This window comes from Notolepis coatsorum, assembly GCF_963971535.1.
Source record: "Notolepis coatsorum genome assembly, chromosome: 15".
Lineage (NCBI taxonomy): Eukaryota > Metazoa > Chordata > Actinopteri > Aulopiformes > Paralepididae > Notolepis > Notolepis coatsorum.
The window spans coordinates 15,677,135-15,821,313 of record NC_140179.1 but is presented as its reverse complement, the minus strand read 5'-3'; the positions used below and the strand labels follow the sequence as shown (position 1 = coordinate 15,821,313).

General features: G+C 44.8%; 2 protein-coding genes across 2 annotated transcripts in view; both read left to right on the top strand.

Moving 5' to 3' along the window:
- The first annotated feature begins 52,796 nt into the window (after positions 1–52,796).
- LOC311242199 (cytoplasmic phosphatidylinositol transfer protein 1-like) lies at positions 52,797–111,750 on the top strand. The gene is made up of 9 exons (XM_084331154.1): positions 52,797–52,943; positions 60,091–60,239; positions 63,991–64,102; positions 66,788–66,859; positions 71,391–71,486; positions 73,642–73,797; positions 77,323–77,386; positions 84,393–84,513; positions 110,887–111,750. Exons 1-8 carry the CDS (start codon positions 52,896–52,898, stop codon positions 84,467–84,469), a joined length of 774 nt encoding a protein of 257 aa, XP_084187280.1. The 5' UTR covers positions 52,797–52,895; the 3' UTR covers positions 84,470–84,513; positions 110,887–111,750.
- A 17,526-nt stretch (positions 111,751–129,276) lies between these two features.
- gys1 (glycogen synthase 1 (muscle)) overlaps positions 129,277–144,179 on the top strand; it is a 59,104-nt gene continuing 44,201 nt past the window's right edge. The window contains exon 1 of the mRNA XM_084330350.1: positions 129,277–129,347. The gene's annotated coding sequence lies outside the window, so the exon portion shown is untranslated. The remainder of the gene's footprint in view (positions 129,348–144,179) is intronic.

Sequence of the window (144,179 nt, the reverse complement as noted above, 5' to 3'; positions counted from 1 at the left end):
CCGCAGCCCCAGCAGATCTCGCACCTCGGGAACCCCATCTCTCCGTCCCACGGCTGTTCGACGGTAATCCCGAGGAGTGTGCCACATTCATCATGCAATGTGAGTTGGTTTTCCGTCATCAACCAAGCCGTTTTTCTGCTCATGGGTCCCGAGTGGCTTATATAACCAACCTACTTTCAGGCCATGCTGCCCAGTGGGTCACTTCCTCCTGGGCAATGGAAGCAGATTTTTTGTTCTCCTACCCAGACTTCGTGGCGGAGCTCCGCAGAGTGTTCCACCATCCAGCCCGAGGTCTGGACCCTGGAGCCCGGTTGGGGACCTTCCGACAAGGGAGCAGCAGGGTGACGGACTATGTCATGGAGTTTCGACTGGCGGCGGTGGAGAGTGGATGGAACGAACCTGCTCTTCGCCTAACCTTCATAAGGGGGCTCAGTGACGCAGTCCGGGACCAGCTCGCTACCAGGGAGGTGCCCGACTCCCTCGAGGAGCTGTTTAGCCTTGTCATCCGTATTGACGGACGCCTCCTGGAGAGAAGGCGCGAGAGGACCCGACTGTCACCTCCTGAAGCACCCCGGACTCCTGGACGCCCCGTCCCCAACACTACTGATGGTAACAGGCTTCCCCGTCCGGTGCGCGAGGAGGAACCCATGCCGCTGGGACGCTCTCGTCTGAGCCAGGCGGAGCGTCAGGCAAGGCTCAGGTCCGGTCTCTGCCTCTACTGCGGAGGTGCGGGACACCGTATCGCCGACTGCCCTATCCGGCCAAAAGATCGGGCTCACCAAGACCCCGGGAGATCCTGGTGAGCCGTTTTTCCCATTCCCAGCGCCGCGCACCACCTGACCATCTGATGAGCGTCACCCTGGCCTGGGGGGACCAACGTGCCACGGTGGAGGCCCTCATCGACTCTGGGGCAGACGAGAACTTCCTCGACTTCGAGTTTGCCACCCAAGCCAACATACCTCTTGAGGCCCTTGTGAGGCCCTTGGAGATCTTTTCGTTGGACCAACACCGCCTGGCCGACATCTCTCAACGCACCGGCCCAGTCGTGCTGACCATCGCTGGGAACCACGTCGAGAGAATCCAGTTCCTCATTACCCAATCCCCCCTTGTCCCGGTGGTCCTGGGTAGGCCCTGGCTCGCGCTGCACGAGCCCCACATCGCCTGGTCCTCCGGTACCATCAGGGGCTGGAGCTCCTCCTGTCACGCCCGCTGTCTGCAGGCGGCGTCCTGTCCCCCGCCCCGGAGACCGGCTGGTGAGTTGCCCCCGGATCCCTCGTCCATTCCTCCCGAGTACCACGACCTCATAGAGGTATTCAGTAAGACCAGGGCTCAGGCCCTTCCACCTCACCGCCCCTATGACTGCGCCATCGACCTCCGCCAAGGGGCTCCCCTTCCCGGCAGCCGCCTCTACAGTCTGACTGTCCCGGAGAAGAAGGCGATGGATCTCTACATCTCTGAGTCATTGGAAGCAGGACTCATTCGGCCTTCCTCCTCCCCGGTGGCGGCCGGGTTCTTCTTTGTTGGTAAGAAGGATGGGGACCTGCGACCCTGCATCGACTATCGTCAGCTCAACGAGATCACCATCAAGAACAAATACCCCCTACCTCTCATGAGCTCCACCTTCGAGCCACTGACCCAGGCCTCGTTCTTCACCAAGCTGGATCTCCGAAGTGCCTACCATCTTGTCCGTATCCGTGAGGGCGATGAATGGAAGACCGCCTTCAAGACCCCCAGGGGCCACTATGAGTACCTTGTGATGCCGTTCGGCCTCACCAACGCCCCGGCGGTATTCCAGGCACTCATGAACGATGTCCTCCGTGACATGCTGGAGGTGTTTGTGGTGGTGTACCTGGACGACATTCTTATCTTTTCCAGGACCCTCGAGGAACACATCCTGCATGTCCGTCGGGTGCTGGAGCGCCTCCTCCACAATCGGCTCTTCGTCAAGGCGGAGAAGTGCCGTTTCCACTCCAACTCCGTCGACTACCTGGGCTTCATCGTTGAGAAGGGCTTGACCCGAGCGGATCCTCGCAAGATCCAGGCAGTGGAGGATTGGCCGGAACCCACCACTCGGAAGGAGTTACAGAGTTTCCTCGGGTTCGCCAACTTCTACCGAAGGTTCATCCGGAACTACAGTCAAGTGGCGGAGCCTCTTACCAAGCTGACCTCCCCCGCTCTGCCGTTCGACTGGTCCCCAGCAGCATGCGCTGCGTTCCGCTCCCTCAAGAGAAGGTTCACTTCCGCCCCTATCCTGCTCCACCCTGACCCCAAGAGACAGTTCATCGTGGAGGTGGACGCCTCGGATTCCGGCCTGGGCGCTGTCCTGTCCCAGCGTTCTCCTTCCGACCAGAAGGTACATCCTTGCGCCTTCTACTCGCGTCGCTTCCTCCCCGCCGAGAGGAACTACGACACCGGCAATCGGGAGCTACTGGCGGTCGTGGCTGCGCTGGAGGAGTGGCGTCATTGGCTAGAGGGTGCCGAGGAGCCTTTTACCATCTGGACGGACCACAAGAACCTAACGTTCATCCGCGCTTCCAGGCGCCTCAACGGTCGGCAGGCGAGATGGGCCAGTTTCCTCAGTCGGTTCGACTTCTCGCTGACCTTCCGCCCCGGTTCCCGCAACACGAAGGCCGACTCCCTGTCCCGGATGCACTCCAAGGGGGCTCCACCCTCTGAGGACCCATCTCCCATCGTCCCGGAGGCCCGAGTGGTTGGAGCCATCACCTTGGGCATCGAGGGTGTGGTGAGGCGTGCCCTACGCTTCCAACGTGCTCCAAGCAACGTCCCTAGGAGCCGTCTCTTCGTCCCCGACTCTGTCCGGTCCCAGGTACTGCTGTGGGGCCATACCAGCCGGTTCGCCTGCCACCCAGGCGTCCACCGCACGTTCTCCTTCCTGGCTCGTCGTTTCTGGTGGCCCACCATGCGGAACGACGTCAAGGAGTTCGTATTGGCCTGCGCGGTCTGTGCCCGCAGCAAGGCCTCTCACCAGGCACCCTCCGGGCTCTTGCAGCCACTTCCCGTTCCAAGCCGTCCGTGGTCACATGTGGCGCTCGACTTCGTCACTGGTCTACCCTCCTCCCAGGGGAACACCTGCCTTCTGACCGTGGTGGATCGATTCAGCAAGGGGGTCCACCTCGTGGCCCTCTCCAAGCTTCCCTCAGCAGCCGAGACGGCGGACCTCCTGACGCACCACGTGTTCCGCCTTCACGGCTTTCCCCAGGACATCGTCTCTGACCGGGGGCCCCAGTTCACCTCCCAGGTATGGCGGGCTTTCTGCAAGGGATTGGGGGCAACGGTCAGTCTCTCCTCTGGCTATCATCCCCAGACAAACGGGCAGACGGAGAGGATGAACCAGAGCGTGGAGTCTGCTCTTCGGTGTGTGGCAGCCGAGAGGCCGGCATCCTGGAGCCGTTTCCTTCCCTGGGTTGAATACTCCATCAACTCAATGGTCAGTTCCGCCACCGGCCTCTCCCCTTTTGAGGTCTCCCTGGGCTACCAGCCCCCTCTTTTTCCCGCACAGGAGACGGAAGTGGCAGTTCCCTCCGTGCAGGTCCACCTCGACCGCTGCCGTCGAGTTTGGGAGATCACCAGGACCGCGCTGCTCCGGACATCTGAGCGCGCCTGTCGTGGTGCCGACCGGCGCCGGGTTCCCGCGCCGACTTACCGCCCTGGGCAGAGGGTGTGGCTCTCCGCGAAGGACCTCCCGCTACGGTCCTCGGCCAAGAAGCTCAACCCCCGCTTCGTCGGGCCTTTCGAGGTCCTGAAGGTACTCAGTCCGGCGGCCCTGCGCCTGAAGCTTCCTGCATCCATGCACATCCACCCCGTGTTCCATGTCTCCCGGGTTAAGCCCGTCTCCCTCAGTCCCCTTATGCCTCCAGCTCCTGATCCGCCGCCTCCTGTGCTAGTGGATGGTCACCCCCAGTGGCAGGTCCGCCGGTTGATGGGCGTTCGTCGGCGGGGCCGGGGGTTCCAATACCTGGTGGACTGGGAGGGTTACGGCCCTGAGGAGCGTAGCTGGGTCTCCCGGCAGCTCATCGTGGATCCCGGCTTGATCACCGACTTCCATCGGGCCCATCCTGACGAGCCGGGTCGGCCTGGTCGCCGGGTGGCTCCCGTGGAGGGGGGGGTACTGTGAGGTTTCTGTCCTTGCTCTCTCACTCGTTCTGTTCCTTTAACCACCCTCGCTTTGTTTTCATTCATTTTCTGTCAATTGGTTCTATCCCCTCGTTCACACGTTTCTCCCCGTTGACGTCATCAGAGACGTCGCTGATTGGTTCTCTCACTTCCCCACGCTTTTCAATCACATTCCCCAGCTGTCACTGCTTTCTCCCCGTTGACGTCATCAGAGACGTCGCTGATTGGTTCTCTCACTTCCCCACGCTTTTCAATCAATCGATCCCTCATTATTTATACCCCGTTTTTCCCCACCCTAAGTTGTTGGATCGTCTTGATTTGTCGCTGGATGTTTTTCCCCGTTGCTGCTGCTGCTGCCTTTTTCTCTGTGCTGTTCTCCAGGAATTCCTAGAAGCCTTCGCTTGGATACCTGCTCCCGTGGCGCGCGCTCGCCTCCACTGTTGTTCCAGTTCCATTTACGCATCTCGTCTGGGTGAGTTATCTATTTGACTGTCTTGACCTATTCCGTTTTTCGTGTGTAACTCTTACACTGAAGACTACCACCTTTTTGTCAAACAGTCACTCACCCAGCCTTTATCTATTTTTGCTTATTCCTTTATGGAATAATATTTTGGGATCTTCCATCTCCCTCTGTGTGTTTGCTCACACCGAAGATATTATTTCACAATTGGACTGTGTGTTTACATGAAGATATTCACTGTGTGTTTACATGAAGATATTCACTGTGTGTTTACATGAAGATATTCACTGGGACTGTGTTAGGATTTTGCTCACTGTGTTGTTAACACGAAGAGTTTCACTTGGGCTGTTTTTGGAATTGTGCTCTCTGTGTTGTTAACACGAAGAGATTCACTTGGGCTGTGTTTGGAACTGTGCTCACTGTGTTGTTAACACGAAGAATTATACACCCTGTTCTCCTGCTCGTTTTAAGACTGCTCTGTCACTGACTCGTTCCCTCTCTCCCTCTCTCGGTCTCGCAACAACATCTGAGAATCCACCGAGAGAATTCTGCAGAGCGGTTCAGAAGTCAACACCTGCTTCCCAAGACTACCCTCACGGGAGAAGCTGCAGAGCAGCAGAACTTTGCCCCTTGATCATTGTACCTGTCTTGTTTGACCTGCTTTCCCTGTTTCTCTTATTCTTAGTACCAAATAAACAAGCCCTCGTATTTGGCAACTCTGAATCCTACTCTCTTGTGTCGTTGCGTTTGGGGTCGGTGTCAAACCATAACAGTGGTGCTTTTTTCCTATTGCTAGGTTTTACTTACCTTCGCTGGGGTATGTCTGGGAGTGTTGCATTTATTTATTTTAGATTTATTTTGGATTTCATGGTGGGTTTTTTGTTCTTGATTTATTGGGATGTTTCTTCTTGAATAGTAGAAAGAAGACTTGTCCGGCCCATGGGGACATTAACTTGTGATTTTGGGCTTTACAAATCAATTTGATTTGATTTAATATGCATTTATATGTCCAGTGATACAGGTATAAAGACACTATGGTCAGGCACTCTACTACTGGCCCCTGAGCAGCTAACACTGGAGCGGTTAAAGCTGAGGTGCCTTGCTCAAGGGCACAGCTAGCAGGCACGTGCACACATAGAGCCCAACGGGTGCACAAGCACCTGCCCTTTTGTGCCTCATAAAAAAGTGGCCTTTTTATGCCAATTATTTTTACCATATTTAATTTTTTCCTCCATATAGAGAGAGTGATCTGCAATCTGCTTGGGTTGGGGGTGCAATTCCTAACAGGCTCAACCATATGGATAAAAGTTCCCATATTATGTGCTTTACACAAACTAAAACAGATATTACATTACATTACACAAACTAAAAACAGATATTACATTACATTACACAAACTAAAAACAGATATTACATTACACAAACTAAAAATAGATATTACATTACACAAACTAAAAACAGATATTACATTACATTACACAAACTAAAAACAGATATTGTCTGAATTACTAGAAGAAAGAAATGCACCACCTTTGGCTGATAGTAATTTATTAGGATTTCTTTTGGTCTAATAAATGTTTAAGGTTCTTAGGGGCGACAGTGGCTCGGGAGGTAGAGCAGTCATCTGGAAATCCGGAGGTTCCCGGTTCGATTCCCGCTCCTCCCGGGCAGTGTCGATGTGTCCTTGAGCAAGACACTTAACCCCTAATTGCTACCGATGAGCAGGTTGGCACCTTGCATGGTTGCCTCCGCTGTCGGTGTGTGAATGTGTGAGTAAATGGGTACAAATGTGAGGAACAAATTGTAAAGCGCTTTGGATAAAATCCAGCCATTTACCATCCTCTGCTGCCTACTCTTCCTCCTCCTCCTCCTCCTCCTGCTCCTCCTGCTCCTCCTGCTCCTCCTCCTGCTCCTGCTCCTTCTAATCCTCCTCCTCCTGCTCCTCCTCCTCCTCCTGCTCCTCCTCCTCCTAATCCTCCTCCTCCTCCTGGTCCTCCTCCTCCTCCTCCTCATCTTCCTCCTCCTCCTGCTCCTCCTCCTCCTGCTCCTCCTCCTCCTCCTCCTGCTCCTGCTCCTCCTCCTCCTTCTCATCCTGCTCCTGCTCCTCCTCCTCCTCATCCTCCTCCTCCTCCTCCTCCTCCTCATCTTCCTGCTCCTCCTCCTCTTAATCCTCCTCCTCCTGCTCCTGCTCCTCCTCCTCCTCCTTCTGCTCCTCCTCCTCCTCCTTCTGCTCCTCCTCCTCCTCCTCCTCCTCCTCGGGGAGCAGCGTACTGGCTCATGTAAAATGGCAGGCCATGCATTATGCAGCAGTTTAGGCCTATGCGCAGGATATTCATGTCCTCGGCTACAGTCCACCCGTCGCTGCTCTGGTCGTAGCGCTCCACCTTGGAGAAGGTGAAGTCATCAGTGATGCCACCGACCACGAAGAGCAGGTCGTCCAGCACCGCGATGCCAAAGCTCCAGCGGGGGGTGAGCATGTTGGGCAGGGCGCTCCAGGAGTCAGTCAAGGGGCTGTAGGCCTCCGCGCTACGCAGGATGTTTCCATCCCCCCACCCTCCCACCTGGGGACAGGACACATGAGAGGAATGTTTTAGTGTGTGGCTCAGGCAGGCAGACACTGTATTAATCCACTTAGGGAAATGAGGGCATCACAGCAGCATTGCAAGTCAAATGATACATATCTATAAAAATATCTAGTATAAAGCATTTGTCTCTGTGTGCACCTACCGCATAGACTTGTCCTCCGTATGTAGCGACTCCCAGTCCCCAACGCCTGCTGCTCATGGGGGCGATCAGAGTCCACTGGTCGGTGTCTGGGCTGTAGCACTCAGCTGTGAACAGATCCAGTCCACCACAGATGTAAACCTGTAATAAGAAAGAATATTCTAATTTAGTTTATATATTCCATTTGATTTCATTCTACTTTAATTGTCTGTTAATGTTGATGCACCAAAGGACCCAGACACATCTTTTGTATGTGCAAGCTTACTTGGCAATAAAGACACTTATGATTTCTGATCTAACGTTCCTTGTGTTCATCTAGCACCCTGTGTCCCTCAGTTCCACCCACCTTGCCCAGGAGGGCTGCTGCCCCGGCGTAGCTCCTGCGCTCCAGCATGGGTGAGATCACTGTCCACTGGTCGGTTTCAGGCTCGTAGCACTCTGCGGTGTTCAGTACCACGCGTCTGTCTTTCCCTCCCATGGCGTAGATACAGCCGCCCAACACGACCACGCTGAGCTGATAGCGGCGTGAGTGCATGGGAGCCGCCTGCAGCCAGCTGCGAGTGACGAGGTTGAACCTGCGCACACTGCTGAGAGCCTTTCTGCCGTCCCAGCCACCGACGCAGTAGACCAGACCGTGGAGATAAGCGGTGCCGTGCCAGGCCCGGGGACTCTCCCCCTCAACGCTCACGTCCATCCATCCACCGGCTCGGATATCGTAAGCCTCCATGGTCGTGCTGCCGCGTAACCGGCCTCCGATGGCCAATAGGACCTCCTGGGGCAGGCGTGGACGCATCAGGGGGTTTGGGAGCCTGTCGGAGCCAGGGGGGTTCAGGACGCTGAGGATGAGGGCCCTGCAGTCGTGGCTGTCCCTCACCACAGGGTTGTTCTGGACGTTGTTCAGCAAGTAGTCAGGCCTCATCAAGCCCATGCGAACCTGGGAAGAGACAAGCAGACAGCGGGTACAACTTAGACACCGGTTGTAGACGGTTTCTGTTGCTAGGGAACAGTTTGGACCCAAATGTTTGAGAACCACTGTACTAGGGAACCTAGTGTTGTTTTAATGTAATGCACAGTAATATAATTAGTCACCTTGGGCAGCAGCAAAGGGATGTGTGTTTTACGCTCCTCACAGGAGTGGTCGATCCATTGGAGGATGGCCTCGAACACCGTCTCCTCGCTCTTCACGTTCAGATCATCCCTCTCGATGATGTCCACCAGTTGCTGCAGGGACAGCTCCACAAACTCCTGTGAGACGTGCAACATCTCCTCAAAGTGGCACACGATGAAGAGATGGGCCTTGCGCCTCAGGTCAGGGCAGCAGTAGATGTCCACGAACCTCCAGATGCCAACACAGTTTTCCAGAGACAGCTGGCCTTCTAGGAAGTCAGAGCACGCTCCTACTATGCCAGTGACGCGAAGCTGGTCTGCAGCCACCAGAAGCTCTTCCACGTTCTCTGCTGTCACCAGCACAAAGCGTGTGTAGGAGTACTCTATGATGAGCTGCATCATACCCGGGGACACCCCAGGGATACTGTAGACTGCTTTCTCTGAGTCGCTCCAGCGAGTGAAGAGGGCTCTGTGGGACGCAGAGTATAGAGAAATCTGATGAGTAAACAGTAAGCAACATTCTGTCCTGTGTAGTAATATATGTTCACTGTAGAAGTATAGGGTCTTAGCACAGTAGAAGTATATCTTTTTACAGTAGAAGTACAGTATAGTATCTGTTTACAGTAGAAGTACAGAATAGTATCTGTTTACAGTAGAAGTACAGTATAGTATCTGTTTACAGTAGAAGTGCAGTATAGTATATTTTTACAGTAGAAGTACAGTATAGTATCTGTTTACAGTAGAAGTACATTATAGTATCTGTTTACAGTAGAAGTACAGTATAGTATCTTTTTACAGTAGACGTACAGTATAGTATCTGTTTACTAACGAAGCTAACCTGAACCAAGCTAACCTGAACCAAGCTAAGCTGAACCAAGCTAACCTGAACCAAGCTAACCTGAACCAAGCTAAACTTACCTGAAATAGTCACTGCAGTCACACAGGAGGGCCTTGTGGGCATTCAACTCAGTGCTGTTGACTTTAATAACCACATCCCAGAACCTTCCCTTATGACGCCGCTCATTAAGGATTGTACAGGACATTGTTTCCTTTTCCATGTGGGAATAGCCGGAAACAACAAGTGAGATCTTCACTTGTCTTCTGAGATCTGAGATCCTCTTCTTCTTCTTCTTCTTCTTCTTCTTCTTCTTTCTTTAGAATTTCCGGCAGTGTAGACGCATCGTGGCGTATTACTGCCCTCCGCAATTCTTGCTTCGCCCACACTTGAGAAAGTTTACACTCCTCTTCTTCTTCTTCTCATCTTCAAAACACATTTCTATCGTCTCTGTCTCCTTCTTCTCTGCTCCTCTTGTCATACAATTGAATATATACTGTACACAAATGTTCTAGAATGTTCTATTATGACATCATACTGTGACATCACAAATGTTCTAGAGTTGTTCAATTATGACATCATACTGTGACATCACAAATGTTCTAGAATGTTTGATTATGACATAATACTGTGACATCACAAATGTTCTAGAATGTTCTATTATGACATCATACTGTGCCATCACAAATGTTCTAGAATGTTTGATTATGACATCATACTGTGACATCACAAATGTTCTAGAATGTTTGATTATGACATCATACTGTGACATCCAGTGATGGGAGTTACTAACGGCGTTAGTTTTTTCAGTAACGAGTAATCTAACGGATTACTCTTCCAACCTTAATAACACCGTTACTCCAAAAAAATGCGGCGCGTTACTATGATTGAAGCTGTTTTTTTCATCAGACAGATCTCTGCACCGAGAAGCAATACTTTTTTTCCTTGGTTAGTGGGCAGTGCGCGATTGGCTGAGGTTGAGTAAAATGTCATGGTAAGCCAATCAGAGGTGGTTGGGTGTTCGAAAGAATCCAGAGTCTGACACACAGCGACAGTACAAGCGACTCAGTCAACGATAGACCGCGGTTCCGTGTATGTTTTGATAGTTTGTTTGGCGAGCCCAAATAATCCAAAACTAATCCAACGAACAACACAAGCGAGCAGTCAACGACAGACCGCAGGTCCATGAGCATTTTTTGTTCACTCTTGTGTTAGTTGTGTTGCAGTGCAGGGCACTACAGTAGTGGAGGCTACAGCCTTATCAACAGTGCTGCACTTCCTGGTTTAATAGCACAGTCTTCAGGTGCTCAGATATATATATATATCTGTATGTCATGCGTGTCTTAAATGTCATGATTAGATTAGTTTAGATGATTAGATTAGATTCTTATATCTGTATGTTGTGTATGTCATAAATGTCATGAATTGAAAATGGGGGACCCTGATGTAAACAAGACGAAAGTCTCTCTGGTCTGCATCCCCTTAACAATTGTGTGTATTGAGCTGTACTGTACTGTACCCATTCTGCAATCTGTTCATTAAAATCTGCAATCAATCAGTATATTTGTTATTTATTTTGGTATAGTGCTTAACAAGCATAATTTAATGTTGCCCAGTTGTGGCCTGTTGAGGGGCAATACATATAAAAAAAAACATCTATTGTGTTTGTATTTGTATGATCCACTATATAAACATAGTAATTATAATATCTACATACATGGCATTTGATTGGAAGCTATTCTCACTTTGTCCCACAGCAACATTAACCCATTCTCCGCCAATCATGTGTTAAGGCGGGTTTCTCCGCCATGCGTTGTCTGCCAATCACGCCGTAAGGCGTGTTTGAGATCAATATTTCATATTTTCGTCATGGTATTCATATTTCATGAGCGGATTGGTCAAATTTGAAAGCTGTTACAAATATTGCAGGGTTTACTTGAATTTGCATTCATTCTTGTGATCACAAAATCCTGGAGGCTTGACATTTCCTCTGGCACCGTGCTGAAAGAAATGAAAGGAACCTTTCACACAATAACGTTGTTAGAAGTCTATTTTGAAATATTTTGGACCGCTTGTGAATTTGCAAAGTCGATCTCAATCTCTTGGAGTGTGAATGTGATGCATCACCCAAAGGAAACCGCTTCTACTAACCGCTTTTAAAGATCCAGTACAATGATGTTTTAATTTAATCATAAATTGCTTATTGTGGAATGTTAAGATCATGAGTATACTTTTTCAGCTTCAGATGTATCATTTGATTTGTTATAACTTGTTTTAGTGCACCCTCTCTGAGAACAGCCAACTCTCAGTATGTTGGGGGTCGTGGCCTTCTGTTCATTGAAAGGAGATATCAAGATAGTATCATAATACATTAAGCGTTCAAATGTAAACTAATTCATGAGCCCAGTGTGATCGGTTGCTATGGGAGATTAACATTGGCTGTGCTAGCAGGTGATAGATAAATTGTCACCATTGCTGTTGATGTTTTTGAACCACTAAACTCAACCAAATTGTAGCAAACTATTTTGATGGGCCAATCAGGGTAGCCAGTGTAGATTGGATATCAAAGGGCTTCAGTAATAATTTTCACAACAGTTCTAACATTTTGGCCAATTTATATCTTATACCTTCTGTAAAGGAAATGCTTGAAAAACAAGATTTTCATGTACTGAATCTTTAACTATATATACAGTATGTCAACATTAGGGGTGTAACGGTACGTCTATTCGTCCCGCGAATTTACGGTACGGCCGTCACGGTGCGGTACGCGCAGTCATGCGGCGAATACGCCCCACAGCGCAAACACACCAGTCCCACATGCAGGCACTCGTGAGGTTCCGTGCGAGAACAGCGTGCGTGGCCGCCCAGGCACACCGAGTTCGACTTCAGTTCAGAGCGGGCGAAAGTGCACAGAGAAAGGCACATACATTGGAACAGCTGCAGGGTCATTACTATTTACAGTTTTCTTTCGTTTTCTTGTTCGCCCAATAACGTTAACCAAATGAAACCAATGGAAAGAAACACACACACACACACACGCCAACAAACACATCAACATTCTCCCCCGCCGGACTCACAGGCACAATCAAATAAGAAAAAGAAACATACTTTTCCGGACAGATCATCTGAGCTCCACTGTGTTTAAATCCAAATAATCCTCTGCCATTGTTGTAATATGTCATCTGTTCTCTAGTATTCAGTCTCGTCGTGGTAAAGTTAAATTCTCTCTAGAAGTGAAACTGAAACTTAGCAAGGATAAGATGTTAACACTTTGAGTGCTGGGACACGTCTTTTCACGTCTTTGCTGGCCATGCTAAAGTTGCCGGGGGACGCTGTACAGCGTCCTTATATCAATATTTCAAAAATCTGCGATCGGATTCATAATGTCCCTCCGCTGGCCTGAGATCCACCAGCAGGACCCACTGAGCTCTCTGGCGGTTCAGGAGCGCCATCTGGTGGCCGATCGGCGCAATCGCCAAAACAGGATGTTGAATAGAGGTTGTCATGACGACCGTAGTACTTCCGGGCGCTCGCTATAGTTCATGTGACTCTGGCTCGTCACGCTACACGGTGATCGATTGCCAATAACTCGATAAACAACATGATTTGGACGTATATACCATTATACAAGCTGGAGATGGACCGGGTAAAAATATATCCCATAATGATAAAATGTCTACTCGACGATGATCGCCCAACGGCGCGCGGAGACTGGGGTGAGTTTCAGCGTGTAACGTTACCGTCTTCGATAATAACTGATATTATCAACATTTGACCCACATTAGATGATTGGTATAACGCTGCCCACGGAATTATAAACGCCCCCTCGCCCATCCGGTCAACATCAGATGACGTGTAGTAACTTCTAGAAGTACATCTAGTTGGAATTTTTTATATCGCGCTGATTGCCATCAAACTGTATTTCATCATCAATATAATGCATTTGGGGCTATATATCACGTTCTGGAGAAAGCTGCAGAAAGAGATGAAAACATACTTATACATTAGACCAGGGGTGGCCAACCCGCGGCTCGCGAGCCGCATGCGGCTCTTTGCCCGTCAATGTGCGGCTCTTCCATCCATAAAAAAAAAAAAATTAAAAAAAAAAAAAAAAAAAAAAAAAATTATTTTTTATGTCACTCATTCCATAAGGACGTAGAATAAACATTTACAATTTTTTTTTAAATGGTCCATTTGCATGTTCTTGGTATCTGAATCTAGGGACATATATGGATCAGTGTCAGAAATAGTGTGTCTGTTACTAGGCTTGAGTAAATTGTAATGAACCAAAGGAGAATATCAATTCTATTTAAAAAAAAATGTATCTTTGACTGTAAATAACACCATGCTAAAATTTACCAGACCTGAAAAATCTAAGCAAATGAATAAAGGGAAGATGATTAAACAGAAGGTTTTGTAGATACAGTACTGAATTCTGCCATCTTTTTTATAATGTAAATTTCTCCACCATTCTTCATCATATTGCAACACCGTTTTTTGCAAGACGTTCACAGAAAGGTAGAGAAACTAACTGCGTTCTGTTTTATGGCAATAACGTTCAGGTTTGTGGGAGATAATCCCAAAAAATAAGAGAAATTAAAAAGTAAATCCAGAAGTCAGATGATTGACAGGGGCTGGTGTGAGCTGGGTAGGGTAGTTTTTCGAAATTTGAAAGCCCTGAGTCTCTTCCTTCAAAAGACTACACTCACTTTTGGCTGTGCCACTTCCTCCTGTCAATATGCGCTGGTTTCCGACTCAATGCCCTGAGATTTCTATAATCTTATATTTCACTAATAACAGTTAAAATAATGTGGACTTATATTAATAGGATATATGTCTCTAATTCTCATATTGGCGAATTCTTCCAATTCTCCTCTCACAATATTCACCCTCACTGAACTGAGTCATCTGAAAATGTGCATATCTGTGATGTCAGAGATTTCTCAGCTGCATAATAATGTGGCAGTTGATGTGGCAGTTGGCACCAGGCCACACAGTGGTTGGAGCCCAGCCTCAAAACGGCTTAAGATCTTGAGGTAGAAAAATGCGGTTTTTAGTACTTGATTAGAAATACAAAACAATGCATTTTTTTTGAAAAAAACCTAGGTGTTCCATAGACTCACAGGAATTGTGTAAAAGTGCCCAAATAGTGAAAGAAATAGTAAAATAGTTCCCCTTTAACATTTTTTAAATAAACATTATTTTTTTAAATGGCTAAAAGTGATTTTGTAATTTTGCAACCGTGGGTCTCACAGGGTACTTTTAACCCTGTGAGGCCCAAATAAAAAAGACATTAGCAACTTCAGAGGCCAGAGGGTGAGACCTATAAACACATGAAGGGTGCCGTGACTGAAAAAAAAGGTTGAGAAACGCTGGTATATGGTGTGGCTCTTTGTGGTACCACAGTAATTTTTTTTTGGCTCTTAGTCTCTGACTGGTTGGCCACCCCTGCATTAGACCATACTTTACTATGAATATGTGAATGAAAAAGTGTAACGTTGCTACACAATGAACAATACATATAGGACTTTGAATGGGCCCTAATAATGGCAATGTAGCAATAGAATTTAAAAAGTTATAGCCCTGCAAAGAAGGGGACTTTCTCCATAGACAAATAGCGCTGGCAATCTATGGTATATCATTAATTTAACCTTAGGCAACCAAAGTGTTAAAGGGGCAGTAGGCAAGTGGATGCCTGAACACAGAATGACACCAGTATCACTGACTACCACGGCAAGCCTATAGAAAATTATTCTATTTAATAATAATAATAATAATAATAATAATAATAATAATAATAATAATCATAAATATAATATATAAATAAAAAATTAAAAAAATTAATTAAATTAACAGGTTTCAAGTTCATGCGAATTCTGCCAGATCACGGCGTATGACGTTATTCTGATCATATTTCATATTTTTGCCATGGTATTCATACTTCCCTCCACTGGTCTGATGCTGTCTGAGCCGGAACAACTCTGCAACGCTTCAATACTGCCACCTGGTGGCTGATCGGCGAGTTGCCAAACCGGATATGCCCGTTTGAGCTCGTCCGTCCCCTAAATCCGTCCGGCCACTTGTTTATCGTCGCGGGACTCAAGACACACACCGTGGATATGGATCGTTGCCATAACTCAATAATCGACATGATTTGGGCGTATATTAGTATTAAAAAAAACGGAAATGGATCGCCTCGATCCCCATCACATAACTGGGATCTGTTTGCTCCAGTATCATCGCCCAACGCTAAGAGGAAGCTGCCGTGAGTTTCAGCGTTTTTGTTCATTATTATCCATACAAACTGCTCTGATCTATATATCACCCATACTACATGAAGCATTTAACGACGATCACGGAATTATAAACGCCCCCCCCCCGTTCACCCGCGCATGATCAGTCATAACGTTTAGGACCATGTACAGTTGACATTTCTAATATAGCGTCGATCGGTATCAAACGGCATTTGATAATCTAATATATGCATTTATGCCTATATCTCACGTTCTAGGAATTACTGCAGAAAACGATAAAAACATATTTATACTCTTCTAGACCGTATTTTCATATGAATGTGTTAATGAAAAAGTAAAACGTTCCTACATCCTGAACGATAGATAATCGATGTTGAATGGGCCATAGTAATGTCAATTTAGCAATACAATTTAAAAAGTTATAGCCCTGCAAAGAAGGTGAACATCTCCATAGACTTACAGTGCTGGCAGTGATCAAACATTGATGGATATAAGCGTGGCAGTTAATGTGTTAATAATTATTATTATAAATATTTTTTTTCCATTGTACCGAACTCGTACCGAACCGTGACCCCCAATACCGAGGTACATACCGAACCGTGGCTTCTCTGTACCGTTACACCCCTAGTGGACGCTATTGAAAAGACGAGACATCTATTGAAAAACACACTTACTGTGCTGAAGAATTCACACACGTCTATCACGGTGTAATATATATTATTATTATTATTATATATATTATACCATTGTACCTAGGGATGGGTACCGAATTCGGTACTTTTGAGGTACCAAACCGAAACACATCGGTACTACCGAGCATGGCCGCCTAGTTATAGTTGAAAGTGGGGGTGCAAGATATTTTTTAATATTTTCTTTTTATTTTTAATATTTTTTTTTTTATTTTTTTTATTTTTTGACAGGCAAGGGGTGGTTTGGAGGGTGTCCGGCACGACCCCCTCCATGGCAGATATTTTTTTTAATTTAATGAACCTGTACGTGCAATTTCCTGCAATATAGAGCCTTCAATCTTGACCAATAAAGCTGCTCTTTTCACTATAAAACTCAGTTTATATTGCAGTATGATAGCCAATTACTATAATAATAATATATTAATATATATATATATATATATATATATATATATATATATATATATATATATATATATATATATATATATATATATATATATATATATTAAATCAATCTCCTTTCAAATAGGCCAAGTTTTTAATAAGAAAGAGAAAAAATATATATTTCCATTACCTGTAACTCTTGTGTCTCTTTCTCTCCTTCTCTGCATCCTCCCTGAGTCTGCAGTGCACAGTCATGACATCGAAAGAAAAAAAAAGAAAAGAAAAATGGAGGCCTCTCGTCACTAAAGGCCCACGGGCCGCGGCCGTCGTTAATCCGGCCCTGCTCGTCTGCCATATAGATAGCGTTAACGTTTGCAAATGAAGTCAACGTCATCCAGCTCACACCACACATCTAGATAACGTTAGCTAGCGGCTAGCACTAAAGCTAACGCCAACCAGAGAGGGGAACGTTATTATTATTTATTAGAGGAAACCGTATGACCAGATCGCATTTCGGGACCGTGAAACACTTTTATTGTATTGCGTGGTAGAACCGTAGAAGTTCTACCAATCAATAGTAAAGACATGTCTAACATAATCCTTTTATCTGAACAACTTACTGGAAAAGCCTGCCTGCCTGCCACCAATATTATGACACACTCTGTGGGCTTTGATATTTACACTCAGCCTACCAGTACCTGCAGACTGCAGCGCTGTGCGCCAAGGTCTAAGCGCTGGAGATGGGAGGCACTGGATCAAACCATAATGGGGCAGGGGGGGGGGGGGGGGGTTTGCAATCTTTGGAAACTTAAAAACTTGTTATTAAGTGTCATTGCGTATTATTAATTTGATTGAAATTATGTAGTTATGGTTAGATTTATATATTGGGGGGGGGGTATATCATATTTTTCATATGATCAAAAAGTGGGGGTGCAAAATCAGATGTTTGCCCCCACAAGCTCAATACTGGTGGGGCACATGCTTCGACTGCTCCATTATGTAGGCGTCTATGACTACTACTACTACTACTACTACTACTACTACTACTACTACTACTACTACTACTACTACTACTACTACTACTACACAGTACATAAAATGTTACTCACTTGGGCTCAAATGGACTCAGTTTGAGTAAAATGTACTCTGTGAAATTTACTGTGTACTACTACTACTACTACTACTACTACTACTACTACTACTTAACTGAGGTTAAGCGTTGGTCTGTAGAATCAGAGGAGACACTCCAGGCTGCACTTGAATGCACAGACTGGAGTGTGTACCGCGGTAACACAGCCAATATTAACGACTACACTGAAACGGTGCTTGACTTTGTTTGTACTCTGGTAGAAGAAACAATCCCCTCTACCACAATTAGAGTTTACCCAAATTAAAAGCCCTGGGTAGATAAATCCGTCCGTGAGGCTCTGAAAGTGCGCACCTCAGCCTATAACGGCAGGCTTGTGACAGGCAACATGAACGACCACAAGACGGCGAGTTACAACGTAAGGAGGACAGTAATAGAGGCAAAACGGCGTTACAGGCATAAAGTTGAACTTCAGTTTGAACAGGCTGACTCTAGAGGTATGTGGCAGGGCCTCAGAACGATGACAGATTACAAAGGCACCTCCCTCAAGCTGAACAGTGACATCTCCTTAGCAAATGATCTCAATACCTTCTATGTGAGGTTTGAGGCTGTGAATAACAACACCAGCCTAGAAACCACTGCAATAGAGGGGGGGGCACTGCTGACGGAGACTCAGTGTTCAGGATAACAGAACATGAGGTGAGGAGGACCTTTAAGGAAGTGAATATCAGGAAGGCAGCAGTCAGTCAGAAGATCCTTAAGAACTTCTACTCATGCACAATAGAGAGCATCCTGACTGGCAATATCACCTCCTGGTTTGGGAATAGCACCGCACAAGACCGTAGCAGACTACAGAGAGTGGCCCATTCAGCCAAACGCACAATTGGAGGGGGGCTTCCCACTCTCCAGGACATTTACAACAAGCGGTGCATGGGTAAGGCTAAGAGAATTATCAAAGACTCCAGCCACCCAAACAACTGCCTCTTTGAACTTCTGCGGTCAGGTCAAGCGATACCGGAGTCTCATGGCAAGCACAGAGAGACTCAGAAGAAGCTTCTATCCTCAGGCCATCAGAATGCTAAATGACAATAACACTATGTAACAACCATCAAATGCACGCACAGCACACACATCCACACGCACACACTCACTTTAAACACACACTCACTTTAAACAAACAACTCACTGCAACACCCACTTTACCCACTTTAGAACACCTAAACACACTTTATATTTATTGGTAAAGAATTTGCACTACAACCAGGGGCGTATTTGACGCCGGGGACAGCGGAAAGTGTCCCCCCCACGTTTTACCGTCCAAAGAGCTGAGTCTGACTACCTGTTCTATTATTATGCAAAGAGCAGTAGATGGGGGTCGCATTCTTGCCCTGCAAGGGCCAAGTACCCACTCGCTAAAGTACTTGTCTTTGCATAATAATAGCTCGGGTCGTCAGCCTAGGTGTGTGTTAAAATACGTCAAACATATTGTTTACACTGTCTTTCTTCTATTATAACCCTCCCAAATCATATTCAGAAAGTATCACAGAGACTTCTATTGACCAAGGAATTAGTTATTATTTCGCGGTTTATTCACATAACGTTATATTGTTTACACTGTCTTTCTTCTATTATAACCCTCCCAAATCATATTCAGAAAGTATCACAGAGACTTCTATTGACCAAGGAATTAGTTATTATTTCGCGGTTTATTCACATAACGTTATATTGTTTACACTGTCTTTCTTCTATTATAACCCTCCCAAATCATATTCAGAAAGTATCACAGAGACTTCTATTGACCAAGGAATTAGTTATTATTTCGCAGTTTATTCACATAACGTTATATTGTTTACACTGTCTTTCTTCTATTATAACCCTCCCAAATCATATTCAGAAAGGCACACACACAACATATTCCAGTTAACGGTATATTTTTTTAATGATTCGTTATGGCGTAATCAATACTTCCATGCGTATAAATTGCGTTCGCAACCTCCGTGTTTTGGGGGTAGTCATCAGAAACCTCGGATCCGGGATTCGCTCCCATCCGTCGGGCAAGAACTGTGGGTTTTCAGCCTCTCTCTCTGGAGCTTAACGGAGTTTCTGGAGGAGTTTCTGGAGGAGCTTGTCGCGGCTCATGCGCATGCGCACGCTCAACCAATCAGAGAGGGGCTTCGCTCAACCAATCAGAGAGGGGTCTGCAGAAATAGAGTTCAACCAATCAGAGAGGGGTCTGCAGAAATGCGGCTACGGGCCCTAACCCCCCCCCCCATCGACGTCACTCGCCACGCCCCCAAATCTGTCCCCGGCACACATTGAGAGAGAGTTACGCCACTGACTACAACCCATACCTCAGTACACCTTACTGTAAATTGTACCTCATCCCATTTCTGCTTTGCACTGTATAGTATATTGTATTGTAACTCAGTTACTTCTACTCTGCATTGTACATTGTATATATGTATATACTGAACACTTTTGTCCATGTACTTGACTTCTATTTTATACTTGCTATACTTATTTTATACTTATCTATTTTTGTCTAGCACAGTCTCTGGAGCGTAACAGAAAGAAGCATTTTGTATAAAAGTATTCTGTACTTCTGTATGACAACTAATAAAGAAACTTGAAACTTGAACTTGAACTACTACTACTACTACTACTACTACTACTACTACTACTACTACTGCTACTACTACTACTGCTACTACTACTACTACTACTACTACTACTACTACTACTACTACTACTGCTACTATTACTATTACTACTACTACTGCTACTACTACTACTACTACTACTACTGCTACTACTACTACTACTACTGCTACTACTACTACTACTGCTACTATTACTATTACTACTACTACTGCTACTATTACTATTACTACTGCTACTACTACTACTACTGCTACTACTACTGCTACTACTACTATTACTGCTGCTACTACTACTACTACTACTGCTATACTACTACTACTACTGCAAGCTATAATTAACCTCCCTATGTTTGACAAGCTTTTTTGAGCTCAGTACAGCATCAGTCCTACCAAGAGGAGCTTCATAGCTCGTGTCTGCCATCTAGTGGTGCAATGGAGGCAGGGTTGCTCTGTGTGAACATCACACCAGATGTTGTTTATATCTATATTGTTGTTTATATCTATATTGTTGTTTATATCTATATTAGCGGTATACTATTTATTTTGATTCGTTTGAGCTTCATTAGTTTGAGAACTAGAGACTCACATCACCGTACTGACTATCTTGTATTTTGCACTATAGAGACTCATATCACTGGACTCTCATCACTGGACTATCTTGTGTTTGTATTTTTTTTTTTTTTTTTTTTTTATGTTATATTGTATTTGTATCTATACTTTAAGACTTAGTCCTTAAAGTTTAAGTGTACCTATAGTGTATATAGGACTGTGAAGCTATGCATCCCCCACCCTGTACCCCCCCCCCCCCCCAATGAATGAATGAATGAATGAATGAATGAATGAATGAATGAAAACTTTATTTAACAGATTGCAGAATGGGTACAATACAGTACGGCTCAATACATACAATTGTTAAGGGGATGCAGACCTGAGAAAGACGTTTGTCTTGTTTCCATCAGGGTCCCCCATTTTCAATTCATATAGACATATATGACATACATGACATACCGATAGTCAGTACTGCTACATCTATACATTTATGACATACCAGATTTGCAAATACAGTACTGTTTGTGATACAGAAGGAGTCAAGAAAAGGGAGTATATACATTTGACGTAGAAACTGTACATTGGAGGTTGGGTGGGGGGGGTTGGGTACATTGGGATATTGACAACCATACTGGGTAATTTACATTGGAGGTGGTTGGGGGGGGGGGGGGGGCGGGGGGCATACTGTATAAACAAGTAACACTGTACATTGAGGGGGGGGGGGAGGAGACACTGTACAAACAAACACAATTGTACATTGAACTATTGACAAAACCATACTAGGTAAATGACTGTACATTGGAGGGGGTTTGAATGATTGGGTTAGGATATTTACAGGGGCCAGTGTTGAATTGCAGTCTCCCGTAGGTGTCCCTTGAGAGAGGTTTTGAAAGTGGGTAGTGATCCACATTCCTTTACAGCTTTGGGTAGGGCGTTCCACATTGATGTGGCATAATTGCGAAACGTGTTTAGTCCCTTATTTGAGCCGAATCTGGGTTTGACATGATTTGTGGAGCTCCCTCTGGTGTTGTGATCGTGGTATTCACTGACCTTTGGGAAGTATTTTGACATGTACATGGGTACCTTGGTCGTGTAGTGTATCTTGTAGACCAGGCCCATTGCAAGTTGTTGTACTCTGTCGTCTACTCTAAGCCATCCTAGGTTGTCGAAGTGGGCAGGGGTGAGGTGGGTTCTAGGAGTAAGGTCAAGCAGTAGTCTGACCAGTTTGTTTTGAGATGTTTGTAATTTTGTTTTTAGCGCCTTTGAGGTGCTTTGGTACCATGAGGTGCAAGCATAGTCGTAGTACCCCTGAATGAGTGCTCCTGCCAGAGTCTTCAGGGTGTTCTTGTTTACCAGAGAGGAGATCCGGTACAAGAATCGAGTTCGTTGGTTGACTTTTTTTATTACATTGGATGCCATTTTGTCACAGGAGAGATTAGCCTCTAGGATGGACCCCAGGTAGGTAATTTCATCTTTCCTTGTGACAATATTGTCACCCACTGTAACTGAGAAGCCGTCGGTCTTGCTGAGTTTGTTATTTGAACCGAAGAGAATGGACTCTGTTTTGCCCATGTGTAATGATAGTTTGTTATCAGCGAGCCATATGCAGATTCTGCCTAGTTCCGAGCTGAGGGTTTTTTCAACCTGTAACTTGTTCTTGTCAGAGACCAGCAGGGCTGAGTCGTCCGCAAACAGGAACAAGTTGCAGTCACAAGCTGACGACATGTCATTTGCATAAATTAGGAACAGTAGCGGTCCTAGTATGCTTCCTTGTGGAACACCACAGCTCACTGTGAGGGGGGGGGATAGGGTACCGTTTACCTCCACCATCTGTTCCCTCCCCTCAAGGTAGGATTGCATCCAGCTCACTGATAGACTATCAAAACCAATTGCTTTTAGCTTGTCAATCAGAATGGAGTGATTGACCGTGTCAAAGGCCTTTTGTAGGTCCAGCATGACCATGCCGCAGTATTTGCCTGCGTCCACCTCTTGTTTGATGTGGTCATTCAAATAGAGAAGGCATGTGTCAGTGGAGTGGGATGTTCTGAAGCCAGATTGGAATTCGTAGATTAGATTTTTTTCCGCTAGGTACTTTTCGACCTGTTCGTAGACTATTTTTTCCATGACTTTCGAGATGGAGGTGAGAATAGAAACAGGGCGGTAGTTGCCTGGGTCTAATTTGCTGCCCTTTTTGTGCAGAGGGGTCACCCTCGCAATTTTGAAGTCCTTGGGGACGTGTCCCTGTTTTATGGAGAGGTTTATTATGTGTGTGATGATTGGTGTGATGGCGGCTGCTGAGTCTCTGAGGAATTTGGAGGGGATGTTGTCATGGCCAGTGGCCTTGTTAGGTTGGAGGGCGCTCAGTTTATTGAGTACCTCATCTGTTGTTACCGTTTCCAGCTTGAAGTCGTCCTTGCGGACCCCTAGGTTTTTGTAGAAAGCTACTATGTGTTCTACCCCATAAAGCCCTGAGTGGGAGGGTAGTTTGTTTACCAGTGTTGTGGCTATGTTTGTGAAGAAAATGTTTAAGTAATTGGCTACATCCAGCTTGTCTGTGATGAGCGTGTTGTCAGTTTTTATGTTTATGTTTGAGAATCTGGTTTTAAGTTTTTTACTGCATCCTAGTTGATTATTGAGTAATTTCCAAAGTTCACGTGGTTTGTTTTTGTTTTCCTCAGTTTTGTCATTGATGAAATTCTTTTTTGCAGTTTTGATCATGGAGTTTACGTCGTTTCTTAGTCTGTTTCTTTCTAGTTTGAGTTCAGTCACGTGGGCTTGGAGTTCACTGCTCGTGCTTTTAGTAAGCTTTGACTGACTTTTACGAAACTCAGAGCATTTTTTGTCTCTGGTTTTCATAGCGGCCAGTATTTCGGAGTGCATCCACGGCTCAGCGCGATTTTTTACCCTGGTGGTTCTTAGGGGGGCCATGTCGTTTAGTATTGCTGAGAATTTGGTTTTGAAACCAAGCCATGTTTCGTCAACCAGTGTACCATTGAGTTCATCTGACCAGTCCAGACTCTCCAGTTCAAGGTTGAAGGCCTCGCTAGAGTAGGTTTTGAGGTCTCTAGATGTGACTGTTTTGTGGCAGCCAGCCTTTTGTTTTAGTTTTTTTCGGGTACAGAATATCAATGCTGCTTTGACACCCGAATTTCCCCAAAGGGATCAATAAAGGATCATCTTATCTTATCTTATCTTATCATACAGGCTAGATGTATATAATTATCTATAGTCATTTGTTTTGAATCTCTCCTAAATCACCTTTTACCCCTGAAGCCCCCCTGTGTCCAAGGAACTATCCCGGACCCAGAGCCCCCCACAGGAGACATGAAGATGTCGGACGGGAATGTGGAAATGATTGAAGCAAGTTTTACTAGGAAAAAAAAACATAAAGGAAAGACGGATGAAGGAGATCTAAGACGTGAGACGATAGGAAAGGATCTGATTGGAGTGAAACTGATGGATGAGAACAAGGGCCGCTGGCAGAACGGCTGAAGACAGAACGTGGAGGAGTTCAACTCAAGGTTAAAGTCACTAGCAGTGGATCAAAACTGGATGCTCCTCCAGTCCAAACAAGACAAGGCTCTCACGACGAAGAAACATCACTGTTATGAAGTAGCTTTCCTATAGGCTTCCATTAGAAGGAGTGATTGCAGGAGTCCCTCTCCGTCTTTTTTTTCGTCTCTCATTTCAAAATGTATAAATGGCGTAAGAAGTGTCCTAGAGTCCGCCTGTCTCTGTTGTACCTTCCATTTGATGAATGAGGAGGATGGAGAGTACGAGGGTGATGAGGCGGAGGAAGAGATGGAGATCGAAGAGGTAGACTTTGACAATTGTTTTAGTGATGATGATGAATAGTAGTTTAGGGCACAAAATACAAATAGAAAAAAATACTTGAATGCGTCAACAAAGAAGATATCCAGAACAGAGGACGTATTTACCGTATTACATACATGTAGACCTACGTAAGAAATTGCATTGAAAGCAGCACTCTTGTATATAAGCATGCCAGAGATATATGTGACCACTTCAGAAATTGTATTACTATCTTTAACCCTCAAAACATGAGTCCACATCTTTTTTTGTTCAGTCATCTACAATATGATGTGTCTTTATTGGTAAAAATGCTTTATTCTTTGTAAAGGTGCCACTAATTTGCATACTAGCTCGCCACAAACAGGGTCTCAGCTCTGCCCCTCTCTCAGTCTGGCTGCAGCTCTGCAGATATATCCTCAGGGTCTCAGCTCTGCCCCTCTCTCAGTCTGGCTGCAGCTCTGCAGATATACCCTCAGGGTCTCACCTCTGCCCCTCTCTCAGTCTGGCTGCAGCTCTGCATATATACTCTCAGGGTCTCAGCTCTGCCCCTCTCAGTCTCTCTAGCTGCAGCTCTGCAGATATACCCTCATGGGTCTCAGCTCTGCCCCTCTCTCAGTCTGGCTGCAGCTCTGCAGATATACCCTCAGGGTCTCAGCTCTGCCCCTCTCTCAGTCTGGCTGCAGCTCTGCAGATATACCCTCAGGGTCTCAGCTCTGCCCCTCTCAGTCTCTCTGGCTGCAGCTCTGCAGATATACCCTCAGGGTCTCAGCTCTGCCCCTCTCTCAGTCTGGCTGCAGCTCTGCAGATATACCCTCAGGGTCTCAGCTCTGCCCCTCTCTCAGTCTGACTGCAGCTCTGCAGATATACCCTCAGGGTCTCAGCTCTCTCAGGGGCCTTTCTCACTCACGTTTGGGGATCGAATCACTGCTCCCGGGAACGGGGGGGGGGGGGGGGGGGAGTGTTCTCACTCACCCCTTTTGGGATGCGAAACGGCGCTGATTCGTTTTACCCCCCGCTGAACGGGATCAGTTGGATTAGGTGGTCTCGGAATCGGGCCGTGCGGCAAGCGTAAACGCTCAAAAGGCAAACCGTAAACAGAACCTGGAACGAAACAAGACTGCAGTGTGTACGCAAACTAGAGGGGGGAGAGGGGGGGGGGGGGGGAGTTCGCATCAGATCTCGGAACGGGCCAGAACGGAACGGAATAGAAACGAATAGGGTGAGTGAGAAAGGGCCCTCAGTCTCTCTGGCTGCAGCTCTGCAGATATACCCTCAGGGTCTCAGCTCTGCCCCTCTCTCAGTCTCTCTGGCTGCAGCTCTGCAGATATACCCTCAGGGTCTCAGCTCTGCCCCTCTCTCAGTCTCTCTGGCTGCCCCACCCTGTCAGGCCCCTCAGGAATTTCCCCAAAGGGAAATTCCTGGAGTGCCCTGTAGTACCATGTAGGACCCTGTAGTACCATGTAGTAGCCTACCATGTAGTACCATGTAGTGCCCTGTAGTATCCTGTAGTACCATGTAGTGCCATGTAGTACCATGTAGTACCATGTAGTGCCATGTAGTACCATGTGGTACCCTGTGGTACCATGTGGTACCCTGTAGTACCCTGTAGTATCCTGTTGTACCCTGTAGTGTCATGTAGTGCCATGTAGTGCCATGTAGTGCCATGTAGTACCCTGTAGTGCCATGTAGTACCCTGTAGTGCCATGTAGTACCATGTAGTACCATGTGGGTACAGTACAGTACAGCTCAATACACACAATTGTTAAGGGGATGCAGACCAGAGAAAGACTTCCGTCTTGTTTACATCAGGGTCCCCCATTTTCAATTCATCATAAATGTACAGTTCCCTCCCCCTTGTATATATTTACTGTATGTCACAAATGTAACAGTACTGCATTGAGGTCTTTCTCTGGTCTGCATCCCCTTAACAATTGTGTGTATTGAGCTGTACTGTACCCATTCTGCAATCTGTTAATAAAGTTTTCAATCAATCAATCCCGCACAGTGCAATACTCCAATTCAGCCATTGGCAATTCAGCCATTGGGTGGGTGGCGCTGCTGAGCAGGCCGCGTGAATACTTTCGGCAGCCAACATGCCCTTCCGCGTTGCTCTGATTGGCCGAGCGCGCGCATGCGCATGAGCCGCGACAAACTCCTCAGCCTCCTGGTTAAATCGCGAATTAACCAGTGGCTACAACAACAGCCCCACCGTTCATTGTAAACAATGATGCATCCCTCTGAGCAATTTTACGTTGAATAGACGTTTAAAAGACGTCTAAATGGCCCATAGACGTCTAGGCTAAATTCGGTCTAGAATGGGGTGAAAAGTGAAAGTTTGGTAGACGTCTATTCCAGACGTGTTTTCAACGTCTAAGCTTAGACGTGTTTTGAACGTCTATGTTTAGACGTTGTTTCAACGTCATGACATAGACGTCTAAAATCAGTCTAGAATGGGGTGAAAAGTGAAAGTTTGGTAGAAGTCTATTCCAGACGTGTTTTTAACGTCTAAGCTTAGACGTTTTTTGAACGTCTATGTTTAGACGTTGTTTCAACGTCATGACATAGACGTCTAAAATCAGTCTAGAATGGGGTGAAAAGTTAAAGTTTGGTAGACGTCTATTCCAGACATGTTTTTAACGTCTAAGCTTAGACGTTTTTTGAACGTCTATGTTTAGACGTTGTTTCAACGTCATGACAGACGTCTAAAATCAGTCTAGAATGGGGTGAAAAGTGAAAGTTTGGTAGACGTCTATTCCAGACGTGTTAACGTCTAAGCTTAGATGTTTTTTGAACGTCTATGTTTAGACGTTGTTTCAACGTCATGACAGACGTCTAAAATCAGTCTAGAATGGGGTGAAAAGTGAAAGTTTGGTAGACGTCTATTCCAGACGTGTTAACGTCTAAGCTTAGACGTTTTTTGAACGTCTATGTTTAGACGTTGTTTCAACGTCATGACATAGACGTCTACCAAACTTTACATTAAAGCATGAGCGTTGAAAATGCATTGTTTAAACATTAACACATCAATAACATGGAATAGTCAAAAGTTAGCCGTTTTTATAATTTTTTTTATTTTAAAATACTAAAGGCTGGCCCAACACACACATACATAGCAACTGAACATTTTGAAGATTAAAGATAGAGCTGATAGCGGATCTATTTGAGCTAAGGGGCGGCGCAGAGAGGGTCGCATCCTCCCAGTCTTCAGCTTCAGCACTTCGAGACAGCCGGAGAGGGTTGCATCCTCCCGGTCTTCGGCACATCGAGACAGCCGGAGAGGCGCAGAGGGGGTCGCATCCTCCCGGTCTTCAGCACGGGACGTCCAACACTCCTGGACAGCCACTCACAGGGAGACAGGACAGGCGTTAATACAGCTCACGTGATTGTGATGGGCGGACATAGCAATAGATACAAGTGGTAAGCATTAGTAGGTTACAGCAGTAGGGATGACCCCCGGACCCTGGTTCTAAATGGGAACCGGTACTATATTAGAAAATACCGGAGTATTTATAAGCTCTGACGTCATCGGTACTGCTATCGATACTCTAGAGAAATTATTATTTAAAAGTTGTGAACGATCTCTCCTCTCCGTCTCTGCACGAGAAGCGAGCCGCAGCGAGTCATTATTACACACTCCTCGCGAGTCGCTACACATACGGGTACTTCTTAATGAAAGTGCTGTCCCCGTGCTGAAGCGCGCTGCACACAGACAGCTCTGCCTCTGAGTCTGCATGCACTGAGTCGTGATGGCGGATAGAGCGAAGCGTTCTAAAGAAGGCAGATATGTTGTTTTTTTCTGCATAAGAACTGTTAGGATAATTTTCTAGGTTCTTTAATCTTGTGTTTGAACTTCTGTTAGCCTTTTGCATTTGTTGTTTATTATAAAAAGTCTATAATTCAGAGTCAGACACATTTAAAACATTGTTGCTGCTGTTGAAGAAATTATATTCATTTATTATATTTATTTATAAAGTTATATAAAAGAACATTGCTGCTGCTGTTGCTGAAGAAATTATATTTATAATACTTATTTATAAAGTATTAAAGTTGTATAAATAATAAAGCAATGTCGATTCTGTTCTTAATTAATTGTCTTTTTTTCTTGCAAAAAAATAAGCAAAAAGAACCGATAAAGAGTATCGATAAAGTACCAAACCGTTAAGCAGTAATCAATAAGAGTAGTAGTATCAATAAAATCCTAACGATACCCATCACTGTACAGCAGTAAGCCTTAGTTTGCACAGTAAATTATGGCCAATTCGTTTTATATTGTTTAATAAATAAATAGATAAATGAAGCAATTTTTTTGTACCCCCCCCCCCCCCCCCCCCCCACACCGAAAATCGTACGTACCGAACAGTGGATTTTGTGTACCGTTACACCTCTAGTAAGCATATGTGAATAGAATAGAAGTACTTAACCCAGCAATGAAACCACGGACAGAAGATGGTAAGGAGCCGATCCATTGCCTCGTGGTGCACGTAGAACAGTCACTGCAATCTTGGCCAAGACCCCGAGACATCCACCACCTTGGTCCGCACTAAGAGACGAGCACTCAGAGAGATGGGGGGCGTTGGGGGTTAGAGAGTTCCCATGTTTGTAGTGGGTGGAGATGGAGCAATAAATACATGTAGTGAGCATATGCATACATGGTGAAAGTAGAATCATAGTATATAAGAATTTTGCAATTGAGTAATAGATAGAACTACTGCAGGCGTATGGATACAGGATGAGATACAAGACAGGAAGCATTTGAACCTTTTATTTTTTAAATATATTATAATTAGCAGTTTACAATGAATAAAAAAAAAATGTCCCCCTCCCTCCCTCCCTCCCACCCCCCTTGAGACATGTCTCCGTTAGTATGCCCCATTTGCAGCGTACGCATTTATAAATAAATAAAAAATAAATAATAATTGGGACAAAGTCAAATGACAAATAACCCTAACCCGTGGTGAAAATCCGCCTAAAATATATACCTAGGTAAATAAAATATTGCTCCACTTCTACAAGGCCATTTGCATATTCTTGGTATCTAGGGACATCTATGGACCTCAGGGAACGTAGTCAGTGTCAGAAATATTGTGTCTATTACTAGGCTTGCTTAAATTGTGAAGAAACAAGGAGAATATGAATGAAGATTTTTCTTTGCATCTTTGACAGTGAATAACACCATGCTAATAATGACCAAACATTAAAAACTGCCACTGATCTCGTTCAGTACCTTCTTGAGATCATGTGTACAAAAAAGATCTAAGGAAATTAATAAAGGGAAGATGATTAAACCGAAGGTTCTGTAGATACAGTACCGAATTCTCCCATCCGGACCAATACCATTAGAAATATTATTATAGAATAGGAGGCGTATAAATTGCCTTATTATAGCCAATTCGCACATTTATATATATATTTACATAAATATACTGTAACATGGTTAAGCCTTTGAACATTAAGGCAACTTAAAGGAACACTCCCAACATTTTGGGAAATTAGCTTATTAAACATCTTCCCTGGAGTTAGACAAGAAGATGGATACCTTTTGTCTCTCAGCATGCATTGCATTAGGCTTAGGGAACACCTGGACCGTTAGCCTAGCTTAGCTTCATCCGTGGAAGTAGGTGCTACATTAAGCCTAGTTCCCAACAGTCACGAAATACACTCCAAATACAATACCTCTCCTATCTCTCCTCTGCTCTCTGCCTCTAGAAAGAGCAGAGGAGAGATAGGAGCGGTATTGTATTTGGATGTATTTCGTGACTGTTGGGAACTAGGCTTAATGTAGGACCTACTTCCAGTGATGAAGCTAAGCTAGGCTAACGGTCCAGGCGTTCCCTAAGCCTAATGCATGCAGAGAGACAAAAGGTATCCATCTTCTTGTCTAACTCCAGGGAAGATGTTAAATAAGCTAATTGCCCAAAATGTTAGTTTAAAAAACATGCCAGAAAAAAAATATCAAAAAGAATCAGGGGTGCCCAGTTTTGTAGCCGGTGCCACCAGCTCTGCCTGGGGCCTGCTTCAGGTGTTCTGAAACTGCAGACTTGACCTCTACCTCATTGGTGCTGTGCAGAGTCATCACAGCCTCTGTAATGTAAGACAAACAGGCTTACTTTTTGACTGAATTATCTCATATCCCAAAGCACACCAATGGATTTCTAGCATTGACAATTCCTTGTTTCAGATCCAAAGTCAACCCAGTGTTAACAACCCATTACACAAATTGTGGCTTGCCTACTGTTGACATTTTTTAAATTCCGTTATCTGTTCCAACATACCCAATATGACACGGTAGAGGGCAGTCTCTTCAAAGGCCCTCTTGTCTCGAGAGACCACCCCCCTTTAAATTAAAACGGGACATGACTGCATTGGTCATGAGTCTGTAAGAGAAAGTCATGACATTAATAATTCAAGCAATTCAACAAGTGACTAGTCAAAACAAATAAAAAAAATTGAAGGGAAAAGCTGTACTAGGACTACAAGTGTATCACCAGTTTCATAAAACCCCTTCCTCCCATTGTTTTTTGTTGCATGATGATCATGAACACATTTATTATGCATTGTATTTTTTGTTTAAATGTCAACATCATCTGTCCATCCTCAGTACATTTACTATCAATATAATATACGCGTCTGACTTCATCTGGTCTTTACAAACATAAACACAGAAAGTGAGAACGCATGCCTGCCTGCCTCAACCTGCATCTTTGTACATGCATATAAATACCTGTCCATCATCTTGTTCGTGCAGTCCCGGACACTCTTTCCCCCGATCCCCGCCAATGTGGATATCTGAATAAGAAAAAACCCAATGACATGTATATTAATGTAACATCATGTACAATACAATTTAAATCCTTTGAACATATGAGTCAGTAATCCCTATCCTAGGAAAAAAATTTAAAGTCACCATTTTTGTCCTGATGTCCGCCCTCCCAAGGTCCTCCTCAAGCAGGTTGAATGCCTCCTCTGTCTGGCAGGGGTGTATGTCCACCCTCCCATCAGGATGAATATCTTTGTGGAGTTTCTTTATCTCATCCTTTATTTCCAGGAGGGTCTCCATCACCTTTCTCTGGAACCCTGATATAAATGACAATTATTAGTTAAATGTAGTGAAAACATTCCGTACTTCAAATAACCGCAAATATTGTGCAAAACAACTCAAACCGTTTGTGACTGAGGGCGTTTTAATGTATTCTCCCATACTTCACAGAGGAATAAACTCAAATTACATGCTAAGATTTTATCACTGTTAGTTGTTGAAACAACGGTCACCAGTGTCTCTGCATTTTTACCCAACTGTAAGAATGTTTACACCAGCAATAACTTATAATATGGTAAATTCTATTTATAATCTTACTCTTTTCAGGCAGAGGAAATTTGTCTCTCCTGGGAGTGGGCCTTGTCTGGGGTACATCTGAAACAAGTACAGAATATTTCTGTGACATGCTACAGAAGCTTCAATACACAGGTGCGTTTATGCATGAATCACAACCTTCCCACGATACATGTCAGGGAAATCTGTAATGTAATTTGATAACATACCTCGACGGGTGCTGGCCCTTGTAGGTGTAGCAGAGGGCGTGTTAGTGTTATGGACGAGCACTGTTTGAACGAGAATGAAGGATGTTGCAGAATAAATTACCTTCAAACAATATTATCTTTTATGCCTCAGGGAAATCTGTAATGTAATTTTGGTTAACATAGCTCGACGGGTGCTGGTCCTTGTAGGTGTAGCAGAGGGCAACTGACGCACTGTTTGAACGAGAATGAAGGATGTTAAAGGGTTTTAGTACTTCTCAATATGACAGACCGTTTTCACACAAAATATTTTTGTATTACCTTCCTGGCTCTGTGTCCTACGGGGAGGAGGAGTCGGCCTTTTACCGGGTGGTGGGGGTGGTGGGGCTGAAACAAGTAAACATTATATAAAAAACCCTGAAGGGTCACTTTTGGCTTCATTGCAAACATTATCTGCGACACGCTACCTGTGCAGAATAAATGACCTTCAAACAATATTATCTTTTATGCCTCAGGGAAATCTGTAATGTAATTTGATAACATACCTCGACGGGTGCTGGTCCTTGTAGGTGTAGCAGAGGGCGTGTTAGTGTTATGGACGAGCACTGTTTGAACGAGAATGAAGGATGTTGCAGAATAAATTACCTTCAAACAATATTATCTTTTATGCCTCAGGGAAATCTGTAATGTAATTTTGGTTAACATAGCTCGACGGGTGCTGGTCCTTGTAGGTGTAGCAGAGGGCAACTGACGCACTGTTTGAACGAGAATGAAGGATGTTAAAGGGTTTTAGTACTTCTCAATATGACAGACCGTTTTCACACAAAATATTTTTGTATTACCTTCCTGGCTCTGTGTCCTACGGGGAGGAGGAGTCGGCCTTTTACCGGGTGGTGGGGGTGGTGGGGCTGAAACAAGTAAACATTATATAAAAAACCCTGAAGGGTCACTTTTGGCTTCATTGCAAACATTATCTGCGACACGCTACCTGTGCAGAATAAATGACCTTCAAACAATATTATCTTTTATGCCTCAGGGAAATCTGTAATGTAATTTGATAACATACCTCGACGGGTGCTGGTCCTTGTAGGTGTAGCAGAGGGCGTGTTAGTGTTATGGACAAGCACTGTTTGAACGAGAATGAAGGATGTTGCAGAATAAATTACCTTCAAACAATATTATCTTTTATGCCTCAGGGAAATCTGTAATGTAATTTTGGTTAACATACCTCGACGGGTGCTGGTCCTTGTAGGTGTAGCAGAGGGCAACTGACGCACTGTTTGAACGAGAATGAAGGATGTTAAAGGGTTGTAGTACTTCTCAATATGACAGACCGTTTTCACACAAAATATTTTTGTATTACCTTCCTGGCTCTGTGTCCTACTGGGAGGAGGAGTGGGCCTTTTACCGGGTGGGTCTGAAACAAGTAAACAAATAAATAATAATAATAAATAAATGACCTTCAACTAAAAGCATACTTTTGTAAAATCACACATTTGTCAACCATTTTTAATTTTTTTTAATAACACTTGTAGTACCTGGTGTTGAGGTGTATTGGGGATATGAGTCTATTAATGTCAAGTCGTCTAGTGCTTATCAAAGGGAAAAGGAAAGGTGTTATTTTACAGTGATAAGTGATCAAGCAGACAGCACACTTCAATGCACACTCATGAGGCTGCAAATAAAAAATGTCTTACGCGTAGCGGTTGACATGTCCAACGACTGCACCGAACTGGAAGTGTCGTCTGGGCCAAAAAATAGAAAATTACATAAATGTTCAGCTTTCATCAGGAACAAGTAGTATGAGATAAAAAAAAGCCACATGAGATTTTCAGAATATTAACTCATTAATTCTTACATTGTTCAGGTGCCGCGGCAAAAAGGTCCATGGAGAAAGGCTCCACTGCTTTGGGTGGGGCAGGGAAGACAACACCTGTAATGACAACGACATGACAATGACGCTAATGTTCCTGAACATTTGAAAGACTTGCAGAACTTAATAAATCAATGGATTACTCATACGTTTCTTCGGTGGAGATGACGCAGAAGACGAAGTCCCTAATGACATATCTAAGAGTAAATGGACAAGAAAGATGGTCTTATGTTCAACAATTATAACTCTAAACTAGACAAGCTATAAAATAGAATAAGAAAAACGTACAATAAGAAAAACGTACCATAGTCGTGTAGTTTTTTTGTTTTCTTTCCCGTGAGGACACCCGTTGAGACATGGTAGGTAGCCTTGGTAAGTAGCCTGTATAGTAGAATGACTGTTTAGTATCACCACACATTTACATTGTATACACATGGACATTTTTAAGTTGAAAATTAGAGCATTGGGTTAGGGCAGTACTTCCAAATCCTCTCCAGCACCCCAGCCGTTCCATGCATTTGTTAATATTACTTTATAGACTATTTATTTATATTACTGTGTGTTGTTGTTGTTGTTGTCATGACCAGTGGTGCGTTATTGAAATCATCTGGGGTGACACGCACCACGTGCACGCCCGCTCCCGCGAATGCGCATTTAATGTCCCCTCGCTTGAGCACAGACTAAAGACAGTGCCTAATTGCCTCTACGAATGGAATGTAACACATGTCTTCACAACAAGTTAGGTGTGAATGTATCTGAGAACGTATTTAACACACCTGACGACCGGCGCTATTGATATGTAAATAGCGAGTACTTATCTGGGGTTGCACAACCCTGTTCCATGAAGAACGCATGCCTGGTCATGACAAACAATTACATTATCCAACATATGTGTAAAGAAACAACATATTCCAGTTAACGGTATATTTTTTTTAATGATTCGTTACGGCGCAATCAATACTTCCATTTGTATAAATTGCGTTAAGCGGCTGAGGAGGCTGAGGAGCTTGTCGCGGCTCATGCGCATGCGCGCGCTCGGCCAATCAGAGCAACGCGGAAGGGCATCATCCCCACCCCCCCTCCTAACATCAATGAACACAGGACCCCATCCCCCCCTCCCCACCTACCGCCACAAGATCAACCACACACCACAGTGGAAAAACAATTTGAACTAGACAACATTAATGAAATAACAAACTCAAATGGACTTCACATATTTCACTTAAACATAAACAGCTTGAAACCCAAACTGGCTGAAATCAGACATTTGTTTTTAAACAGTAAGGCTAATATATTATGTTTCACAGAAACAAAACTTGACTCATCTGCAGTGATGCCGGTAACGCGTTACTAAGTAACGCGTTATTGTAATCTGATTACTTTCCCCCGAAAATAGTAATCTAACGCGTTAATCTTTAAAAGCCAGTAATCTGATTGCAGTTACTTGTCCAAGTGGCTGTGCGTTACTATTTCGTTACTATCTCATCATAAATTCATAATGCAGGCGGAATGCAGTATTTTATTTCGTTTTCGACAGTCAAAAATACATTTTGAGCTGTATTTCTTATTTGAGAGTGACGTAGTGTGGCAGTGAAAGGGTTACACAAGAATGTGTCCCGCGGCGTGACTGGACACTCTGTCTGTGAGTGACTCTGCTTTGGTACAATCACATTCCCCATCCACAGTCTGCGAATCAGAGGCAGAGTAGGGCGGGTCTTCACAGCACGTCATGTGACATATGCGCCAATCGTGTGACAGCAGGGCTCCGTTGCATTCGTCTGAGAATTCCACCCCAAAACGCTTGTCTAAACGCAAAATTAAAAGTGAAACCGCAAGAAGATTTTTGCGGTTTCTGTTCAGACTTCCACCCCAAAACGCTCGTCTATGCATATGCGGAGGAAACAAAATACTGTCTACCGCTAAAAACAGCACATCCAATTGCATTGAAAGCATCTGGAATCACAACACTAGCCGACGCTTCGACTAGGTACAGGAGGACTCCGAGGCCAGCCAAACATCAAAAGAGAGAGATTGTTTCTTTCCCTTTTGATTAATGTATATTTGATGGTGGCAGAGCAAAAGCTCTTATTTGCCAGATTTACAGTTAATTTACATGTTAAAGAGAGACTGATTGTATGTTTATAGAGAGACATTTATAAAAACAATTTAATAGTTACAGTTGATATAATTGAATAGTTCAGCCTGCATTTGTTAGATGTGAATGGATACACTGGTTTTGTAAAACCACTGGCTGGCTGCTCTAATGCTGTGAGCATCATAGACTGTTGCTTTACCATACTTGATGGTACAGAAGCTGAAGCACTAGTTTAACAATTTACGTTATGTGCAGAGAAACAAGTTAAAAACAATTTATGCACTTTCAATAAAGCGTTTAAAAAAACTGTTGGGGGAACGACGACGACTTCGTAACCTAACTAAGTTACTCTGATAATCAAGTAATCAGTAAAGTAACTTGGATTACTTTTTAAAGGAGTAATCAGTAATCAGTAATCGGATTACTTTTACAAGTAATCTGTGGCATCACTGCTCATCTGTTCAGGATCCAGAGATAGAAATCGAGGACTATTCAATCGTCAGGAGGGATAGGAACCAGTATGGAGGTGGTGTCTGTGTGTATATACACAAAGATACCAAATTCAGCAACCGTACTGACCTTAACCATGACGAGATTGAAACTGTATGGATTGAAATCTTATTTGAAAGGGCAAAATCAGTACTAATAGGCACAATCTATAGACCACCAGAACAGAGTGGCTTTTATGACACACTTGATGGGTGCTTAACTGGGGTGGAGGGCGTAGAAAAAATCCTTATTGGGGACTGGAACACGGACATGCTACGTAAAGCAGCACCCGTCTTCAAGGCCTTCAGTAGGCTTTGTGATCTGCACGGACTCAGCCAGCTAATCACCCAACCCACAAGGGTGTGTGAATCAACCCAGACTACCATTGACCTCATCCTGACCTCCGACAAGTCCATGATCTCCAATAAAGGGGTTATAGCATGCGGGTTAAGTGATCATTATATGATATTCTGTTCCTGCAAAAAGCTAAAGCAAAAGGCTGGCTGTCACAAAACGGTCACATCTAGAGACCTCAAAACCTACTCTAGCGAGGCCTTTAACCTTGAACTGAAGAGCCTGGACTGGTCAGATGAACTCAATGGTACACTGGCTGAAGAAACCTGGCTTGGCTTCAAAACCAAATTCTCAACAATACTAAACAACATGGCCCCCCTAAGAACCACCAGGGTAAAAAATCGCCCTGAGCCGTGGATGCACACTGAAATACTGACCGCTATGAAATCCAGAGACAAAAAATGCTCTGAATTTCATAAAAGTCAGTCAAAGCTTACCAAAAGCACGAGCAGTGAACTCCAAGCCCACGTGACTGAACTCAAACTAGAAAGAAACAGACTAAGAAATGACGTAAACTCCATGATAAAAACTGCAAAAAAAAATTTCATCAATGACAAAACTGAGGAAAACAAAAATAAACCACGTGAACTTTGGAAATTACTCAATAATCAACTAGGCTGCAGTAAAAAACTTAAAACCAGATTCTCAAACATAAACATAAAGACGGACAACACGCTCATCACAGACAAACTGGATGTAGCCAATTACTTAAACACTTTCTTCACAAACATAGACACAACACTGGTAAACAAACTACCCTCCCACTCAGGGCAGTATGGGGTAGAACACATAGTAGCATACTACAAGAACCTAGGCGTCCACAAAGACGATTTCAAACTGGAAATGGTAACTACAGATGAGGTACTCGATAAACTGAGCGCCCTGCAACCGAACAAGGCCACTGGCCATGACAACATCCCCTCCAAATTCCTCAGAGACTCAGCAGCCGCCATCACCCCAGTCATCACACACATAATAAACCTCTCCATAAAACAGGGACACGTCCCCAAGGACTTCAAAATAGCGAGAGTAACACCCCTGCACAAAAAGGGCAGCAAATTAGACCCAGGCAACTACCGCCCTGTTTCTATCCTTACATCCATCTCGAAAGTCATGGAAAAAATTGTATACGAACAGGTCGAAAAGTACCTTACGGATAAAAATCTAATCTACGAATTCCAATTTGGCTTCAGAACATCCCACTCCACTGACACATGCCTTCTCTATTTGAACGACCACATCAAACAAGAGGTGGACGCGGGCAAATATTGCGGCATGGTCATGCTAGACCTACAAAAGGCCTTCGACACTGTCAATCACTCCATTCTGATTGACAAGCTAAAAGCAATTGGTTTTGATAGTTTATCAGTGAGCTGGATACAATCCTACCTGGAGGGGAGAGAACAGATGGTGGAGGTAAACGGTACCCTATCCCCCCCCCCTCACAGTGAACTGTGGTGTTCCACAAGGAAGCATACTAGGACCACTACTGTTCCTAATTTATGCAAATGACATGTCGTCAGCTTGTGACTGCAACTTGTTCCTGTTTGCGGACGACTCAGCCCTGCTGGTCTCTGACAAGAACAAGTTACAGGTTGAAAAAACCCTCAGCTCGGAACTAGGCAAAATCTGCATATGGCTCGCCGACAACAAACTATCATTACACATGGGCAAAACAGAGTCCATTCTCTTCGGTTCAAATAACAAACTCAGCAAAACCGACGGCTTCTCAGTTACAGTGGGTGACAATATTGTCACAAGGAAAGATGAAATTACCTACCTGGGTTCCATCCTAGAGGCTAATCTTTCCTGTGACAAAATGGCATCCAATGTAATAAAAAAAGTCAATCAACGAACTCGATTCTTGTACCGGATCTCCTCCCTGGTAAACAAGAATACCCTGAAGACTCTGGCAGGAGCACTCATTCAAGGGTACTACGACTATGCTTGCACCTCATGGTACCAAAGCACCTCAAAGGCACTAAAAACCAAATTACAAACATCTCAAAACAAACTAGTCAGACTACTGCTTGACCTGACTCCTAGAACCCACCTCACCCCTGCACACTTTGCCAACCTAGGATGGCTTAGAGTAGACGACAGAGTACAGCAACTTGCAATGGGCCTGGTCTACAAGATACACTACACGACCAAGGTACCCATGTACATGTCAAAATACTTCCCAAAGGTCAGTGAATACCACGATCACAACACCAGAGGGAGCTCCACAAATCATGTAAAACCCAGATTCGGCTCAAACAAGGGACTAAACACGTTTTGCAATTATGCCACAACAATGTGGAACGCCCTACCCAAAGCTGTAAAGGAATGTGAATCACTACCCACCTTCAAAAACACTCTCAAAGAACACCTACGGGAGACTGCAATTCAAAACTGGCCCCTACAAATGTCCTAACCCAGTTGTACAATAAAGACCAAGCATGTACAGCCCCACCCAACCCCACCCCACCTACCCAACCTCCTCCAATGTACAGTTTCTATGTCAAATGTATGTCAGTATTCCAATGTACAGTGTCCCCCCCCCCCCCCACCTCCAATGTACAGCCCCACCCCACCTACCCAACCTCCCCCAATGCACAGTTTCTATGTCAAATGTATATACACTCTTTTTCTGAATTTTTTTAGTATCACAAACAGTACTGTATTTGAAAATCTGGTATGTCATAAATGTATAGATGTAGCAGTACTGTCTATCTGTATGTCGTGTGTGTCATATGATGAATTGAAAATGGGGGACCCTGATGGAAACAAGACGAAAGTCTCTCAGCCAGGTCTGCATCCTCTTAACAATTGTATGTATTGAGCTGTACTGTACTGTACCCATTCTGCAATCTGTTAATAAACTTTTCAATCAATCAATCAATCAATCAATCAATCATGTTGGCTGCCGCAAGTATTCACGCGAGCGGGCCTGTAAAAAAAAATTCCTGAAATTCCTGAGGGGCATGAGAGCGTGGGCCTGTAAACGCGGGGACTGAGAGCGCTGCTCTGCGGCTCTGCGGCTCTGCAGATATACCCTCAGGGTCTCAGCTCTGCCCCTCTCAGTCTCTCTGGCTGCAGCTGAAACAGCGTTCAAACTTTCTGCTCACAGGATCAGAACCGCAACTGAAAACAACAAGGTCGCTCACGACACGAGTCTCATTCATCCACAACAGATCACTGGACTCTTACACGGTAAGTCATTTTACACTCGTTTTACACATTTAATAATCAGAGGAAAGTCTCAAGTCATCATATGTCCTGATGAATTGAAAATGGGGGACCCTGATCATGTAAACAAGACGAAAGTCTTTCTCTGGTCTGCATCCCCTTAACAATTGTATGTATGAGCTCTGAGCTGTACTGTACTGTAGTCTGTACCCATTCTGCAATCTGTTAATAAAGTTTTCAATCAATCAAGGGTGTATTTGATTAGGAAGTGACATCTATGGTTGCGATAATAAGCTGTCGGTATCTCGTTGTGTTTGTGGGGGATGCCTGGGCTGCAAAGTAAGCAGTACAGTAATAATCAGTTCCCCAACAATTCATGGGCTTTACTTCTTTCATAGTAATTAATTTCCCTTTTTTTGCCAGCATGGCCGTCTAATGCCGGGTATTGCATTCTATTCAAAGTGGTCTTGTTAAAAAGTCTTACATGTAACTCGTTGAAACCTGCAGGGACTGTTTACATGTAACGTTTGCTACTTTAGGAACTTAAAGCAGAACCCAGATGTGATATTTCTGCACAACGTAGATCGACATCTGCCTGGCAGCTGGTTGCTTTTCCTCACGTGTTGATTTTGTTATCAGATAAACCGCTTAGTCTCGCCTAACGTCGATTAGCCGGCAGATTATTGATTACTCTTATCAAACTTCGGTTTGATCTCGATTCTGAATCTCTCCATAGATCAGTATAACCATATAGCATTATATTACCTCAATGCACAACGCATGGCAATGCTCCAATATTGTGGAAAAGGTAGGTTTATTATTTAACCTATTAGCTATTATGACTATACCACTTGATAAGACTCGAGACATGAGCTGTGGGTGCATGGCCGTAGCCAGGGTTTAGAAATGAGGGAGGTCCATTTTTATTATTATTATTATTACACCACCATACCGTTTTAAAAACGTTCTTACGCAACTGGCTAGCTATGATCTAGACCAGAGATCAATTTAAGGCCAGTCACTCACAAAGTCATTTACAGGACGTGGGGCACTTACTTGTGAGTGGCCTAAGAGTGCACCAAAGCCTATAGTTTATGCATTTATAATTTGGCTACCACATCATAATTTGGTGCATGGGCAAAACTCATACCAAAATGACACCTAGTTATACAACCCAACCTATTAATTCTGAAATGCATTAATAATGTCAAAAAAAGTGTTTACATAAAAGTCTGTTCTGTGAGAGGAGAGATTAGAGAAAATAATCATACAGTACCTTATTCATCAAGATTCAAGAGGTTTATTTATCACATACATACCAGGGCATACAGTGAAATGCGGTTGGCCATGCCCGCTTCGATTGTGTAGGAATACAATAGTAAATAAAATAAGTAGAAGATGATAAAGTATACATCATTCATTATATAATACTGTGTTTGAAAATCATTTTGAATTCATTCACGAATGCAGTTAATATGAAAGTAGGCTATGCAAAATGGTAATGGTAATTTTCACTTCTTTCGACTTTAAAGATGTCCAAGACATATTAATTGCCCCATTAAACTAGCAATCATTCAACCTCCTAGTCTACATTTCAGCATGTAGCTACCAAGTTTGCGACATCATGGCTTGGCTAGGACCAGATCTGTGAAAGTGTTTGGCTATCTTAGCCACAAGCCAGCAAGTCTTGGAACTCTTCAATTAAGAAAACGGTTATAATAACAATGCTGTAGTTATATGATCATACTGGCAATCGCGTCTCGCTCTGCCCTATTGAGATAACTCTTATCTCCTAGCACTTAATGTGCTCACGAAAGAAACAAATGCACTTACATGCACGTGACCAGGCCACGCCCCTGCGTCCCCCTATATGATGCCGGACATGGTCACACTCCACCTTCCTCTTTTTGTTTCCAACACGGAAGTAGCAGTGCACTCCGTGAACTAGTTATGAAACGCAGGGAGAAATTACACAATGTTGGGTATTTGCCAGAAGTTCACCAGCCCCTGGAATCTTCTCGGCACATCCTAAACAGCGCAACGGGCCCGTCCTGGGTTTTCCTCGCCTCGTGACAGCGGACCGAGGGACGTCGCGCGACGGTTAGCAGTCGAGCTAAGTCGTGCACAGGTAAGGCCTGCGCTATCAGGCATTGATACTAGCATGAGTAATACTGCTTGTTGTCCTGTGAGACAACCGAGTGATGTATTGGCGCGAGGGGCAGGATATTTGGGAAAACATGGTTGTCATGACTCTTTTTGGGGTGTTTTTCCAAATATCCTAGAGCGCGCGGCTAATGCTAATGCTACAATGCTGGGACGCCGTTCCCTTGTTCCCCGCCGAGGGCTGTCTTTACTAAAAGGTCTTCCCTCCTTTTTCTTTTTTTTTATTGATCTTTTTCCCCCTCCTTTTTCCTCCGATTTTTATCCCATCCCAATGTTAGTCGTTATGCCAATTCCCAATCCCCTTCCTGGTCGCTGCGCACTTACCCCCCACAGTCGGTCTGGGAGAGTGGAGGCTATCACGTGCTTCCTCCGACACACGTCTAGCCAATCAACTGCTTCTTTTCACCTGGCAGCGCGGACTCTCACTGAGAGGGCGTAGCGTGTGGAAGGATCACACTATCCCACTTAGATCCTATCCGCGCTTAGCAGGCGCCCCGACCGAACTGTAGGAGTCGCTGTTTACAACGACCCGGACCCACCCCGCCAGCTTCTCCCACCCTCTAATACTGCCAATTGTATTAGTGTGAACGGCCAGCCAAGCTGGTGACAACCCCGGAGCTGTGAGCTGGATTCGAACAGGCGAATCCAGCGTCTCCGGGGTTGGTGACGAACGCAATCTCCGCTACGCCACCTGACCGCCCTAGGTCTTCCCTCCTCTTAACCATTCATGCTGACGGTCAATCGGTGTCTAATGTTGGGGGTTTAACGGGGGCTTGTTTACCATTTACATGGGTGGATGGGCTGAGGCTCAGGGCAGGTGTGCTTTTTGTGATCTATTCATTGAAAATGGGGGTGCTTGGTGTGGACAGGACTGGTGTTTTTCTCTGGTCTGCATCCCCTTAACAATTGTGTGTATGGGCTAGCCCATTCTGCAATATGTTAATAGAGTTTTCGTTCATTTATTCATTTGACCCTTCATGGGTGCACACCACAGTGGAGGTTGTTGCATGCCTACTAGTGAGGCAGTGCTTCACTAGTAGTAGACTTTGGTCTGCAGCCACCACTGGTGTTCTGTGCTTAGTGAAGCAGGTGGCATCAGTCCTTTGCCTCTGACATGGTGGAACGGTGTTTCCGCCCAGCCGACGCCATGAGGCGAGTCGGCCCGGCAGGTTGCTGGTGGGCTGATAAAGCCTATACCGCCGCGGTATAGAATTAGCAGCGACTGGCAACATTGTTCAATTTGCTGTTTTTTCTGTAAAAAATGGTGTCGGGTGGTGGGGCCTTAGGGCCAGCCGACATCAAAACATCGCGCAAGGTTTTGAGGTTACTCAGCTTTTGACCTAGCCGCAAGCTATAACCGCAGGGAGGGCAAGGATGCTGTCAATGCTTGTTCACAGACATCTTTGATTGGAACAGTCTCCCCTTGAGGAGGAGAGAAGGCTTTCCCTCCTCAGGGCTCCCCTCTCCGCAGAGGGACTTTTAGTCTTTCCGCAGGAGCGCGGGCGGTATTTGACCTAGGCCCCACACCGCCTCACACCGCGCAGCCAGAGGTGAGGGTGCGGCCTCGCCAGCGGCTGTGGCGAGGCCCCCGACCAGTGGCCATGTTTCCCCCGCCTGAGGTACCCTGGGCACAAAGACAACAGGTGATCACAAGGCCGACAGCCTTGGCGGCCGAGGGATCGGCTACATTAGATGAGCACGCCCTAAAAAAACGTCGCCGTCTAGCTGTGTCTAGCACGCTCTCCGGTCACTCCCCCCCCCAACACCAGCGGGATACGGGCTCTGATTTGTTCCCTTTGGCTGTGGGCTTTGTGCCTTCAGTGAAGCGCAAGCGGCCCCACGTTTTGCTTCTCATGGGGACAGGGGCTGACGCCCAGTTGCTAGCTAGGCCTGGGTCTGTCTGTGAGAATGCTGTGCTGTCAAGCGGCTCCCATGCCACACGTTCTGCGTCTGTGTTTGGTGAGCCTGGTGTTGTGTCTGTCGACGGAAAAGGTTGTCAGCGGGGCAACTTGAGGCCCAGGAGGTCGCAGCGTGACCGGGTATCACGTTAGTGCCTCCCCCGACCGGAAGACCGGCGGTGGTCAGTCAGGCACGCGTGGTTTGGGTGGTAGTAATATCACTGCAGGGCTACGGTGTGTAGGAACCCACCCTATCGGGCAGTGTGGGGACCACACACCTTGCATGTCCAGCTGCAGAGCAGGCTATCCTCAGCAGTCCATGCCGGGGAGATGTTCAGTGGGGGAGCTTATGTCACCAAGTGTGATGGCCGCTCTCCCCGTATCAGACCGGCCCTTTCTGTCGGGGTCCTCCCTTGGGTGCGATTGCCTCATTGGTAGTGTCAGGGTGCCATTTCTCGGCTCCGTGAGACGCCCTGCTCGCGCGGTTGGCGAGTCCAGGGTTGGCAACGCACAGCGGGTGGGACCGGGCCTCCTATTGACAGTTCCAGGCGGACCAGCGCCAGTTGGCGGCGGGTGCGCTTTGGGAGGTAGAGCGGTCATCTGATAGTCTGATAGAGAAGGTTCCCGGTTCGATTCCTGCTCCTCTCAGGCAGCATGTCGAAGTGTCCTTGAGCAAGACACTTAACCCCTAACTGCTCCCAATGAGCAGGTTGGCACCTTGCATGGTCGCCTCCGCCGTCGGTGTGTGAATGTGTGAGTGAATGTGTGAATGTGAGGCATAAATTGTAAAGCGCTTTGGATAAAAGCTGTTATATAAATGCACAATTTACCATTTTATTTACCCCAAGGTGGGTGTGCTCATCCAGCAGGCTACAATTACAAGGGTTGTATTTTGCGCAGCGATTTTGGAATGTTAATTAATGGAACACATTTTGGGAAATACACCTATTTGCCATTTTCCCCAGAGTTAGACAAGATTGATATCAATTTCATCTCATCAGTTGTGGAGCTGTTGGAAGTTGTATTTCTTCTCCCTACTGCTTCCAGGCTGTGTGCTAAGCTAGGCTAGCTGCTCCCTACTGCTTCCACTCCTTGTGCTAAGCTAGGCTAGCTGCTCCCTACTGCTTCCAGGCTGTGTGCTAAGCTAGGCTAGCTGCTCCCTACTGCTTCCACTCCTTGTGCTAAGCTAGGCTAGCTGCTCCCTACTGCTTCCACTCCTTGTGCTAAGCTAGGCTAGCTGTTCCCTACTGCTTTCAGTCCTTGTGCTAAGCTAGGCTAGCTGCTCCCTACTGCTTCCAGTCCTTGTGCTAATCTAGGCTAGCTGCTTCCTACTGCTTCCAGTCCTTGTGCTAAGCTAGGCTAGCTGCTCCCTACTGCTTCCAGTCCTTGTGCTAAGCTAGCTGCTCCCTACTGCTTCCACTCCTTGTGCTAAGCTAGGCTAGCTGCTCCCTACTGCTTCCAGGCTGTGTGCTAAGCTAGGCTAGCTGCTCCCTACTGCTTCCACTCCTTGTGCTAAGCTAGGCTAGCTGCTCCCTACTGCTTCCACTCCTTGTGCTAAGCTAGGCTAGCTGTTCCCTACTGCTTTCAGTCCTTGTGCTAAGCTAGGCTAGCTGCTCCCTACTGCTTCCAGTCCTTGTGCTAAGCTAGGCTAGCTGCTCCCTACTGCGTCCAGTCCTTGTGCTAAGCTAGGCTAGCTGCTCCCTACTGCTTCCAGTCCTTGTGCTAAGCTAGGCTAGCTGCTCCCTACTGCTTCCAGTCCTTGTGCTAAGATAGCTGCTCCCTACTGCTTCCAGTCATTGTGCTAAGCTAAGCTAGCTGCTCCCTCCAGTCATTGTGCTAAACTAGGCTAGCTGCTCCCTCCAGTCATTGTGCTAAGCTAGGCTAGCTGCTCCCTCCAGTCATTGTGCTAAGCTAGGCTAGCTGCTCCCTCCAGTCATTGTGCTAAGCTAGGCTAGCTGCTCCCTCCAGTCATTGTGCTAAGCTAGGCTAGCTGCTCCCTCCAGTCATTGTGCTAAGCTAGGCTAGAATGCATCTGGACCTCTCTCTGCGGCTACTGGACACACAGAGATGAATAATGAATGTGTGCAACACTGTTTAGAGTTTTGGGATCTGTGTGAGATTATGTGCAAAATATATCAGCATTGTTTTATTCTCTCTTAACATTTGGAATCACGGCACGAAATGCAACTACTAGAAAGATCAGTACAACCAGCATGGGATTGAAATGTGGCAAAACCCACTGACCTGAGACTGTTCTCCCTGGCGTCTCCTAATGCCCTCTATGACTGCTGCCCTTGTAACTCACAGTAATGTTACGATGCACACACTGGAGAAACCCCTCAGTGATCCCAGATGGGGAAATAGTTGCATACAGTAGGAACCTTGTGACGGTCAGTTATTAGGTTAAACTTAAAGCTATTTTACCATCTTGGGAGAACTGCGGGGTAGCAGCTGGTCGTGGTTGTTACTGGTGGCTGCCTGCGAGACACGTCTGAGCTCTGTCTTAGAGGCAGGTCCTGGAAGAGCCACGTCTGAGCTCTGTCTTAGAGGCAGGTCCTGGAAGAGCCACGTCTGAGCTCTGTCTTAGAGGCAGGTCCTGGAAGAGACACGTCTGAGCTCTGTCTTAGAGGCAGGTCCTGGAAGAGCCACGTCTGAGCTCTGTCTTAGAGGCAGGTCCTGGAAGAGACACGTCTGAGCTCTGTCTTAGAGGCAGGTCCTGGAAGAGACACGTCTGAGCTCTGTCTTAGAGGCAGGTCCTGGAAGAGCCACGTCTGAGCTCTGTCTTAGAGGCAGGTCCTGGAAGAGACACGTCTGAGCTCTGTCTTAGAGGCAGGTCCTGGAAGAGCCACGTCTGAGCTCTGTCTTAGAGGCAGGTCCTGGAAGAGCCACGTCTGAGCTCTGTCTTAGAGGCAGGTCCTGGAAGAGACACGTCTGAGCTCTGTCTTAGAGGCAGGTCCTGGAAGAGCCACGTCTGAGCTCTGTCTTAGAGGCAGGTCCTGGAAGAGCCACGTCTGAGCTCTGTCTTAGAGGCAGGTCCTGGAAGAGCCATGTCTGAGCTCTGTCTTAGAGGCAGGTCCTGGAAGAGACACGTCTGAGCTCTGTCTTAGAGGCAGGTCCTGGAAGAGACACGTCTGAGCTCTGTCTTAGAGGCAGGTCCTGGAAGAGCCACGTCTGAGCTCTGTCTTAGAGGCAGGTCCTGGAAGAGACACGTCTGAGCTCTGTCTTAGAGGCAGGTCCTGGAAGAGACACGTCTGAGCTCTGTCTTAGAGGCAGGTCCTGGAAGAGACACGTCTGAGCTCTGTCTTAGAGGCAGGTCCTGGAAGAGACACGTCTCAGCTCTGTCTTAGAGGCAGGTCCTGGAAGAGACACGTCTGAGCTCTGTCTTAGAGGCAGGTCCTGGAAGAGACACGTCTCAGCTCTGTCTTAGAGGCAGGTCCTGGAAGAGCCACGTCTGAGCTCTGTCTTAGAGGCAGGTCCTGGAAGAGCCACGTCTCAGCTCTGTCTTAGAGGCAGGTCCTGGAAGAGACACGTCTCGGCTCTGTCTTAGAGGCAGGTCCTGGAAGAGCCACGTCTGAGCTCTGTCTTAGAGGCAGGTCCTGGAAGAGACACGTCTGAGCTCTGTCTTAGAGGCAGGTCCTGGAAGAGACACGTCTGAGCTCTGTCTTAGAGGCAGGTCCTGGAAGAGACACGTCTGAGCTCTGTCTTAGAGGCAGGTCCTGGAAGAGACACGTCTCGGCTCTGTCTTAGAGGCAGGTCCTGGAAGAGCTGGGAATTGAAAACACTTAAGTTTCCAGTCATTGAAAATCACGTGGAAAATTAGACGAGAAACAAGGAGACACAGTGTCACTGATGTGAAGCGTTCTGGCAAGTGACCTGTCAATCTAATGCTTCATGTTGATGTCAACCTAATGCTTCATGTTGATGTCAATCTAATGCTTCATGTTGATGTCAACCTAATGCTTCAGGTTGATGTCAATCTAATGCTTCATGTTGATGTTGATTTTTTTTTTTACATTTTTTCCCCTATTAATTCTGTTTAAACCAATGGGGTTTTTCTTCACAGTTGCAGATAAAGATTAGGCTACACTAATATTATAGTATTAAAAGAAACTGATGAGTTATATTCATTAAAGAAAGTTGATTTACATTACATTTAGTCATTTAGCTGACGCTTTTATCCAAAGCGACTTACAAGTTCTGTACGACAAGTCATCAGGAAGGGCACAACTCTATCAGCTGAGTAACAATGTTCATCAAAGTGTTGAGTGCTACAGTGTAGGTTAGTTTATTAGGACAAGTGCATGATAGTACAGGGTTAGATTTCTTTTTCTTTTATCTTTTTTTCAGATAATGGTTGAAGAAGTGAGTCTTTAGTCGGGGTGGGTAGTTTATTCCACCATTGTGGGGCAAGGACTGAGAATAGGCGACTTCTCTTTGATGACCCTCCCGTAGCTTGGATAGGAGTAGGTCTGAGGCGGCCAGAAGATGCAGAGCGTAGTTAGAAACCATTGACCGGAGGTAGGCGGGAGCGGTTCCCTTTGCCGCACGGTATGCTAGGTTGAGGGCCTTGAAGCGGATTCGTGCAGCAATGGGGAGCCAGTGCAGGTCCCTAAGAAGTGGGGTGACATGGGCCGACTTCGGTAGGTTTGAGATCAGGCGGGCCGCTGCGTTCTGAATGAGTTGAAGAGTCTTGGTGGCAGTGGCAGGGAGGCCAGCGAGCAGTGCGTTGCAGTAGTTGAGGCGGGAGATTACTGTTGATTGGACGAGGAGTTGGGTGGCTTCTTTTGTCAGGAAGGGGCGGATCCTTCTGACTTTGCTCAGGAGGAATCTGCAGGTTCTGGTTGTCGCTGCGATGTGAGCAGAGAAGTTCAACTGGTCGTCGAGGACAACACCAAGGTTCTTGGCGGTCAGGGACGCGGTCACAGCTGCATTCTCGACTGTGATGGAAAGGTCGGTCAGGGGGGAGGATTTGGCCGGCAGGTGGAGCAATTCTGTTTTGCTTAGGTTCAGTTTGAGGTGGTTGGTCGTCATCCAGGCGGAGATGTTGGACAGACAGGCCGAGATCCGCTCAGAGACGTGGATATCTGAGGGAGGGAAGGAGAGGAAGAGTTGAGTATCGTTTGATAGGAGAAGCCATGAGACGTGATAATGTTACCCAGTGATTTAGTGTAGAGGGAAAAGAGAAGGGGTCCTAGAACCGAGCCCTGGGGGACACCCGTCCGCAGGGGGTGGGTGGCCGACAGGGTCCCTCTCCATAACACTTGGTAGGAGCGGTCATTGAGGTATGATGTCAGCCATGTCAGCGCAGAGCCAGCCACTCCCATTCCTGCAAGGGCCGCGAGGAGGATCTGATGGTTGACTGTGTCGAAGGCTGCAGATAGATCTAGGAGAATCAGGACAGAGGAGAGGCCTGAGGACAGAGGAGTGAAGTGCCTCTGTGACCGCAGTGAGGGCCGTTTCTGTGGAGTGGCCAGTCCGGAAACCAGATTGATTAGGGTCTAGGACAGTGGTCACCAACCTTTTTAAGCCCAAGATCACTTTTTTTTTTGGTGAAGGCAAGATTGAGAGAAAAAGACAGCCAAGATTGTACTTTAAACTAAATTACTTTTATTTGCCTGTATTCTAATTACATGCAATGCTTTGGTCCAACATTAAAACGTCAAAGTAGAACTGTAATATGTACTTTCTCAGTCAGTGCTAAGTGCAGTCATCTTAAATGCAGCATCACTTTTCACATCAAAACAAAAGTAGAACTGTAATGTGGACTTTCTCATATTATTATTAACATTGCCAAACATATTTACAATTAGCATTTTATAAAGTAGAACTGTAATATGTACTTTCTCAGTCAGTGCTAAGTGCAGTCATCTTAAATACAGCATCACTTTTCACATCAAAACAAAAGTAGAACTGTAATGTGGACTCTCATATTATTAACATTGACAAACATATTTACAATTAGCATTTTATAAAGTAGAACTGTAATGTGTACTTTCTCAGTCAGTCCTAAGTGCAGTCATCTTATGCAGCATCACTTTTCACATCAAAACAAAAGTAGAACTGTAATGTGGACTCTCAGGGAAAGATCTAAAAGAAAGAAAAAAAAATTTAATTTTCTTTTTTTTCAGGGAAATATCTACAGGGAAAGTCTCAAAGATCGACCAGTCGATCGCGATCGACGGGTTGGTGACCACTGGTCTAGGAGGTCATTCTGTAAGAGATGAGCAGTAAGTTGGTTGGATACAGCACGTTCAAGTGTTTTAGAAAGGAAGGAGAGAAGAGAGACAGGACGAATAGTTGCCTATGACGGTGGGGTTCAGTTTTTTTTTATGAGCGGCGTGAGTCTGGCTTGTTTTAGAGAGGTGGGGACCACCCCCGAGTTGAGTGAGGAGTTGATGGTTGCAGTTAGGAATGGGAGGATGTCTGGTGCTATGGTCTGGAGGAGTGGGGACTGGGGAGGGTAGCTGGTCCAGCTGGCATGTAGTCGGACGGTTTGACGTTACCAGTGTCAGGGTCTCGGCTTCTGTAATGGGAGAGAAAGATGACAGAGTGAAGGATGAGGTTCTCGATTCAGCATTTGGAATGGGTGGGGGTTGGGAGAAGGAGCTGCGGATGTTCTCCACTTTTTCCTCAAAGAAGATCGCAAAGTCTTCGGCAGAGAAAGATGAGGGAGGAGGGGGTGGGGGGGAAGTGAGGAGGGAGGACATGGTAGCATGCAGTTTGCGAAGATTCTTGGCAGAGGCCTCGATCCTATGGTGAAAGAAAGAAGCTTTGGCATTAGTAATGGTTTTGGAGAATGTTAACAAGAGGTTGTGATATGTGTTGATGTCAGCAGTGAGGCGTGACTTTCTGTACTTCCTCTCAGCCGCTCGCAGGACCTCTTTGTTCTAAGTGGAGATTTAGTTGGGCTGGGGCTTCTCCCTGGGCTGGGTCTGGGGCTGGAAAGTTGATTTAATAATAATAAAAAAAAGATTAATTTAATCAGATTAATCACTTTATTCAAATTGAGGATTTAGTTTTGAGGATATTTAGAAAAAAAAAGTATTCAAAATCTTTATTTAATTTTTGTATTAAAAACGAAGGTTCGAACGTTCATTCGGAAAAACCCTGACAAAGTTCGAATCCCAAAAACAGGCTTCGGGGAAACAGCCTTATCACGTTGATGTCAACCTAATGCTTCACATTGATGTCAGCTAACACTTGTAGGACACCACTAGGGGGCAGGGTGGCTAAGTGTGAATTAATGAATGACATGAAATGTTTTGAGGATACCATTGTTGTTGAGAAACAGTTGAATGATTTGAGAACGGCTTTTCCCAAAACTTTAGAGAGTAAAACGGCAGTTTTGAAATGGGTCGACAGTTGTTGGGGGACCTGGCATCCTGGTTGGGTTTTCTAAGTAGGTAGGGGCTGGACCAGGTAGCGGCTGGACCACGGTATGTTTAAAACATTCTGGGACAAGGCCAGTGGAGAAACATAGGTTAATAATGACTAAAATAATGGGGTCAATTGTGTCAAGTGTCTTCTTAAGGATATCTGTTGTAGGCTCCCTGTTTTAGATGGTACATCAGTGCTATGGTTGACAGAGGGGTTGAGTTAAAGACGCTGAAAAGGACTTTAGGTCCTTGTGAGGCGAGGGACCAGTTCCTCAACATTGTTTTTAGAAAGGCTTCAGAAGAATCTGTAGCAGTGAGAGACTTGGCACCCACACAGTTTAAAACCTGACAGTCTTTTTTCTTGTTTGATACCCACACAGTTTAAACCCTGATAGTCTTTCTTCCTGTTTGATACCCACACAGTTTAAAACCTGACAGTCTTTCTTCCTGTTTCATACCCACACAGTTTAAAACCTGATAGTCTTTCTTCCTGTTTGATACCATTACCCACACAGTTTAAAACCTGACAGTCTTTCTTCCTGTCTGATACCAACACAGTTTAAAACCTGACAGTCTTTCTTCCTGTTTGATACCCACACAGTTTAAAACCTGACAGTATTTCTTCCTGTTTGATACCCACACAGTTTAAAACCTGACAGTCTGTATTCCCTGTTTGATACCCACACAGTTTAAAACCTGACAGTCTGTATTCCCTGTTTGATACCCACACAGTTTAAAACCTGACAGTCTTTCTTCCTGTTTGATACCCACACAGTTTAAAACCTGACAGTCTTTCTTCCTGGTTAAGTGTTTTTTACACCAGTTCACTGCGTTCACTCGGTATCGGCGGGATTGACTTCAGCTACTAACTAGTGGAGGGTTTAACTAGTGGAGGGTTTAACTAGTGGAGGGTTTAACTAAATGAGCAAACAGTTCCTGACTTCCTGGTGCTTTATATGAATCCTGTTCCTGTGTTTTCTCAGTTACAATGTGTCGATGAGGATCCGGGCGGCCACACTGTGTTGACTCGTTGAAGACCTCCGGGAGGCCACACCCACACTGTGTTGACTCGTTGAAGACCTCGGGGAGGCCACACCCACACTGTGTTGACTCGTTGAAGACCTCCGGGAGGCCACACCCACACTGTGTTGACTCGTTGAAGACCTCGGGGAGGCTACACCCACCCTGTGTTGATTCGCTGAAGACCTCCGGGAGGCCACACCCACCCTGTGTTGATTCGCTGAAGACCTCTGGGAGACGCCATGCTTCTCAAGGAGTATCGCATCTGCATGCCTCTAACCGTCCAGGAGGTAGGACATCTGCACGTCTCTCACAGTCCAGGAAGTAGAACATATGCACATCTCTCACAGTCCAGGAAGTAGGACATCTGCACGTCTCTCACTGTCCAGGAAGTAGAACATATGCACATCTCTCACAGTCCAGGAAGTAGGACATCTGCACGTCTCTCACTGTCCAGGAAGTAGAACATATGCACATCTCTCACTGTCCAGGAAGTAGGACATATGCACATCTCTCACAGTCCAGGAAGTAGGACATATAATAATAATTTTATTTGTATAGCACCTTTCATACAGGGAATTGCAGTTCAAAGTGCTTTACATCAGTAAGAATTAAGACATAAAATCAGTGTAAAACAAGCAGCAAAGCATAAAGTGGGATACAACAATGCAGATATATTAATCAAATCATATCAGAACCACACGTTCCAATAGGCTTCTGTAATCTGTTACAAAACATGATAAAGGTCCGAGTATTGACCCAGCAGATAGTGGGGCGTAGAGATAAAAATAAGTCAAATAATAGCAAGGGTAAAATGAGCAGACATATAAAATCACAGTTTTTCACATTAGGATCTAACAACAGGCCACCTTGTTTATGGTTTGATTCAGTTTTAGTATAATAGAAAATACATGAATGATGAAATGAGCACATAAAGTGCAGACATACTATAAAATCAGTTTTTTTTCAGTGCAATAAAATAGTTCTGGATTACTGTTTTAACAGTAAAGTTGTCTTTAACTTCTGTTTGGTATCCACAGTTTAAAACCTGACAGTCTTCCCTCCTGTTTGATACCCACTTTGACCCTTCGAACCTCCCACTCAGGGTGCAGTTCCCTCTCTCAGGGTGCAGTTCCCTCTCTCAGGGCACGGTTCTAGGCCTGGGTCTTACACAGGTTTAAAGCCTGACAGTCTTTCTTGCTTGATACCCAAACAGTTTAATACCCGACAGTTTTGAACCTGTAATAAAAAGCAATAGACAGAGTAAAATAGTGCAGTGAAATACAAATTATAATAAATAATAAAGACACCAAGTCTGTAAAGCCTTTCACATTTCCTGCTCACGGTCCCAAAACATCCCGCCTATCTGTGGGAAAACAGTAATTGACGAGTACGGATGTCCAGCCTCGGATATATAAAATAAAATAAAATAAAATCATAAAAACATGGGGAATAAAACATAGAGAATAGTGCAATGTCAATCACAGAGAAATAGTGCAGTATAATAGTGTAAAGTCAGTCAAATGCTTTGTTAAACAGGTTTTAAGCTGCCTTTTAAAAATGTCTAACGTATTGGCTTCCCTAATATTGTTGGGTAACGTGTTCCACAGTTTTGGGGCGTAGTTTACAAAGGCTGCATCACCGATCTTCTTATGACTCTTTCTGGCGACCTCTAATAGACCTGCGTCTGATGATCGCAGTGTTCTGGCGGGTGTGTCGTTTTTATTAGAGAGTCAGCAGCAATGTAGCTGGGTCCTTGTCCATTTAGAGCTTTGTATGTGAGGAGAAGCACCTTAAAATCTATTTAAAAAGTTACAGGAAGCCAGTGTAGAGCAGCTAAGACAGGACTAATGTGTTCCCTCCTTTTGGTATTAGTTAGTAGTCTAGCTGCAGAGTTCCTAATGAGCTGGAGTCTTTCAGTAGTTCTCTCCAGGCAGCAGGACGGGTTACATTACAGAGTCTACGGGACTATTTCGGCTGTTACCTCGCTGGCGTCCAGCCCGTAGTAAACACCACTCGGAAGGAGTGCCGTTCCTAAATTAGATGTACACTGTTTTGGTTTGGGTCACAAGACTGCTGTGGTGTTACACACGGTTTAATCTGGGATGAATATGTAGTGACCCTCTGAGAGAGCCGTGCAGCCAGTACTGTAACAAGGAGAGAGGGACCCCCCCCCCCCTCAGCCAGTACTGTAACAAGGAGAGAGGGACCCCCCCCCCCTCAGCCAGTACTGTAACAAGGAGAGAGGGACCCCCCCCCCTCAGCCAGTACTGTAACAAGGAGAGAGGGACCCCCCCCCCTCAGCCAGTACTGTAACAAGGAGAGAGGGACCCCCCCCCCCTCAGCCAGTACTGTAACAAGGAGAGAGGGACCCCCCCCCCTCAGCCAGTACTGTAACAAGGAGAGAGGGACCCCCCCCTCAGCCAGTAGGTCGATGCAGGTCGATGGTTTAGTTAGTGTCTCACTCGTGACTCAAGGACACTTGAACAGGGACGGCCATATTTGTCATCACTGGAGAGAGAACTTGTAAGATAAGATAAAATATTCCTTTATTGATCCCCTTGGGGAAATGCAGGCATCATGGGGGAGGGGGGGGGGCGGAGGTACAGGTAGTAAAATTATAGTACAGTGGAGAAGTAAAAATAAAAATAGAATAAAAAAAAGGGAGTGTAAACAATAGAATTAACTCTGGACATGCGCGTATGGGCAACAAGGTGCAAGAGGAGGGTATGTATGCCCTCTCAGTTATATTTACAATAAATATAGTTACAATATATATAATCTAATAATCCAATCATCTAAATCTAATCTAATATATTAATAAAGAAAATGCTAAAATGCTAAATATATGCTCTGATGAAGTATACAGTATATACACAAGGTGCGGTGTGCATAAGGTAAGTATGCCGTGATATACATCATACGTTATATATTGTCCTTTAGGTGGGAGTCAGACACACTCTGTGATGGAGGTTCCTAGTAGTTGGATGTCTGGCAGCGGTCCCTGCCCACTGTTGTGGAGCCTGATGGCCGCTGGTATGAAAGACTGGCCGAGGCGGTTAGTTGAGTGTCGGGGGGGGGGGGTATGAGTCTGTGACTGAACGTGCTTCTCATCTTGACTAGCTCGTCGTAGAGGAGGGGGGGGTGGGAGAGATTCTCCAGGATAGCAGCCAGCTTCCTTCTCATCCCACTCTCTGCCACCACCTCTAGTCTGACCAGCTCGACTCCCACCACGGAGCTAGCCTTCCTCACCAGCTTGTTCAGTTTGTTGGTGTCCCTCGAGTTTATCTAGCCCCCCCCCCCAGCATGCCACAGCATAGAAGAGGACGCTGACCACTACAGACTGGTAGAATGACTGCAGCAGTCTATTGCACACGTTGAAGGACCTGAGTCTCCTTCTGGTCAACCACTAGCTCACCCTGCCGCCCATAACAGACACTTTCTCCTGAAGGTTAACCCCTTAAGTATACACTGTCTGTAGTGTGGTAGTGAAAGGGTTAAGCAGAAGGTCACAGGTTTGAGTCCCACATCACCGTGTTCATCCCTGGGCGGTCCTCACCACCTCAGACCCTCCACTGTTTGAAGGTCACAGTCCGACGGCTATTAGCAGTCAGTCGATGAATAACACCCTTGTACCTTAGTGAATATAAGGGGATGATAAATCCTCACATGGTGCTCCATAAGGCATAACAAAAAATATTGTTTGTTTCCTGTTGGTTGTCAGTTAAGGCCATGGGTAGGTAGGGAATTTATTTTATTAAATCTTTTATTTTATTCTTTCCCACGGCGACTATGGATAGGGAATTTCTTTATTTAATTAAAATGTTCACAACAACATGGATGCATGTACTCTGCCAGCATGTTTAATATCCATACTAAAGGTTTGACTAAGATTTCTATGAAACTTTATTAATTTTTAAAATTCTTTTAAAGGATTTTTATTTTTATAAAAAAAAAATTTAACTCATAAAATATATTGGGTCGCACCTAAATCGGCAGGGTCGGTCGGCAACCGGAAACAAACCATTATTTTTTTTAGGCCTAGCAGGTTCCTGGCTGCCACTGTGATCTCATTACCGCAACACCATCTCTCATTATGTGAAAGAATTCTGAAAATATTCAATTGAAGTTAAAATATCTATACCTAAATAGACGTTTGTGAGAATTTGTGTCCTTGAGCAAAATCACTGCACCCCTGCCTTCTCCAGCGCCAGTGCAGACGGCGCTTTACCCTGTGCTCTGACGCCCCCTAGTAATAATAATAATACACTTTATTTGTATAGCCCCTTTCATACAAGAATTGCAGCGCAAAGTGCTTCACAGCAGAAAAAAGGCACAAATATAAAACAGTTTTTCACATTTAGGATCTAACATCCCAATAGGCCACCTTGTTTATGGTTTGATTCTATGGCAGTTAAAAAATATACAATAATACAAATGGTAAAATAGTGTAGTGCAATACAATAGTAGTAAAATGATGCAATAGTGCAGTGCAATAAAATGGTTCTGAAATACTGCTTAACAGTTTAAAACCGTCTTTACCTTCCCTGTTTGGTATCCACAGTTTAGAACCCGACAGTCTTCCCTCCTGTTTGATGCCCACTTTGACCTTTTGAACCGCCCTCTCAGGGCAAACCTCCCTCTCAGGGCAAACCGCCCTCTCAGGGCAAACCTCCCTCTCAGGGCAAACCTCCCTCTCAGGGCGCAGTTCTAGGCCTGGGTCCCCCACACAGTTTAAAAACTTGACAGTCTTCCCTCCTGTTTGATACCCACACAGTTCAATACCTGACAGTTCAGAACCTCTAATAAAATAGTCGAATAGAATCAACAGGAGTCCTAGTCCTAGTGACACTGCTTACATCTATGTACAGGCGTAGAGACAGGTGTTTAGCAGGCTGTGACGTACGTACAGGCGTAGAGACAGAGGTGTTTAGCAGGCTGGGACGTACAGGCGTAGAGACAGAGGTGTTTAGCAGGCTGGGACGTACAGGCGTAGAGACAGAGGTGTTTAGCAGGCTGTGACGTACGTACAGGTGTAGAGACACAGGTGTTTAGCAGGCTGTGACGTACAGGTGTAGAGACAGAGGTGTTTAGCAGGCTGTGACGTACAGGCGTAGAGACGGAGGTGTTTAGCAGGCTGTGATGTACAGGCGTAGAGACAGAGGTGTTTAGCAGGCTGTGACGTACGTACAGGTGTAGAGACACAGGTGTTTAGCAGGCTGTGACGTACAGGTGTAGAGACAGAGGTGTTTAGCAGGCTGTGACGTACAGGCGTAGAGACGGAGGTGTTTAGCAGGCTGTGACGTACAGGCGTAGAGACAGAGGTGTTTAGCAGGCTGTGACGTACAGGTGTAGAGACGGAGGTGTTTAGCAGGCTGTGACGTACAGGTGTAGAGACGGAGGTGTTTAGCAGGCTGTGACGTACAGGTGTAGAGACAGAGGTGTTTAGCAGGCTGTGACGTACAGGTGTAGAGACAGAGGTGTTTAGCAGGCTGTGATGTAGAGACAGGTGTTTAGCAGGCTGTGACGTACAGGAGTAGAGACAGACAGAGGTGTTTAGCAGGCTGTGACGTACAGGTGTAGAGACAGAGGTGTTTAGCAGGCTGTGACGTACAGGTGTAGAGACAGAGGTGTTTAGCAGGCTGTGATGTAGAGACAGGTGTTTAGCAGGCTGTGACGTACAGGAGTAGAGACAGACAGAGGTGTTTAGCAGGCTGTGATGTACAGGCGTAGAGACAGAGGTGTTTATAGCAGGCTGTGACATACAGGCGTAGAGACGGGTGTTTAGCAGGCTGTGATGTACAGGCGTAGAGATGGAGGTATTTAGCAGGCTGTGACGTACAGGTGTAGAGACAGAGGTATTTAGCAGGCTGTGACGTACAGGTGTAGAGACGGAGGTGTTTAGCAGGCTGTGACGTACAGGTGTAGAGACAGAGGTGTTTAGCAGGCTGTGACGTACAGGTGTAGAGACAGAGGTGTTTAGCAGGCTGTGACGTACAGGTGTAGAGACGGAGGTGTTTAGCAGGCTGTGATGTACAGGCGTAGAGACAGAGGTGTTTAGCAGGCTGTGATGTAGAGACAGGTGTTTAGCAGGCTGTGACGTACAGGAGTAGAGACAGACAGAGGTGTTTAGCAGGCTGTGATGTACAGGCGTAGAGACAGAGGTGTTTATAGCAGGCTGTGACATACAGGCGTAGAGACGGGTGTTTAGCAGGCTGTGATGTACAGGCGTAGAGATGGAGGTATTTAGCAGGCTGTGACGTACAGGTGTAGAGACAGAGGTATTTAGCAGGCTGTGACGTACAGGTGTAGAGACGGAGGTGTTTAGCAGGCTGTGACGTACAGGTGTAGAGACAGAGGTGTTTAGCAGGCTGTGACGTACAGGTGTAGAGACAGAGGTGTTTAGCAGGCTGTGACGTACAGGTGTAGAGACGGAGGTGTTTAGCAGGCTGTGATGTACAGGCGTAGAGACAGAGGTGTTTAGCAGGCTGTGACGTACAGGCGTAGAGACAGAGGTGTTTAGCAGGCTGTGACATACAGGCGTAGAGACGGAGGTGTGATTAGATTTATTCAAATGTGCTATAGATAAAACATGTATGTAGTGTAATCCTAAAATAAAGTATACATCGACAGAGCTTTTAGAAAGGTGCAGAATAAATGTATTAATAAATTTATCTTAAAAAACTAATTTGCCGGTCCAAATGAATGTTGTTGTTGCACGTATCCCCTTCCCATTTCCCCACGGAATGCACCTGATTGGATAAAGGATGACCTGCTGGTGCTCTAGTGCGACATCTAGTGGCTGCATGTTATCTATAGCACCTTTAATAACATACGAGGTTCTCCTGTTGACTGTCTGCCCAGACCCTACAGAGTTTTAAGACACAGCTGAAGGCACAGTCGTGTCGTGATTGTTTTTTAAACGTTAAGTTTCTTTATTAGTTGTCATACAGAAATATAGAATACTTTTGCATGAAATGCTTTTTTCTGTTTTGCTCCTGAGAGTGTGCTAGATAAAATAAAAAGATAGTATAAAATAAGTATAATATAAGTATAAAATAGAAAGTCAAGTATGTAAACAAATGTAAACAAAACAAAAATGTATAATATACATATATACAGTATATACAATATACAACAGAGATATACAGTACAGTGTAGAAATGGTGAGGTATAGCTTAGCTTGTGGTGCCACCTTGTGGTGGTGAGGTGCAATGAGGTGCAATTAGGTATGAGATTGATGTGCAAATCTCCTTACCAATAAATATAAAGTGTGTTAGTGTCTAAAGTTATTGTAGTTATATGACTTTGTGTGTGTACTGTATTTTATATTTATTTTAGTATTTCTGTCTTTGTATTGTACAGCACTTTGGTACAACTTCGGTTGATTTAAAATGTGCTATATAAATAAAGTTGACCTTGACCTTCTCTCTGCAGTATAAGATAGGTCAACTGTACACCATCAGCAAGCACAGCCACCAGCAGAGCCAGAAGGGGGAGGGGGTGGAGGTTCTGGTCAACGAGCCACACCAGGACGCCGAGCACGGCCAGGGCCAGCACACCGAGAAGAGGGTCCACTTATCCAGGTGACCGCCCGGGGACATTAGTAGTATTGATTTATTTGAACTGTTATCCAGGGAAGGCTTGCTGGACATGTATGCTATACACAGGGTTCGCACAAGGTCCTTGAAGTGCTTAAAGTGCTTGATTTTTTACAAAAAGAAATGTCAAGGCCTGGAATTCCTTGAAAACAGACAATTTTGTTTACAAGGTGCTTAAAAGGTCCTTGAAATTCTAATCAACCATTCGCAATGAATGTTTTCTTCATCCATGATAAAAAAAATTCTGAATCAAGAAATTTCATCTTTTTAATTAAAGTGTAACTAATTGTCGGAAATTGGTTTTAAGCCATAAATATTGGATCAGATTTTTTTTCTATTTAAAAAAAACTGCATTTAAAAGTTAATTGTATCCCTTTAAATACCCCTTTAAAATGAAAAATAGTGCTTGGAAAAGTACTTGAAAGTCCTTGAATTTCATTTTGCAATGTCTGTGGGAACCCTGTATACAGGGCTTTTCCTAACTGTTATCCAGGGATTGCTTGATTGATTGATTGATTGATTGATTGATTGATTGAAAATGTTATTAACAGATTGCAGAATGGGTACAATACAGTACAGCTCAATACACACAATTGTTAACACTTTTCACTGCGGTCTACAGTGAAATGCAATATTATTATTATTATTATTATTGTAAAGATTATCATTACAATTATTATTATTTTGTGCACGTTGTGCAAATTGAGAGGCTGTGCTCTTTGCACACAACCCTCGTACACTTGTAACATTGCCTCTCCAGGCGGCTGCGATTGTAATGATAATCTTTACAATAATTTGCAATAATAATATTGCATTTCACTGTAGACCGCAGCAGCGATAGAAATATATGGCGAATGTAGCTGTGCATTCACTGTACATGTATTGCAGGACAATGTGTGTACTGCCTAATATCTGTGTTGGTACAATTATATATAAAACGATATATATTTTAGCGACTAGCCCACTAGCGTCCTGCTACGCTCATAGCGAGGGGGGCGTACTAGCGTAGGTCAGTGGCCAATCAGAGCGCAAAATGGGAACCCGGAAACACGAACGCGTTGGTAAAAGCATAGACGCGACCGGGCCTTCTGCTCGGCTGCTCCTCGCCTGTGGAACGCCCTCCCTGACTACCTCAGAGCACCACAGACCACTGCTTCCTTTAAAAGAGGACTTAAAACATACCTCTTCACGAAAGCCTTCCCTTAGTTTTAACCTTTTATTTTACATGCCTTGTGTGTTTTATCCCTTTTTTATGCTTTTATGCCTTGTTTTTTTTTAATTGCCTATGTTTTTAACACTTTCGCGACCACTGGGCTGAGTCTAATTAATGGCAAGAGGACCGGGGAATGTAAACAGACGTGGGGCTTTTTGTAGAGCTAAATCTATACTTTATAGTATTGCTATCTGTCCATTCTCATTGTCAATTGAGTTCATAAACCGTCCCTTCAAAATGGCTTGAAGAAAAAAAAATGCATCAATAGGTTCTCATTTTATAGCGCCGTGAATATAAGCTTTATAGCGGATTTGGTCTCGTATATTTTCTGGAAAGCTAGATAAATGGCTAATAGCTGCTAACGTTATATCCAATGGCATTTCCGTTTTACAGATGCTAAAGAAATAACTCAAACTGCATATGATCGGGACTGTCCCAAAGCATGTATGCATGAAAGGGGGGGGGGGTTGCGGGGGACGTCGTTTATTATTATTGATTACCAATACCAGTGTTCGTCTAACTAGCCACATACGCTGGTCGGCTGGTTGAGTGTCATAGCAAGCTCTGATCGGGCTGTAATTTATGTGAAAAAGATCTTACCATGAGCCGGTGGGATCCCCCAGAGCATTTCCCCGTTATCGATCGCCATCTGGTAGATTGATATGTCCATTGGCTGATGATAAATCCCCTTATTGCATGGTGAAATCCGCAATTCAAAACGTATCCCGTGCAACAGACAATAGCTATCGCTTCAGATGAGTAGAAAACTACATTAGAGATCCCAAAAAAAAAGACAACTTCTGCCACAGGGAACACTCTATTATCGCGATAGCGCCCCTAAGAGGATCTGGCCGGTATTGCACCTTCTCAAATTCACAGAGTAGGGTAGATCTGCAGTGCTGGTCGGCGACCTTGAACAGGTTATTAAAATGGGATAAAAGCAATAACAACTTGCCACGGCTTTATACGTGATTCTGTCCACAACGCATGGATTCGAAACACGTATAAATACGTGCTACGTCCCCAATGTGTTAAAATCTGTTTTACCCTGTAGCACTCTGAGATCGAATGTATTATTATTATTATTATAATGGGGGTGACTGCAACTGGGCGGAAGTCATTGAGGCTTGTGGCAGAGGAGTGTTATGGCACTTGGCGTGATGGTTTATAGCACGCTGGAACAACTGCCTGGGCTGGTGACAGGTTGGCAGTTAAGACCTCGGTCAGCTGCTGAGCACAGCTCCTGAGCACGCGGCCGGGGATGCCATCAGGGCCAGCTGCCTCACGTGCATTAGTCCTGCTCAGTGCAGGACACGCGTCAGTGGGGGAGAGAGTGAGGGGCTGGAGGTTAGCAGAGAGAGTGAGGGGCTGGAGGTTAGCAGAGAGAGAGTGAGGGGCTGGAGGTTAGCAGAGAGAGTGAGGGGCTGGAGGTTAGCAGGGAGAGAGTGAGGGGCTGGAGGTTAGCAGAGAGAGTGAGGGGCTGGAGGTTAGCAGAGAGAGTGAGGGGCTGGAGGTTAGCAGAGAGAGAGTGAGGGGCTGGAGGTTAACAGAGAGAGTGAGGGGCTGGAGGTTAGCAGAGAGAGGATGAGGGGCTGGAGGTTAACAGAGAGAGTGACGGGCTGGAGGTTAGCAGGGAGAGAGTGAGGGGCTGGAGGTTAGCAGAGAGAGTGAGGGGCTGGAGGTATAAAACAAATCGTTTTCTCTTCCTTGTACTTTGTACAGTATATTGATTGGCGATCGTTGATGATTATCGTGATGTGAGACTCGACAACACTGTGAGTGGGGGGTTGACTTGCCGCTCAGTGTAAATTCCGAGTCAGAATAAAGATTGAATGAATGAATTATTGCAACAGCCAGCTTGCGGCCAAATAGCGAATCCCCTGTGCTTAAGTGAGCTTGTCCTGCACGGTAGGTTTAAGTAGGGCTGCTTCTAGGCCCAGAGAACACGCTGCGGGGCCTCTTTCTATGCCTTCTGCCTTCTCACAACGTGGAGGCTAAATGAAGAGGTGTGAGGCCGGGGCAGAGAGAACAGGAGAACCTGTTGGCGAGTCACCAAGGACCTCCCACGGAAAGTTGTTGTTTATGAACTCACTTCGACTCTTGTCCCACAATGTATTCCTGGTAATGTAATCACAATGAAGTATTTTATAAAGCACAATAAGCAGATTCTTTATTGCACACTGACAGCTCGTTGCCTTGGTTACACATGTTGACGTGTCTCATAGACCTGGTAGTGAGGCTCCACCTGTGATTTACCCCCATTGTAGATCAACAACTATACTACTACTAAGTGTCACATCCAAGCCGTGCTGTGTAGGGTCATACTCTTTGACTGAGGTATAGAAAAAGATGGTGCTAGTAATAATCCAACATACATTTTTGAAAATCATTTTTTTCTCAGTCCAGGACATCGTAAGAGCTTGGTTTAGAGAGCCTGTGTAACACATGGCTGTTATTGACTCCCCACATTGAAGCTTTTGCAGGTAAGTGCATAAGTAAACGTGTGTGTGTGTGTGTGTATAGCAAGCTTCCAGGTTGGACCAAGGCAGTGGTGCCACGTTCCTTCTACATCACGGAGAAATCATGGAATTACTATCCCTACACCATCACAGGTGATTATTATCCTCTCTACACCATCACAGGTGATTGATTACCTCTAACTCCTTTCAGTGGCACATTGGAATGTGTTTATTTTTTATTTTTTATAAAGCCATAATTAAAGACTGTCCAAATTATATTACTTCATTATTGGAATGGACCACTGGACCCTGTCGTACACAATCCATTGATTGTCTTACACTCAAGGTGCCTAGCGTTTGTACTGAAGTTGATCCAGTGATTGTCTTACACTCAAGGTGCCTAGAGTTTGTACTGAAGTTGATCCAGTGATTATCTTACACTCAAGGTGCCTAGAGTTTGTACTGAAGTTGATCAAGTGATTGTCACTCAAGGTGCCTATAGTTTGTACTGAAGTTGATCCAAGTGATTGTCTTACACTCAAGGTGCCTAGAGTTTGTACTGAAGTTGGTAGATGTGCTTTTGGCTTCTCTGCCCCCGACCTCATGGAATACCCGGCAGGAAACTCTGAAACTAGACACTCTATGAATTAATGTGTGTGTGTGTGTGTGGGGGGGGGGGGGGGGGGGGGTTGTTATTGTGCATTGTGCAAGGGGATCAATAAAGGAATATCTTATCTTATACATAATATTAGTGATTGTATCTCGTCTGAAACAAAAGCCAGGATCAATAACTTGATTGAATTTTTCCACTATCTGTTGCCGTGGTCAATATGATCAATAGTATTGGATGAATTCATGCTGATGTCTGTTGTTCCCTCTCTCTCCTTCATGTTGTCTGTTGTCCCCACTCCCCATGCGTTCCCTCTCTTTCTCCTTCATGTGATCTCTGACCTGGGCGTCATCTCAAAGAATTCACAGTGAGTAGTATCTCCTGATGTAGTGTGTGCTGCTCTTACAGATGTGACAGATAGTAGGCCTGTGATATAGCTACTATATTATAGCCCCCCCCCCCCCCCCCTTGCACAGACGGGCAAGCATCCGAACTAAAGTGAACATGAACTGAATTGAAGTGACACTGACTGACTTCACTTGTTATATGTGACTGTCCTGTATGTATATTTATGTATTTATTGTGGGGATTGGGAGGGGGGGGGGGCGTTTGATGTTCCATGTTGATGTCCCAGTGCTTAAAGGAACACTCCAACATTTTGGGAAATTTACTTATTTGCCATCTACCCTGGAGTTAGACAAGCAGATACATACCTTTTTCTTCTCTGTGCATGCAGTAGGAGTAGGAAGACGCGCACCATTAGCCTAGCTTACTGGAAGTAGGTTCCTCCATTAGCCTAGTTCCCAACGTCTTCCTACTCCTAATGCATGCACAGAGAAGAACAAGGTATGTATCTTCTTGTCTAACTCCAGGGTAGATGGCAAATAAGTAAATTTAAAAAAGTATCTTGTATCTTGTACTGTTTAGCACCTGGTAAGCACCTGGTTTGTGATTTTTATGACATTTACATTATTGTGTGATTTCTATGACAGCAGTGCAGTGCAGGAGCCAAGAGCAAAAGGAAAGTCACTCTGTGCTGTAACAGTGTAGGAGGATGACATCGATAATATCTCAACCTACCTGTCCACTCTGAGCGCACGCTCGTTCAACACAGGCCGACTGCCTGGGTCCCAGTGTGGCTGCTTGCAGCGTTGTAGAGACCTGTGGTATGGCTGCTATAGTGTAGAGACCTGTGGTATGTCTGCTATAGTGTAGAGACCTGTGGTATGTCTGCTATAGTGTAGAGACCTGTGGTATGGCTGCTATAGTGTAGAGACCTGTGGTATGTCTGCTATAGTGTAGAGACCTGTGGTATGGCTGCTATAGTGTAGAGACCTGTGGTATGTCTGCTATAGTGTAGAGACCTGTGGTATGGCTGCTATAGTGTTGTAGAGACCTGTGGTATGGCTGCTATAATGTAGAGACCTGTGGTATGGCTGCTATAGTGTAGAGACCTGTGGTATGGCTGCTATAGTGTAGAGACCTGTGGTATGGCTGCTATAGTGTAGAGACCTGTGGTATGGCTGCTATAGTGTAGAGACCTGTGGTATGGCTGCTATAGTGTAGAGACCTGTGGTATGGCTGCTATAGTGTAGTGGAGACCTGTGGTATGGCTGCTTGCAGCGTTGTGGAGACCTGTGGTATGGCTGCTCAGTGTTCTCGAGAATCACTCATTCAAGCGATTTCACACTTGACATACTCCCTTGGGTCCTCGGCAATACACCTGCTGAGCGTAGTGGATCAGATGAACAGACAGATAGACAGACAGATAGACAGACAGATAGACAGACAGATAGATAGACAGACAGACAGACAGATAGACATGCACACACATACACAGACAGAGATTCTTCCTTATAGTTAGAAGAGTTTTTCGTGATTCTGTGATTTCTATGATGTAATTATGTGATTTCTATGATGTGATTGTGTGATTTTTATGATGTGATTGTGTGACAACCTCTCCTGTCCTATCCTCTCTTCTCCTCCTCTCCTCTCTTCTTCTCCCCTCCTCTCTCCCTATCTTCTCTTCTCCTCTCTTCTCTTCTCTTCTCTTCTCTTCTCTTCTCTTCTCTTCTCTTCTCTTCTCTTCTCTTCTCTTCTCTTCTCCTCTCCTCTCCTCTCCTCTCCTCTCCTCTCCTCTCCTCTCCTCTCCTCTCCCCTCTCCTCTCCTCTCCTCTCCTCTCCCCTCTCCTCTCCTCCTCTCCTCTCTTCTTCTCTCCTCTCCTCCTTCTCCTTTCCTCTCCTTCCTCAGTGCTCCTTCTTTCCCAAGTTCTCCATCCATATTGAAACCAAATATGAAGACAACGGAGGAGACAATGAGAACGTAAGGAGGTCAAGACTGTGTGTCTTCATCCACTGAGTGTCTTCATCTACTGTGTCTTCATCCACTGTGTGTCTTCATCTACTGTGTCTTCATCTACTGTGTCTTCATCCACTGAGTGTCTTCATCCACTGAGTGTCTTCATCCACTGTGTGTCTTCATCTACTGTGTCTTCATCTACTGTGTCTTCATCTACTGTGTCTTCATCCACTGAGTGTCTTCATCCACTGAGTGTCTTCATCCACTGTGTGTCTTCATCTACTGTGTCTTCATCCACTGAGTGTCTTCATCCACTGTGTGTCTTGATCTACTGTGTCTTCATCCACTGAGTGTCTTCATCCACTGACATCCAGCGTGTCGAAGTGTCCTTGAGCAAGACACGTAACCCCTAATTGCCCCAGATGAGCAGGTTGGCACCTTGCATGGTCGCCTCCGCCATCGGTGTGTGAATGTGTGAATGTGAGGAACGAAATTGTAAGGCGCTTTTGATTTAAAAAAAAATGATATATAAATGCACCATTAAATTTAGGATTTTTAAAATGGTCAAGATATAATCCTGTTTCTCCATCAAACAAGTCAACTATACTTTCCCTAAACGTTCTTGTGCGACTCAGCACCCCTGATACGTTCCACCTGGTTGTTATTGGAACGCTGTCATTCTCAGATAGACTGACGCTCTTTTATCAAAAGCCTTGGTGTCACTTTTGATAGTGATTTTAAATTTGACAGACAAATTGGGTCTGTAGTAAAATGCTCCTTTTTTCAGTTGAGGCTCTTGACCAAAGATAAAGCCCTACCTCTCTGCCAATGCCCTGTATGTGGGTCTAGACCAGCTCTCCCTGTATGTGGGTCTCGACCAGCTCTCCCTGTATGTGGGTCTAGACCAGCTCTCCCTGTATGTGGGTCTCGACCAGCTCTCCCTGTATGTGGGTCTGGACCAGCTCTCCCTGTATGTGGGTCTGGACCAGCTCTCCCTGTATGTGGGTCTGGACCAGCTCTCCCTGTATGTGGGTCTAGACCAGCTCTCCCTGTATGTGGGTCTAGACCAGCTCTCCCTGTATGTGGGTCTAGACCAGCTCTCCCTGTATGTGGGTCTAGACCAGCTCTCCCTGTATGTGGGTCTCGACCAGCTCTCCCTGTATGTGGGTCTAGACCAGCTCTCCCTGTATGTGGGTCTGGACCAGCTCTCCCTGTATGTGGGTCTGGACCAGCTCTCCCTGTATGTGGGTCTAGACCAGCTCTCCCTGTATGTGGGTCTAGACCAGCTCTCCCTGTATGTGGGTCTAGACCAGCTCTCCCTGTATGTGGGTCTAGACCAGCTCTCCCTGTATGTGGGTCTGGACCAGCTCTCCCTGTATGTGGGTCTAGACCAGCTCTCCCTGTATGTGGGTCTAGACCAGCTCTCCCTGTATGTGGGTCTGGACCAGCTCTCCCTGTATGTGGGTCTGGACCAGCTCTCCCTGTATGTGGGTCTGGACCAGCTCTCCCTGTATGTGGGTCTAGACCAGCTCTCCCTGTATGTGGACCTCTCCCTGTATGTGGGTCTAGACCAGCTCTCCCTGTATGTGGGTCTAGACCAGCTCTCCCTGTATGTGGGTCTAGACCAGCTCTCCCTGTATGTGGGTCTGGACCAGCTCTCCCTGTATGTGGGTCTGGACCAGCTCTCCCTGTATGTGGGTCTAGACCAGCTCTCCCTGTATGTGGGTCTAGACCAGCTCTCCCTGTATGTGGGTCTAGACCAGCTCTCCCTGTATGTGGGTCTAGACCAGCTCTCCCTGTATGTGGGTCTAGACCAGCTCTCCCTGTATGTGGGTCTAGACCAGCTCTCCCTGTATGTGGGTCTAGACCAGCTCTCCCTGTATGTGGGTCTAGACCAGCTCTCCCTGTATGTGGGTCTAGACCAGCTCTCCCTGTATGTGGGTCTAGACCAGCTCTCCCTGTATGTGGGTCTAGACCAGCTCTCCCTGTATGTGGGTCTCGACCAGCTCTCCCTGTATGTGGGTCTAGACCAGCTCTCCCTGTATGTGGGTCTGGACCAGCTCTCCCTGTATGTGGGTCTAGACCAGCTCTCCCTGTATGTGGGTCTAGACCAGCTCTCCCTGTATGTGGGTCTAGACCAGCTCTCCCTGTGACACCTGCAGCTGGTGCAGAACGCTGCTGCACGCCTCTTGACCGGCACAAATAATGCAGGACCTCTTTAGGGGGTCTTTAATCGGCATGCAACGAACTGGGAATGCAATTGGAGCGGCACACACACACACCGGGATACACACACCGGGATACACACACACACACACACACACATGCATTGTCTTTCCTCAGTCGCCGATGCGATAGAGTCTCTGCGCCTAAGAGGCGTGAACACATCAAACCAGTACTGGCTCCCTGTTCCTTTCAGGAATGATTTAAAAATTGCGATGTTTGTGTTTAAAGCTTTAAATGGCCTGGCCCCTCAGTATCTAGCTGAACTCCTCCATGCTTGCACCCCAGCTAGAGCACTGAGGTCAGCACATAAACTGCTCTTGAATGTCCCGAGGTCGAGGCTAGAGGCAAAAGGTGATCGAGCTTTTGTGGTGGTTGCCCCTAAGTTATGGAACAGTCTTCCACTGCAAATGAGGTCTGCTGCCCAGCCCCTGGATAGTTTTAAAACACAGCTGAAGACTCACCTGTTTTTACTGGCGTTCTGAGACACTGTAAGCCATACATCCCTGGTCGTGTTGTGATTGTTTTTAATGTATTGTAGCTTTTTACTTTGTGTATACTGTATTTAGTATTTTTAGTATTTCTGTTTTTATGTGTATACTGTATTTTGTATTTTTTTGTATTTCTGTTTTTATATTTTAAAGCACTTCGGTTTGTTTTAAAGGTCCCCTATTGTAAAAATGGCCTTTTCCAGTGTTTTGCATTGTTTTCAAGCAATGTGGGGTTGTACCAACACTGACAAAATGTGAAATCCGTACTGTAAAAGTCTTGTTTGTGCAGTTCAGCTGAAACAACAACGCCCCCCACTGAAACAAGCCATTCTGAATTGACTCGATCTGTGACGTATAAGAAATCTGATCTGCACACCGTCCGCCCACAATCAACTGTGATTGGAGGAGTTAGCATGACGCTGAAAGTATGAGCAAAACGGGCAAGCAGCGAGTGGAAATAATGCGGAAGCGGTTTCGACAGCAGAGTCGCCACCTTCAGCTGTTCCACTGTCAGCACTTCCTCAAAAGTGTTCGACAGTGTTCCTAATCATTTCCGCGGCTGAGATGAGACTCTTGCTTTACCGGGAGCGCTTCTCTCCTCTCGTCTCTCCCTCTCACACACACACACACACACACACACACACTCGCCGAACGGCAGCGCTTCTCTCCTCTCGTCTCACAGACACACACACTCGCCCAACTTACGTCACATACACACTAGGGGTGGGACGATACATCGATCCAGATCGATACATCGATGTAATTATCAACGATCGAATCGGATCGATGCAATGTAATAAGATCGATTCATATCGATACTCTTATTTTGAAAATCCTGTGGCGAGTCTCATATCCGCTTAAGAACAACAGCAGTAGCTCAGTGTGTGTAGACGTTACAGCATAGCATTCTCCCTTTCTGTGTGTGTGTGTGCGCGCGTCTTTGGAAAGACCAGATGAGGTCAGAGGAGTTTGATGTTTAAATGTTATTTAAACATAAACAATATAATACATAATAAATGTAGGCCTATACATGATCATGCAACATCAACAAATTGTTGTAGGAACGGTTTGGGAGAGGGAGGTAGGGAGGGGTTTTAGGTTGTGAGTTTTGAGTTCCAAAAAATGGAGCTTAAAGTTTAAAGCTCAATATATCAAAACGTGGCACTTTACAGTGAACAGGGGGTCTATTTGTTTTTAAAACAATAGATTGATTTTCCTTTAAATGTCTGGAAGAGCTCAAAAATACAAATGTCAAATGATATTTTCGTTACCTTTTTTTAGTTGATCTAAATGTTACTGATTGTGTTAAATGGGCATATGATATCATCTCATATCGATTGCAGGCACCTGAATCTAATCTAATCGTATTGTATCGTGAGAGACTTTGTGATATCGGCAAATATCGTATCGTTGTCCAAAGAATCGATATCGTATCGTATCATGATGAAACTGGTGATTCCCACCCCTAATACACACACACACACACCCAGAGATGGAGCGGGTGTGTGTGCGCTTTGAAAAGGTTCCTCCATCCTAGCATATCTGCCAGTGCAGGTGGGTGACTGTCAATCAAAGCACATTGTGAGTATGGGCGGAGCCCAGACAAAAACGGCTTGTACTTTGGAAGGGGAGAAAGTGGTGCTCTAGATTACTTGATTAAAAATACAAAACAATGCATTTTATTGAAATAAACCTTAGATGTTCCATAGACTCACAGAAATTGTGTAAAATTGCCCAAATAGTGAACAATTGTGGACCTTTAAATGTGCTATATAAATAAAGTTGACCATGACCTTGGCTGAGGACCAGTATCACAGCAGGGTGCCGTCTTGTCTTCACAGCTGTTCAGAGAGGAGAAGGCTGACAGGGAGGTAGACGTGGATTACCTGGACATTGCCAACGACCCTTACCCTGACAGACACTACGACAGCACAGAGGTAACACCAGGGCTGCTCCTTCACGCCAATGCAACTTAAAGTCGATGCAACTTAAAGCTAACTTAAGCCTATTCTGGCTCCAGGGGTTCATCAAAGAGAAGCAAGCTATTCTTGGTCCTTGCTCCACAATGGTGGAACAAACTTCCCATCACAGTCAGGACAGCTGAAACCACCACAGTCAGGACAGCTGAAACCACCACAGTCAGGACAGCTGAAACCACCACAGTCAGGACAGCTGAAACCATCACAGTCAGGACAGCTGAAACCATCACAGTCAGGACAGACAGCTGAAACCATCACAGTCAGGACAGCTGAAACCATCACAGTCAGGACAGCTGAAACCATCACAGTCAGGACAGCTGAAACCATCACAGTCAGGACAGCTGAAACCACCACAGTCAGGACAGACAGCTGAAACCATCACAGTCAGGACAGATGAAACCATCACAGTCAGGACAGACGGCTGAAACCATCACAGTCAGAACAGACAGCGCCTGAAACCACCACAGTCAGGACAGATGAAACCACCACAGTCAGGACAGCTGAAACCACCACAGTCAGGACAGATGAAACCACCACAGTCAGGACAGCTGAAACCACCACAGTCAGGACAGATGAAACCATCACAGTCAGGACAGCTGAAACCACCATAGTCAGGACAGCTGAAACCATCAGTCAGGACAGCTGAAACCATCACAGTCAGGACAGATGAAACCACCACAGTCAGGACAGATGAAACCATCACAGTCAGGACAGCTGAAACCACCATAGTCAGGACAGCTGAAACCATCACAGTCAGGACAGCTGAAACCATCACAGTCAGGACAGACAGCTGAAACCATCACAGTCAGGACAGCTGAAACCACCACAGTTGGGACAGATGAAACCACCACAGTCAGGACAGATGAAACCACCACAGTCAGGACAGATGAAACCACCACAGTCAGGACAGCTGAAACCACCACAGTCAGGACAGCTGAAACCATCACAGCCAGGACAGACAGCTGAAACCATCACAGTCAGGACAGCTGAAACCACCACAGTTGGGACAGATGAAACCACCACAGTCAGGACAGATGAAACCACCACAGTCAGGACAGATGAAACCACCACAGTCAGGACAGCTGAAACCACCACAGTCAGGACAGATGAAACCATCACAGTCAGGACAGCTGAAACCACCAGTCAGGACAGCTGAAACCATCACAGTCAGGACAGCTGAAACCATCACAGTCAGGACAGATGAAACCATCACAGTCAGGACAGCTGAAACCATCACAGTCAGGACAGACAGCTGAAACCATCACAGTCAGGACAGCTGAAACCATCACAGTCAGGACAGCTGAAACCACCACAGTCAGGACAGCTGAAACCATCATAGTCAGGACAGACAGCTGAAACCATCACAGCCAGGACAGCTGAAACCATCACAGTCAGGACAGACAGCTGAAACCACCACAGTCAGGACAGACAGCTGAAACCACCACAGTCAGGACAGATGAAACCATCACAGTCAGGACAGACAGCTGAAACCATCACAGTCAGGACAGCTGAAACCACCACAGTCAGGACAGCTGAAACCATCACAGTCAGGACAGACAGCTGAAACCATCACAGTCAGGACAGCTGAAACCACCACAGTCAGGACAGCTGAAACCATCACAGTCAGGACAGACAGCTGAAACCACCACAGGACAGCTGAAACCATCACAGTCAGGAGAGATGAAACCACCAATATCAATCAATAGTCCATTCATTCCTACATCTACTGTACCAGAGAATTCAGACAAATGTGAGCAGTTAGAAATACGTCGCCAATGAGTCAGTCAGTTAGGGACTTGTATTATTGTAGGCCAGCCCTCTAGGTCAGTTAGGGACTTGTATTATTGTAGGCCAGCCCTCCAGGGTCCAGCCTTCCGGGTCTGCTATTGCAATATCTTGACCATTTCTACTTTATGAAGGGGCCATAACTTGTCACAAGCCTTGTTAATGGAAAACAGATGTCCCTGCCCGGTCAGCCATGGATTTGGATTGACATGGAAGATGCCTTTTGATGTCTCTGTCGACTCTTGAGTCACTCACCAGGAGTCGACCATGACAATTTGTGTGTGTCTGTGTGTGTGTGTGTGTGTGTGTGTGTTGTGTGCGTGTGTAGGACCTGCAGAGTTTCTCCTCCGTGAGGACAGGCAGAGGCCCCCTGCTGGAGGATTGGAAGCAGTGCAGCCAGCCCATCATGTGCTCCTATAAACTGGTGGGAGTGCAGTTTGAGGTGTGGGGGCTTCAGACTCGCGTGGAGCAGTTTGTACATAAGGTACCGCATGCCTTCTCAATGATGTCATGATCCACCCAATTCTATACAACATCCTTGAATCTGTGGAGGTTGTACAAAGAAACTAAATGTTGTTATTAGTTCTACCCTTGTATTGAACACACTGTTGGCGGGTGTAGCACACACCATATCTTAAATTAAACTATTTCTTTCCCTGCCTGGCTACCCGACACCCAAGAGTAAAAAAAATAAAAACCTTTACAAACTGGGCAGCACATTAGGCAGAAATAGATATTTTTGGAACTCCCTCCCCGCAGAACTCCGCAACGCCCCAACTCTGGACTCATTAAAAAAACTGCTTAAAACCCACCTCTTCAACTTGGCCTTTAACCCCTAATTTCACACTTTGTATGTTGTGTCTGTCCACTATGTTTGTTACTTTTGTTATTCCCCCCCCCCCCTATGTAAAGCGACCTTGGGTATTTTGAAAGGTGCTATATAAAATGAAGCTATTATTATTATTATTATTTTTGGACATTAAGTTGTATGGAATAGTGTAGTTGATGCCATCAGCTGATGGATGGCTGCCCTAACCTGCGCTCCTGAACCACCGAGCACCTTGTTGTCTATTTTAGTGTTTCTTTGGACTGTGTTCGCCTCCAAAGTAGCTGCTACATTCGAGATGACATGAGACTCACTGCTGAACATAAGAGATTCAATGATTACTCACCCAAACCTCTGCAGGTGAGACTAAAACTACGACCAAACCTTCCTCTCTAGTATTCTGCTGGTGAGGCTAAAACTACGACCAAACCTTCCTCTTCTCTAGTATTCTGCTAGTGAGACTAAAACTACGAGAAACCTTCCTCCTCTTCTCTAGTATTCTGCTAGTGAGACTAAAACTACGAGAAACCTTCCTCCTCTTCTCTAGTATTCTGCTAGTGAGGCTAAAAGGGGGTCAATGTCAGACTTTGCAATCAAAAGTTAGGGGGCTAATAACCCTTGCCATAATTTCAGTGCGCCCCTAACTTTTGATTGCAAGGTCTGACATTGACCCCCTTTTCAGGAGTTGACCTAGAGCCCACCAAGGTCATGCATATCAAGTTTGGTCAATGTCAGACCTTGCAATACACTGTAAGGCACTGTAAGGCTACTGTCCTGCCTCACTTCCAGTGATGAAGCTAAGCTATGCTAACGGAGCATCTATTCCCAAAGCTAAAATGCACGCACAGAGACAAAAAAGGTATGCATCTTCTTGTCTAACTCCAGGGAAGATGTTAAATAAGCTAATTTCCCAAAATAGTGGAGTTATCCTTTAAGACCGAATATTCGAAAATTCGAATTCAATCCAGTTATTCTTTTTAATAGAATGGATCATTAAAATCAAAGGGTTTATATCTTGCATCATTCACATTCTTAGCTGATGGCTGGCCATACAGGTGGCACACATATTTGCTAAGACCATCAAAGGTAGACTGGTCTAGGGTAAAACTGCTACCCAGTTCTGTAAATGCAGTCAGGTAGTCCTTTTTTTCACTGCAAAGGGCAAAACTGCCATGTACAGATCTTTGTCAATGCCAAAACTGTACAAATGTTTCTAAGGAACATTATTCCAAATGAAGGGGATGGTGTAGTGTTTTGATTGATTAACTATCTTGATAAAAATTGTGTGGGTCTATTCTTTTTCTCATTATACTATCCACTGAACTGTTTTATGTGTACAACCTCAATCTTTAGAAAATTGTACCAGCATCTTTAATATTGCAGGTTGGGAATCACAAGGTAAAGTGTTTTTGATACAAATTTGTATCATGTTCTGTAAGCTCAGACCCTACATCCACATCTTGAGCTGCAGAACACATTGGGGACCGTTTCTCAGCTCTATCCAATCGCTTTGTGTCGATAAAACGCCTATAGCAAGCAGCGTATATGCATATAACATTGTTTAGAAACATTTTTGCGAACGTTAGATGGCACGCTAACGTCACGTTAGACTGTTTACACAATGTGTTGTGGTCTGTAACTCGGCAACAAAGAGGCTGCTATTGGTCGAGCACAAGACACATGACAGAACTCGCACCAATTACATCAAATATAACTACGCGATGACCAAGTATCCGTTCGCGAGGAAAGATCTAGTCACGACGTTAAAATTATAATTGTGCAAAACCGGGTAGATTCTAAATGGAGAACTTTTTATTCCTAAATCTACACCAATAGATCTTTCACCCAGAGTGAAAATTGCGTAGTCCCCCGAGGTGGGAACGGGATGAAACGATAACAGGCTTCACCTTATGACCTATTTCACCTAAATCCCGTATTCCCACCCCCCCCCCACCTGGGGTATCATTGGAAAGCTACACTCATTGGCTACAACACTGACCAATAATTCTCACCATCAGCGGATGATTGGCAGTTCTGGAGCGCCAGGAGTCCGGGGTGGTCATCTGACACGCGCACATAAAAAGACGCTCACCTGACATGTTTTCAGGTAACTCGAGAACCGAGGCACGGATTTGGTCGTTCGAACGGCAACAAATCGATCTTTAATTCGGTAATATATATGTTCTGCGAAAAATGCAGCCCGAGCCGCTAGATGCTCGCAAAGTGCCGTGCCTTTGTGCGTTCCACCCACGGGCACGTCGGCCCGAATACGGGCCATTGCATGTTAAGAGGTTCTACACTACTAGCAAGTATTCCATACAAAGTAATGTCCAAAAATCAGAACTATCCCTTTAACCGGAGTACTTCAAATTACAAATAGCAAGGCCTACATATATATTTTTTCCTCAGTGCCTAAATAACACCTCAGACTGCTCCATACAAACACTAGGCACAACTCGTATAGGTCACCTTTAATGACTTCCAGCCCAGAACTCCACAACAGTGGAGACAACACTATGTCTAGTTCACATTTGAGAGCTAATTCTTTGAATTCGACTCTCCCAACACATTATCCCTGTGACTAGGGCTGCGACTAGAGCTGTGACTAGAGATGTGACTAGATGTGACTAGAGCTGTGACTAGAGCTGTGACTAGAGCTGTGACTAGAGCTGTGACTAGAGCTGTGACTAGAGGAGTGACTAGAGCAGTGACTAGAGCTGTGACTAGAGGAGTGACTAGAGAAGTGACTAGAGGAGTGACTAGAGCTGTGACTAGAGCAGTGACTAGAGCTGTGACTAGAGCAGTGACTAGAGCTGCGACTAGAGGAGTCTCTCTTTGTCTTGTCTGGTTATAAAGAATGTCTCTCTTTGTCTCGTCTGGTTATAAAGAATGTCTCTTTGTCTCGTCTGGTTATAAAGAATGTCTCTTTGTCTCTGTCAGGTTATAAAGAATGTCTCTTTGTCTCGTCTGGTTATAAAGAATGTCTCTTTGTCTCGTCTGGTTATAAAGAATGTCTCTTTGTCTCGTCAGGTTATAAAGAATGTCTCTTTGTCTCTGTCAGGTTATAAAGACTGTCTCTTTGTCTCGTCTGGTTATAAAGAATGTCTCTCTTTGTCTCGTCTGGTTATAAAGAATGTCTCTTTGTCTCGTCTGGTTATAAAGAATGTCTCTTTGTCTCGTCAGGTTATACGGGACATCCTGCTGGTGGGACACAGACAGGCCTTCGCTTGGGTCGACGAGTGGTTCAGTAAGTATCCAGTATTGAACACGAGGGCTGCCAGTGAATGCAATATTTTTTTTTTTAACAAATTAATCGCATAATTTGCTTGCGTTAATCGTGTTAGCATGTAGCTAAATGGACATTCACCCGCTCACTCATCATCACACACTTCATGGCGGAGGTAACCATGCCAACCTGCCCCGTCAGAGAGAGAAGTCGATACTCGCAGGTGAAGAAAGAGGCTTCATTAACCCGTTCATGTTCCCACGCAGAGGGAGTCCGTCACCACATTGCCCTTATTTGGGCGTGAGAGGTCTATTGTGTGTCACAATTCAAAACCCACGATGCAGCGGCTGGGTGGCGCAGCGGACATTACGCTCGTCAACAACACAAGAGACACGGGTATCGAATCCGGCTGTCAGCGTTGCCTCCGGCTTGGGCCGGCCGTCATACTGACTCATTTGGCAGAGTCAGCGGGAGGGGAGTTGATGGGTGGTAATCTGGTCGTTGTAAACAGCGACTCCTACAGGTCGGTCAGGGCGCTTGCACAGCAAGGACAGGAAAATGGTGAGGGTAGTGTGAGCCTCCCACACGTTACACCTCGCCAATGAGAGTCCGTGCTGGCAGGTGAAAAGATGTGACTGGCTGCCTCCACATGTATCGGAGGGGACATGTAATGGGCTTCTATCCTCCCTACGACCGGCCAGTGGGGGGCACATGCAAGCAACGATCAAGACAGGGGAGGGGGGAATTGGCACGGCTAAATTGGGATGGGAGAAAAAATATTTAAACATAATGAGAGAGATGATAGATAATACTTATATTAGGCAATAAGCAGTATTTGTACATGACCAGCCCTTGTGAGTGTGACTGTGTGTTAGAGAGAGAGAGAGAGAGAGAGATCCTGTCCAGGTGATTTATGATTGGAAGAAGATTTCAGTATGTGGATCAGGGAATGTGAGAGACCTTGTGTTGTGCCTGTGTGTGTGTGTCCACCATGTTGGCTGGAGGACTGGGGTCACGAGGAGCTAAAATAGCCAGAGGGTGAGAGAGGTGCTGACTCTCTGACATCACACGGGGGGGGGGGGGGTGCTGAGTCTCTGACATCACACAGGGGGAGCTGGAGAGGGGGGGGGGGGCAGGTTGACCTGTGGTACACCCCACCGTCTACACAGCAGGGTGGGTTGGATGAGGGGGGGGGGGGTGCAGTCATTATACAGCAGGGTGGGTTGGATGAGGGGGGGCGGGCAGTCATTACACAGCAGGGTGGGTTGGATGAGGGGGGGGCAGTCATTATACAGCAGGGTGGGTTGGATGAGGGGGGGGGGGCAGTAATTATACAGCAGGGTGGGTTGGATGAGGGGGGGGGCAGTCATTACACAGCAGGGTGGGTTGGATGAGGGAGGGGGGGGGTGCAGTCATTATACAGCAGGGTGGGTTGGATGAGGGGGGCCAGTCATTACACAGCAGGGTGGGTTGGATGAGGGGGGGCAGTCATTACACAGCAGGGTGGGTTGGATGAGGGAGGGGGGGGGTGCAGTCATTATACAGCAGGGTGGGTTGGATGAGGGGGGGGGCAGTCATTACACAGCAGGGTGGGTTGGATGAGGGGGGGGCAGTCATTACACAACAGGGTGGGTTGGATGAGGGGGGGGGGCAGTAATTATACAGCAGGGTGGGTTGGATGAGGGGGGGGCAGTCATTACACAGCAGGGTGGGTTGGATGAGGGGGGGGGCAGTAATTATACAGCAGGGTGGGTTGGATGAGGGGGGGGCAGTCATTACACAGCAGGGGGGGTTGGATGAGGGGGGGCAGTAATTATACAGCAGGGTGGGTTGAATGAGGGGGGGGCAGTCATTACACAGCAGGGGGGGTTGGATGAGGGGGGGCAGTCATTACACAGCAGGGTGGGTTGGATGAGGGGGGGGTGCAGTCATTACACAGCATGGTGGGTTGGATGAGGGGGGGGGGCAGTCATTACACAGCAGGGTGGGTTGGATGAGGGGGGCCAGTCATTATACAGCAGGGTGGGTTGGATGAGGGGGGGGCAGTAATTATACAGCAGGGTGGGTTGGATGAGGGGGGGCAGTCATTACACAGCAGGGTGGGTTGGATGAGGGGGGGGCAGTAATTATACAGCAGGGTGGGTTGGATGAGGGGGGGGCAGTCATTACACAGCATGGTGGGTTGGATGAGGGGGGGGCAGTCATTACACAGCAGGGTGGGTTGGATGAGGGGGGGGCAGTCATTATACAGCAGGGTGGGTTGGATGAGGGGGGCAGTCATTATACAGCAGGGTGGGTTGGATGAGGGGGGGGCCAGTCATTATACAGCAGGGTGGGTTGGATGAGGGGGGCCAGTCATTATACAGCAGGGTGGGTTGGATGAGGGGGGGGGCAGTCATTATACAGCAGGGTGGGTTGGATGAGGGGGGCAGTCATTACACAGCAGGGTGGGTTGGATGAGGGGGGGGGGGGTCAGTAATTATACAGCAGGGTGGGTTGGATGAGGGGGGCCAGTCATTATACAGCAGGGTGGGTTGGATGAGGGGGGGGCAGTCATTACACAGCAGGGTGGGTTGGATGAGGGGGGGCAGTCTTTATACAGCAGGGTGGGTTGGATGAGGGGGGGGGCAGTCTTTATACAGCAGGGGGGTTTGGACAGGGGGTATTGTGTGTGCGTGTGTTATAGGCCTGTCCCCGACTAAGGATTTGTATAGTCGACTTTGATTGGCCGAAATGTTGGGGGGGGGGGGGGTCATTCCATTTGGGCTGTGGGGGGTGCTTAATGTCTGAAGGAGTCGACTGAAGGCTTCTTGTCCTCTGCGAAAGCATGCAATTGGTTTTTGAATTGATTGAAAATTGTATTAACAGATTGCAGAATGGGTACAATACAGTACGGTTCAATACACACAATTGTTAAGGGGATGCAGACCAGAGAAAGACTTTCGTCTTGTTTACATCAGGGTCCCCCATTTTCAATTCATCATAACATATGACATACATGACATACAGATAGACAGTACTGCTACATATATACATTTATGACATACCAGATTTACAAATACAGTACTGTTTGTGATACAAAAATAGTCTAAAAAAGAGGGTATATACATTTGACGAAAAAACTGTACATTGGAGGAGGTTGGTAGGTGGGGGGGGGGGGGGGAAACTGCACATTGGAGGAGGTTGGGTGGGGTGGGGGAGAAACTGTACATTGGATTATCGACGAAACCTTACTTGGTCCCAAGAAGAGGGTCTCATGTATTATTGGATTTAATAGGACATTTACTGTACATTGGAGGGGGTTGGGTTAGGACATTTACAGGGGCCAGTTTCGAATTGCAGTCTCTCGTAGGTGCTCTTTGAGAGTGGTTTTGAAAGTGGGTAGTGATTCACATTCCTTTACAGCTGTGGGTAGGGCGTTCCACATTGATGTGGCATAATTGCAAAACGTGTTTAGTCCCTTGTTTGAGCCGAATCTGGGTTTAACATGATTTGTGGAGCTCCCTCTGGTGTTGTGGTCGTGGTATTCACTGACCTTTGGGAAGTATTTTGACATGTACATGGGTACCTTAGTCGTGTAGTGTATGTTGTAGACCAGGCCCATTGCAAGTTGCTGTACTCTGTCGTCTACTCTAAGCCATCCTAGGTTGTCAAAATGGGCAGGGGTGAGGTGGGTTCTAGGAGTAAGGTCAAGCAGTAGTCTGACCAGTTTGTTTTGTGATGTTTGTAATTTTGTTTTTAGCGCCTTTGAGGTGCTTTGGTACCATGAGGTGCAAGCATAGTCGTAGTACCCTTGAATGAGTGCTCCTGCCAGAGTCTTCAGGGTATTCTTGTTTACCAGAGAGGAGATCCGTTACAAGAATCTAGTTCGTGGGTTGACTTTTTTTTATTACATTGGATGCCATTTTGTCACAGGAAAGATTTGCCTCTAGGATGGAACCTAGGTAGGTAATTTCATCTTTCCTTGTGACAATATTGTCACCCACTGTAACTGAGAAGCCGTCGGTCTTGTTGAGTTTGTTATTTGAACGGAAGAGAATGGACTCTGTTTTACCCAGGTGTAATGATAGTTTGTTATCAGCGAGCCAGGTGCAGATTTTGCCTAGTTCCGAGCTGAGGGTTTTTTCAACCTGTAACTTGTTCTTGTCAGAGACCAGCAGGGCTGAGTCGTCCGCGAACAGGAACAAGTTGCAGTCACAAGCTGACGACATGTCATTTGCATAAATTAGGAACAGTAGCGGTCCTAGTATGCTTCCTTGTGGAACACCACAGCTCACTGTGAGGGGGGGATACCGTTTACCTCCACCATCTGTTCTCTCCCCTCCAGGTAGGATTGCATCCAGCTCACTGATAGACTATCAAAAGCAATTGCTTTTAGCTTGTCAATCAGAATGGAGTGTCGAAGGCCTTTTGTAGGTCCAGCATGACCATGCCGCAGTATTTGCCCACGTCCACCTCTTGTTTGATGTGGTAGTTCAAATAGATGGATACATCTTGATATGTCTAGTGTGTGAAATTCTCTTTCAGTGCTTCTGTGCCTGTTTTCTTAGGCAGTTAGCCTCGCTGGTATGTGCGCCATTAAGGCGCTCCCATAGTCCAGCAGACTGTACACAGAGCAGACTCCGCGGAGGTCCGCGCGGACTCTTGAGCTTTGATCTCAGCGGACAGCAGACCCACAGGTGCGAAGCTCCGATTTTCTGAGGCGCGGACATCCGCGCCGCTGACTTGATGTCACACAAAACGCTGTTCGGCGTTTTTGGTTGACATCGAACTGCATTTAATGTGACGCCGATCTGCATTTTACTCTGACCACTCGCTCGTGCCAAGAGAGATGTTTGAATGGCTTTTCTAAATGAAGTGTGTAAAATTGCCAGTTTTATTTCGAAATATTGGAAACGGAGATAACATAGAATGTTATCTCCGTTTCCAATATTTTGAAATAAAACTGGTGCTTTTATTTCATGCAATGCGTGTTTGTCATTTCAGCACCACGCGCTGTCACCTCAAGCCTATATACCTGTTATTCAAGTGTGTAAAACTGCTCCTTTTATTATCGAAATATTGGAAACGGAGATAACATACTCTTTATTTTGACATCGGATGACGACGACATGACAGAAGTTGAACAGCGTGGGGACAATTGTGTAAACTGGCGCGGCATGTAGGAAATTGGTCCGCGGAGGTCCGCTCGACTATGAAAGCTCAAGAGTCCGCGCGGACCTCCGCGGAGTCTGCTCTGTGTACAGTCTGCTGGACTATGGGAGCGCCTTTAGTGTTAGCCATGCTTCTAGGCCTCTTTGCTTTTGGAAATAATGATTAAAAAAATGTATAATAATAATTGTAATCTTTAAAAAATATATATATATATTTGACTAAGAGGTTGGCAGTCGACTACGGCTCCTTTCGATCGATTAGTTGACTATTCGACTATTCGAGGTCAGCCCTAGGCACAGAGGGAAGAGGGAGGGAGGGTGGAAGTGGGTTTGGAGGAAACATAGAGCTGGGTGTCGTCCGCGTAACAGTGGAAATTGATGTTGTATTTACGGAGAATCAGACCAAGTGGGAGGAGGTAGATGATGAAGAGGTTATATGTGTGTGCAGATATATGTCGGTCTATAACAGCCATAACTAGGTCCTTCCTTTTGTACAGTCAGCCACAATGACACATGCTGTTGAAAAAGATCATTGAAAACACTTATTGGCCAGAATTTCCCCCAAAAAAACAAACCTGGCAACCAGTGGGTGGGTGGCTGCTGGAAGCCAGTTAAACAGCTGCTGGAAGGACCCTATATCCAGGCAGCTGCTGTCAGCCGGTGTCAAATCACATTAGGACTCCCTTCATATCCAGCCTGCATGACAGTCAGTCACAGATTCACTTTACTGGACTCTTTTAAAGCAGGCCTGAAAACCTTCTTATTTCAAAAGGCCTTTGATTGCTAGCTATTTCTTGAATTTTTTATCCACTTTTTCTCCTTATTTTCTATTTTTCTCCCATCCCAATTTCGTGTTTCCAATTCTCCCCTCCCCTGTCTTGAACGTTGCTCGACTATGCCTCCCACTGGTCGGTTGTAGGGAGGATAGAAGCCCTCCGGTACACGAGGAGGCAGCCTGTCACATCTTTTCTCCTGCCAGCGCGGACTCTCAGTGGCGAGGTGTAACGCATGGGAGGCTCACACTACCCCCGCCACTTCCTGTCTCTGCTGTGCAGGCATCCCCCAACCGACCTGTAGGAGTCGCTGTCCACAACGTCCAAATACCACCCATCGACTTCCACCCGCTGGCTCTGCCAATTGAGCCAGTACGACGGCCGGCCCAAGCCGGAGGCAATGCTGACACACGGATTTGAGACCGGAGTCTCTTGCATTGGTGACGAGCGCAATGTCCACTGCGCCACCCAGCCGCCCCCGATTGCTAGCTATTTCTTGTAATAAATCTTTTTCTTGTGCTGTTATTTTGAATTTTCTGTTTATACTATGTTTTTAACTGTTTTATTTACATTTTATTTGTATTCTGTATTTTATTTTATTATTAATCATTATTAAAAGAAATTAACTGTTTTAACACTGTAGCACTTTGGGATCCTAGTGAACTATTATTATTATTATTATTATTATTACTGCAGTTTTGATGTTGTACCATATTCCTTTATTGATCCACTTGGGGAAATCCGGCGTAATAGCAGCATGGGGAAGGGGAGGTACAGGTTCATGGTAATAGTAGAAGACATGATACAGGTCATAAAATTATAGTACAGTAGTAGTAGTAGTAGTAGTAGTAAAAAAAATAGGCAGTGTAAACAATATAACTATAATTAAGTATGAGCAAGTTGGCAGTGTGAATAAGTCGAGGTGCAGATGAGGGTCTGTATGCCCTCTCTGTATGTTATATTTGCATTACAATAAATAGATATTTAGACACTATAATCTAAATAATATGCTACGAGTAAGTAAGTATATGGCTCTCAAGTCCTGTGTGTGTGTGTGTGTGTGTGTATTCTGTGTGTGTGTGTGTGTGTGTGTGTGTGCAGACATGAGTCTGGAGGACGTCAGGTCTTACGAGGACCAGATGCACGTGGCGACCAATCAGAAGCTCCAGGGGACGTAGCTCCTCCCATGCAGAGCAGACACATCAGAGCGCGGAGCAGGACGGTGGGTCTGTGTGTGTGTGTGTACTTGTATTTCTATACTACAGGGGACACTGACCTGTTTATACACTGAGCTCTACAGGGAGGTGTAGTGGTTACTTCCTGGTCTACAGGGAGGTGTAGTGGTTACTTCCTGGTCTATATGGAGGTGTAGTGGTTACTTCCTGGTCTACAGGCAGGTGTAGTGGTTACTTCCTGGTCTATAGGGAGGTGTAGTGGTTACTTCCTGGGCTATAGGGAGGTGTAGTGGTTACTTCCTTGTATATAGGGAGGTGTAGTGGTTACTTCCTGGTCTATAGGGAGGTGTAGTGGTTACTTCCTGGTCTATAGGGAGGTGTAGTGGTTACTTCCTGGTCTATAGGGAGGTGTAGTGGTTACTTCCTGGTCTATAGGGAGGTGTAGTGGTTACTTCCTGGTCTACAGGGAGGTGTAGTGGTTACTTCCTGGTCTATAGGGAGGTGTAATGGTTACTTCCTGGTCTATAGGGAGCTGTAGTGGTTACTTCCTGGTCTATAGGGAGGTGTAGTGATTACTCCCTGGTCTACAGGGAGGTGTAGTGGTTACTTCCTGGTCTACAGGGAGGTGTAGTGGTTACTTCCTGGTCTATAGGGAGGTGTAGTGGTTACTTTCTGGTCTATAGGGAGGTGTAGTGGTTACTTCCTGGTCTACAGGGAGGTGTAGTGGTTACTTCCTGGTCTATAGGTGGGTGTAGTGGTTACGTCATTATTGTTTCCGGCCGGTCCACCTCATTTGAAAACGCAACGTATTTCCCCATTGCCCATTTCTAAATCGTCTCGTTTAAAACAAATAAAGCATGAACATTTGCATGGTGTACCTTTCTGTGAGTATTCATCCACAATCTATAGCTCAACATGAAAATATTCACATTTAATCCTAAAATAATTACGTCGAATTTTATTTTAACCAAAAATGCTTAATGTAAGGCCCAAATTAAATTGACATTATCAACTTCAGAGGCCAGAATGTGGGACCTATAAACACATTTACATCCAATAGCATTGTGAGGCTGAACAACAGGACCATTGACTATGTAAATATGTTAAAAAAATAAATACAATTAAAATGCTATTTTTTTTTAAATATCCAAAAGCTAAAAGTGATGTTGTAATTTTGCAACCAAGGGTCTTACAGGGTATACAATAATGTTAGTGATAGAAGGGAACTCATTTTGTGCAAAAAATGGAAAGCTTGCCAATGTTCATGAGGCAGAATTGTTAAAATAGCCGATAATCCATTTTCCCAATAATAATAATAATAATAACTTTATTTGTATAGCACTTTTCATACAGAGGTTGCAGTTCAAAGTGCTTCACAACAGTAAAAAATACAGGTATAAGCGAGCATAAAATTTTTAAATGTAAATACAAAGGGATAAAGACGTAGCAAGGTTAGGCAAATCACAGTTCTTCAACAATATAAACTAGACAATTCCGCGCGGGGGCAATTGTGAAAGTGTGGGTGACGCCTGTGCACCGCCGGCCAACGGGAGAGGGTCTCTCGCGAGTCTCTATGACAAACGGTTCAAAGGATACAAAAAGGGGGCGCGGCCTAAGGATCGGGGGAGTGGTCAACATAGACCATTTGAAACTTTTCCGAGTTTGACATTTTTCGGACTTTTCCGAGTTTTAGAAATTGTTTGGACTTTTCCGAGTTTTTGAAATTCTTCAGACTTTTCAGAGTTTTTGAAATGTATCAGACTTTTCTGAGTTTTTGAAATTTTTCGGACTTTTCCGAGTTTTTGAAATTTTTCAGAGTTTTCAGATTTGTCCAAGTTTTTGAAATGTTTCAGACTTTTCAGAGTTTTTGAAATTTTACAGAGCTGGTCCACGCTGCTCCGTGTCTATTATGAAATGACAATTGCGCAGTTGTTGACACGCCCCTGCAAAAAAAAATATAACCCTCCCAGTAGAGATACCTATGGTAAAACACTTTAGATGCTTGGGAGTGGAAATATTCCCCACCATAAGACAAACGGTGAAGCACAATTTTCTATATTTTCTCCCATCCCAATTTCGTATCATCCAATTCAACCCTCCCCTGTCACGAACGCTGTTTCTTGCCTCCCACAAGCCGGCTGCAATGTGGACTAAGTCATACATAGCACAAGTCCCCTCCGGTACTTGAGGTAACAGCAGTTGCATCTTTTCACCTGCGCAGCTCGATCTCTCAGTGGCGAGGAGTAACGCGTGGGAGGCTCACGCTGCCCCCGACACTTCCTGATTCTACTGCGCAGGCGCACCAACCGACCTGTAGGAGTCGCTGTCCATAACGCCCGATCCCCACCCATCAGTTTCCCACCCCCTAATACGGCCAATGTGTATTAGTACGGACGACCAGCTAAACTGAAAGCAAATGTGGAGCGCTGGGCTCGAACAGGCAAGCCCAGCGTCTCCAGATTTCGTGGCGAGCGCCTTGCCCACTACGCCACATAGCCGCCCTAAGTCCGAACATTTTTAAAAACTCGGAGAAATTCGAAAAATTCAAAAACTCGGAAAAGTCTGATAAATTTCAAAAACTCGGAAAAGTCTGAAGAATTTCAAAAACTCGGAAAAGTCCAAACAATTTCTAAAACTCGGAAAAGTCCGAAAAATTTCAAACTCGGAAAAGTCCGAAAAATCTCGAATGGTCTGAAAAGTCAGAAAAAATTCTAAAAGTCCGAAAAGTTTCAAATGGTCTATGTTGACCACTCCCCCGATCCTTAGGCCGTGCCCCCTTTTTGTATCCTTTGAACCGTTTGTCATAGAGACTCGCGAGCAGTGATGGGAATAACGGCACTATAAGTAACTTCGTTACTAACGGCGTTCGTTTTTTCAGTAACGAGTAATCTAACGGATTACTCTTCCAATCTTAATAACGTTGTTACCGTTACTAAAAAAAAATGCGGCGCGTTACTATGAATGAACCTGTTTCTTTCATCAGACATATCTCTGCGCCGAGAGGCAATATTATGTTCTTCCTTGTTTAGTGGACAGTGCGCGAGCCAAGCATACATGCTGACGATTGGCTGAGGTTGAATACAATGTCATGGTAAGCCAATCAGAGGTGGAGGTGGGCGGGTGTCTAAAGCATCCAGAGTCTGACACACAGCGCGACAAGACAAGCGATCACTGATCAGTGATCAGTCAGCATGAGAGCGCGGTCCGTGTAGTGTACGTTTTGAGCTAAAAAACGAATCCAACGAACAACACAAGCGACTCAGTCAACATGAGACCGCGGGTCCATGAGCGTTTTGTGTTCACTCTTTGCAGCGCAGGGCACTGAGTGGCTCTACTGCAGTGCTGACAGCCTTATCAACAGTGCTGCACTTCCTGGTTTAATAGGCTTGAAGCCTTCAGGTGCTCAGAGATATAATATATCTGTATGTCATGCATGTCTTAAATGTAATGATTAGATTAGTTTAGATGATTCGATTAGATTCTTATATCTGTATGTTGTGTATGTCATTGATTGATTGAAAAGTTTATTAACAGATTGCAGAATGGGTACAGTACAGTACAGCTCAATACATACAATTGTTAAGGGGATGCAGACCAGAGAAAGACTTTCGTCATAAATGTCATGAATTGAAAATGGGGGACCCTGATGTAAACAAGACGAAACTCTTTCTCTGGTCTGCATCCCCTTAACAATTGTGTGTATTGAGCCGTACTGTATTGTACCCATTCTGAAATCTGTTAATTAAAATGTTCAATCAATCAGTATATATTTGTTATTTATTTTTGGTATAGTGCTTAACAAGCATAATTTAATGTTGCCCAGTTGTGGCCTGTTGAGGGGCAATACATATCAAAAGTTCCAAAACATCTATTCTGTTTGTATTTGTATGATCCACTATATAAACATAGTAATTATAATATCTACATAGCCTACATGGCATTTGATTGGAGGCTAGTCTCACTTTGTCCCACAGCAACATTAAAATAGTTTAGATTTGTGTATGTTGTTTATGTAAAAAAAAATCTTGAAAGTAACGCAATAGTTACTTTCTGAAGTAACTAGTTACTTTTATAATTTGTAACTGAGTAAGTAATTTAGTTACTTTTTGGAAGAAGTAACTAGTAACTGTAACTAGTTACTTTTTTAAAGTAACTTGCCCAACACTGCTCGCGAGAGACCATCTCCCGTTGGCCGGCGGTGCACAGGCGTCACCCACACTTTCACAATTGCCCCCGCGCGGAATTGTCTAGTATGAGAATTGAAGTTCAGTTCTGAATCTATGATAACCCCGAGACTAGTGACCTCAGATTTGATCCAAGGGGTTAGTCCTCCCAGGTTCTTTATTAATGTTTCTTTTTTAGTTTTGGGGCCGATAATTAGAATTTCAGTTTTGTTCTCGTTTAGTTTCAGGAAGTTCTTACTCATCCATTTATTTATTGCCAGTAAGCAGTCTGTAATGGAGCTAATCGCTGTATCATTTGGTTCAGCAGATATGTACAGTTGTGTATCATCCGCATAGCTATGGAAATCTACATTATGTTCTCTGATGATATCACCCAGCGGTAACATGTAAAGGGAGAAGAGTAAAGGACCTAAGCAACTCCCTTGTGCAACTCCATAGTTGTTGTCGTATATATCAGACATGTGATCTCCTAGTTTAACATAGAATTTCCTCCCTCTGATGTATGTTTTAAACCAGCACATGTTCTGAGAAACCGACATGGTTTTCAACACGATCGATTAGAATATCGTGATCGATTGTATCAAATGCTGCACTGAGATCTAGCAGGATAAGGATGGAGATCTTATTCTCATCAGAATTTAGCCTGAGGTCACTGATTATTTTGGTGAGGGCAGTTTCAGTGCTATGATATTTTCTGAATCCCAACTGAAATTCTTCTAAGATGTTGTTTTCTTCAAGAAAGGAATTTATTTGAACTGAAACTATCTTTTCAAGTACTTTACTAATAAATGGTAGGTTGGATATTGGACGATAATTTGCCATTACATTACTATCCAAGTTAGGTTTTTTTTAGTAATGGCTTTACAACTGCTGTTTTAAAGACATCTGGGAAAATATCAGTTCTAAGGGAAGTGTTTATGATATCTAGCACAGGGCTTGAAACACTATTAAACACCCGTTTGAAGAAAGCTGTAGGTATAGGGTCAATGTCTGAGGTGGAGGAGTTACATTCTGAGACAGTTTTGCAGAGTACATCTAATGTGATGCATGTGAATCTTCTCATGGTTACATTGCGCGGTTTGCTGCAATCAGCTTTATTTCCATCATGAGTAATGCTGGCCCTGATCAAGGTTATTTTGTTGTTAAAGAATAGTGCAAGTTCTTCACACTTAACCGTTGATGACTGAGGAGGTGTAGGCGCAGTGTTGAGTAGTACATTAATAGTGGAACCCCCTCTGCGTGCCCTCCTGTCTCCGGAGGTCTCGTAGTGGTGACCGGAGTGCCGGACGTCCCGCGATGATGTCGGGGAGTTTGCGACCCTCTCTGCGCCGCCCCCTATCTCCCTGTCTCCGGCTGTCCCTGAGCAATGACCGGAGTGTTGAATGTCCCGTGATTAAGACGGGGAGGACGCGACCCTCTCTGCGCCGCCCCTGTGCCTCAAATAGATTCGCTATCAGCTCTATCTTCAATCTTTCAAAATGTTCAGTTGCTATCGCTATAAGCTCTATCTTTAAATCTTTCAAAATGTTCAGTTGCTATTGCATGCACTCATCTGTGTTTCACTACACACTTGAGTGCATGCTTACCAACTGTTATTCTGCAACACTACTATCACCGACATCTAAGAAGGGAGATCCCCCCTTGAATGGCCCTTCTAAGGTTTCTCTCCTCCACACTGCCTGTGGAGCATTTTTACCTATTGTTAGGTTTTAGTGAGTTTTTCCTTACCTTCGCGTGGGGTATGTCTGGGAGTGCTTGCATTCTTTCATTTATTTGCATTTATTTTAAATTTGTTGGACCTTATGGTGTCCTTGTTCTGTTCTTGACTTATTGTTATGTTTTCTTCTTGACTTGTTTAAAGAAGACCTGTACGGCCCATGGGGACATTAACGTGTGTTGTTGGGCCTTATAAATAAATTTGATTTGATTTGATTTGATTTGGAAAAAATTATTCTGGAGTTTCCAGAATTTTCTGTAATGATTTTAGAGAAGTAGTCTTTCCTTGCTAAGCGGATGGTTTTATTATAAGCAGTTAAAGCATCTTTGTATATATCACAGCATATGGTGGTTTTTGTTTTTCTCCATTTTCGCTCCGCTGCACGACATTTCCTTTTTTCTTTGTTGACCGTATTATAGTTCAACCAGGGCGAGGCTCTGGTTTTCTTCTTTTTCGTTTTTAGTGGGGCGACAGAATTTAATACAGATGACAGTGCATTATTGAGATTTTCTACCATTTCATTTAGAGAGCTGTCATGAGTGTGTGGTTCATGTAGTCTGATAAGATCAATGAACTTTGATTCAGCCTTGTCGTTTAGGAGCCTCTTTTGAACTATGATTTCTTTTTTTGTTTTTGTAAGGGTTATTTGAGTATCAAAAAATATACAGTGATGGTCGGAGAGAGGTAATTAAGTTATTGAGACATTTTTTATGCTTAGCCCAGTTGTTGTTATAACTAAGTCTAATGTTTTGATTGATTGATTGATTGAAAAGTTTATTAACAGATTGCAGAATGGGTACAGTACAGTACAGCTCTATACATACAATTGTTAAGGGAATGCAGACCAGAGAAAGACTTTCGTCTTGTTTACATCAGGGTCCCCCATTTTCAATTCATCATAACATATATGACATACATGACATACAGATAGACAGTACTGCTACATCTATACATTTATGACATATCAGATTTGCAAATACAGTACTGTTTGTGATACAAAAGTGTCCAGAAAAGGAGTGTATATACATTTGGCGTAGAAACTGTACATTGGAGGAGGTTGGATGGGTGGGGTGGGGTTGGGTGGGTTGGGTGAGGGCTGTACATTGGAGGTGGGGGGGGGGGGGGTTGGGTAGTATTCCCAAGCCTGTGAGTTGCATTTGTTATATGCTGTGTTAGGTCAAAGCTATCCAGTAGATTTTTTAGTTCTATAGTTTTGGAGCCTGTTTTCTTATTAAAATGGATGTTCAAGTCTCCATTTAGGATCACCTTATCATATCCGGTAATACATAGTGAAATCAGTTCAGAGAGCTCCTGTATAAATATTGTCTAGGCGGGCGGTATATTGTGACGATAATGGTTGATTCTGTTTTGAGCTCAATGGCAAGATATTCCATCGACATAGTTCTGTGATTCTAAACAAGAGTTTTGAGGAGAAAATTGCTGCAACCCCTCCCCCCCTTCTATTTTTTCTGGGTATTTGAAAAAAATTATAGTCTGGTGGACAAGCCTCTATCATTATTGATGTAGCTGTGTCATTATTTAGCCATGTCTCTACTAGGCAGATGCAAAGAAATCTAAGTTATTTTCTTTAATCAGATCATTTACTAAAAATGTTTTATTATTCAGTGATCTGACATTTAGGAGGGCTAATTTTATTTGTTGGACTTCTTTAGAGGAGGTCTGCTTTGGCTTGACCTTGATGGCCCTGAGGTTAATAGCAGGTAAACGCATTGATGATGTATAGTTTTTACCATGCCATTGGCTGGTTATGATTACCGGTATGTTTTGAGAGATGGCATGGTAGTTGTACTATACTGTACTGTACTCAGGATGGGTTGATTTGATTGGCGGACTGTCCATCTCCTCTAGTGCATGATGACGAGCTGATTTGATTAGCTCTTTCAGGGACATTAGATCAGACGAAATGGCCTTGTGTGATATGGGGGGAGGGGAGGACGCCTTGTGCTGCTGCTGCACCTCATGGGGAGATTGTGTCCTTCGTGATTATCTCTTGTGCTGGTATGAGTTTGATATCCTTGGAGGCCATTAAGGCATGACGCATGTTTGCTGCCAGAAGCCTCGATCCTAAGCGATTTGGGAAGAAGCCATTTCTTTGAAAGCGTTCTGGGTTATTCCAGAAAACATTGAAATTGTCAATGAATTTCAGGCCTAGTATAAGACAGGCAGACCCTAACCATGAATTAAAATTTAGGAGTCGACTAAAGGCTTCTTGTCCTCTGCGAAAGCATGCAATTGGTCCACTGATGGACACATCAGTGTCTATGTACACTGAACGTGTGTTCATTAAACGTGTGAAATCCTCTTTCAATGTCTCTGTGCCCGTCTTCTTTCGCAGGATGTCAAACGATCCAGAGTGAATGACAATTTTTGTTATGCCCGGTCTGATGAGTGTTGGAAGTATTTCGGCCAGCTCTTTCACAGATGTGTTGTCTAGACATATATTTTCTGTGTTTGCCATTTCCATATACCTTGTTGTGGAATCTCCAATCAGTATGCAGTCTGTTTTCTGTGTGAGGTTAGCATTTTTCTTTCCAACAGTTCTGGGGCCGTTTGTTTTTGGATTAGGCCTAGTCTGCCGGTTCTTACCACAGTCCTGTGGCCTTGGTGAAGCCTCGCTAGCTGTACCACTAGCCTTCTCAATAGCGGCATGTTAGCGCTAGTCTCGTTTCTTCGGCGTCGGCTACCGCAACGTTCTCCTCGGCGCATGGTAGTCTCTTCGCTGTTAGCCGTTAGCTCAGTCTAGGTCGTGTTTGCTAGCCGCGTCGCTCGTGGCTCTGTTTTCCTCGTCGTCTCATCGTTAGCGTGTGCTCCGATGTGCCGGCTGTTTGCTTCGCTAGCACTAGCGTGAGCTCCGGCATGCCAGCTGTTTCCTTCGCTAGTGTTAGCGTGAGCTCCGGTATTCCTGCTATTAGCGTCGTTAGCACGAGCTCCGTTACGCTCGCCGTTTGCTTCGCTAGCATCGTTAGCCACGCTTCTAAGTCTCTTTGCTTTGGGTGTTGATATGCCTGTTTCCGAGAGTAGGTTGAAACTATTTCCTGGCGGTACCGGGGGTGAGGTAATAGTCGTGTTCCTGGTTCGTTTATTCCTCCTTTTATCCTTGACGGTGGTCCACTGCTTTGATTTAGCTCCTAGGTTGTGCCAAGGACCGTCTTTTGGGTGGTGCTGTTCTGTAGCTAGCCTAGGTCAGGTCTCAATCATGGTATCGTTGGCTATATTTGTAGTAGCTTCAAAAAAAGTCAATGAGTCGCAGGATAGAAACTCGAGCCTCCAGCTCTACAATCCTCTTACTCATCCTCAGGCAGCTAGTACATTCTGTGGGAGAGCCGAGTCCCGGCATCTTCCCTTATTTCTTGTCTTTTCAGGTTAGGCTAAACTGAAGCTAAGCTAGGTACTTAGCTGGTGATGGTGGGTCTTGTTTTCTTTCAGCCGGGGTCTTTATGAAGTATTCTCGCCTTTCATAAATATCTTCGCCTTCAGCAGTGCCCGACATAGTCCTTTGTGTGTAGCTGATAAGACGGAGACTTCTTCATCTCGCTGGTCCTCCCACGGAGAGATCTCGCTACTCGTCCTTTCGGCGAAGTACTGCGGTCATAAATCTAAATAAATAAATGCACAGTTCTGGTGAAGTACCATAGGAACTGGGAGTTAACGTATTTAGAGTTGAAAGGGCTATAATAAATCATTAAGGTAGCGATAGGCAGAAAAACACGGAGCGACAGTAAAAAGCAGATTGCATAGCAGAAGCAGGAAGTATATGTAATATATAGGGATGTCCGATATTATCGGCCGACCGATATTATCGGCCGATATCGGCAGTAAAATGTGATATCGGAAAATATCGGTATCGGTTTAAAAACAAACAAAAAACAATAACAATATTTGTTATATCACTGATTCTTGAGAGTCGGGACAAAACACTTTTTAATATTATATTTTGAGAATGCACACTATATTGATTAGAGTTGTATATTCATGTAGAGAAAGGTCTGAGCTATTTAACCATGTAAAGGTGCGGGCTCTACATAGAAAAACATTTTGAACAAATTCACATGTTTCCCTTTGAAACTTGATTTGGGTTAACTCCGTCAGACACACAAAAAAGTATATAATTCTAATTATTCCAGTCCAACAAGAATCTAAGGTTCTGAAGTATGTTGTAATAGTGTTTAGTTACTCTGGTATGCAATCAAATATAATATATAAACCTCAGGTGTAATTTCACACTATTCTGAAAACACAGATTTAGAAATATTTGCATTTTCAAACTTTGTTTTTAATTTTGATATGATAAAAAAAAGATCATTAAGTAAATAAGACAAGAGGATGAAGATCTGATGCTCCTTTATTACTTAAACAACATAAACTGAAGAAGGAATTTGTATTTTCCACAGAATTAACAAAAACAAACATCTGACGGTGTTGACAAAGATCTGACGGAGTTGACGAGAAACTGACAGAGTTGACTAAATTGTATATGCATCTCTGATAAATGAACACATGCATTTTTTAAACAGATGGAAGTGACAATGATAAGAACTAATAACTCCTTGTTAATGTTAATACTGAACATTTTGTTAACTCAATTGTAATAACAACAAACTTTACATACACTGTTTCCAACTATTACAAAATGCACTGTTTCCAACAACAAAAACAGTCATGGAGACAGGACCCCTTCTTCTCGTCCCTGTTTTCATCTACCCAACTTCCTGATCTCCACGTTCTCACCCTGCACTTCTCCTCTTCGTTTCCTTCTGCATTTCCGATTAGTTTCACTATGATGTCTTGAACTGGGCAGAAACAGAACCTTTTCTGTTGGACCATGGGGATGCAGAAATTCCACTTTTACATCTTGTTGATCAGTATCCACATCGATGATCTTGGCTAGCCACCAGTGGTCATCATATTAGGGCGGGCCATACTTTTGTGCAAACATGAATTTTAAAGAAATCTTAACATGAGGGGTGTCTAAAATATGTGTTTCTTGTGGGGAATTAAAATATAGGAAACATTTTCAGAAATGATAACTCTAACTTACATCATTTTGTATTTCAAACTGGCAGATTTGACCATTTTTCACCCCTTTGCAGGGCCGGACTGGGGGAATTATTCAGGCCAGGAAATATAGTGCGAAATATAGCCCAAGTCAGGCACATTTTTAAGCAGGGGGTCTGGGGGTCCCCCACCAGGAAGATTTTTGTTACAATGACTTAATTCCCTACATGCTGGTGCAGGACTTTTAAAATGTTTACCCTTTAAATGCCATTGTTTGTGATGGCATCACAAATTATTGTTAAAAAAACACACACATTTAAATATTTTCAATATATCAAATGCAAAGTGGATTTTTCTGGGGGGGATTATTACAGGCTAATAATTGTTATAATCATCATGTGTCAATGATTAGCAACAACACTGATTTTGATGGATTTTTAGTTTTTGTAATGTCAGACTTAACAAGTTAGAGTATTTCATTTTTAATCTGACATTACAAGAACATTTTAAATGGTTATGATCAGGACTGAAGTTGAATAAAAGATTTATGCAGGGAAAAAATGACAGGGGATGATGATGATGCATGGTAACATTAGCTATGTTAGCTAGCTAGCATGTTTATTTTTATCACTGACTAACCTGGTGGTCCCGTGGTGCAAGAAAACATTTGGTCAATGTTGCCACATTTAGCGGCCACATTTAGCGGCAACATTTAGGGCGTCCCGTCTCTGCTCCATGCTTCCTCTTTTTTTCACTGTTGAAGTGTTGAAACATTTCATTTCCAGTAATTCCCATCTGACTGTTCTGTGAAATACAAGCAGTCAGCAGTATGTATTTTTCTCTCCCTCCCTCTCTGCCCCACCCTTCCTCTTTTTTCCACTGTTGAAACATTTCATTTCCAGTCATTTCCATCTGACTGTTCTGTGAAATACAAGCAGTAAGCAGTATGTATTTTTCTCTCTTTCCCTCTCTGCTCGACCCTTCCTCTTTTTCCACTGTCCATCTTCAAGCGCAGGTTATGCTTGAAATTTTTTGTCTTTCGCTGTCTCTCCCTGTCATTTTGCAGAAGTGCCATCTGCCATTCCATTCGCCATCTGAAGACATGGCTCAAAAGGGACTATACCTAGACAATAGCTTAAGGCACCCTTGCATGTTGTATGAGTCTGTATGTATATAAATGTTAAATGGTATATGTGATGTGTTGTGATGTCACGTTTTGTATGATGCATGTTTTAAGCATCACATTCCCCCACCCCCCTACAAGGACCACAATGGAAATAAGCTCTGAGCTTTTTTGTGTTTCATCCTTGGCAGTATATCCCGACTGTGCTCTTCTGTCACATGTTTATTTTTTATATTGTCAAATAAAGTCATTCATTCATTCATTCATTCATCTCAACTGTCAATCAGTTGTATGGCCTGGTACCGCCTCCACCAATCACATGCGGCTCCCTTTGTGTGTGTGTGACAGACAGACAGAGCTCCCGATGGCCAGTCCGGGCCTTCGCCATACATGGATGCCAACATGAATCTGAAGGAAATCCTAACATGCAAGGTGTCTAAATGATGCATTTCTTAATGGGGAATTTAAATATGATTTTTGGGATAGGATAACTCTAACCTACATAATTTTGTATTGCAAAATTTCGAAGATTTTAAAAGATATGGGAAATAATTTATAATGACAAAGCCATCATTAGCACTATCCATCATCACACATCGTCACACGTGCAGAGTTCAGGAAGAAATCCTGGACATTCTGTGTTACACCCTGTATGAATGTTGGCTTTTTCTGAGGATGCTCCCTTTCTCTCATTAACTTATAGGTTAACCCAAAGTCTTTCATTTGTTGAAGAAGACGATACTTTTTAAGAATCGTGCCTGATGAACTCAGTGCTGGTTTTTGGCGCCGTGGGCCAGGAGTTTGTTTGTTTGTCTTCAGCTCTCTTCTGAGGATGTGGTGGAATAGCAGGGCCTTTTGGATTTTCTGATTCCTTACTTTGCTTCCTGATAGCATATTCTTTGTTTCCGTGCCTGGAGAGTCCAGTGGTGATGTACAGTATTTGTAGCCTTTTTTCAGCACATTATTGTTTTTCTCAGGTTGTTTTGTTGCTTTGTTACATTTGTAATCTTCTCTTTTAAAGTTTGTATTTATCTTGAATGCCTTTTTCGTGTTTTACTTTGTTTCTGTTCCTGTCTGAGAGACTCTCTGCGCTGTCTGGCATTGTTATCTAGAATATCCTGATCTGGGGGGGTGTCTGCCTCCAGCACCGCACCTTCACAGGACCTTTTCTATCTGCACTTTTTCTGGACCTCTCTCCAATATTTTCTCCGATACCTCTGTGCCCTGTCTCCCATCTTGTCTATTTCTATAACTTTTTTGTCTTGAACCCTCTTTTTCCACCTTTGTCTTTCCTGCTCTTGCATGACATGTTTGCTCTCTTCGTCACTGTGTAATTCTTCTCTTCTCTTTCATTGGTACTCTCTATTTCTTCTCCTTCGCTCCTCAACTGACAATTTCTGTCTAGCCATGCTTTCCTATAATACAAAAGTCATGAAAATGTATTAGAATAAGACTATAAAATCAGGTGTCTATTTACTAAACATGATTGATTGATTGACGTTAAAGCTGCAGTGCGTAGTTTCTACAACTAGATGTTGCAAACATCTTCACACTGGCTTGTGCAGACAAAATCCATGTTCAGTGGAAGCAGTGGGAGAAAATTCAAAGACATTCATTCCAATAATCCTAGGGTATATTACAACTAGTGCTGTCAATGGATTAAAATATATAATCGTGATTAATCGCATGATTGTCCATAGTTAACTCGTGATTAATCATGAATTAATCGCATTTTTTTTAACATATCTTTTTTTATCTACCTTAAACAGATATTTTTCAAGTTCCAAGTTTTAATAATCTTATCAACATGAGTCAACAAATGCTTGCTTTATGCAGCCATTTAACACAAAAGGATGACCCTCATGCATTGCAAATTTACATCAAATTCAAAACAGAGTGATGCACAAAATAACTTAAAAGAAAATAATAATTTAAAACAATGAATAAAGTGTGCATGAAATAATAGGGGAAAGAAAACGTTAGGAACTTGTTACATTCACCCACACAAGGGCTGAGTAATCACACACCCCCCCTCTCTCTCTCTCACACTCACACTCTCCCGGCTCTCTTTCTCTCTTGCCCCTTCCTCATCTCTCTCACCCCCCTCTCTCTCTATATATATCTCACACACACACACACACACTTCAGAAACAAACATAGTATCAATGAGAGCATCAATAATACACCTGAGTGAAGTCTAGTAATACAAAAATAATAATAATCTTAAAAGTTAATCGTGAGTTAAAAAAAATAGTGGCGTTAATAGAATCGGGCGATAACGCGTTAATACCGTGTTAACTTTGACAGCCTTAATTACAACTGATAAGATTGTGACAACTGACTAGCAAAGAATTATCCTGTTGATCACTCCATACCATAATGTATTACACTATGGATGGAAAGTCAGAGAAAGGATGATGCAGCAATCTAGACACGCATGGACCAGTCCTATATTAAGAATTATTATAAAGATATTAAGATGAAATCAAATCAAATCAAATTTATTTGTAAGGCCCGACAACACACGTTAATGTCCCCATGGGCCGTACACGTCTTCTTTAAACAAGTCAAGAAGAAACATAACAATAAGTCAAGAACAGAACAAGAACACCATAAGGTCCAACAAATTTAAAAGAAATGCAAATAAATGAAAGAATGCAAGCACTCCCAGACATACCCCACGCGAAGGTAAGGAACAACTCACTAAAACCTAACAAATATCCACAGTTTACCACCGTGCCCCTCTGCTCTGATGATCTAAGTAAACAGTATAATAACAAGAATAACTGTTTTCTTCTGTCTTGTATCTCTTCTGGGATATGAAAGGGCAACATGGAACTCCTTCCCCGCTCTATAAGAGGCAAGAGTGTAGATGTTTGGTAGTGAAAACTACACACTGCACCATATTTTACATCAATCAATCAATCAACGTAGACAAGTGATATATTTATATTTATTTATTAACACATGTGCTGGGAAAGTAAGACAATTATTCAATAAGCAGACCACAGCCTGCCCATGCTCTGATGCATGCTATTATATGCACACTTCTGTGCAGATAAAACTCTGAAATAACATTTAAATCCTTTACCATGTTCAAAAATAGTATAACAATAGCATATTATGAGGTTATTGATGGATTTGTCAACTCCATCAGTTTACACGTCAACTCCGTCAGACACACAATCTGACGGAGTTGACAAAAGGGCACACATTTTCCCTCCAAGCCTGTATTGTGCACTGCAGCTAGCTAGTTTTTTTGGCAGTTGCATAGCTGTCTTAATAATCTCACTGAAACACTTGAATTCAATCCACTATTGTTTTTTTAAAAGTATAATAACGGAGAGACGGTGTTGACATGTTCCAGCTGTGACCATCGGAATATTGACATTGTTTGTCTAAAATATCAAAAAGTGTAAAACTTACCAGACCATGTGTGGTAGTGTTGCATTCACCACATTCAGGGGAAGGAAAAGGTTTCCTCAGGGATAGAGCTAGCCATGCTATTGCCTGATTTAATTAGGTTTATGAAAAGGTCTGACAGAGTTGACATAAACTGAGGACACAACTTTGATAGGTAGATTTCTATGGGCAATATTATTTGAGTTTCATGGCATGCATTGTTTTATACATGTATAACCCTTATCTTTGATTTGATATGTATGTTTTCACAAGTGGAGAGGTCTTTCAAGCTTTTTTGGGCTGGTCAATAATGTAACCCCTTGCTGAGGACAAGATAATTAACATGGGAGCTTCTAACCACAGATTATACATTTAAACAAATATCCCCCAAAAAACAAATATATGTGCTAAAACATAACATCAGTATACACAATACCTTTAGATGTAACTTTGTGAGTATATCACTCATTATGAATTTCTTAATTTTTTATATAAATTAGACTTTTCTATGTAGGACATGTTTTGTCCCAACTCTCAAGAATCAGTGATATATATATCCAGTGAAATGATTAGTTACCTGAAATTATTCAGTTTTTTGGACGGGGAAACCCTGCATATATCGGTATCGGTTGATATCGGTATCGGAAATTAAGAGTTGGACAATATCGCAATATCGGTATCGGTAAAAAAGCCAATATCGAGCATCCCTAGTAATATATGATAAATCCCTAAACGGGTGGACTTCGGGGGCGATCCAGAGTGACGTCAGACTACACCTCCCATTGGGTACCAAACACATTATGGGGACACATGTGGGTGTTCCCATAACACACATTAGGGTTAGGGTTATGGTTACAGGGTTCGCACAAAGTCCTTGAAGTGCTTAAAGTGCTTGATTTTTTTTACAAAAAAAAAAGTCGAGGCCTGGAATTCCTTGAAAACAGCAAAAAAATTAACAAGGTGCTTAAAAGGTAATTGAAATTCAAATCAACCATTCGCATTGAAAGTTTTGTTCATCCATGATAAAATTATTCTGAATCAAGAAATATATATTTTTTTATTTAAAGTGTAACTAATTGTCGGAAATAGTTTTTTTAATCCATATATATTGGATCCGATTTTTTTCCTATAAAAAACAGCATTTAAAAGTGAATTGTATCCTTTTAAATGCCCTTTTAAAATAAAATAGTGCTTGGACAAGTACTTGAAAGTCCTTGAATTAAATTTTGCAATCTCTGTGGGAACCATGTGGTTATGGTTAGGGTTAGTTACAGAATGTATGTAAGTCTATGTAATGTCCCCATATTTCACATAAACAAACGTGTGTATGTACCCATACGAATATGAACTATAGTAAAACTATAGTGCATTTATTTTTCCGTTATGCACAAATTACTATAGAGTTTGCTATTGTGGGGCGGGGGGGTGACGACAGTGGCTCAGGAGGTAGAGTGGTCATCTGGTAGTTGGAAAGGTCCCCGGGCAGCGTGTCGAAGTGTCCTTGAGCAAGACACTTAACCCAGTCAGTATGAACTGTAATAACCCTATGCAGCAGTCTAAAAGAGGTCACTCTAAAAGGGTCCCTTGTGTCTCAGTAGAGCCGGATGAACACTCTGTGCTGCCCTCCAGTGGACAAAAGCAGTAGTCTGTGGTATGGCTGCATTCTAAATGCAAACTGGGTACAATTCATGTGTGATAGAGATGTGTAGATAATCCAGAAGATTGGCAAATTTACCGCTCATTGGGAAACAAAATAACCACAATGAATAGGCAGAAGAAAAAAACATTATTATCAAACCAGATTGAAGGAGTGTAAAGGGGACAGTAAGAGACTATGGAAAACATTGAATGAAGCTATGGGTAGAAATAGAATGGGCAAAACGCCATAATCTATTGAGTCAGATGGTATATTCATCACTAAAACCATTTGACATGGGCGGTTAGGTGGTCGAGCGGAGATTGTGTTCGTCACCAGCCCCGGAGCTGTGAGCTTGGTTCGCCTGTTCGAATCCAGCTCACAGCTCCGGGGTTGTCACCAGCTTGGCTGGCCGTCTGCACTGATACAATTGGCTGTATCAGAGGGTGGGAGAAGCTGGCGGGGTGGGTCCGGGTCGTTGTAAACAGCGACTCCTACAGTTCGGTCGGGGCGCCTGCTAAGCGCGGATTGGACGTGAGGGGGATAGTGTGGTCCTCCCACACGCTACGCCCTCTCAATGAGAATCCGCGCTGCCAGGTGAAAAGAAGCGGTGATTGGCTGGACGTGTGTCGGAGGAAGCACGTGGTAGCCTCCACTCTCCCAAAATGATCTGACTGTGGGGGGTAAAGCGCAGCGACCAGGAAGGGACTGGGAATTGGCATACGACTAACATTGGGATGGGAGAAAATCGGAGGAAAATGGAGGGGGAAAAAGACAAAAAAAAAAAAAAAAAAAAAACATTTGACATTGCAACCCATTTCAACAACTACTTTGTTTCCAAGGTAAACACAAGTAGAAATCAAATGTTGCCAATGTCAGACTCTGTAATTAAAAAAACATGTTATGTATGACAAGAAATGCAGATTTAAATTCAGGAGCACAAGTCAAAATGATATTGAAAAGCTCCTAGCACTTAAACCAGATAAACCTTGCGGTGTTGATAATCTGAATGGAAAACTGCTACAAATGTCTGCTAAATTTGTGGCTAAGCCACTATCCCATATTTAATTTATGTTTTGAAGAGAGGGTCTTTCCTCAGCTTTGGAAAATAGCAAAAGTTACTCCACTACCAAAGAACTGTACATTTACATTTACATTTTGTCATTTAGCTGACGCTTTTATCCAAAGCAACTTATAAGTTCTGTACGACAAGTCATCAGGAAGGGTACAACTCTTATCAGCTGAGTAACAATGTTCATCAAAGTGTTGAGTGCTACAGTGTGCATGATGGTAAGGTTAGTTAGGGTTAGATTTATTTTATTTTATTATTATTATTATAATTTTTTTCAGATAATGGTTGAAGAAGTGCGTTTTTAGTCGACGGCGAAAGATTGGACGGGTTTCGGCTGTCCTAACTGGGGTGGGTAGTTCATTCCACCATTGTGGGGCAAGGACTGAGAATAGGCGACTTCTCTTTGATGACCCTCCCAGAGCTTGGATAGGAGTGGGTCTGAGACGGCCAGAAGATGCAGAGTGTAGGGGTCTTGAGGGTGTGTAGTTAGAGACCATTGACCGGAGGTAGGCGGGAGCTGTTCCCTTTACCGCACGGTATGCCAGGTCGAGGGCCTTGAAGCGGATTTGTGCAGCAATGGGGAGCCAGTGCAGGTCCCTAAGAAGTGGGGTGACATGGGCTGACTTCGGTAGGTTTGAGATCAGGCGGGCCACTGCGTTCTGAATGAGTTGAAGAGGCTTGGTGGCAGTGGCCGGGAGGCCAGCAAGCAGTGCGTTGCAGTAGTTGAGGCGGGAGATGACTGTTGATTGGACGAGGAGTTGGGTGGCTTCTTTTGTCAGGAAGGGGCGGATCCTTCTGACGTTGCTCAGGAGGAATCAGCAGGTTCTGGTTGTCGCTGCGATGTGAGCGGAGAAGTTCAACTGGTCGTCGAGGACAACACCAATGTTCTTGGCGGTCGGGGATGCGGTCACAGCTGCATTCTTGACTGTGATGGAAAGGTCGGTCCGGGGGGAGGATTTGGCCGGCAGGTGGAGCAATTCTGTTTTGCTTAGGTTCAGTTTGAGGTGGTTGGTTGTCATCCAGGCGGAGATGTCGGACAGACAGGCCGAGATCCGCTCAGAGATGTGGATATCTGAGGGAGGGAAGGAGAGGAAGAGTTGAGTATCATCGGCATAACAATGATACGAGAAGCCATGAGACGTGATAATGTTACCCAGTGATTTAGTGTAGAGGGAGAAGAGAAGGGGTCCTAGGACCGTGCCCTGGGGGACACCCGTTTGCAGGGGGCGGGTGGCCGACAGGGTCCCTCTCCATGACACTTGGTAGGAGCGGTCATTGAGGTATGATGTCAGCCATGTCAGCGCAGAGCCAGCCACTCCCATTCCTGCGAGGGCCGCAAGGAGGATCTGATGGTTGACTGTGTCGAAGGCTGCAGATAGATCTAGGAGAATCAGGACAGAGGAGAGGCCTTTCGCTTTTGCTAAGTGAAGTGCCTCTGTGACCGCAATGAGGGCCGTTTCTGTGGAGTGGCCAGTCCGGAAGCCAGACTGATTAGGGTCTAGGACAGCGGTTCTCAACAGGGGTGCCTTAGGGTGCCGCAGAGAGCTGCCAGGGGTGCCTTGAGATATCATCATCATCATTAAATCATTATTTAATAAAACACAGAAAAGGATCACCAAGTTACTCTGGATAAAAAAAACTTTTCTGACAACATTGAGACAAAGCTTCCTGACACATCTCCATCCAAACTCTTGGAATAACTCATTGAAATCTCATCTGATACCACCTGGAGAGCTAGTTTCAGTGAAGTGCCCCTGGAGTGTGGTGCTGAGTACCAAGTATCTCATGATGCAGCAGTTAAGGTGTTGATGCCACTCAGCACCACATATCTGTGTGAAGCTGGCTTTTCATCCATGACAGCTCTGAAAACAAAATATAGGGCCAAGTTGAGCCTTGAGGATGACATGCATGTTGCCTTGTCAAAGATCTCCCCACGTATTGACCTTATTATTAGCCAGCAGCGGCAGACCTTGCATTGAGCTACAAATTTCCACTGAGTGAACGAGTGCTTATTTTCTGTATTTATTTATATTTTTTGAGAAATGGTAACTTGGTGATCCTTTTCTGTATTTAAAAAAAATACATGATTTTTTGTTTTTGAGAAATGGTCAAACTTATCCAAATATGCTATTTTTATGGAGAACAGTACAGCTGCAACAGATAGCACTTTAGTGATAATTTTCTGTAATTTTATTTAAAGAAATATGCCATTTGATTTACTACTACAAGTAGTGTAATGTCAACAGTACTAAGCCATTTAGACCTGAAACACCTGTTAATAATGCATTATATAGCCTGCATATACACACAAATGTGTTTCCAGGTTTCTTAAATAAACATTATTTTGAAAGTAAGCACTTTTGTCATCATTGTAGCAAAAAAGACAGGACCGGAAAAGTCTTTATCGTATGTAGGGGTGCCCTGGAATATTTAGGGGTGCCTTGGCAGCAGAAAGGTTGAGAACCCCTGGTCTAGGAGGTCATTCTGTAAGACAGGGGTTCCCAAACTTTTTCAGCTCGAGACCCAAAAGAGAAATTTGGTGTTTCCCCGGGACCCAAACTTACAAAAATACATCATGAATTGCCATAACATACATTTATAGACTACTGATAAAGAACACAACAAACCATGAATTTCAAATGTATATGAAATGTATTTATTTAATTATAAAAGTACATCACAGCAATAATCAGAGTGTATTGTTAAGTTGCTCACCACCTCATAACATATGTACATACAATTTTGTAACACTTTTAAAAACAAACATGTTCTACTCTCCTTTCTATTTCTCACCCCTTTTTCAACTCTCCATTTCTTACCCCCTCCCTCCGTCCCTCAACCTTAAACCCCAACATTGAGCAACATTCTGATTAATTTGTACTGACTTAATTAAAAATTCTACTGACCTGACATGCTAGAAGGGGTATAATATTTCATCTATGGCACAATGAAATCTAATGAGAGGTATGTGGCTGGTTGAAGTTTTCAACCAGCAGATCTATTCTGGGCTTGGTTTTTGAAAGTGCTATTCTGAGGTCATGCTGAGCATTTAGTCTGTTTCTGTATTTGTTTTTCATGTATGCTAGAGTAGAAAACCCAGATTCACATAAGTATGTGGTGCCAAACTGAATCAACACATCTACAGCTTAAAAAAAATATATATATTGGCGACCCAATAAAAACGGGTCCGCGACCCATTTTGGGTCGCGACCCTAAGTTTGGGAAACACTGCTGTAAGAGATACAGTAAGCAGTAAGTTGGTTGGATACAGCACATTCAAGTGTTTTAGAAAGGAAGGAGAGAAGAGAGACAGGACGATAGTTGCCTATGACGGTGGGGTTCAGGGTTGGTTTTTTTATGAGCGGCGTGACTCTGGCTTGTTTTAGAGCGGTGGGGACCACCCCCGAGTTGAGTGAGGAGTTGATGGTTGCAGTTAGGAATGGGAGGATGTCCGGTGCTATGATCTGGAGGAGTGGGGAGGGTAGCTGGTCCAGCTGGCATGTAGTCGGACGGTTCGACGTTACCAGTGTCAGGGTCTCGGCTTCTGTAATGGGAGAGAAAGATGACAGAGTGAAGGATGAGGTTCTCGATTCAGTATTTGGTGTGGGTTGGGAGAAGGAGCTGCGGATGTTCTCCACTTTTTCCTCAAAGAAGATCGCAAAGTCTTCGGCAGAGAAAGATGAGGGAGGAGGGGGGGGGGGGAGGGAGGACATGGTAGCATGCAGTTTGCGAAGGTTCTTGGCAGAGGCCTCGATCCTATGGTGAAAGAAAGAAGCTTTGGCATTAGTAATGGTTTTGGAGAATGTTAACAAGAGGTTGTGATATGTGTCGATGTCAGCAGTGAGGCGTGTGACTTTCTATACTTCCTCTCAGCCGCTCTCAGGACCTGTCTTTGTTCTCTCTCTGCATCCGTCAGCCATGGACTGGGTGGGGAACGGCGGGCCGGTTTCTCAACGAGGGGACAGAGCTTGTCGAAGGAGTTTGCAAGGGCTGAGAGGAGGGTGGAGGTTGCCATCTCTGTGGGGAGAGCAGAGAAGGTGTCACTCAAAGGTAGAGCGGATAGTATGTCAGATAGTACTGTATGTAAAGAGCCATTTACAGGTTCAAACAGTAGGCCCGTTAGTATTTGACCAGTAATAGGTAAGTTATTGGAAGGAATTGTTTTCAAGCAGATTCAAAAGTATTTCAACGAAAACAACATTAATTCTGATTTCCAGCATGTATACAAGGAAGGATACTCTACAGGAACTGCTTTAACATCTCTTACAGATAGCTGGCTACAACTGATCGATAGGAGGTTAGTTGTGGGTACAGTGCTCTTGGATTTCAGGGCAGCTTTCGACATCATAGATCATGACCTATTATTATTGAAATTATACACATATGGGTTTGAAGACACTGCCATGGACTTGATGAGAAGCTACTTGTCTAATAGACAACAATGTGTTATATTTAATGGTTCCATGTTTATGTAACACTCCAGTGTGGTATTCCCCAAGGAAGCTGTCTTGGACCCCTCCTTTACTCTATATTTGTAAACTATATGCCTTATGTATTGAATTTTTCTAATTGGATAACTGAAAACAGACTAAAATTAAATATAGCAAAAACAAAATGTCTTATACTCAGCTATAGATATGCCTTAAAGGAAAACTCCAACATTTTGGGAAATTAGCTTATTTGCCATCTACCCTGGAGTTAGACAAGAAGATACACACCTTTTTTCTTCTCTGTGCATGCAGTAGGAGTAGGAAGACGCGCACCGTTAGCCTAGCTTAGCGTCAGTCACTGGAAGTAGGTTCCTCCATTAGCCTAGTTCCCAACGTCTTCCTACTCCTACTGCATGCACGGGGAAGAAAAAGGCATGTATCTTCTTGTCTAACTCCAGGGTAGATGGCAAATAAGCAAATTTCCCAAAATGTTGGTGTTTTCCTTTAATACATTCCCTGCCACGCTTATATCCATCAATGTTTGATCACTGCCACCAGTCTAAGCCTATGGAGATGTTTACCTTCTTTGCAGGGCTATAACTTTTTAAATTGTATTGCTAAATTGACATTACTATGGCCCATTCAACATCGATTATCTATCGTTCAGGATGTAGGAACGTTTTACTTTTTCATTCATAGATTCATACGAAAATACCGTCTAGAATATAAATATGTTTTTATCGTTTTCTGCAGTAATTCCTAGAACGTGAGATATAGGCATAAACGCATATATAGATTATCAAATGCCGTTTGTTGGCGATACACGCTATATTAAAAATTTCAACTGTACATGATCCTAAACGTTATGACTTATCATGTGCGGATGAACGGGGGGGGGGGTCGTTTATAATTCCGTGATCGTCAGTAAATGCTTTATGTAGTATGGGTGATATATTGATCAGAGCAGTTTGCATGGATAATAATAAACAAACGCGCTGAAAATGACGTCAGCGTCCTTTTACCGTTAGCCGATGAGACTGGAGTAAAAAGATCCCACTTATTTGACGGCGATCTCCTAAATCCATTTCCGGTTTGTATAATCATAATAAACGCCCAAATCATATCGATTATTGCGTTATGGCAGCTATGGCTTTTTATGCTTTTGGGGGGGTTTTGGTGATCAAATATTGAATATTGAACTATAATAATCAGTGCAGGAGCTCACTTATCCTTGAAAGACCCTTTTATCACTGACTTAAAGGGCCCATACATCTCCATAAATGTTCAGGGGGAGGGAATAAGTGCTTACCCTACAGACCCCAAGAAGTGCTGTATATTCTGTATTGTTTAATATAAATGCATTTTTTATTCCAATCCCGATTTGTATTTGAGATTCCCAAATCCCATCGGACTTGACTTCTTCGTGTCCCTCAATGAGTGTAATACCAGCATTCAACTGTATGCGCCACAGTGGTTTCTATCATCATCATCATCACCACCCACGCTATGCATAAAATATATAGGTCCGTGGAGAGGCACGCTGAGGAGGCCGTGCAAACTGCAATGGAATATGGGGCATCTCTCTCTCTTTACCTAATATTTTGATTCTATCCTGACATTTTTCAGTTGGAAGGGCACTTTTTTTATGAGGCTCAAAAAGGCAGGTGCTCAAGCACCCCTTGGGCTCTATGTTTGCACGTGCCTGGGTGTCACTATTGACGAGGCGCTATTGTGGTCTACTCAGATTAATAACATGGTTACCAGGATGAGTAGAAACATCTCCATCATTAGAAGAAATGCTTGTCTCCTAACGAATACAACAATTTAAATGGTAGTACAATCTTTAGTCCTGTCCCATCTTGACTACTGCCCAGCAATTTGGTCTAGCGCGTCAAAGCAAGAGCTTAGTAAACTCCAGCTCACTCAAAATAGAGCTGCCCGCCTCACTCTTCACTGCTCTATAAGGAATAGTGTGGAGGGAATGCATGATAGACTGTCGTGGATGAGGGTGGACGAGAGACTAGCATGCAGTTTCATTTGGTTTTTAAAGAACATTTGTACTTCAGGTAAACCCACTCAATTGTATTCTATGCTTTTATCCACCAATGATAGACATGACCATAATACCAGACATGCTTCAAGTAGTCGCTTTACCCTACCTCTGCCTAGAACCAACGCTCTCAAGAAAACTGCAATGTATAGAGCCATAACATATTGGAATAGGATATTGAGTGGATCCACATCACCCTCCTGGACCAGGTTAACAGCCCCATCAGAACCACAGTGCTGGGGCAGAGGCTGCTACTTTTAAAACATTATCTTTACACTTTAATTTGTATTATTTAATTTGTATTATTTAATTTATTTATTATGATTGATTATTGTATTTGTTATTAAAATACATTTGATTAAGCAAGTAGCTTAATTAAGATCCAAATTCAAATGTTTCATGAGTCCTTATTTAAATTTGCTATGGGATCATGTTAAGGCAGAGGGAGGGTGACATTCACAGGTGTGCAGACTTGAGCATGTGAGGTAAAACATGCACTGGAGCCCTGAAAATGAGCCGCGCCCACAGGATGCGGAGATGGAGGGTGTGATCGAAATAATCGTTAGATTAGTCGACTAATCAAGGGCGGCTAGGTGGTGTAGTGGGCAAGGCACTCGCCACCAGTGTGGAGACGCTAGGATTCGCGTGTTCGAATCCAGCTCTCCACATTGTTTTCAGTTTAGCTGGTCGTCCGCAGTAATACACATTGGCCGTATTACGGGGAGGGAAACTGAAGGGTGGGGGATCGAACGTTGTGAACAAGCGACTCCTACAAGTCGGTTGGTGCGCCTGCGCAGTAGAATCAGGAAGTGTCGGGGGCAGCGTGAGCCTCCCACGCGTTACTCCTCGCCACTGAGAGATCGAGCTGCGCAGGTGAAAAGATGCGACTGCTGTTACCTCAAGTACCGGAGGGGACTTGTGCTATGTATGACTTAGTCCACATTGCAGCCGGCTTGTGGGAGGCAAGAAACCGCGTTCGTGACAGGGGAGGGTTGAATTGGATGATACGAAATTGGGGGATGGGAGAAAATATAGAAAAATGGGAGAAAAAGTGGACCAAAAAAAAAAGATTAGTCGACTAATCGAAAAAATAATCAACAGATTAGTCGACTACCAAAATAATCGTTAGTTGCAGCCCTAGTCAACTTGTTGATGATGACTAATGGGGATCCTAATAAACATAAACATAAATTGTGGGGCTTTTTGAGATGGGGGTGTGTGTGGGGGGGGGGGTCAAATTATGCTAAAGTCCTTACGTAGCAACAGAAAAATAATATCATTGCATGGAGGAAAATAAATGCAATTGTAATGTCCCAGAAGTACTATATGAAACAAATCTCTCTCTGTTATCTGTCTCTCTGTTCTCTTTCTCTCTGTCTCTCTCTCTGTTCTCTCTCTTTCTCTGTTCTCTCTGTTCCCTCTCTCTGTTATCTGTCTCTCTGTTCTCTTTCTCTCTGTCTCTCTCTCTGTTCTCTGTTCTCTCTGTTCCCTCTCTCTGTTATCTGTCTCTCTGTTCTCTGTCTCTCTCTGTTCTCTCTTTCTCTGTTCTCTCTGTTCCCTCTCTCTGTTATCTCTCTGTTCTTTCTCTGTCCTCTCTGTTATCTCTCTGTTCTTTCTCTGTCCTCTCTATTATCTCTCTCTCTGTTCTCTCTTTCTCTATCTCTGTCTCTATCTTTCTTTCTCCCCCTCTCTGTTCTCCCTCTCTCTCTCTCTGTTCTCTCTCTCTCTCTCCCTCTCTGTTCTCTCTCTCTCTCTCTCTCTCTCTCTCTCTCTCTCTCTCTCTCTCTCAGACCCCTCCCTGACCTGGAGAAGAGCGCTGACAGGAAACAGGAAACAGGAAGCAGGGTTGTGGGTTGGACAGTTCACTCTCAACAGAGGCCTCCCACAGAATGTCTGGGAACGCCTCTTGGTCCTCCATGATGGAAGAGACGACGGTTACAGTCTGTTGAGAAATATATCAACAGAAATTGTATAATAAGGTGTTTTATTACTGAATATTGTAAACGAGTCACAGTAGAACAGTAATATCAAATGTTTCCAGTGTTCTACCTACAGTACTCTACCACTGCACAGACTGACACACACACACTAGGGCTGGCGTTTAATCCAGTTTCAATTTCAATTATGATTCCGTCTTCCCACGATCATGAAAACAAGATAATTGAGATAAAATGATAATTGCGCCACATGCCGTGTTGCTCTCATTTTGTCTTGTGTTGTAAATGCAGCGCACCCTTCCTTCACAGCGGTGCGCTCCGCCCCTCAAGCCCAAACAGTAGTTTCAGCTCGTGTTGAGAGGGAGGAGGAGCCACGGCACGTTTCTCCAGTTATTTAGAAACGTCGGGCGGCCGGGTAGCGCAGCGGACTAAGCGTCTGTCTACCACCACAGAGACAGTGGGATCGAATCCAGCTGTGGTGCTTCCGGGTTGGCCGACCGTCCATACTAACACAATTGGCAGTGTTAGCGGGTGGGAAACCCGGCGAGGGTGGGTCCTGGTCGTTGTAAACAGCGACTCCTACAGGTTGGTCGGGGCGCCTGCACAGCAAGGGAAGGATCTGGGAGAGGTAGTGTGACCTTCCATACGTTACACTCCCCCAGTGAGAGTCCGCGCTGCCAGGTGAAACGAAGTGGTGGGCTGGGTACACATGTGTCGGAGGAAGCATGTATTGTGATAGGCTCCGCCCTCCCGGACCGACGGTAGGGGGTAGAGTGCGCAACGACCAGGAAGGGGATTGGGAATTGGCATAACGACTAACATTGGGATGGGAGAAAAACGGAAAAAGAAGGGGGGAAAAGATAATAAAAACATTTAAAAAAAAAAAAGAAAAAACGTCTTTGGTAACTTGTAGAAGATGACCGAAAGGCAGCCTTTGGTAACTTGTAGAAGGTGACAGAAAGGCAGCCTTTGGTAACTTGTAGAAGATGACAGAAAGGCAGTCTTTGGTAACTTGTAGAAGGTGACAGAAAGGCAGCCTTTGGTAACTTGTAGAAGATGACAGAAAGGCAGTCTTTGGTAACTTGTAGAAGATGACAGAAAGGCAGTCTTTGGTAACTTGTAGAAGATGATAGAAAGGCAGCCTTTGGTAACTTGTAGAAGATGACAGAAAGGCAGTCTTTGGTAACTTGTAGAAGGTGACAGAAAGGCAGTCTTTGGTAACTTGTAGAAGATGACAGAAAGGCAGCCTTTGGTAACTTGTAGAAGATGACAGAAAGGCAGTCTTTGGTAACTTGTAGAAGGTGACAGAAAGGCAGTCTTTGGTAACTTGTAGAAGATGACAGAAAGGCAGCCTTTGGTAACTTGTAGAAGATGACAAAGGCAGTCTTTGGTAACTTGTAGAAGATGACAGAAAGGCAGTCTTTGGTAACTTGTAGAAGATGACAGAAAGGCAGCCTTTGGTCAAGAGGAAAGGTAAAACAAATTCAGTTGTCGTCATATGATGTTCCAACACAATGAGCAATCATGTTTAATAATTGTGATTTCAATATCAATAAAAATAACCAAGCCATAATCAAGCAGCCCTAACAGACACACACACACAATCACTGTTGACATTCCGTACATGACCTATGACCTATGCTATCACTGTTAATGGCTGACCTTGAAAGCCTCGATCTAAGCTATTCTATTAAAAAAAATAAAAAACTGAACGTGTCGCCAAAATGAATCCAAATCTGCATGCTGTACAAAGTAAATGTTTTGAATGAATAAAACATTGTGAGACAAGCAGCAGGATGTTTTCCTCTCTCTGAAAGCGTGCAGTTGCTGTGTTTTTGTTTGTTTAACCTTTATTTACCCAGGGTAGGTTCTCTTTATTTACCCAGGGTAGGTTCGCTGAGCAGATGCTCTTTTTCAGGAACGCCCTGCTTCACATTCACACAGTTCCATTCACACCTGGGAGCCGCCCAGTATAACCACAGTCTGACACCTGGGAGCTGCCCAGTACAACCACAGTCTGACACCTGGGAGCTGCCCAGTACAACCACAGTCTGACACCTGGGAGCTGCCCAGTACAACCACAGTTGGCCACTGAGCAACTCCACTGGAGCCGTTGGGGGTTTAGTGCCTTGCTCAAGGACACTTCAGCGGTAGTTGTTAAGGGGATAGGAGAGCGTTATTAATTCACTTCCCCAGCCCAGATTTTTCCTTCCGGTCCCGGGGATCGAACCGGCGACCTTCCAGTCACAAACCCGCTTCTCTAACCATTAGGCCACCGCTGCCCCTGATGTGTGATCATCAGGTTTTTACACGTTGGATATTAAAGTGCTGGATGTACACAGAATATTCACTCTTCACGAGCAGAGCACGAGGTCTCCATCTGGAGGAGAATCTGGAACACTGGTTATCCTTCCTGTCGATATAAAGCATCATCTGAATGTCCTCCATATGTGTGATATTGCTCACATCAGATTTAAATCATCTATTTATTGTGAAAGAAGATTGTGCTTCATACAGTAAAAAAAAAAAAAAAAAAACACTATACAAAATATACAAAACTAAAATGTACAAAATTCTAAAAGACAATGCAAAAATGAGGTAGAGAGGTAGTGCAAAGTTGTAATAAATATGGTGTAATGTTTAAAAGGTGTTTAAAATAAATGAATGTTTAAAGGGGAACTATTTTACTATTTCTTTCACTATTTGGGCACTTTTACACAATTCCTGTGAGTCTATGGAACACCTCTGTAATATATATATTTTTTTTATTCATTGTTTTGTATTTCTAATCAAGTCCTCAAAAACAGCATTTTTCTACCTCAAGATCTCGAGCCGTTTTGAGCCTGGGCTGCAGGTGCAGGTGCCACTGTGTGCAGCTCATCTTGTATCTCAACATTAACATGCAGCGGTGTCTTTATGACATCACAGATAGGCACATTTTCAGATGACTCAGTTCAGTGAGGGTGAATATTGTGAGAGGAGAATTGGAAGAATGCACCAATATGAGAATTTTGAGACATAGACCATATTAATATAAGTTCACATAGCTAGGAAACAATGCTAAACACTCAAAAAGGCCATTTATAAGATAGTTCCCCTTTAAAGGGAGTGTGCATGAGAATGTAGAATGGATTAGTTAGTGTTAGTGGATGTATAATGGATGAGTTAGTGTTACAGTGAGTGTAGAATGGATGAGTTAGTGTTACAGTGGATGTAGAATGGATTAGTTAGTGTTAGTGGATGTATAATGGATGAGTTAGTGTTACAGTGAGTGTAGAATGGATGAGTTAGTGTTACAGTGAGTGTAGAATGGATGAGTTAGTGTTACATGAGTGTAGAATGTGTAGCAGTCTGGAAAATATGGTATATTATTCAGAACTGCTGACTGTGTTTATATCCCTTTTTGTACACAAAGACATTCTAACTAGTGTCATTGATTCACACGAACAATGACACAAACGTCCCCGTCCCAAGAGCATGTGAATACGGATTATAAATGACAGTATTGATTCATATTTTACAGTGTGTCTCCCCTTGTGACTGGCGGGCGGGACCAGCAGGGGGCAGTAGCAGGCAGAGAGTGGCGGAGAGAGCTGAGAGATGATAAAGGGAGGAGGCGAGCGGAAGTCGTTCTCTTCGGCAGTGAACTTGACAACGAGAAGTCACGTCTAACGGGGGGGCTCTGGATAGCCCCGTTGCTGACTTTATGCCGGAGTGCCCCGTGGAACAGTGACGGGTGATAGGAAGTACTGGCTAGTGGATACGATATCCTAGCAGTACCAGTGTTATGATATTATGAACATTAAGTGCAGAGTCGGGCACTAAGAGTCGAGTTATACCTAGTTACAGTGAGCGGTATAGGTAGCGTGCGGCTAAGGATCACAGTAGCATTGCTCGTGTTATACCTAGTTACAGTGACGGTATAGTCTGCGTGCCAGAGACGTACGGGACATCCAAGCAGTCTGCCCGGGCGTCAACAGCTGTCTGCACCGGAGAGCAGCAGCACACCTGCTCCAGGCTGCCTGCAGGACACAGGGAGTTCTTTACCACCAGCAGAGTTCGCCCAGCACCAGCTCAGCCAGCACTGCCTCTCTGCTATAGCTCCGCCTGCTAGCACCTGCGGCGCGAGTGTTCGACGCCATCTTGCCACCAGGACGGTGGTGGAGCGGCGCGGCCGCCATTTTGGTAGAGTAAACATTAGGGCTTCGGCGCCCAGGATCCTATCGTACATTACACAGTGTGTCGCAGCCTACGGGCGAAGCTGGTGTTTGCTAACCACAGTGCATAGGGGTACCCCATAAACAGTACATGCCGGCATTAGCATAGGGCTTTTGTTTTGGTAATTGTGGGCCCACACGTTGGTTTTATTTCCTTTTCTTTGAGCGTGATGATACAATGTGTGTGTATTAATATTTTCCCATTCAATTAACCCTTCCCTGGGGGGGGGGAAGTTACAGACCTGGTGCATTATAATTAAAGCCTTTTGAGGTATTATTCTGGCCGTATAATTAAAGCCTGTTGAGGTATTATACAGGGTGAAGACCCAGACGTGGGTGATGAGTCAAACACAGTGAAGTATATTATCCCGGATAGTAACCCAGATGTGGGTGCATAATATACGTGTTTATGAGGTATTGAGTTGAACAGCAGGGGCTATAGTAGGACTTCAGCCCAATTGGCCAGTAGTATTAAATAATTGTAACTGAACAGTACAATTAACATAAAGACTTGAATGGGGTTCTGTGTGCGTGTCCATTCCTGTGCCCTGCATTAACTCTTTTGGTGTGGGTAACGTATATATATGGTTAACCCCTTCCTACCCAACTCTCCCCTTTTCAGTGGAAGGTTTCTAGGGTCATTGAGGGAGGGTACTGCTTGCGGGGGGAACTCAGAGTATTTGATTACAATTCAGTCACGAGGTGTGGGAGGGTCTAAGGAGCGACTGGGAGGAGTGGGAGCGTGTTGGGGAGTACTGCTGACCGCCCTGCGACAGGGAAGGAAGACCAGAGTACCAGACCAGGTTGGTAAATCCCGGGCCCCATCCACTCACACTACCAGCCTCCAGTCGACGCCCCAGGCCCAAAGACGAGGGTGCAGCCAGACAGAGTTCTGCTGTGTCCAGCTACCTCCTGACTGCCAGCAACCGTTCCCACGAAGCAGGGATAATCCACCCTGTTACATTTGGCGTCACGAACAGGATCAACATCCTAACTTACTCCCTTGACCGAGACCCGTAGAGAGACCCACGATGTCAAAGAAGGAGACCACCGCCGCGCAAGAGATGGCGGCGAAGTTTGAGCAACTGCAGGAGCAGTGTCAGACTCAGGCGGCACTGCTAAAGCAGCAAGCCGCAGCGATGAAGGAGTTGACTGACCAGGCCCTCCACACTCAGGTGGCCCTACAGGAGCTACGAGAGGGCCAGGCCGCCGCCACCTTGATACAGAAAGGGGAGACCCACGCCGCGCAGGAGAGGGAGGCGGAGTTAGAGCAGCTGCAGGAGCAGTGTGAGACTCAGGCGACACTACTGACGCAGCAAGCCGAAGCGATCAAGGAGTTGATCAACCAGGCACTCCTAGAGAAGCGCTACACTGAGGCGGCCCTAAAGGTGCAACGAGACGGCGAGGACGCCGCCGCCGAGGTAAAGAAAGAGGAGGCCGAACGCATGGAGGGACTGACCGCACAGGTGGAGCTGTTGGCGAACAGAACCCACACACACGCGGGCCTCCTGGACCGACAGGCGCTGGTGCTGGAACAGACCCAGCACGAACAGCGGGAGCAGGCCGGACGCCGAGCTCCGCTAGCCTTGGCACCGGCCGGGATCCAACAGCTCCCTCCAGCGCCCCTCCCGGTGGTGTACGTCCAACGAGAGCGGAAGTGCAGCGAATTTGGAGGTGAACAAGAGATGGGGGAACTGCCTGTGGAGGACTGGATCCAGGCGATGAGGACCCACCTCCGGGCCAGTCGAGTGCCCGCGGAGGAACAAGCGGAGGTCGTACAGCTACACCTCAAAGGCGAGGCGAAGCAGACGGTACGCTTCCTGACGGGGGAAACCGCCCCCGACACGGAAGCCTTGTTCAAGATACTCCAAGAAACCTATGGGGACAAGGTCCTGGTCAGCATTCGGCTGGGGGAGTTCTTCGATCGAAGACAGGCCGCCAGCGAGACCACACGCCAGTTCGCCTATGACCTGCAGGAGAGGGTCCGTCGCCTACGACGTCGGGCGCCTACGCTGGTCGGCGATGCCACCGCCCTGCTGCAGGAGCGGTTTGTGGTGGGCCTCAGAGACGAGGCCCTGAGGAGAGAAATGCGGAAGTACATGAGGGAGGACGGTACGCGGCCGTTTCCTCAGGTACTGCAGGCGGCGATAGACTGGTCCGAAGAGGAGATGGTCCTGCCCCCCACAAGGGGTGCCGACAGGGGCATGATACGCGGCGTCGTCGTGAAAAGACACGAGCCACCTCTGGACATAGCCGTGCTACAGGAGTCCATCCGACAGCTCTTCGCCGGCCAAGAGCGGTTGGGCGCGCGCATGGAACAGCTCTTCCAGGCGTTTCAACAGGAGCGAGACACACCCCAGAGAGGCTTCGCCGGAAGCCGACGGAGGAGAGACATGCCCTCTACCCCGCGCAGACTACCCCGCCGGAGTGAGGATGGGAGACTGATCTGCTACAACTGTCAACAGCCCGGTCATATCGGCCGCGAGTGCCCCCGCGCGATGGAAGAATCACGCCGGGCGGAAGTACCGGGCGGTGAGGTCCCTCTCCCACCAGTACAGGACGCCACCCACACAGCAGCAGGCGGGTCGCCCGCCAGACCATGGTCTGGAGGGGGAGGTGTGGGGGTGTGCCGTAGAATTCGATACCACTGCGGCCGGCCAGACGAAAGCGCTGGCGCCCGGCTGCGCATCCCGATGCGGTCAGAACCGGAGTCTGTACCCAAGAGACAGAACAGGTCGGAAGGAGGTCAAGGGGGCGAGGACGGCCCGGACCAGGGGCCTCGTCGGCGCCGCTACCGCCGAAACTTCAACTACCGCTGCAGACGCTCGCCGGCCGGCGACCAGCCGGGCCCCGAGAGCGGCGATGGAAACGTCAAGAGGACGTCAGTGTTCACGGTTCGTCCCGAAAGAGGGGGCCCCGAAAGGACCGTGCAGAGAGATCGGAGCAAGATCTGCCCCTTCCCGGCCTCCGACCCGGAAGAGCGGACGAGAGCTTCCCGAAGGAGCCCGATGAGAGCGCGGAGCTCATCCAAAGCAGACGTGGGGGGTGCCTTCGTTTACCCTCGTGAACCGCACCCTAGGGCGTGTAGCAGCAGCGCCGCTACAACAGCAGCTGAAGCAGCGCCGAACGAGGGAGGAGAGGTAGAGTTGGTCCCCTCAGGCGAGGACGGCGAGGGCGGCGAAGACGACGGAGACGGGGGCGAGGAGGGCGCTGTGAGCGGCCCCTCAGAGGCCTCGGAGGCCGAAGCCGTGGCCGAGGACCCGCCAACAGAGACGGAGGAATCTGACACGGAGTTAGACTGGTGGGGGGTTAAGCAAACCCGGGCCCAGCTGAATGACAGAGGTGAGCCACTCGCTCGGTGTTTCCAAGACCATGTGCGAAGGTGTGTGGGAACGAGACGAGTGGTGCACCTGTATGTCTAAGGGAATATGGCACAGAATCAGAGGCAGGGGGGGTTGAACGAACCTGGCCCCAGAGGAGCACCAGAGGTCGGCTACCCGCTCGGTATCGCCAGGACTACGTGCTCAGGAGTGTGTCCAACTCCGGAGGGAGTGTGTAAAACTGTTGGCATAATGCGTAATTGTCAACCGATGTGTGAAACTGTTGGTCTCAGGACCGTTGTCATACATGTGTGGTTTTGTTGTTAACTTGCAGAGGACTTAGCAAGTTCAAAGTGGGGGGAAATGTAGCAGTCTGGAAAATATGGTATATTATTCAGAACTGCTGACTGTGTTTATATCCCTTTTTGTACACAAAGACATTCTAACTAGTGTCATTGATTCACACGAACAATGACACAAACGTCCCCGTCCCAAGAGCATGTGAATACGGATTATAAATGACAGTATTGATTCATATTTTACAGTGCGTCTCCCCTTGTGACTGGCGGGCGGGACCAGCAGGGGGCAGTAGCAGGCAGAGAGTGGCGGAGAGAGCTGAGAGATGATAAAGGGAGGAGGCGAGCGGAAGTCGTTCTCTTCGGCAGTGAACTTGACAACGAGAAGTCACGTCTAACGGGGGGGCTCTGGATAGCCCCGTTGCTGACTTTATGCCGGAGTGCCCCGTGGAACAGTGACGGGTGATAGGAAGTACTGGCTAGTGGATACGATATCCTAGCAGTACCAGTGTTATGATATTATGAACATTAAGTGCAGAGTCGGGCACTAAGAGTCGAGTTATACCTAGTTACAGTGAGCGGTATAGGTAGCGTGCGGCTAAGGATCACAGTAGCATTGCTCGTGTTATACCTAGTTACAGTGACGGTATAGTCTGCGTGCCAGAGACGTACGGGACATCCAAGCAGTCTGCCCGGGCGTCAACAGCTGTCTGCACCGGAGAGCAGCAGCACACCTGCTCCAGGCTGCCTGCAGGACACGGGGAGTTCTTTACCACCAGCAGAGTTCGCCCAGCACCAGCTCAGCCAGCACTGCCTCTCTGCTATAGCTCCGCCTGCTAGCACCTGCGGCGCGAGTGTTCGACGCCATCTTGCCACCAGGACGGTGGTGGAGCGGCGCGGCCGCCATTTTGGTAGAGTAAACATTAGGGCTTCGGCGCCCAGGATCCTATCGTACATTACACAGTGTGTCGCAGCCTACGGGCGAAGCTGGTGTTTGCTAACCACAGTGCATAGGGGTACCCCATAAACAGTACATGCCGGCATTAGCATAGGGCTTTTGTTTTGGTAATTGTGGGCCCACACGTTGGTTTTATTTCCTTTTCTTTGAGCGTGATGATACAATGTGTGTGTATTAATATTTTCCCATTCAATTAACCCTTCCCTGGGGGGGGGAAGTTACAGACCTGGTGCATTATAATTAAAGCCTTTTGAGGTATTATTCTGGCCGTATAATTAAAGCCTGTTGAGGTATTATACAGGGTGAAGACCCAGACGTGGGTGATGAGTCAAACACAGTGAAGTATATTATCCCGGATAGTAACCCAGAGGTGGGTGCATAATATACGTGTTTATGAGGTATTGAGTTGAACAGCAGGGGCTATAGTAGGACTTCAGCCCAATTGGCCAGTAGTATTAAATAATTGTAACTGAACAGTACAATTAACATAAAGACTTGAATGGGGTTCTGTGTGCGTGTCCATTCCTGTGCCCTGCATTAACTCTTTTGGTGTGGGTAACGTATATATATGGTTAACCCCTTCCTACCCAACTCTCCCCTTTTCAGTGGAAGGTTTCTAGGGTCATTGAGGGAGGGTACTGCTTGCGGGGGGAACTCAGAGTATTTGATTACAATTCAGTCACGAGGTGTGGGAGGGTCTAAGGAGCGACTGGGAGGAGTGGGAGCGTGTTGGGGAGTACTGCTGACCGCCCTGCGACAGGGAAGGAAGACCAGAGTACCAGACCAGGTTGGTAAATCCCGGGCCCCATCCACTCACACTACCAGCCTCCAGTCGACGCCCCAGGCCCAAAGACGAGGGTGCAGCCAGACAGAGTTCTGCTGTGTCCAGCTACCTCCTGACTGCCAGCAACCGTTCCCACGAAGCAGGGATAATCCACCCTGCTACAAATGGATGGGTTGGTGTTACAGTGGATGTAGAATGGATGAGTTAGTGTTAGTGGATGTAGAATGGATGAGTTAGTGTTACAGTGAGTGTATAATGGATGAGTTAGTGTTACAGATAATGTAGAATGGATGAGTTAATGTTACAGTGAGTGCAGAATGGATGAGTTAGTGTTACAGTGAATGTAGAATGGAGGAGTTAGTGTTACAGTGGATGTAGAATGGATGAGTTAGTGTTACAGTGAATGTAGAATGGATAAGTTAGTGTTACAGTGAATGTAGAATGGAGGAGTTAGTGTTACAGTGGATGTAGAATGGATGAGTTAGTGTTACAGTGAATGTAGAATGGATGAGTTAGTGTGAGTCCACATTGAGCATCCTGCTGGCCTGGGGATAGAAAATAAATAAAATAATACTAGCCTACTAATAATAATAATATATATAATATTCCAATGATGTTTTCCACCAAATGACAGGTTTCCTGATCTTATGTCTTGATATCAGGCTGTCTTGATGTCAGGTTGTTGTTAACATCTGTTTCCATGGTAACGTATCACTGGCTTTACACGACAGCCTGGCTGGTCGATATGACATTAGTACGAGCAGTAATTACAAAGCAACTCAACTTCCTCTCTAGGAAAGCCTGAATAATAGTATTTAGTTCAAGTTCAAGTTTGTTTGTATTTGTCACATATAAAGTACTTTACAGTGAAATGCTTGGTTCTGTATGGGCCATGAGAATGTGCTTCATACAGTAAAATAAAAAGTAAGTAAAATACAAATATACAATATATAACTAAAGAACAACCGAAGTACAATGAAGTAAAAATGCAGGCAATGAGGTACAAAAATGCAAACTTTTAAAAATGGTAAATGCTAAAATGAGGTATGAATGTGCAAATTTCTTTAACCCTTTCACTACCACACTACAGAAGGTTAACCCTTTACTATCACAAGAAGGTCCTGGGTTCGAACCCCAGCAGGGGGCCTTTCTGTGTGGAGTTTGCATGTTCTCCCCGTGTTCGCGTTTCCTCCAGGTACTCTGGTTTCCTCTCCCACACCATAAACACATGCATGGTAGGCAGGGACTACAGATGTAAACTAGCTCATTAGCTAATTCTGGCACATTTACATTGATGTGGAAACTGAAGATTAACTTTAAATCCCGACTCAAAACCTACCTGTTCTCCCAAGCATACAACCTTCCCTATACCATAACCACCCTCCTCCAACCTACCACCTCCCCTTCCCCTACCCTACTTTCTCTCCCTCTCCTGCCCCCCCCTCCCCTCGGTTTCCTTACTCCCCTGACTGTTCCCCTACTGGACTCTGTATCTGTTACTTGTTACCCGTGGTTGTATGTCCTGCGTTTTCATACTGTTGCTTATTCCCTGTGGTTCTTTGTTTCTTTGTTCATTTGTTTTGCTCATTGTCAGTGTCTTTGGGTTCCTGAAAAGCGCTTTATAAATAAAATGTATTATTATTATTATTATTATTATTATTATTATTATTATTAAGATGTTGATTAATGTGCAGTTGTGCACTGTCCCTGGGTAAAAAATAAATAATTCAACTTAAACATTGTCATTGAGCATCCTGATGGCCTGGGGATAGAATCTCCTTCTGAGTCTCTCTGTACCGGCCATGAGACTCCGGTAGCGCTTGCCTGACCGCAGCAGTTCAAAGAGGCAGTTGTTTGGGTGACTAGAGTCTTTGACTATTCTCTTAGCCTTGGCCCTGCAACGCTTTATAATAATAAATGCTTTAATTGGTGTCTGGGTTAAAACATCTTCTGCCCATCAGGCTCTGGTTGGGTTCTGGTCGGTTTCAAGCAGAAGGTGTTCAGGCTTTAGGGTTGGACCTTAATTTCCAGGTGTGAAGCTGTAATACAGAATCATGTTTGATAGAAGTCTGCGATTGCTTCTTTTTGCCACCTGGTGGCAGCATTGTGTTTATAATGATGAACTGTCTGCAGGTTGTCAGTCACACTGCATGGCCACATAGGCTTGTCTGCTGCTGTAAGTGAAGCTCCTGAGGAAACGCCCCCCCCCCCCCCCTTTCAACCATTCCGCACCTAGCACCCCCGACACTCTCAAATCAGAACACACAGTTTTTCTACATATTTAAGTTATTTATATAACGTTTAGGAGGTGCCTTTGTGGCTTATTTCAGTTTTTCTATAATTATACCTCTTTATTGAGCGTTGTCCTGTTTTTTGTGTATTTTATTATCTACTTCTCATTCTGAGTCATTCCACCTGTAAAGGTTGTTTTTTGTTGTTTATTTTCCCCTTCTCCTTAGTGTCTGCTTAGCAGTTTAGTGGTTATTCCTTACAAATAACTTAAAGAGTCCCTGTTAGTGACCCAAACGCCCACACAGCCCTAGGGGGCGACAGTGGCTCAGGAGGTAGGGCAGCCCTCTGGTTGTCGGAAGTTTCCCGGTTTGATTCCCGCTCCTCCCAGGCAGCGTGTCGAAGTGTCCTTGAGCAAGTCACTTAACCCCTAATTGCTTCCAATGAGCAGGTCGGCACCTTGCATGGTCGCCTCCACCATCGGTGTGTGAACGTGTGAGTGAATGGGTGAATGTGGCGGAGGCGACCATGCAAGGTGCCAACCTGCTCATCAAGAGCAGTTAGGGGGTTAAGTTTCTTGCTCAAGGACAGGCTGCCCGGGAGGAGTGGGAACCGAACCGGGAACCTCTGGATTACCAGATGACTGCTCTACCTCCCAAGCCACTGTCACCCCCAGTATATACTCCAGGTTATTCCAATAAGCAGTAGGTAAATCATGTCACACAATAAAAGCCACACAATATCATGAAGACATAATGCATGTTTAATTAGTTTATAGTGAAGCGGGGGGGAATCCCCATGATGAGTCATGCCTACCAATATGGCGCAGGGCCACAGCTCATTGGCCACGGTTGTCATTTAATGATAATAAGTTAATAAGAATTCTAAACATTGCTTTACATCCACACCAGAGCCGTTGTATCTTCAACAGCTCTGATCCACACAAAACAGGTTTGTTTAGCAGTCTCCTATTTCGCCAGCAGAGGGCACTGAAACGAACATTTGAATGAATTAATCTATGTTCATTTGGTGAAGTGGTTCAATATTGGTTCAGTGCTTCATTTGGCCATCACTACTAATAACCTGTTGTTTGCCTACCAAGATGTCTCAATGGTACTTTGAAAAGTCAAAGGTTAAAAAGGAGGCAGTTAAAAAAAATCTAGTTTCACAAACTAAACATACAATGATTTAATATCTGATCATGTCATAGATATTTCCTCTTTCAGTAACCCTTGTGTGGTGTTCTGGTCTGTGGGACCCGTTTTCAATGCTTACTAAGAGAGAAATAATACAATGAATTGTTTTTTTAACCTGAGACTCATTGGCCTTCACAGTTCTCTGTGAAGAACATGTAAAAGAACACATTTGCATTGAGTGCCCCCCCCCCTATATATTCTTCAAGATAAATGTCATGTTTTGATTATAAAGGATTTTTTTTTACACAGACATCACATTTTATCACAAAATATATATATAACTTTTATTGATAAATGTGATCTAGCAGAGGTAAATGGGAAACATTAACCATACATGCATGTCTAGATTGCTTGTAATTGAGATAAAGTTAACATATGTTATGTATTTTAACAAATGTAAGGCTTTATTGTTTTAAAACCCCATGTTGTCGGTCAACCAATGAGTGACTAACAAAAACACAGTCGGTTGTGTGATAGTAAAGGGTTAACCTTCTGTTGTGTGGCAGTGAAAGGGTTAACCGGCTGTTGTGTGGCAGTGAAAGGGTTCACCTTCTGTGAATTCTTGCAGTGAAAGGGTTAACCGTTTTGGTAGTGCGGTGCCGGCAGTGAAAGGGTTAAGCTTTTTCACCAGGGTGGCACAGCTCACCATGGAGGGGGGGGGGGGGGGGATACACGGTACATGCAGTACTCTACGGAGAGATATGTAGGGGGGCGTGACTCTCCCTGACCCTTGTCCAGAGTCCAGACAGACATTATAAATAACATGCTTGCCCTTTTCTCTTGTCAGACATGTATAAATAACAGGCTTGGCCTTTTCTCTCCTCTTTGGCAAAAAGAAAAGACGACCTGGCTGCCGCTCACGTCGCCATGATGGCACATATGTATATAATCTCTGTTAGGATCAAATCAAATCAAATTTATTTATAAGGCCCGACAACACACGTTAATGTCCCCATGGGCCGTACAGGTCTTCTTTAAACAAGTCAAGAAGAAAACATAACAATAAGTCAAGAACAGAACAAGAACACCATAAGGTCCAAAAAATTAAGATAAATGCAAATAAATGAAAGAATGCAAATAAATGAAAGAATGCAAGCACTCCCAGACATACCCCACGCGAAGGTAAGGAAAAACTCACTAAAACCTAACAATAGGGAAAAAAGCTCCACAGGCAGTGTGGAGGAGAGAAACCTTAGAAAGGCCATTCAAGGGGGGATCTCCCTTCTTAGATGTTGGTGATAGTAGTGTTGCAGACGGACAGTTGGTAAGCATGCACTCATGTGTGTAGTGAAACACAGATGAGTGCATGCAATAGCAACTGAACATTTTGAAAGATTAAAGATAGAGCTAATAGCGATAGCAAATGAACATTTTGAAAGATTAAAGATAGAGCTAATAGCGATAGCAAATGAACATTTTGAAAGATTAAAGATAGAGCTGATAGCGGATCTATTTGAGGCACAGGGGCGGCGCAAAGAGGGTCACGTCCTCCCCGTCTTAGTCACGGGACATTCAACACTCCAGTCATTGCTCAGGGACAGCCGGAGACAGGGAGATAGGGGGCGGCGCAGAGAGGGTCGCGAACTCCGCGACATCATCGCGGGACGTCCGGCACTCCGGTCACCACTACGAGACCTCCGGAGACAGGGGGGCACGCAGAGGGGGTCGCAACCTCCCGGCCTTCATCACGGGACGTCCGACACTCCGGTCAGCACTCCAGGACAGCAACTCACAGGGAGACAGGGAGACGGGACAGGCGTTAGACAGCTCATGTGATTGTAGTGGGCGGACATAGCAATAGATACAAGTGGTAAGCATATATGTGAATGGAGTAGATATATAAAGTAAGCATATTATGTGAATAGAATAGAAGTACTTAACCCAGCAATGAAACCGCGTTGACTGTTAATCTGTTAACAGTCTGTTAAAAGGATCTATGGGTAACAGTACTGTATATTTGCATATCATATATGTCACAAATGTAACAGTACTATATACCTGTATGTCATGTAGTATGTCCCTGTCTTAAATGTCATGATGTCATGTATGTTGTGTATTTGTATGTCATAAATGTCACATCAAACAAGAGGTGGACGCGGGCAAATACTGCGGCATGGTCATGCTGGACCTACAAAAGGCCTTCGACACTGTCAATCACTCCATTCTGATTGACAAGCTAAAAGCAATTGGTTTTTGATAGGGATGCTCGATATTGGCTTTTTTACCGATACCGATATACCGATATTGTCCAAATCTTAATTTCCGATACCGACATCAACCGATATCACATTTTAATGCCGATATCGGCCGATAATATCGGTAGGCCGATAATATCGGACATAATTTCTATAGAAATGTAAAAAAATATATATATATATTTGAAAACCGATACCGATATTTTCCGATATCACATTTTAATGCCGATATCGGCCGATAATATCGGTAGGCCGATAATATCGGACATCCCTAGTTTTTGATAGTTTATCAGTGAGCTGGATGCAATCCTACCTGGAGGGGAGAGAACAGATGGTGGAGGTAAACGGTACCCTATCCCCCCCCCTCACAATGAGCTGTGGTGTTCCACAAGGAAGCATACTAGGACCGCTACTGTTCCTAATTTATGCAAATGACATGTCGTCAGCCTGTGACTGCAACTTGTTCCTGTTTGCGGACGACTCAGCCCTGCTGGTCTCTGACAAGAACAAGTTGCAGGTTGAAAAAACCCTCAGCTCGGAACTAGGCAAAATCTGCATATGGCTTGCTGATAACAAACTATCATTACACATGGGCAAAACAGAGTCCATTCTCTTCGGTTCAAATAACAAACTCAGCAAGACCGACAGCTTCTCAGTTACAGTGGGTGACAATATTGTCACAAGGAAAGATGAAATTACCTACCTGGGTTCCATCCTAAAGGCAAATCTTTCCTGTGACAAAATGGCATCCAATGTAATAAAAAAAAGTCAACCAACGAACTAGATTCTTGTACCGGATCTCCTCTCTGGTAAACAAGAATACCCTGAAGACTCTGGCAGGAGCACTCATTCAAGGGTACTACGACTATGCTTGCACCTCATGGTACCAAAGCACCTCAAAGGCGCTAAAAACAAGATTACAAACATCACAAAACAAACTGGTCAGACTACTACTTGACATTACCCCTAGAACCCACCTCACCCCTGCCCACTTTGACAACCTAGGATGGCTTAGAGTAGACGACAGAGTACAGCAACTTGCAATGGGCCTGGTCTACAACATACACTACACGACTAAGGTACCCATGTACATGTCAAAATACTTCCCAAAGGTCAGTGAATACCACGACCACAACACCAGAGGAAGCTCAACAAATCATGTTAAACCCAGATTCGGCTCAAACAAGGGACTAAACACGTTTCGCAATTATGCCACATCAATGTGGAACGCCCTACCCAAAGCTGTAAAGGAATGTGAATCCCTACCCATATTCAAAACCACTCTTAAAGAGCACCTACGGGAGGCTGCAATTCAAAACTGGCCACCGTAAATGTCCAAACCCCCCACCCCCTCCTTATAGACAGTCTCCTCCCCACCGTATGTATATTTCTCTCCCACCCCCTCCTAATGTACAGTCCCCTCCCCATCATATGTACATACTCTGTCAGGATCTATGGGTAACAGTACTGTATATTTGAATACCGTTTATGTCACAAATGTATCAGTACTAAATACCTGTATGTCCCTATGCCATAAATGTCATGTATGTTGTGTATGTCATAAATGTCAATATGAATTGAAAATGGGGGACCCTGATGTAAACAAGACAAACGTCTTTCTCTGGTCTGCATCCCTTTAACAATTGTGTGTATTGAGCCGTACTGTATTGTACCCATTCTGCAATCTGTTAAATAAAGTTTTCATTCATTCACTATGAATTGAAAATGGGGGACCCTGATGTAAACAAGATGAAAGTATTTCTCTGGTCTGCATCCCCTTAACAATTGTGTGTATTGAGCTGTACTGTACTCTGTACCCATTCTGCAATCTGTTAATAAAGTTTTCATTCATTCATTCACACAACTCACCAACCACCATAGATATATATAGAACACTAGATAGCTTAAGGCGGAGTCACCAGCGTCGCTGAACCGCCGCCATCTTGCCCCAGTCAGCCTTTCTGTTACGTTCTATGGTAGCTGTTGGAGGGTGATCGATCTGCACAGACACAAATACTCATAACTCGCTGAAATATTGACGGATTTACAAACGGTTTGGTTTATTACAAGCATTATTAACGTGGCTATGAATGAATGAATGAATGAATGAATGAATGAATGAATGAATGAATGAAAACTTTATTTAACAGATTGCAGAATGGGTACAATACAGTACGGCTCAATACACACAATTGTTAAGGGGATGCAGACCTGAGAAAGACGTTTGTCTTGTTTCCATCAGGGTCCCCCATTTTCAATTCATATAGACATTTATGACATACACAACATACATGACATTTATGGCATAGGGACATATAGGTATTTAGTACTGATACATTTGTGACATGAACGGTATTCAAATATACAGTACTGTTACCCCTAGATCCTGACAGAGTATATACATATGATGGGGAGGGGACTGTACATTAGGAGGGGGTGGGTGGGTGGGAGAGAAATATACATACGGCGGGGATGATTCAAGCGGTTTGTAAAAAACATCTTTAGATACATTTATGATGCATATCAGTATGCAGTATCATAACTACATCTTTGATGTTCATAGCAAACCAACCCGTTTGAAAATCGGTAAAGAATTGAGCAATCTATGGTTATTTAAATAATACATGCACCATAGACATTAATGTTATCAGTAGCTGAGCTGCCTGGGGGCAAGATGGCCGCCCTACGACGACGTCGCTCTCCATTGGCCGGCCGGCCGGCAGCGCGGGTAAGCTATCTAGTGTTCTATATATATCTATGCCAACCACTGCCAAGTCCCTTTAAACTCTGGTTGAGCCAATGGCGTCCCTTGGTTGGGGAAAACGCCCCATATTTGTCACGGGGCGGGGCGTGGCGCGTCACGTGGGCGGGGCGTCACGTGGGGTTACGCGAGGGTAAAATAGACCAATCACGAGTCACGACATTTAACTCGTCCCCTCCCCCTCCTCCTCTCTGTCCATCAACGTGACAGACCGTGCCTCAAACCAATCACGAGTCACGACATGTAACGTGTCCCCGCCCCCCCTCCCGGTCCCGCCCCCTGGTGTTTCTCTGAGTGACAGAAACAGATGTAAATGTTGCCATAGCGCACCTTCGGCCGTTGTGGACGCTTCAGAGAGGTAAGCGGGCCTGTGTCTGTGCCCCACCGAGGCTGATATACTATTTAATGTTACTGACATGTCGGGGAACACGGTGTTCTCACTTGGTTTCCGCGTCAGGAATGTAATCTGTGCCTCTAGTCACGTTCGCAGTGAGGAGGAGTCCTCCATGACGACACTGTGTCTGTGTACATCATCACTGTGGAGGATCATCATCATAATAATTATTATTATGAAGTGCATTTATATAGCGCCCTTCTAGACACTCAAATGCAATGATATCAAATGCAATGGCAATTCCACTCGTTGCATTAAAGCCGGAGACGTTGAGCGTTTCTGTGTTTCTGTCTTGATTCTGCAGCAGAACCGAACCAGTAGTTACTGTTATTAAACATTATTAAAAAGAAAAGATGGCTAAAGCTGACATGTGTTGACAAACGGGCAAAAAGTAACGAGCATCCTTCTTTAATTAATGCCGATTGGGGCTGTTTTTTGGTGTTGGTTGCTGCTGTACAGCATGCAGGGCATATCTCTTCATAAATGGAGTTTAATAACCTGTGCAATTATTATTACTCCACATCATTACATAGGATGGTCCCAAGAAAGAGACATGTTCCTTGTGTGTGTGGTTGGGTGAGAAACTACATGTTGGCTAGTGAGTGAGGACATGTTGTTGTTGGTCTGCCATTTTCTAGAATAGTGTATTACTGTGTGTCTGTCTGAACCCCTGCGTTTCTTCTGTGGGAGTGATGCATAAATCCGGAGGCATTACATTTATTATCACTCTGCTGCATGTCGCTCATCATCATCAGCATCGATACGAGTCCAAGTGTGTGTGTGTGTGTGTAGGAATGGGGGGGGGGGGGGTGGGGCGTATTGTGTGTGTTCTGCAGGTCCTCCTCAACGCGGAAATTCTGACATTTCCAAGTTCACCACCAGGAAGTTGCACTCAAACGACCTACCTAAATACCAGTGCATGTGTGTGTGTGTGTGTGGGGGGGGGGGGGTTGTGACATTTCACTGAACCTTCACCTTTTCGTAGTGCAAACATAAACTATTATTATGAACATGGAGAACATGAGACGTCGTTGGAAATATGATATTCAAGAAACAAAGAATGAAAGAGGTTGAATAATCTGCGTTCTTGCGTCAAAATTGGCAAAAAATTACATTAGAATATTCCTTCTAAAAAAAACACAGTCGAACCATTCGAATATCTATTGTTGCACATTATGTCCACAAGAGGAGCAAGATCAAATTAATGAAAGTTTACGGTACAGTATATAGAACGGACATTTATACACAGAAGCACATCTCCGAAAAAGGTGTGATAAACATCAAACAATATATTTTCCTTGACATGTGTCACGTTTTAGACTCGGACGTGAAAGTTGCATTAAGACATTTAAAGATAAAAGAGATGAAACACTTTTGAAGGTATTTATTATACAAAGTGAACAAGCAATGTAATATAAAAAGTGAATAAGCAAAGTATTATAAAAGGTGAATATAGCAAGGTACAATTGAAATCTAGTTTGTTACAACCGGCCGGTCGTGTAGCAAAGAAAATGCAGTCGAGTCAGTGGAGTCCAGTCAGTCCGTCTAGTCAGTCCAGAAGAAGTGAAGTCCAGTGCCCTCCTCTGTCAGGGTGTTTTATTAGCGGCTCCTTGTCCAGTGTGTATGTGTCTTTGTCCTGAGTGCACGTTGTCTGTCTGTGTGTATTGGTCAGCCGTATGTCAGGCGTGCATGAGTGCGTGGTACGCACATTTACGTGCACTTATGTGCATGTGTGTCTCTCTATCGATAACTATCTGTGATTAATGGAGACTGTGGTATTTGACCAGTAACTGACCGGGATTTTATAACCCTTGGCTAGTCGTATATTAGTGACTTGTGGCATTTTTGTGACAATGAGTGGAATTATTTGATCTGGGCTAATCTGGTGAGATCTCTCACCAAAGGAGTCAATGTGTGTGTGTTTGTGTGTGTTTGTGTGTGTGTGGAGTGAGAGAGTGAAGGGGGAGGGCTGTGCTGTGTAGTCTCCTGGATCGTGGCCTATGTGCTGTGTCTTAACTTAGTAATTATTTAACACATGACACGTGAAATAGTAATGAAAACATTGGGGATCCGTATTATGCTTCTGTCAATTGATTATTTAATATCTGTTCAGTAAGCCTACCGTAGCCGGTAGCCTATAAATTATACTTGTTTCATGTTTTGTTTGGTACAACGCGGCCGTCCCGGGTTCAACTCTGCCGAATGTCAAATGTCTTCCCCCGTCTATCCTCCCATACTTTATCTCTCTCTCTCTCTACTGGACTGCCTGGGGAAAAAACAATAAAATATCTACCAAAAACATAAAAAATAAATACTTAAATCTTTGACGCTATAACACTCAAAGCACTTAATATATATATTGGCACACACAATGATACATGTAACGTAGCTGACTTAACGCTAACTGGTTCAGCTGCCGGTAGACCAGCGCCGTACGAATTGGAAGCGCCGTGGCGTGTCATTCTTTAACCCTTAAATTCCAGATGCACTGTGGTCCGGTCTTGGAACTTTCCATAAATCCATTTTGTTAGATCCAGCACTGAATGCATCTTGTGATTATTATCTTCGACGACCACAACAACAACTATTAGCCGTTAGCTATTTCCTTGTTGATTCCGGACATGGTGTCACACGATTCATGCAGCGCTGCGTTCAGACGCACGTCTCTCCTGTCATGCAGCGCTGCGTTCAGACACACGCGAGAAGTCGAGAGGGAGACCGCCGGGCCTGTTTTATTTATTATAAAACACAATTCTTTAACAATTCGATTATTACTTTGAATATATAATATTCGTTGACAGCCCTACTGTGCACCAGACTGACTGTCATCTGTAGGGAGACAGCGCAGGGCTACCACCAGCCCTCTTCAGTGCCTCGTCACAGGGTTGGACAGGGTCAGGAGTAGGGAGGCAGGTGTGTACACATCATACATGTACTTCTGCTGATTCCTCTTACACAGCGTTATTGATTAATCATTGAAAAAATATCTGTAGAGGAAGAAGAGGAGGATAAAAGATGGGGTGGGAGCCTCGGGTGAAGTACTTGTTTTGTTTCCATCTTTGATAAAAATATGATAAGCAGAGAGATCGGTGTGTTGCATGGTGATGACCTGGGTGGGTTGTTCTGTTATTTGTTATCGATTAATCTGTTGATTATTTTTATCGATTAGAGATTCATCTAAACGATTAATTTACCAGAAAAATCAACATTTGATTATATTTGCAATTGAATATTTCAAAATGTTTAATGCGTATCCTCATCCTTTTTAGATAAGTACATTTGTATTATGTGTTATCTCTCCACTCCACACTATGGTAGTGCTTGTGCCAGCACAGGAGATATGATTAAAATGTATTTTTTATATATAGGCTATATACATATTTAAATCAATATCTTCCTTTTGAATAAAATAGGCTCAGGAACAGGAATCAGGATTGTTAACTCATTGACTGCCACGCTGCTTTCCCATCTCTACTCAGCACTATTGACCATTTAACTTACGCGATGTTTACGGACCCATCGTGTGTTCTGTATTATAGCTATGGAGACCATCGTATGGCTCATTTGACAGGCATTGTTCATAGTCCATCACTGACTAACTGACTAAATCTCAGACCGATTGCTCTGTCCTGATTCACTTTGAGGGGGAAGCAGCCGGAGGTACCCCAGGCCAGTACTGAAAGACAACTGAGATCCCCAGTTCAAAAGGTAGGCGATACTACCACCTGGCGGGATTCGATCGCCATTGCAATTTTAATGTAGGCAGCGGTGCCAGGGAGACACAGGCAGCTCCGAGCGAGTGTTTAGAATGGGGATCAAAGGAAAAATATCAAAGGATCTAAAAACAAGAACTCGTTTTTGGCACTGAGCGGTTGGCGACGAAACACGAGAATACTAGTTTTTGGCGGCCAATGAGTTAAAGCTAATTAGCCTAATCCATGTCAAAAAGAGTAGCATATCCATATAGTAAATGCATGCACAGGGCTGAGCCCAAACGTTCAAAGGTTCGGACCTTCGTTTGTTACGTTGGCACTCGAATCTTAATTAATGGGTTCGAACCTCTGCTTTAAAATGTTTTCTTCATTTTTAGTTTTTATTTATTTATTTTACACAAAAAATATATATCAGAATGTGATATATATCAGAATATCACAGTACTATGTTGCTTTTACAATCATTTGAAAGTCACGAAAGTCACGCACGAACACACAGACACAACACAGTCAACGAGTCGCGTGAGGAGGGGTCACGTCATACTGTACATTATCAGGAAATTAATCAATGCTACTGTATGCAGATTTAGCTTGCTAACGTTAAGATAGCAGGAGCTGTCTGCCAACAAAGATGCTATTTCAACAAATGCATTCACAAAATGGATTACCATTCAAACGTTATTGAAGACTCTTATAAGTAAGTAGATATACTACTACTTTTGCTAACAATTTTTTACAGCAGCAATATGCGCATATGTTCTACGTTATATGGGTAAAATGTGCCTAAAGTCAAGACTCGACAGTTCTGAACTGGAAAAATTATTCATATGATTAAAAACGATGGTTCGAAGGTCCGTTCGAAAAACCCTGCTGAAGTTAGAAAGAATCCTAATAACCGGCTTCAGGGACAGCTCTAATGCACACAACACACACAACATTTACATTTACACACACACAAGAGGGAGAATAGCTTATAGCAGACTTATTTTCTTTTTAATCTAATCTATTTCCTTTTTTCTTTTACACACGAAACAAGACAAAACACAATACAGTAATAATAATAAACGAGACTTCACAGTACAACAACAGCAATAATAATAACAACAATAATGACAATAAATAGAAATAATAAAAACGGAATATAAACAAAACTATATTACCACAGACATTACAAAAGACATTTCACAAAAAACCCATTCCTTCCCCCACTCCAACCCCTCAGGACCAACACCCCGACCCCGCCTCACCGCTAGATAGGGTTGGGCATCGTTTGGATTTGAACGATTCCGATTCTCCATTTCGATTCCTGTTCTAAACGATTCTCGATTCCGATTCTTTGAGGTGCAGGTCAAAACAGGTCACAGCTTATTTAGCAGGAGATTTTTATTTGAATTTTTTTGTTTTGAAAAATAATTTATTTTCTTCATACTATTCACATTGTCAGTTGACTCGATACAGTTTAATTTGGTTGCTGTACTGTAACTAGGGTATTGATTAACAAAGTAATTTTTTTTCCAGAACCGGAAGTTAGGAACCGGTTCCTATTAGAACCGGTTCTCGGTGCCCAACCCTACCGCTAGATCATGGCCTTTACTTTCTCAGCCGCTGAGGCCCATAGTTCAATGTTGGACTGCCCCACTCCATCACCCAAGCTGTAGAGATCTCCATATAAATGACATCCAAAAGTGTCGGAGACCAATTGATCATTGTAAGTTTCTCAGGTTGTTTCCACATCATGGCTATCAGCTTCTTGGCTGCTGTAACGCCCACCAGAATGATAATTTTTTTGCTGTATGGACGCCGGCAGTAGTGATGCATCATTTAGGAGTAGTGTTGCTGCTGCAAGTGGAATTGTCAGGTTACATATGTTTGAAAGTTTAGTTGTTATAGATTTCCCAAAATTTGCTACCGGTGGTGGGCAATCCCAAAACATCTGCATATAAGTGCCAGTGGCCCTCAGAGCGCACAGAGTGCACCGAGAGTCAGCCACCAACCCCATAGCGCACAGTTTCCTAGGTGTGAGATACGTCCTATAATATAATAAAAATGTATTTGCTGGTGATTAGTGATTAGTCCAAATATCATCCCAGTCAAACTCGGGGTCTAATTCTGGGATGTCCTCGTCGCCAAACTATATTTAGGTTTTTATAATATATATTACGTGGATTTGATTAAGAGTGTATAGAAAATCTGAGACAACACCCCTTGAGGTTGTTCTGCCTCTGATGAGCTTAAAAAAGGGTTAGGGTTCATCATTCAGGGAGACCCTCATTTTAACTCGCTAGTCATTGAGGGAGACCCTCATTTTCAATGGTGCAGAGAGTGTACATACATGGCAATGACATTACAAAACACACACTATCAATTCAAAACATATACTATCGCCAGGCTCTAGAAACAATCCATGAATCTTTTGGGAAAGTTTATTAATGGCGAGCTGGACATGCAGGGCAGTGTGACAAGACATGTCCCTATAGGGACAACATCGTCTGTTCCTGTTAAATTAAAACAAGAATATATATATACAGTGTTTGCCACAGGATTTTGTGAGACTGTGGTGGGTGAACCTCTGCCCCTCTAGGGGGGTCCGGGGGCATGGCCCCCCGGAATAATTTTTTTTTAAGTTTTAAAGTTAAATGCATCAATCTGGTGCACTTTGAGAGCAAAATAAAGAGGCCAGATCTATGATGAACCTTGTGCTCAAAACACAAAATCGACTAGAGCATACATTTGAGCCATCAACGAAATGAAGCAAAAGTGGTTACCTGTGTTGAACTGGTTTATTTTTTAGAAAATAAAAAAATATACTGGATTACTATTACGACTACTACCACTGCCAATACTACTGATACATCCCTATTGGCAAACTTTATATTTAAAAAAAACATTAAATATATATATATATATATATATATTAAAAAAAAGTGTTTTAATAAAAAAACATTTGGTTCATTATAAAACTCAATTAGCTTTATTAGGGTTGTCTTAAATACTTCGAAGCTTTGAAGCTTCGTTCGATGGGCATGGGATTCGAATATGAAAATAAAATTCGAATATATAAAAAAAAAAAAAAAGATATATATATATATCTATATTCTTTTTGTGCAAAATCAACTTTGCCTCTCTTTGTTAATTACAACAAGCAATGCTGTTTTGTTATTTAAGATGAGGTTGGACTCTGCACTGACAAATTTGTGTTCATTGTGCTGCTTTTATAAAGCCTCAAATGACGGCTTAATATTTCATGAAAGCAAAGTGTTTTGTTTGTCTAAGATTAAAAAAGGTTTAAACTTTACAGCACTGACAAAGTTGAACAAAGTGCTGTACAAGTCCCACAACATAAAAAAAAATGTATCTCGAAGAATTAAAATCGAATCTCGGCCCGAAGCTTTTTTCGAAGGTCAGCCCTATTATATACAATAGATAAGCAATGTGAGAAAACCACAGGGTTGTTAAAAGGGAGGTGCGCTCAGGGGCGGCTACGTGGCGTAGTGGGCAAGGCCCTCGCCACGAAATGCTGGAGACGCTGGGCTCGTCAGTTCGATCCCAGCTCTCCACATTTGCTTTCAGTTTAGCTGGTCGTCCGTACTAATACACATTGGCCATATTAGGGGGTGGGAAACTGATGGGTGGGGATCGGGCGTTGTGGACAGCGACTCCTACAGGTCGGTTGGTGCGCCTACGCAGTAGAATCAGGAAGTGTCGGGGGCAGCTTGAGCCTCCCACGCGTTACTCCTCGCCACAGAGAGATCGAGCTGCGCAGGTGAAAAGATGCGACTGCTGTTACCTCAAGTACCGGAGGGGACTTGTGCTATGTATGACTTAGTCCACATTGCAGCCGGCTTGTGGGAGGCAAGAAACAGCGTTCGTGACAGGGGAGGGTTGAATTGGATGATACGAAATTGGGATGGGAGAAAAATATAGAAAATGGGAGAAAAAGTGGATCAAAAAAAAAGGGAGGTGCGCTCGTTCTCTCTCTTCATCCTCAACATGTTTCATTTTGCATCACGTCTCAAAGGTTTTGTCGAAGCTTGTTGAGAAACGGCTGCATGGAGCTGGTTGGTACATAATATACTTCCTCCTCTGTCTGCTCCTCCTCCTCTTCCTCCTCTGTCTGCCCCTCCTGCTCCTCCTCCTCTTCCTCCTCTGTCTGCCCCTCCTGCTCCTCCTCCTCTTCCTCCTCTGTCTGCCCCTCCTGCTCCTCCTCCTCTTCCTCCTCTGTCTGCCCCTCCTGCTCCTCCTCCTCTTCCTCCTCTGTCTGCCCCTCCTGCTCCTCCTCCTCTTCCTCATCTGTCTGCCCCTCCTGCTCCTCCTCTGTCTGCCCCTCCTCCTGCTCCTCCTCTTCCTCCTCTGTCTGCCCCTCCTCCTCCTCTTCCTCCTCTGTCTGCTCCTCCTCCTCTGTCTGCCCCTCCTCCTCTTCCTCCTCTGTCTGCTCCTCCTCTGTCTGCCCCTCTTCCTCCTCCTCTCCCTCCTCCTGCTCCTCCTCCACCTCCTCCTCCTGCCCCTCCTCCTCCCCCTCCTCTTCCTCCTCTGTCTGCCCCTCCTCCTGCTCCTCCTCCTCCACCTCCTCTCCCTCCTCCTCCTGCTCCTCTCCCTCCTCCTCTCCTCCTCCTCCTGCTCCTCTCCCTCCTCTCCTCTGTCTGCCCCTCCTTCTGCTTCTCCTCCCCCATCTTCTGCTCCTCCTCTCCCTCCTCCTCCCCCTCCTGCTCCTCCTCCTCTCCCTCATCTCCCTCCTTCTGCTCTTCCTCTCCCTCTTCCTCCCCCTCCTGCTCCTCCTCCTCTCCCTCCTCCTCTCCCTCCTTCTGCTCCTCCTCTTCCTCCTCTCCCTCCTCCTTCTGCTCCTCCTCCTCCTCCTTCTGCTCCTCCTGCTCCTCCCCCTCCTGCTCCTCCCCATCCTCATCGTCCTCCTCCTCCTCTCTTTCACACCACTTCCTCCTCCACTCTGGCCAGGACGGTTGCGACATTTACACACACACGCACGCACACGCACATACACGCACACACACACACACACACACAGAGAAACACACACACACACACACACACACACACACACACACGCACGCACAGAGATACGGTAGCAGACTGTGAACGGATCCCATGATCCACTACCTGTAGGGCTGAGTGATAAATCCACCATAGTGACTTTATGAATCTCTTCCTGGTCTAGTTTAGCCTGTGTTGATGATATGTTGGGTGAATGCATTCCTCCAGTGTGAACACTGTTTCATTTTGTGATCCTTTTAATTCAACTGAATGTACAACAACCGATCATATGACAGACCAACATGTTTGGTGTTTTCAGGCCTTACTTCCCAGCCCTACAGAACAGTACAGATGATGGGTCAGTACAACAGTGGGCTCACATGGAGGTAGTCATGTCATGTAGTTTCACAACACAACACTCCCCCTAGTGGCTGACATTGAAAACTGCAACACATTGTTCCACTGTTTAAATGATTTCAATGACGATTTCAACAACAATGCAACGATCTCTTGAATTGTAACTTTAGGAGAGAGTGGTGCGTGTGCAACAGGTTGACCAGCAGCCTGTCCCGGGCACAGGAAGAACAGGTCTATTATGTGAATTCTTAAAAGGTACACGCCAACATTATGGGAAATGTGCTTACCGTCTTCTCCAGAGTCGGACAAGAAGATGGATACCAGTTTCCTCTCTGTGTGTTCAGTAGAAAGCTATCCGGCTGCAGGCTAGCCTAGCTTAGCACAGATGAATGGAAGCGGATACAAACCGCTAGCCTAGCTTAAAACTCCAGGAGAGGTGTTTTTAACCAACAGCTAGGCTGTGCTAAGCTAGGCTGGCTTGCAGCCGGATAATTGGTATCCATCTTCTTGTCTGACTGACGGTAAGCGCATTTCCCATAATGTTGACTTGACTTAATCCTCCTTACCCCGTTGGGGGGACATAGGGCGTCCACCAGAGCTCTCCATCTCACTCTCTTATTCAGGTGAGATTGCTTTGTTCTGGTTTCGGATTCTGTAATCGTTTATTACGGCTGGGTGGGTGATTGGCCCAAGCAGTCGGTGGAGTTGGTCTGTTAGTCCCCTTCCCACGCTTAAGTCTTCCAGGCAAAGGGTTACAGCCCCACGGGCCACATGGGGCCAGACAGACATTTCTTAGCAATGGGTTGAGTACAGGCCGTCCCGGCACGTCAAGCCCGGCCGACTCCTGCCACTGTATGATGAAGGCACGAATGCCGACACCATCCGCAGCACGGGACAGCCCATAATGTTGGCGTGTTCCTTTTTTTAAAACGGGGGGGGGGGGGGGGGGGGGGGCGACGCCTTTGACCTTTTCCACAGCTGCAGTCCGGCAGTCTCATTCCTTTTGTAGTATCATCACCAGTGACATGGAGGCTGCGTCATGCGATCCGCATCTGACCGGCATGTGTTTGGGTGTGGAGTAGGGATGTGCATGACTGACCAAATTAATTTTCGAATAGTCTTCTGTTCTTAACACTTTGAGTGCCAATCACGTGTTAACACATTTCTGGGTCGTTTTTCCTTTTTTTTCCCGATATTTCTATTCATTATCCACCCAGGGAGCCTGGTGTTACCATAGGGAATGGGTCTGAGGTCGCCAAAGTGCAATACCGGCCGCATCCAGCTAGACGGCAGTATCGAGCACCCTTTGAAACCTTGTATCTTGGCCTGTGCGTCGATCTAATGTCTCGGGGTCGTTTTTTTTGTGTGCAAGGGGAGCGGTTATAACTGTCGGATTGAGAACAATCAAATGCTCCCGATGATGCGTGGTGGATTATGTTGGCGACATGATGGACATCAATACTTGGAATTGCGATCAGATAATTGGAATATTCTTTTTGGGGTACATCCTAGTCAAGGTAAGGGCTATATGATATCAATCTTGCGTTGATCCAAGCATGTCTTCACCTCGATCCGAACGTGTGTGTGTGTAACGTTAGTCCACAACGTCGTATGCCATTGGTGACGATCGAAGCATCAAAAAACGACCCCCCCCCCCCCCCCCTTCATGCATTTATGAGGAAACATAATACCTATGATATAGATTTGATTTGAGAATAATAGCTGGTCCAGGCAAGAAACTGCATTTCGGGAATTACCCCAGACCGATCTAAAAACATACTTATATTCACCACGGTATAACGCGCGAATGTATGCATGGAAAAATTATTACACACGCACACACACACACACAATTATTTGGTTACAAAAACTTAATTTCCTGCATTCTGGTGCAGGAATTTTTGAATTTTTACCATTTAAATGCCAGTGTTTGTGATGGGCATCACAAATTATTGTAAAAAAGAAAAGAAAACACATATTCAATACATTTTTGAATGTTTACCCTTTAAATGCCAGTTTGTGTGATGGCATCACAAATTATTGTTAAAAAAAAACACAAAAAGTAAAATATTTACAATATATCAAATGCAAAGTACATTTTTCTGGGGGGGATTATTACAGGCTAGGCATGTGTCAATGATTAGCAGCAACACATATTTTGATGGATTTTTTGTAATGTCAGATTTAACACCAACTCTTTTCAGAAAAGTGGGAGTATTTCATTTTTTATCTGACATTACAAGAAATCTAAAAATAATATGATCAGGGCTGAAGTTGAATTAAAGATTTATGACTGTTTAGACTGCATTACTCTCTGTCACAGTGATCTCCTGGTTGTTCCCCACTTAGATTATCTAACTATCGCGCTGCCGCAACCAGAAACACTGGCCTGGCCTGCTTCTAAGTTCAGTGGCCTGACTGCAAAATTCTTTTTTTCTTTTTTTTTTGTTGCTTTTTTGGAAATGTTTTCAAGTACCACCAGCAGTACCACCAAGTACCACTAGTGGTACGCGTACCACAGTTAGAGAACCACTGAATTAGGCTATGGAAATTAGGCTGCCTCTAAATATAAAAAATTATTAAATAAGAATTGTTTGCTTCACTTAAAGAATATATATTTTTCGACTCTGACATGAAAATCGAATGTGGAGAGACTGGCACAACTATTAGAAAATTCGAACTCATCCCTAATGCCTGTATGTAAATATGCTTATGGGAGGGCTTCCTAGAATAGCTCTTTGACTGGCTCGCATACCACTGAGAGCAGACACTGCCCTGCACACACACACACACATGCACTGCTGAACATCTTAAGTATCTGTTACCCAGGAGTCACCACTCCAGCCTGGCTGGCTGTCCTGTCCTGTGGACATGGCTGAAAGGTTAAAGGTGAAATATGAATAAATTAGCTTTATTGCTCAATAAATCCCCCCATCAAAGTGGATTATCGGTTTTGACAGACGGCTCATATTCTCAATTCAAGGTTATAATATTGAGGTTATAGAGTCCAACTTGCACCAGCTGTGTGCGAGTTCAAACCTGTAACGGTGATTCTTATTAACCCTTTCACTGCCACACGACAGCCGGTTAACCCTTTCACTGTGACAATACAGAAGGTTAGCCCTTTACTATCACACAACCAGGGAACAAAATAAGCACCCGCCAAACGCCAATGGCGTGTAGATTTCCTCTTTGGCTGGTAAATTACAGAGGCTACTCAGCCACTGGCATGTAAAATAATTGGGAGCCATATGAGCATATTAGAGTATTATATCAGGGTTATAGAGTGTGAGCATTTCACTTGCATTTGCCTCTAAAAATAGATTTGTGAATTGTGAGAACCGGAAAAATCATTTAGGAGCACAGTGTGCAAGTAAATCGTCTTGCGTAGTGGGCGTGTCAACAACTGCGCAATTGTCATTTCATAACGGAGCAGCGTGGACCAGCTCTGTAACAACTCTGCTTCTATGTGCAACGAAAACTCCGCAAGCAGCGGTTCCAACATGCTTTGCATCCTTGCCAGTCCTGTATACCCACGTCACGCTAAAAAACAATAACTAGTACTGTAATGTTATCTGCTAACTGAGTACTCCAACTAAGCTAACCTGCTAACGCTAACTACTGCTAACGCTAATCACTGGGGATGCTCAGAGGCATAGTGAGGGAAGGGAGGGCTGAGAATCTCTGTCTCTCTGTGTGTGTGTGTGTCTCGCTCTCTCCCTCTCCCTCTACATCTCTCTCCGGAACCTATTTAATTCAAAAGGAAGATATTGATGGACAGTAGCTAATATAGCTCAGTAGCTAACAGAATAATTGTATTAATTACTATTGATTAACTATTATTCAATAGCGTTTAAATTATTAAATGAAAAGGCTGGTTACTATGAACACACAAATCCATTGTTTATAAAGTCTCATATTATGAAATTTAATGATTTGGTTTATTATAAAACTATGCAAATAATGTACAGAGCTAAAGCAAAGTTACTCCCAGACGGGGTGCAAAGGTTTTTTTTCAATACACGAAAGAAAATATGATTTGAGAGATATTTGTAAATGTACTGTTCAAAAAGCTAAGAAAGGGATTAAAAGGAGGTGTATTTCTATTATTGGGGTCCCGTCCCTCCTGGGCAGCGTGTGAAAGTGTCCTTCAGCAAGACACTTGACCCCTAATTGCTCCTGATGAGCAGGTTGGCACCTTGCACTCTGCCATCGGTGTGTGAGTGAATGGGTGAAATTGTAAAGCGCTTTGGATAAAAGCTGTTGCATGAAACCATTTAGAGGAGCGACCGCTTCGACCATCATGTGGCATTTGTTTACAAAGTGTGAAAGCTCCAGCGGTCAGGTGGCGTAGCGGAGATTACGTTCGTCACCAACCCCAGAGACGCTGGATTCGCCTGTTCGAATCCAGCTCACAGCTCCGGGGTTGTCACCAGCTTGGCTGGTCGTTCACACTAATACAATTTGCAGTATTAGAGGGTGGGAGAAGCTGGCTGGGTGGGTCCGGGTCGTTGTAAAGAGCGACTCCTACAGTTCGGTCGGGGCGCCTGCTAAGCGCGGATAGGATCTAAGTGGGATAGTGTGATCCTTCCACACGCTACGCCCTCTCAGTGAGAATCCGCGCTGCCAGGTGAAAAGAAGCGGTTGATTGGCTAGACGTGTGTCGGAGGAAGCACGTGGTAGCCTCCACTCTCCCAGACCGACTGTGGGGGTTAAGTGCGCAGCGACCAGGAAGGGGATTGGGAATTGGCATAACGACTAACATTGGGATGGGAGAAAATCGGAGGAAAAAGGAGGGGGAAAAAGATCAAAAAAAGAAAAAAAGAAAAAAGTGTGAAAGCTAACTGAACCAAATGAAAAATGTGCTCCCCCACACCAATCATGAATGATGAATGAATGACTTTTATTTATATAGCACCCTTCACAGCACGAATGCACAGGGTGCTTTACACTACAGCTCGTATATAAAAACTAAAATCAGAAATAAATGACAACAGACGGCAGTTAAAAACAGTGAAACCAGATAAAATAATATAATAATAGAATTTAGATGAAATCATAACCCCCCCCCGCTGTGTAGTTTTTGAATGCATAGGTTTATCAACTACAATACTAGATTAACTCGGGCATTTCCTTGTTATGAACGGAGGGGCCAGAGCTGCAGCATTGTACTGTTTAGTGGAACGTGATTGGCTCTCACGCTGCAACCCTCCACTCTTATTTGCATAAAGTTGACTTTTGACCCCGCCTCCATCCTTGCCAGTGTAAAACAGGGTTCACACAAGGTCCTTGAAGTGCTTAAAATGCTAGAATTTTGACGAAAAAAAGTCGAGGCCTGGAATTCCTTAACACATTGAGTGCCACGCCCCTTCCGTGAAGTGACCCCTTCCTTGCCGTCCATTAACCCCATGAATGAATGAATGAAAACTTTATTTAACAGATTGCAGAATGGGTACAATACAGTACGGCTCAATACACACAATTGTTAAGGGGATGCAGACCTGAGAAAGACGTTTGTCTTGTTTCCATCAGGGTCCCCCATGTAAACGTAGTTGTAGTTTGTAGAGCTAAACCTATATTTTATAGTATAGCTATGGGTCTAATAACGCCGTCGAGTCTCAGTGACTTGCTTCTGGTCAACGTGAAAAAAAACAGATTATTTTTTCATCCGTACATTTCCGTTTTATACCGTTTTGAATATGAATATAGTTTGATTGCTTCTCAGTCATTCCAGGGAAAA

Bases quoted from the DNA above. Each gene is read 5' to 3' on its own strand.
- LOC311242199 (XM_084331154.1), top strand. From the start codon at position 52,896: ATGCTTCTCAAGGAGTATCGCATCTGCATGCCTCTAACCGTCCAGGAG. The intron at 52,944-60,090 runs GTAGGACATCTG...TTCTCTCTGCAG, and splicing joins TGCCTCTAACCGTCCAGGAG to TATAAGATAGGTCAACTGTA. The intron at 66,860-71,390 runs GTAAGGAGGTCA...TTGTCTTCACAG, and splicing joins ACGGAGGAGACAATGAGAAC to CTGTTCAGAGAGGAGAAGGC.